Raw genomic sequence first — 121,896 nt, forward strand, 5'->3', positions numbered from 1 at the left:
TATTTGACCAAGAAGGAGAGTGATGGAGTGCTGCATCTGATGACCTGGCCTCCACAATCCCCCGACCTCAACCCAATTGAGATGTTTTGGGATGAGTCGGACCGCAGAGTGAAGGAAAAGCAGTCAACAAGTGCTCAGCATATGTGGGAACTCCTTCAAGACTGTTGGAAAAGCATTCCAGGTGAAGATGGTTGAGAGAATGCCAAGGGCGTGCAAAGCTGTCATCAAGGCAAAGGGTGTCAAATATAAAATATGCTTTGATTTGTTTAACACTTTTTTGTTTACTACATGATTCCATATGTGTTATTTCATAGTTTTGATGTCTTCACTATTATTCTACAATGTAAAAAATAGTAAAAAATAAAGAAAAACCCTTGAATGAGTAGGTGTGTCCAAACTTTTGACTGGTACTGTACATTTAAAGCCAAGAAGAAAAATAAATTACAATGATATATTTTACTTTATAAGGACTGAATGCGAAGTTAAGGCTACCAAGCTTGCTAGGACAGAACAGAGAAGATTAATTAGCACTGAGGTGTGAAGTGAGAGGTGTCAACGCCCTTGATCCCAACAATGGCTGGAGAGATTCACAGCCTCCCCCACCCAAATGCAGAGGCCTTTGAAGCCGCCTCCATCTGTGCAGAGTCTATTACAATATAGTACCCCTTGGATTAATCTCTATTTTGAACTGATATGCAGCCAGGACACTTCAATTGTAAATTGCTGTAAGGGTTGGTGTGAGGTGTGACCCAGGTGTGGTGCAGGATAGACAGTAGGCAGTAGGCAGAGATGGTGAAACAAGGATCTTTACTGGTGGTCCCAAAACCAGGATACAAAATAACGGACTTGTCACGATAAAATAAAGGAGGAGCAAATTGGTCTCCAAAAACAGGCTGACAGCAAACATACGAAATACTAACTACGACTGAAAACAACAATGAAACAGGGAGAACACTTCTCAAGTACCTGTACATACGTCTCGCGATCAGACACTGATTAGTACTGTTTGGCATTGAGAAACTAGCAGAGAAAACAGAGCAATGGAACACAGGGAAGTGAGGGCATAAATACACAGGTGAAAAGGTAGACACAGGTGACAACAATAGGATAATGATTAGTCCAGACTGAGTGAGGAGGTGCCTTAGGTTGTCAGAGGATGACACCTAGTGGGTCGCTCCGGAACTGTGACCCCCTCCTGTAACAAATTACCTCAATAAGAAACAATATTGTTGCTTTGATCACATCAGAAGATATCCTCCTCGCAATCTCCAAAATACAACAGCCACAGGACAACTTTGTTTGGACGTCGTAAAGGACCATTCGCCGAAACTGAAGAGATATAGCTAGCTAACGACCTCCTTTTCCACATGGAAAAAAAAACAGTGGACAGAGACTTGCTAGCTATGTTAGCTAGCTAGCTGGGATTTTCTACAAGGAATCTGCCTCCCGAAAAAAAGCTTCTCCCAAGTGGGTGTGACACCCACTCCCGTTGCCTGCTGCATTGCTGCTTGGATTCCACCTGGCGATCTGTTCACCGTGTGCCCTGGCCTGTCTCCCCCTGTCTGGTACAGGTACCCCCGCCACACTCCCCCCTCTCTCCTGAGCTTTCGCTTACAATGGCTAGCCCCAAGTCATTATATATTTTTCTTGTGCTTTATGCTATTTGCCTCATGACTCCTGCGTGCTTTGTTGACTATGAACTTGCTTGTTTATCCAACCGTGGGACAGACTGTGTTTGTTCCCACACTCGGGATTCTGACTCTCTATTGGTTACACGGACTCTTCGCCTCCCATCCTATTCTAACCACCTCTCGCCGGCTTTGTATTCATGTTACCTGATGAAATTGCTGTACAATATGATCTTGTTGTCATCTAATGCACATTCAAATGTCATAAATCAACACTGCAAAGCTCTCCCTGTCCTCTGCCGTGCCCTGATTGTATTACTGCTGCTGATATCTGGAAATGTTTATGTACACCCTGGCCCATCTACTGTTGCTAGCCCAATTCTGACTTGTGCTCTGATATCTGCTTCACTGATTTCTGCTCTCGTAAAAGCCTGGGTTTTCTGGACGTTAACACTAGAAGCTTATTACCTATAATTGATCAATTGAAAGTGTGGGTTCACAGCTCCAATCCAGATTATTTGGTCATTACTGAGACCTGGTTAAGAAAGAGTGTTTTGAACACTGATGTTAACCTTTCTGGTTATAACCTTTTCGGCAAGACAGATCTTCCAAAGGTGGTGGAGTGGCAATCTTTACCAAGGAATTCCTTCAGTGCTCCGTTGTCTCCACCAAGTCTGTCCCCAAACAATTTGATTTGCTGGTTTTAAGCATTCAACTTTCAAATAGCTCTTTGTTGACTGTTGCTGGGTGTTATCGTCCACCATAAGCACCGGCCTGTACCCTAAATGCCCTAAGCTCTCTCCTGGCCCCTTACACTAAGTCTGAATTTGTCCTGCTAGGTGACCTAAACTGGGACATGCTTAAACCACCTGACCAAGTCCTAAAGCAATGGGACTCCCTAAATCTTTCTCAGATTATTACCAGTCCCACAAGGTATGACTCCAAACACCCAGAAAAAGCTACTCTCCTTGATTTTATCCTCACAAATAATCCTGATAGGTATCAGTCTGATGTTTTCTGTAATGACCTTAGCGATCACTGTTTTACAGCCTGTGTTCGTAATGGCTGCTCAGTGAAACAACCTGTCCTGATTTGTCATGGACGCTTGCTAAAAAACTTGAATGAGCAAGCCTTCTGTAAATTGGTATAGAATCAGCTTGATCCCCTCCGTCGAAGACGCTTGGACCTTCTTTTTTTATATTTTCAGTGCCCCCATAAAGAAAATGAGAATTAAAAACAGGTTCAGCCCCTGTATCGACCGTGATCTGGCAGAGTTACTCCACCTCAAGAATTCCATTTGACAAAAGGCTCGGCACACGCATACTCAGGCTGACTGGCTCTCGTTCAGGCAAATGAGAAATAAGTGCACTCAGGCTATCTGAAAGGCCAAAGTGAATTACTTTAAGGAGCAGTTCTCTCTCTGTGGGTCTAACCCCAAGAAGTTCTGGAAAACGGTTAAAGACCTGGAGAATAAACCCTCCTCCTCACAGCTGCCCATGTCCCTTAATGTTGATGATGTGGTTGTTACTGACAAGGAGCACATGGCTGAGCTCTTTAATCACCACTTCATTAAGTCAAGACTACTATTTGACTCAGCCATGCCTCCTTGCCCGTCCACCATTTCCTCATCTCCCACCCCTTCTAATGCGACCAGCCCCGATGCTCCTCCCTCTTTTTCCCCTGCCCCGCTACAAAGTTTCTCCCCGCATGCGGTCACTGAGTCCGAAGTGCTGAAGGAGCTCTTTAAACTTGACCCCATAAAACCATCTGGGTCAGATGGTTTAGACCCTTTCTTCTTTAAGGTTGCTGCCCCTATCATTGCCAAGCCTATCTCTGACCTTTTTAACCTGTCTCTCCTCTCTGGAAGGTTCCCATTGCTTGGAAGGCAGCCACAGTGTGTATTTTATTTAAAGGGGGAGATGAAGCTGATCCTAACTGTTATAAGCCAATTTCTATTTTGCCCTGTTTATCAAAAGTGTTGGAAAAACTTGTCAATAATCAACTGACTGGCTTTCTTGATGTCTATAGTATTCTCTCTGGTATGCAATCTGGTTTCCGCTCAGATTATGGATGTGTCAGTGCAACCTTAAAGGTCCGAAATGATGTCACAATTGCCCTTGATTCTAAGCAATGTTATGCTGCTATTTTTATTGACTTGGCCAAAGCTTTTGACACGGTAGACCATTCCATTCTTGTGGGCCGGTTAAGGAGTATTGGTGTCTCTGAGGGGTCTTTGGCCTGGTTTGCTAACTACCTCTCTCAAAGAGTGCAGTGTATAAAGTCAGAACATCTGCTGTCTCAGCCACTGCCTGTCACCAATGGAGTACCCCAAGGCTCGATCCTAGGCCCCACTCAATTCTCAATTTACATCAACAACATAGCTCAGGCAGTAGGAACCTCTCTCATCCATTTATATGCAGATGATACAGTCTTATACTCAGCTGGCCCCTCCCAGGATTTTGTGTTAAATGCTCTACAACAAAGCTTTCTTAGTGTCCAAAAAGCTTTCTCTGCCCTTAACCTTGTTCTGAACACCTCCAAAACAAAGGTCATGTGGTTTGATAAGAAGAATGCCCCTCTCCCCACCAGTGTGATTACTACCTCTGAGGGTTTAGAGCTTGAGGTTGTCACCTCATAGACGTACTTGGGAGTATGGCTAGATGGTACACTGTCCTTCTCTCAGCACATATCAAAGCTGCAGGCTAAGGTTAAATCTAGACTTGGTTTACTCTAGCGTAATCGCTCCTCTTTCACCCCAGCTGCCAAACTAACCCTGATTCAGATGACCATCCTACCCATGCTAGACTACGGAGACGTAATTTATAGATCGGCAGGTAAGGGTGCTCTCGAGCGGCTACATGTTCTTTACCATTTGGCCATCAGATTTGACACCAATGCTCCTTATAGGACACGTCACGTCACTGCACTCTATACTAATCTGTAAACTGGTAATCTATGTATACCCGTCGCAAGACCCAGTGGTTGATGCTTATTTATAAAACCCTCTTAGGCCTCACTCCCCCCTATCTGAGATACCTACTGCAGCCCTCATCCTCTACATTCAACACTCGTTCTGCCAGTCACATTCTGTTAAAGGTCTCCAAAGCACACACATCCCTGGGTCGCTCCTCTTTTCAGTTCGCTGCAGATAGCGACTGGAACGAGCTGCAAAAAACACTCAAACTGGACAGTTTTATCTCCATCTCTTCATTCAAAGATTCAATCATGGACACTCTTACTGACAGTTGTGGCTGCTTCGCGTAATGTATTGTTGTCTCTACCTTCTTACCCTTTGTGTTGTTGTCTGTGCCCAATTATGCTTGTTCCATGTTTTGTGCTGTTAGCATGTTGTGCTGCTGCCATGTTGTGCTTCTACCATGTTGTTGTCATGTTGTGTTGCTACCATGCTGGGTTGTCATATGTTGCTGCCATGCTATGTTGTTGTCTTAGGTCTATCTTTATGTGGTGTTGTGGTGTCTCTCTTGTCGTGATGTGTGGTTTGTCCTATATTTTATTTTTGATTTTTAATCCCAGCCCCCATCCCCACAGGAGGCCTTTTGCCTTTTGGTAGGCCGTCAATGTAAATAAGAATTTGTTCTTAACTGACTTGACTAGTTAAATAAAGGTTAAATAAAACAAAATATAAAATAAAAGGTCAAGACCCTGGTGAGGACGATGAGTACACAGATGAGCTTCCCTGAGATGGTTTTCTGACAGTTTGTGCAGAAATTATTCGGTTGTGCAAACCCACAGTTTCATCAGCTGCCCGGGTGGCTGGTCTCAGACGATCCCGCAGGTGAAGAAGCCAGATGTAGAGGTCCTGTGCTGGCATGGTTACACGTGGTCTGCGGTTGTGAAGCCGGTTGGACATACTGCCAAATTATTTTAAACGACGTTGAAGGCGGCTTATGGTAGAGAAATACACATTAAATTATCTGGCAACAGCTCTGGTGGACATTCCTGCAGTCAACATGCCAATTGCACACTCCCTCAAAACTTGAGACATCTGTGGCATTGTGTTGTGTGACAAAACCGTACATTTTAGAGTGGCCTTTTATTGTCCTCAACACAAGGTGCACCTGTGTAATGATCATGCTGTTTAATCAGCTTCTTGCCACGCCTGTCAGGTGGATGGATTATCTTGGCAAAGGAAAAATGCTCACTAACAGGGATGTAAACAAAATCTGTGCACAAAATTTGAGAGAAATACGCTTTTTGTGCATATGGAAAATGTTTGGGATATTTTATTTCAGCTCATGAAACATGGCGGCAGGTAGCTTAGTGGGTAAGAGCGTTGTGCCAGTAACCGAAAGGTCGCTGGTTCTAATCCCCGAGCCGACTAGGTGAAAAATCTGTCAATGTGCCCTTAAGCAAGGCACTTAACCCTAATTGCTCATGTAAGTCGCTCTGGATAAGAGCGTCTGCTAAATGACTAAAATGTAAATGTAATGGGACAACACTTTACATGTTGCGTTTATATTTTTGTTCAGTATGCCTATCTTAGAGCAGATTAGAGCCAACAGGTCTCTTATCTGGCTGTCCTGTGCTGAGGACCTTGTTGCAGTCACTGCTGCATAGCTGTTCTTCTGTACTGCATGTTGTGGGTGTCTGGGTGCTCTGCCAGGGATCGCGTGGGGGGGCATGAGGACCAGGAGCAGAGTGGTGACTAGGGCCAGTGGGGATTTGGGCCCTCTGTAGCTTGGGACTCCTTGATTTTGAGGAGGGGCCCTGGGACTCTTGTAGTGCTGGTTAGAGTCTCTGAGCTTAGTATGTCTGGGCTTGGTGTGTGTATTGGAGGGGTTCCGGTCCAGGGCAGTGTCTTTCAGGGCTTTTGGGAAGAGCCTGACGCTGTTCTTGTTGAGGTGCACATGGTCATAGAAGTGATGAGGCCCAGTGATGCACCAGGTGCACATTTGTCAGAGAGGAACAGGCCTGTGATACCTCGGTGTTGATGGTTCAGATGACTCGCTGGGGAACGTCTGGGGAGAAGAGTGGAGAGGTTGATTCTGGCTGATCGGAACTCATTTTGTCTCTCTCTCTGTCTCTCTCTCTTTGTGTCTCTCTCTCTCTCTGTCTCTCTCTCTCACCGTCTCTCTCACGCCCTCTGTCTCTTTCTCTCTCTCTCTCTCTCTCTCTCTCTCTCTCTCTCTCTCTGTGTCTCTCTCTCTCTCTCTCTCTCTCTCTCTCTCTCTCTCTCTCTCTCTCTTCTCTCCTTCTCTCCTCCTCTACATCTCACATTTCTCCGGTTGGAATACAGAGGCAGACAAATCACATGGTTGAGAAGTTTAATATCTTTCTGAAACATTTCCTTCTCTTACACAGGCGAATATTGACTCATGGAATGTTAATCAGTCTGCTGCCTCTCTCTCTCGCTGTCCTCTGACCTGATCCATTAATAATTGCGAAATGGGAATTGTTGTGTTTTTTTGTCTTTCTTTCTTTCCCCCTTCTCTCCATCTCTCTGTTCCTCTATTTCACCCCTTCCACTGCACCTACCCCTCTGTGTGCCATTAAAATAGATTTAGTAGTTAATTGCACGATGAGTGACCTTGCCTGAGACCTGAACACTTGCATTGAACTAATGCCTATTCTTTACCTCAGTGGGCTAACACAGTACTGTGGCACTAAGGATACCTTGTTTCAAACCCCAGTCAGACACACTATTCATACACCATTCAAACTTCAACATGGAGGTCATTCACTGAAGCTTTCCCACACGTCTTTGAGTCAACCTCCTTGACCGAGGTTAGAGTTTTTTCTCCAGCTTGTTGATGATGTTGTTATACGTCTTACATGGAGGGGGCTCAGTCATGATTGAGACATTCAATGTGTTTGCTTTCAACGTCTGTGTGTGAATAGAGCCATTTTGAAAAGTCGGAGTAGAAAAATTCACACAACGCTATACTGGTAATCAATCACCAGAACAACCTGCATTTACATATTCATGTTCTGCTGCTTTAGCTGCCAGCCCGAGGATTCAGTGCAGTGCTCAGTATAGGCTGAGAAGGTGCAGGCGGTGGCTCAGGGATGTACGGCTAGCTCTCTCTCTCTCTCTCTCACTCTCTCTCTCTCTCTCTCTCTCTCTCTCACACACACACGCACACACACAATGTCTCTCTTTCCGCTCCAGACATTCATCAACGATAACCACTTTATTTAGCATGCTGGGGATTATTCCCATGCATTGTTTTGTGCTAAATCTACATAGTATCATCATTACTTTGCCTTACCTTCCATTGACATCTGGGAGTGGAACGTAAACAGAAACAGGATGTTTTTTGAAAGTCTTGCACTTCATGAATTATGTATGTCACCTTTAATTTACCATCTTTGTTTTGGAAACGTTGTGCTAAAAGTGTCTATAAGACCTCAGTTGTATAGACATTTCTTCACATTTAGCTTTGGTTATTTTTCTGAAGACAACATTAGTTCTGTTTCATCAATGTATTTTTTTATATACACCAATATAGTTCAGGGTTGTAAACTGAGTGTTCAGGGGTGTGGTCGGAGGGTTCAGGGGTGGAGTCTGATGGTTCAGGGGTGGAGTCTTATGGTTCGGGGGTGTGGTCTGAGGGTTCAAAGGTGTGGTTTGAGGGTTCAACAACAGGTTGAGGGGAGTTAGCAGGCTGGTTGGCTGAATGATGAAGAATGGTGCACAGAGAAGCTCTGAAAGTCTGCAGAGGTACAGTAGCTGTAGCTAAGGAGCTCTTTGTAATATTTAAATGCTGGGAGTGTTTTTAATGTGAGATTGATGGAATAGGGTCAGTGTTATCAGTGCAGTACAGTAGCTATCTCACAGAGCGCTGCTTTGCTCTACAAACAGACAATGCAGCTCATCAGCTTTGCAAGCCACATATTCACATGAACATTGATTCTAAAGCAACAACACTTAGATGGTTCCTGTTTTATGTTGAGTGCTGCAATTTTGCATGTATGAGGTGAACACGACTGTTGACATTTGACAGTCAAAATTGAGATGACTAGAGAGAGGTACATTTCAGAGGGGCTAAGACAAATCCATCCTACGCATTCCATCCTGTCAAGACAGATTATTTTAGTTTAAGCGCAGAATCTGTCCACAAGAGATTACTTATGTCTGTATGTTGTCCCAAGCCCCTGACCCAAGCCCACCAATCAGAGACTGGTTAATTCAAATCAAATCCCTATTCAATCCTCTTCTTCTTCTCTCTCATTAATCTTGCATTGCCTGTGAGTTGGGTTCTCAGGTCCACAGCAGCAGATATCATCATTCAGACCATTTACTTCTTACATTCACTTAGTCTTCCCTGCCTCTGTTCTGTTCTGCTAGTCTGAACAGAACTCTCTCTCTCTCTCTCTCTCTCTCTCTCTCTCTCTCTCTCTCTCTCTCTCTCTCTCTCTCTCTCTCTCTCTCTCTCTCTCTCTCTCTCTCTCTCTCTCTCTCTCTCTCTCTCTCTCTCTCTCTCTCTCTCTCTCTCTCTCTCTCTCTCTCTCTCTCTCTGAAAGTAAACACACACACATGGCCCATTGTGTACCTTGTTACTATGTCTTCAACATATCTATCAATCACTGCATGGTCTCTAGGTTGCAGACCTGGTTTCAAATACATTATTTTTTATTTAAATACTTATTTTCTGTGTATTCGAGTATTTTCAAATAATGTGGCTCAAATCAACTACTTCTATTGAAAGTATTTTAAAATAATTTCCCATCAATAGCCTACTATTTGAAAGTATTTTAAAATACTAATTTCAAATAAAATTTTCAAATACCTGGGTTAAATGCATGGGAGTGCATTTGAGTAAGTGTATTTTAGTACTTTCAAATACATGCCAATACTTTCCAAGTGTATTTCCAAATACATTTCAATATTCTACTACTTGTCTTTTACAAACTTTTTCTTCTAAAAGTACACTATATATACAAAAGTATGTGGACACCCCTTAAAATTAGTGGATTTGGCAATTTCAGCCACACCCGTTGCTGACAGGTGCATAAAATTGAGCGCACAGCCATGCAATCTCCGTAGACAAACATTGGCAGTAGAATGGCCTTACTGAAGAGCTCAGTGACTTTCAACGTGGCACCGTCATAGGATGCCACCTTTCCAACAAGTCAGTTCGTCAAATTTCTGCCCTGCTAGAGCTGCCCCAGTCAACTGTAAGTGTTGTGTGAAGTGGAAACGCCTAGGAGCAACAATGGAACACAAGCCTAAGATCACCATGTGCAATGCCAAGCGTCGACTAGAATGGTGTAAAGCTCGCTGCCATTGGACTCTGGAGCAGTGGAAACGCGTTCTCTGGAGTGATGAATCACGCTTTACCATCTGGCAGTCCAACGGATTGCCGCGTACTTTGACATTCTAGACTATTCTGTTCTTCCAACTTTGAGGCAACAGTTTGGGGAAGGCCCTTTCCCGTTTCAGCATGACAATGTCCCCGTGCACAAAGCGAGTTCCATACAGAAATGGTTTGTCGAGATCGGTGTGGAAGAACTTGACTGTCCAGCACAGAGCCCTGACCTCAACCCCATCGAACATCTTTTGGATGAATTGGAATGCTGACTGCAAGCCAGGCCTAATCGCCTAACATCAGTGCCCAACCTCACTAATGCTCTTGTGGCTGAACGAAAGCAAGTCCCTGCAGCAATATTCCAACATCTAGTGGAAAGCCTTCCCAGAAGAGTGGAGGCTGTTATAGCAGCAAAGGGGGGACCAACGCCATATGAATGCCCATGATTTTGAAATGAGATGTTTGACGAGCAGGTGTCCACACTTTTGGTCATGTAGTGTATATGAAAGTATTTGAGATATTTGAAATAGTATTTGAACCTTGTTCTGCTCGGTTGACAATGACGGTTCCACCTCTGTCATACCTTCCATGACTGGATACCTATAAAAGGTTATTTCACATATTCCTGAAGTAGTCAATCAGAACTCCTCTCAGCTACCCCTGACCAATCAGAACTCCTCTCAGCTACCCCTGACCAATCAGAACTATTCTCAGCAACCCCCTGCTGTCCTTTATTCTCTTTGTACTTTTCACTCACAGTCTCCCTCATAAGAAAGAAAAACATGCACGCAAGCACGCACACACACACACACACGTCCTAAACTGACATTTTTACATGAATCATGAAAGTGTGTCGATGTCAAGCCATAAAAATATGTCCTCTGCATATTCTTCATGTGCTAGACTCGTTTAGACTGGTCACCGTAGTTGGTTGGTTCTGTTGGTTTTACTCTTGTCAAAAGGGAAGGACTTAAAGAGACATCTTTATAAGAGTCTGCAGTCTGCTCCATTTTAATGTGAAGTGGAACTGGAAGCACCAAAGCTTTGATCTGCTCCCCCCTCCCCTCCTCTCCTCCCCTCCATCCTGCGCCTCATGCTTTCTAGTCGGCTGTTGTTACTAAGTATAGCGTCCCATCCCGCCCAGGGCCTTGGCTGGTCTTATGTACACTTATTAAGAAAACATTAACCGCTTTCTCTCTCTCATCTCACTGTTGTGCGTTTCAGGACTTCTGTGAATCATTATCTCTGCTCATCACATCTCTGTTGGGTCGAGGAGGTTTGTGGAAACTGGCTGATTTCTGCACTGCTTCATCGCCGCTTCTCCTCCTCTCCTTCCCCCTTCAGTTTTCAGGCTGGAGGGATGTAGGGGGGAGAGATGGAGGGAGATGGTGCCAGAAAAGGGAGCCATTAATAATGCAGGGAGTGGTTGCAGCCCAGACTCAACACAGCCCAGTCCCCAGTCTCCACACAGCCCGGACTCCCAGCCTCCCCACAGCCCAGCCTCCAGCTTCCCCACAGCGCAGCCTCCATACATCCCAGCCCCTCCACAGCCTAGTCTCTCCACAGCCCAGTATATATACACCTGTGCTGAAAGGCCCCAGAGTCTGCAACACCACTAAGCAAGGGGCACCACCAAGCAAGCAGCACCATGAAGACCAAGGAGCTCTCAAAACAGGTCAGGGACAAAGTTGTGGAGAACTACAGATCAGGGTTGGGTTATAAAAACATATCAGAAACTTTGAACATCCCATAGAGCACCATTAAATCCATTATAAAAAAATTGAAAGAATATGGCACCACAACAAACCTGCCAAGAGAGGGCCGCCCACCAAAACTCACGGACCAGGCAAGGAGGGCATTAATCAGAGAGGCAACAAAGACACCAAAGATAACCCTGAAGGAGCTGCAAAGCTCCACAGCGGAGATTGGAGTATCTGTCCATAGGACCACTTTAAGCCGTACACTCCACAGAGCTGGGCTTTACGGAAGAGTAGCCAGACATATATTTTTCATCTTCAAAGTGGTAGGCATGTTGCGTAAATCAAATGATACAAACCCCCCAAAAATCAATTTTAATTCCAGGTTGTAAGGCAACAAAATAGGAAAAATGCCAAGGGGGTGAATACTTTCGCAAGCCACTGTTCTTATGCAAATTGGTGCATTGAACAAGTGAATTCGTGAATTTGTTTGTTGTACTCAGACAATTGAAAATGTGCTTAGTTTTGAAACATGAGCCATTTTGATAAACTCTTTAGATTTTTGTGTTTAGAGTTGTGTACCACATACACTATATATACAAAAGTATGTGGATGCCCCTTCAAATGAGTGGATTCTACTTTCCATCCGCCCATTTTATTGGTAAACTACAAGGTAGTGTAAACACTGTCTTTTAACAATCCAATACATAAATGGTACACTTGTCATAATTAGGTTTTAGTCCAGAGAGACAGGAAAAGTGATCAAGATCTTCAATGTGCAGGGATCCAGATTGCTTGAGTCATCAGCATACATTGACACTTATGTTTTTAACCCCTGGATTTGTAACCCCTTGATGTTCTTGTTGGATCTAATTTTAATAGCTAGCATTTCAATGGCCATAATAAATAGATATGGAGACAACGGACAGTCTTGTTTTACTCCTCTTAAAAGCTCAATACTTTCTGAGAAGTAACCATTTATTTATTATTGTACATAACTTTAACCCATTGTATAAGAGATTCACCTAAATTAAAGTAATCCAGGCATTTATATAACAATTCTAGTCATACTTTATCAAACACCTTTTCAAAATCTGCTATGAAGACCAAGCCTGGTATATTTGATGTTTCATAATGTTCAATTGTTTCAAGTAATTGTCATATATTATCTCCAATATAAAAAAAACCTGTCTGATCAGGATGAACAAGTCCTCTGTAGCTCAGCTGGTAGAGCACGGCGCTTGTAACGCCAAGGTAGTGGGTTTGATCCCCGGGACCACCCATACACAAAAATGTATGCACGCATGACTGTAAGTCGCTTTGGATAAAAGCGTCTGCTAAATGGCATATTATTATTATTATTATAACAATATCTGGTAAAACCTTTTTTATTCTATGTGCTATGCATTTCGCCAGGTTTTTGCATCACAACATTGAAGTGTAAGAGGCCTCTAGTTTTTTAAATGGACTGGATCTTTATACTTAACACCTGGGTCCTGTTTCAGTAGTAATGAAATCAGACCTTGTTGAGTACCTAAAAGTCTACCATTTTTATAGGAGTAATTAAAACATGCTAATAATGGATCTTTGAGTACATTAAAAAAGGAGTGAAGGGTGTTATAACAGCAAACAGGGGACCAACTCCATATGAATGCCCATGATTTTGGAATGAGATGTTCGATAAGCAGGTGTCCACATACATTTGGTTGTGTAGTGTACTTGTTAAAATTGCACCAAAGTGATTGAAAAAACAAACTGCCTGTCCAGTTGATTTTCAGGCACTGGGATTCATTAGTGGTTTTAGGATATCATCTAGTGACCAATTACAAGCACTACAGGTCTGTGCTTTTTATTCTGGTAGAAGTTTGGAGTGGCCAGTATGACCCTTTCCCCTAGCCTCTCGGTCAACTTTTTGAAGTGTTCCTTATTAACTAGAGGTGTATTGTGTTTGTCTAGGTCCCATGCACCTGTGCACCCTGTCCCTCTTGTGGGTAACAGACCTTAAGTTCGCTCATCTTACCCTAGTTTTGTGTCCACATCCCGGTTCAACTCAAACCCTAGGCTCAACTACAACCCTAACCGAAACCCTAGGTTCATGTCCACATCCCGGTTCAACGTAACCCTCAACCACAACGTACCCTAACCCTAGCTTTATGTCCACATCCCAGTACAACCCTAAACCTAGACTCAACCACAACCCCAACCCCAACCCTAACCCTAACTTCATGTCCACATCCCGGTCACTGCACCAATACCCTACATTCATACTCCTAGTTATTCGTACACCTCTGACGACTCTTCCCACTGGGCACAAATGGGTTAAATCAATGTTTTTTCAACATAATTTGTTAACATATTGTGAAGTGGAATCTACGTGGAAAATACATTGGATAAAAATCATCAACTGTTGTTTTGAGGGTGACCTTTAATTTGAAGACAAACTAAGTAAGTGGCATAGATGGAACTATCCAAGCAGAAGATACATCTCTTTCAAATGTTGATATTTGGTTGTGTTGACAATTCAATATACATTTTGAAATACAATAATAGCATATTAACTTGTCGACAACTTTACAAAGGATATGTTGGATTCACGTCTCAAACTCAACCAAAAATAAAAGTTAAAGATTGGGATTAAGCCAGTGGCTCAGATGGAACTATCCAAGCATTAAATACATTTCCTTTAAATGTTGATATTTGGTTGTGTTGTCAACCAAACACAATTCAATATTACTTTTGTAATACAGGAAATAGCTTAAAGTTAAGGCTATCTTACAAACTAAAGTAACATTCAAAATGTAAATGAGTAACACATCCATGGCCTCATTTGGAGGTTACTGCAACTATAAATGTATTCTCTTATGTAATCATATAAAGCGTGCATGTTCAAGATAGCATGCATAGCTTGTCACAGGTCTGTGGAGATCTTCACAATTGCTGTAATAATCTGTGCAGAATCTTGAATGGCATTGATCACCTGCACCATTCACTTTTAATGTAATCTCAACTGCAATCCAGGTCGTTCGGTTCCGCTATTAGATGAAGCACAGTGATACCACATGAATCCGTTGTATAAATAAAAAAAATATCTGACATTGTATACCTATTTTAACTTTGCTTTGCTTTTAAATGGTTCAAAGTGCAGAGATCGACATTTGGGTGACAACTAAACCTAGAATCTGACATTGTTTTTTCATTGGAATTTGGTTGTGCTTGGTTGAAAACATAGTGATAACACATTGGAAATTCAACAAACTTTTGGCTGTCTTTTTGAGTGGGTGAATTTAGGTTGGAATCTCATTGATCAACGTCTCAACCAAATATTACCCAATTATCCATGTTGAAATGGTGTGGTGTGCCCAGTGGGTTGTCACTTACTTGCCACTAGGAGGAGCTACAGTCTTTTATCTGTGATGATTCAAACGCAGGTTTATCTCGTGACTGTTTGATAATGGTAACACAGGTATGAACACCACTCTAATGACCCTGACTACCACTTTGTCCTGCCCGGTTCAACCCTATCCCTATCCTTAACCACAACCCTAACCCCAACCCCAACCCCAACCCTATCCCTATCCCTCATAACCTCGTGGAAAGATACATCTCTCAGGTGAAACAGGAAACCAGTACTGCCAGTTGATGAGAGAATAATGTGCAGCCTAGAACAAAGTGTATGAGGAAGGAAGTTGTTCATCACTCCACTGTCAGTGAGGATGAGGCAGCAGCAGGGTCTGGAACAGAACACAGCCTTGGCTGGTCATCAACAGAAGAAAACCGTCAGAAGGCTGGAAGCAACGGAGTGAGGACCGTCGCCACACCGCTAGCACTCCTCCACACCGGGTTCAAATACTATTTGAAATCTTTCAAATACTTTGTGTGTTTGTCTGTCTGTAGTGCCAGGAGGACGGGTTTTGTATTTTGACTATTATATTGGTCCATTAAGCCAGGCAGGCCCAATCAAGCACAGATAAAGTATTCAACATGATTTTAGATAGCATTCGAACCCAGGTCTGCGCTCCTCTGGGGCAGCCATAATGTAGAAAGTGGTCTATTACTCTATCTGTTCCCGCTGGAGTGAGTAAGGTGGGTTTCGCAACATGCTTTTAGAGAAAATCCTTTCTGCTCCAAATCCAACCTTTGGACCCATTAACAAATCACTCACATGGCTATTAATAGGACAGTAACAGCCTTTCACACCACCTAGCCAACCTGTTACTGTTATTCAAGGCAAGGCAGCTGTAAAGTTTATTTTCAGCCTCTTTAGCTAAGACCAAGACCAGTACAGTCATATTCATCTGCACTAAAATGTGGCAAATTAATTAAAAATAACTGCCGATTTTGCAGGTTTTCCTACTTACAAAGCATGTAGAGGTCTGTCATTTTTATCATAGGTACACTTCAACTGTGAGAGACAGAATCTAAAACAAAAATCCAGAAAATCACATTGTATGATTTTTAAGTAATTCATTTGCATTTTATTGCATGACATAAGTATTTGATCACCTACCAACCAGTAAGAATTCCGGCTCTCACAGACCTGTTAGTTTTTCTTTAAGAAGTCCTCCTGTTCTCCACTCATTAACTGTATTAACTGCACCTGTTTGAACTCGTTACCTGTATAAAAGACACCTGTCCACACACTCAATCAAACAGACTCCAATGTGTCCACTATGGCCAAGACCAGAGAGCTGTGTAAGGACATCAGGGATAACATTGTAGACCTGCACAAGCCTGGGATGGGCTACAGGACAATAGGCAAGCAGCTTGGTGAGAAGGCAACAACTGTTGGTGCAATTATTAGAAAATGGAAGAAGTTCAAGATGACGGTCAATCACCCTCGGTCTGGGGCTCCATGCAAGATCTCACCCCGTGGGGCATCAATGATCATGAGGAAAGTGAGGGATCAGCTCAGAACTACATGGCAGGACCTGGTCAATGACCTGAAGAGAGCTGGGACCACAGTCTCAAAGAAAACCATTAGTAACACACTATGCCATCATGGATTAAAATCCTGCAGTGCACGCAAGGTCCCCCTGCTCAAGCCAGCGCATGTCCAGGCCCGTCTGAAGTTTGCCAATGACCATCTGGATGATCCAGAGGAGGAATGGGAGAAGGTCATGTGGTCTGATGAGACAAAAATAGAGTTTTTTGGTCTAAACTCCACTCGCCGTGTTTGGAGGAAGAAGAAGGATGAGTACAACCCCAAGAACACCATCCCAACCGTGAAGCATGGAGGTGGAAACATCATTCTTTGGGGATGCTTTTCTGCAAAGGGGACAGGACGACTGCACCGTATTGAGGGGAGGATGGATGGGGCCATGTATCGCGAGATCTTGGCCAACAACCTCCTTCCCTCAGTAAGAGCATTGAAGATGGGTCGTGGCTGGGTCTTCCAGCATGACAACGACCCGAAACACACAGCCAGGGCAACTAAGGAGTGGCTCCGTAAGAAGCATCTCAAGGTCCTGGAGTGGCCTAGCCAGTCTCCAGACCTGAACCCAATAGAAAATCTTTGGAGGGAGCTGAAAGTCCGTATTGCCCAGCGACAGCCCCGAAACCTGAAGGATCTGGAGAAGGTCTGTATGGAGGAGTGGGCCAAAATCCCTGCTGCAGTGTGTGCAAACCTGGTCAAGACCTACAGGAAATGTATGATCTCTGTAATTGCAAACAAAGGTTTCTGTACCAAATATTAAGTTCTGCTTTTCTGATGTATCAAATACTTATGTCATGCAATAAAATGCAAATTAATTACTTAAAAATCATACAATGTGATTTTCTGGATTTTTGTTTTAGATTCCGTCTCTCACAGTTGAAGTGTACCTATGATAAAAATTTCAGACCTCTACATGCTTTGTAAGTAGGAAAACCTGCAAAATCGGCAGTGTATCAAATACTTGTTCTCCCCACTGTAGGTGGGTGGTGAGTGTCTTCCAGGTGAGTGATGATTTGTACCCAGTAGAAGAGGAGAGAGACAGAGACCCACTGGGCACAGACATCAGTTCAACGTTTTGATTTGAATTTGGTTGAGTTGTCAACTGACGTGAATTCAAAGCGAAATCAACATAAAATGTCACCATGTCATTGGATTTAGGTAAAAAGTTTGGTAAACATTTTTTTTTTAAATCCCTTACGTTGATGCAAATACAATCAGTATTCTACGTCATCACATTGAACTATGATATGATGTGGAAACAACGTTGATTCAACCAGTTTTTTCCCAGTGGGAGGGGAGGAGGGGGGAGAGAGAACAGGATTCTGTTTTGATGGCTGAGAGGTAGTTTCCTGTGTGTCTACCTACCTGACCATGCTGGAGACTGTGGTATGCTAATGGCCTGAACACCCAGGCTGAGCACCCTGGCAGATGGCCTCAACTTGTTTTTAGTCCCTGGATGGTGTGTGCGTGTGCACCTGTCTGTTCACCTGTATGTGTGTCTGTTCACTACTCCAAATGGAAGTATCTGACAGAACCTCAGCTGCTCCATCTCTTCTCCCCTCGGCCTCTGTCTCACTCCTAATTTGGGCTCATCCCTCTGATTCCTGGGTGGTGAATAGTCCTGACCTGGTCCTGGACCATCATCCCTTTGATCTCTGGGTGGTGAATTGTCCTGACCTGGTTCTGGACCATCATCCCTCTGATCTCTGGGTGGTAAATAGTCCTGTCCTGGTCCTGGACCATCATCCCTCTGATCCCTGCGTGGCGAATAGTCCTGACCTGGTCCTGGACCATCATCCCCCTGATCCCTGGATGGTGAATAGTCCTGTCCTGGTCCTGGACCATCATCCCTCTTATCCCTGCGTGGTAAATAGTCCTGACCTGGTCCTGGACCATCATCCCTCTGATCCCTGCGTGGTAAATAGTCCTGACCTGGTCCTGGACCATCATCCCTCTGATCCCTGGGTGGTAAATAGTCCTGACCTGGTCCTGGACCATCATCCCTCTGATCCCTGGGTGGTAAATAGTCCTGACCTGGTCCTGGACCATCATCCCTCTGATCCCTGGATGGTAAATAGTCCTGACCTGGTCCTGGACCATCATCCCTCTCATCCCTGGGTGGTGAATAGTCCTGACCTGGTCCTGTTAAACTCATTGTTGAACTCTCATTGAACTGTGAATGTATTGGTGGGAGCTCTATCTGTGCTCGTCCTCTCAGCAGCTTAAAGTGGTATATGACCGAGTGATGTCATAGTGGTAACCCTTTCCTGTTAGTCCACCTGTCAGTCCAGCTGTTTCCATGGTTTCAGCACAGCAGGTCAGACACCCCACTCCAACTCTCAACTCTCTAATCCCATTTCATAATGTCATGATGTCCCACTGGATGACCAATGTCTGACATGGATGGCAAAGACCTGGGAATAAATGTATTAATTGGGTTGACTAAGTAGCAGAGATAGAACCAGTGTAATTAAATCATAAAGAATACTCCTGGGACATGCTCGTTAATCAAACCACGAGCTCCATCCCTCTGCCCTTGATTCATCATGTCTGTTTCACTCATTATTTATCCCTAAGGCTCTGCTAAAGCCACAAAACTCAATATTATCATCCCACCAAAGACAGACGGACAGTGGAAGGAGCAAAGGGGCAAATATTGTTTGTTTGTTCTTGTTTACCAAAGATATGAAGTAGCCTCACCCCGGCTTTAACAAGCACAACCAGAAAAATGGCCAAAAGCAAAGCTTCACTTCATTAACATCCTATGAACCTTCATATCCTAGTAGGAGTGTGTGCTCTTCTTTATTCTACTCCGAATCTTCCCTTGAGAGAAGGATAGGGTCATTGATGTTATTGTGTGTCCTAGCTTTGAAAGGCAGTGTGGTTCAGAAGAGAAGAGAGGTTTCTGATTCTGTAATGCTGACTTGTATCACAGGTGACCTGGCTATGTGTTCATAAAGTCCAGAGTGGTGTGTGTGTGTGTGTGTGTGTGTGTGTGTTTGTGTGTGTTCATCAAGGCCAGAGTGGTGTGTGTTCATCAAGGCCAGAGTGTAGCTCAGTTGGTAGAGCATGGCGCTTGCAACGCCAGGGTTGTGGGTTAGATTCCCACGGGGGGCCAGTATGAAAAATGTATGCACTCACTAACTGTAAGTCGCTCTGGATAAGAACGTCTGCTAAATGACTAAATTGTGAAATGTAAATTATGTGTCTTCATCAATGACCAGAGTGATGTGTGTTCATCAAGGCCAGAGTGGTGTGTGTTCCTCAAGGCCAGAGTAGTGTGTGTTCATCAAGGCCAGAGTGGTGTGTGTGTGTTCATCAAGGCCAGAGTGGTAAAAACACTGGACAAGATCTAATAGGACACATCGTTAGTTCACCTACAATTGAAACCATTTTGATAAATGTATTGTGTCCATCATCCAATAATTTTAATTTCATCAACTCTCCTCCAATGGCCAATTTGGTTGGAGAGAATGCATGAGAAGACTATGATTCAGTTGACAGTGTTTTTTCCCCCGGTATATTATGAATCCATTGTGAGAGCTCCATATGGTGAAGTCAACAATTACATAATGACATACACTATACAGTGCATTCGGAAAATATTCAGACCTCTTAACTTTTTCCACATTTTGTTACATTACAGCCTTATTATAAAATTGATTAAATTACATATTTTCCTCATCAATCTACACACAATACCCCATAATGACATAGCGAAAACAGGTCTTTATTAAAACACTTACCTTATTTACATAAGTATTCAGACCCTTTGCTATAAGACTCGAAATTGAGCTCAGGTGCATCCTGTTTCAATTGATCATCCTTGAGATGTTTCTACAACTTGATTGGAGTCCACCTGTGGTAAATTCAATTGATTGGACAGGATTTGGAAAGGCACACACCTGTCTATATCAGGTCCCACAGTTGACAGTGCATGTCAGAGCAAAAACCAAGCCATGAGATCGAAGGAATTGTCCGTAGAGCTCTGAGACAGGATTGTGTCGAGGCACAGATCTGGGGAAGGGTACCAAAAACGTTCTGCAGCATTGAAGGTCCCCAAGAACACAGTGGCCTCCATCATTCTTAAATGGAAGAAGTTTGGAACCACCAAGACTCTTCCAAGAGCTGGCCGCCTGGCCAAACTGAGCAATTGGGGGAGAAGGGCCTTGGTCAGTGAGGTGACCAAGAACCCAATGGTAACTCCAGAGTTCCTCTGTGGAGATGGGAGAACCTTCCAGAAGGACAATCATCTCTGCAGCACTCCACCAATCAGGCCTTTATGGTAGAGTGGCCAGATGGAAGCCACTCCTCAGTAAAAGGCACTTGAGAGCCCGCTTGGAGTTTGCCAAAAGGCACCTAAAGGACTCTCAGACCATGAGAAACAAGATTCTCTGGTCTGATGAAACCAAGATTGAACTATTTGGCCTGATTGCCAAGCGTCACGTTTGGAGGAAACCTGGCACCATCCCTACGGTGAAGCGTGGTGGTGGCAGCATCATGCTGTGGAGATGTTTTTCAGAGGCAGGGACTGGGATACTAGTCAGGATCAAGCGAAAGATGAACGGAGCAAAGGACAGAGAGATCCTTGATGAAAACCTGCTCCAGAGTGCTCAGGACCTCAGACTGGGGCAAATGTTCACCTTCCAAAAGGACAACGACCCTAAGCACACAGCCAAGAGAACGCAGGAGTAGCTTCGGGACAAGTCTCTGAATGTCCTTGAGTGGCCCAGCCAGTGCCTGGATTTGAACCCAATCGAACATCTCTGGAGAGACCTGAAAATAGCTGTGCAGCGATGCTCCCCATCCAACCTGACAGAGCTTGAGAGGATCTGCAGAGAAGAATAGGAGAAACTCCCCAAATACAGGTGTGCCAAGCTTGTAGCGACATACCCAAGAAGACTTGAGGCTGTAATCGCTGCCAAAGGTGCTTCAACAAAGTACTGAGTAAAGGGTCTGAATACTTATTTAAATGTGTATTTTTCAGTTTTGTATTTTTTATAGATTTGCACAAATCTAAAAAAAACTGTTTTTCCTTTGTCATTATGGATATTGTGTGTAGATTGATAAGAAAAAAAGCTATTTAAGACATTTTGGAATAGGGCTGTAACGTAACAAAATGTGGAAAAAGTCAAGGGGTCTGAATACTTTCCGAATGCAGAAGTATGTGGATACACCTTCAAATGAGTGTATTCCGCTATTTCAGCCACACCCATTGCTGACAGGTGTATAAAATCGAGCACACAGCCATGCAATCTCCATAGACAAACATTGGCAGTAGAATGGCCCATACTGAAGAGCTCAGTGACTTTCAACGTGACACTGTCATAGGATGCCACCTTTCCAACAAGTCAGTTTGTCAAATTTCTGCCCTGCTAGAGTTTCCCCGGTAAACTGTAAGTGCTGTTATTGTGAAGTGGAAACATCTAGGAGCAACAATGGCTCAGACTAAAAGTGGTAGGCCACACAAGCTCACAGAACGGGACTGCTGAGTGCTGAAATGTGTAGCGTGTAAATATCGAATGTCCTCGGCTGCAACATTCACTACCGAGTTCCAAAATGCCACTGGAAGCAATGTCAGCACAAGAACTGTTAGTCGGGAGCTTCATGAAATGGGTTTCCATGGCCGAGTAGCCGCGCATAAGCCTAAGATCACCATGCGCTATGCTAAGCATCGGCTGGAGTGGTGTAACGCTCACCGCCATTGGACTCTGGAGCAGTGGAAAAACGTTCTCTGGAGTGATTAATCACGCTTCACCATCTGGCAGTCCTACGGACGAATCTGGGTTTGGCAGATGCCAGGAGATCGCTACCTGCCCTAATGCATAGTGCCAACTGTAAAGTTTGGTGGAGGAGGAATAATGGTCTGGGGCTGTTTTTCATGGTTCGGGCTAGGCCCCTTAGTTCCAGTGAAGGGAAATCTTAACACTACAGCATACAATGAAATTCTAGACGATTCTGTGCTTCCAACTTTGAGGCAACAGTTTGGGGAAGGCCCTTTCCTGTTTCAGCATGACAATGCCCCAGTGCACAAAGCGAGGTCCATACAGAAATGGTTTGTCGATGTCGGTGTGGAAGAACTTTACTGGCCTGCATAGAGCCCTGACCTCAACCCCGTCTAACACCTTTGGGATGAATTGGAACGCCGACTGTGAGCCAGGCCTAATCGCCCAACATCAGTGCCCGACCTCACTAATGCCCTTGTGGCTGAATGGAAGCAAGACCCCGCACCAATGTTCCAACATCTAGTGGAAAGCCTTCCCAGAAGAGTGGAGGCTGTTATATTAATGCCCATAATTTTGGAATGAGATGTTCGACAAGCAGGTGTCCACTTTTGGTCATTTAGTGTACAGTTGAAGTCGGAAGTTTACATACACTTAGGTTGGAGTCATTTAAACTCGTATTTCAACCACTCCACAAATGTCTTATTAACAAACTATAGTTTTGGCAAGTCGGTTAGGACATCTACTTTGTGCATGACACAAGTAATTTTTCCAACAATTGTTTACAGACAGATTATTTCACTTATAATTCACTGTATCACAATCCAAGTGGGTCAGAAGTTTACATACAATAAGTTGACTGTGCTTTTAAAAAGCTAGGAAAATTCCAGAAAATGATGTCATGGCTTTAGAAGCTTCTGATAGGCTAATTGACATCATTTGAGTCAATTAGAGGTGTACCTGTGGATGTATTTCAAGGCCTACCTTCAAACTCAGTGCCTCTTTGCTTGACATCATGGGAAATTAAAAATAAATTAGCCAAAAAATGTAGACCTCCACAAGTCTGGTTCATCCTTGGGAGCATTTTCCAAACGCCTGAAGGTACCATGTTCATCTGTACAAACAATAGTACACAAGTATAAACACCATGGGACCACGCAGACTTCATACCGCTCAGGAAGGAGACGCGTTCTGTCTCCTAGAGATTAACGTACTTTGGTGCGAAAAGTGCAAATCAGAACAACAGCAAAGGACCTTGTGAAGATGCTGGAGGAAACAGGTACAAATGTATCTATATCCACAGTAAAACAAGTCCTATATCAACATAACCTGAAAGGCCGCTCAGCAAGGAAGAAGCCACTGCTCCAAAACCGCCATAAAAAAGCCAGACCATGGTTTGCAACTGCACATGGGGACAAAGATCGTACTTTTTGGAGAAATGTCCTCTGGTCTGATTAAACAAAAATATAACTGTTTGGCCATAATGACCATTGTTATGTTTGGAGGAAAAAGGGGGTAGCTTGCAAGCCAAAGAACACCATCCCAACCGTGAAGCACAGGGGGTGGCAGCATCATGCTGTTTGGGTGCTTTGCTGCAGGAGGGACTCGTGCACTTCACAAAATAGATGGCATCATGAGGAAGGAAAATTATGTGGATGTATTGAAGCAACATCTCAAGACATCAGTCAGGAAGTTAAAGCTTGGTCGCAAATGGGTCTTCCAAATGACCCCAAGCATACTTCCAAAGTTGTGACAAAATGGCTTAAGGACAACAAAGTCAAGGTATTTTAACCAAGCCCAGACCTGCTTAGCTTTTATACTTGTCACTGACTACTATTTATCAAGGCTCAGGCTAAGACCCAGATGCAGACACAGGAGGCAGATAGTACGAGTCTCAGAGTTTATTATAGTTCAAGGGGCAGTCAAAAGGTAAGTCAAGGCAGGCAAAGGGTCGTAATCCAAATCAGTGTCAGGCAGGTACAAAACGGCAGGCAATCGGTAGGTCAAGACAGGTAAAGGGTCGTAATCCAAATCAGAGTCAGGCAGGTATAGGAACGGCGGGCAGGATCACGGTCAGAACTGGGAAGACTAAGAAAATCAAACTAGCACACGGGAACACGCTGGTAGGACTTGACGGGACAAGACGAACTGGCAACAGACAAACAGAAAATACAGGTATAAATACACAGGGGATAATGAGGGGAGATGGGAGACACCTGGTGGGGGGTGGAGACAAGCACAAAGACAGGTGAAACAGATCAAGGTGTGACAACTATTAATACTATAATAATAATAATACTATTATTGAGAGACCTCTTAATTATTAAATATATTCACTGTTGCTATCGAAGTCATTCCAAAGGGTGGCAGAGAAAATCAAATGTAACCATACTTTATAAGTCATACTGTATATCATCAATTATACTATTTAGGCCTATATAGCATTTGCAAAGTCATCATTTTTTCAATTCAACCCAGGGTTCAACTAAAAATAGCTTTGGTTGATTTCAAATGTAATCTTCAAGTTAATCCTTAATATGTTGGATTCACGTCTCCATCTCAACCAAAAATCTAAGTTAAAGAATAGGACTAAATCAAATTAAACTTGATCTAAAGTGCATTTAAAGTTTGATTAGAAAATAAATCTTAGATTTTTGGAGATGTGAATCCAACATATCAATTATTCATTTGTAGACAAACTGGATTCTGAATTGTGTTTGTTTGTCAACGCAAACAAATATGAACATTTGTAGTAGATGTATCTTCTGCTTTGATAGTTCCATCTGTGCCACTGACTTAGTCTGGTTTTAATTCAGTTTTGTCTACAAATTAATAATTGATATGTTTGATTCATGTCTCCATCTTCGCAGTTGCTGTAATAATCTTTGCAGAATCATGAACAGCATTGATCACTTGCACTATGTGCTTTTAATGTAATCTCAACTGCAATCCAGGTCATTTGGTAGTGCTATCAGTGATAACACATTAAGTTGTTGTATAAATACAAAATATCTGACATTGTATTCCCATTTGAATGTAGTTGTATTTGTATTTGTACTTATTATGGATCCCCATTAGTTCCTGCCAAGGCAGCAGCCACTCTTCATGGGGTCCAGCAAAACTAAGGCAGTTCATACAATTTTAAAAACATTACAATACATTCACAGATTTCACAACACACTGTGTGCCCTCAGGCCCCTACTCCACCACTACCACATTTCTACAGTAAAACATCCATGTGTATGTGTGTGTATAGTGCGTATGTTATCGTGTGTGTGTGTATGCATGTGTCTGTGCCTATGTTTGTGTTGCTTCACAGTCCCCGCTGTTCCATAAGGTGTTTTTTTTAATCTGTTTTTTTTAATCTAATTTTACTACTTGCATCAGTTACTTGATGTGGAATAGAGTTCCATGTAGTCATGGCTCTATGTAGTACTGTGCGCCCCCCATAGTCTGTTCTGGACTTGGAGACTGTGAAGAGACCTCTGGTGGCATGTCTTGTGGGGTATGCATGGTTGTCCAAGCTGTGCACCAGCAGTTCAAACAGACAGCTTGGTGCATTAAACATGTCAATACCTCTCATAAATACAAGTAGTGATGAAGTCAATCTCTCCTCCACTTTGAGCCAGGAGAGATTGACATGCATATTATTAATATTAGCTCTCTGTGCACATCCAAGGGCCAGCTGTGCTGCCCTATTCTGAGCCAATTGCAATTTTCCTAAGTCCATTTTTGTGGCACCTGACCACACGACTGAACTGTAGACCAGGTGTGACAAAACTAGAGCCTGTATGAACTGCCTTGTTGATAGTGCTGTTAAGAAGGTAGAGCAGCGCTTTATTATGGACATATAATTCTCCCCGTCTTAGCTACTGTTGCATCAATATGTTTTGACCATGACAGTTTACATCCAGGGTTACTCCAAGCAGTTTAGTCACCTCAACTTGCTCAATTTCCACATTATTTATTACAAGATTTAGTTGGGGTTTAGGGTTTAGTGAATGATTTGTCCCAAATACAATGCTATTAGTTTTAGAAATATTTAGCTGGTTGAAAGCGCAGTGATAACACATTTAGATGACAACTAAACCAAAAAGCAGATATAGTTTTTCCATTGGAATTTGGTTGTGCTTTTAGATGGTTTAAATCATAGTGATTTAACATAGGGAATTCAACAAACTTCTGGTTGTCGTTTAGAGTGGGTGAATAAAGGTTGAAATCGCATTGACCAACGTTTCAACCAAAAATTACCCAACTTTCCACTTTGAAATGACGTGGTGTGTCCAGTGGGGTGTTTCCATCAAACTGAATTGTTGCGGATAAAAATCAGTGGGTGCACACAAAATGTACTTTTCCGCTTAAGCTTTCATGTACCGCATAAAAATCTAGATCAATGTGTTTCCATTGCATTTTCAACTCTACCGATAGTTTTGTCACAAATAGCATCGCACGCAGAAACAGTGCGGGTAGGCTGTGCGGGTAGGCTAGTCTACATGATGAGATTATTATGGAACGGCAGTCAAGCATCGATCATCATGTCAACAAAATAAGACACTCAATAGTTATTGGAAAGGAGCATCAAGCTCATCACAGTGCACTTTCATCACCCTGTGAAGTTCATCATAACTTATTTCATCTGTAGCCTAATAAACTGCATGGTTTCCCGAGTTGTAGTGGGAGGACCGGACACTATCATTGCATGACTCCATATTTACTACGATATGATCAACACACTATCACAGCTTATTGTGAAATAGACACAAATTGCTTTAAAATCCACTTTTTCAAGCATTACACTCATTTTGTGTGTAATACACAATTTTCTTTCTTCATAACTCATTTGTGGACATTGCACACATTCCAATTTGTTGTGGCTAACGTTTGCTAGGTTAGCTAGGTGGCTAATGTTAGCTAGGCTATTTAGGTGGCTAACGTTAGCTAGGCTAAGGGTTTAAGGTTAGGGTTAGGTTTAGGGGTTAGGGGTTGGTGTTAGGGTTAGGTAACATGCTAGCTAAGAAATTAAAGGGTTAGGATTAGGGTTAGCTAACATGCTAGCTACAATGAACAAAAATATAAACGCAACATGTAAAGTGCTGGTCCCATATTTCATGACCAGAAATACAAGATCCCAGAAATTTTCCATACACACAAAAAGCATATTTCTCTAAATGTTTGTGCAAAAATTTGTTTACATCCCTGTTAGTGAGCATTTTATCCTTTGTCAAGACCTACCTATCTGGCCGACCGGACCTATTTGGCTGTCTGGCCAGCCGGTCGGACCTAGCTATCTGGCAGGCCATCCACCTGACAGATGTGGCATAGAAACCTTGTGTTCGGGACAATAAAAGACCACTCTAAAATGTGCGGTTTTGTCACACAATACAATGCCACAGATGTCTCAAGTTTTGAGGGAGCATGCAATTGGCATGCTGACTGCAGGAATGTCCACCAGAGCTGTTGTCAGAGAATTGAATGTTAATTTCTCTACCATAAGCCGCCTCCAACATTGTTTTAGAGAATTTGGAAGTATGTCCAACCGGCCTCACAACCGCAGACCACGTTCAACCACGCCATCCACATCCGGCTTCTTCACCTGAAGGATCATCAGAGAGGGGTGAGGGGGTGTTCTGAGGAGTATTTCTGTCTATAATAAATCCCTTTTGTGGGGAAAAACTCATTCTGATTGGCTGGGCCTGGCTCCCCAGTGGGTGGGCCTGGCTCCCATGTGTGGGAGGGCTGTGAAACCATAGATAAGGGCTTAATGAATGTATGTAAATTTACTGATTTCTTTATATGAACTGTAACTCAGCAAAATGATTGAAATTGTTGCATGTTGCATTTATATTTTTCCTCAATATAAGTAGTTCAAAAGTAGTAAGTTGTTGCAAAGTTGCTAATAGCTAAAATGCTACAGTTGTCCATGACGTGGTTTGAACACACAACGTTTGGGTTGCTAGACGATCGTGTTATATGCCTTCCCATCCTCCCCGACCAACCTCCCTCCTATCGTTTGTCTTAAGTAACCTGTCTTTATCTGTAATTGAAATGCACCATATACAGTGCACTGTGATCGTGTGTTTGTCACAAATTTCCAATAAGCAATTCATGTCTTTTTCACAGAAATCTGTGATACTGGGTTGACATGGTTATTAGGCCTATCAGTATTTGCACATAAAGGTGATTCCACCGCCATTTCTCGCATAATACATTTTACCGCTACAAAAAGATCCAACCATGTCGAACGAACAAATTATCTGTCTGCATTTATGAAATTGTACTGAAACCTCCTGTTTCCATCAGCCCTGTCGTTAGTTTTTTTTATGCATCAGGTAATTCATCCGCATGAAATGGTTGGTTGGAAACCTGGTTCATAACATGAACTCATCATCTCCCTGCATGGTCCATAGTATAACACTTTTTAGCTTGATTTCCATCCAATTGGCAACTGATTTAATCTGCATAAAGAAATATGCACATTCTCCTACCAGAGGTGTTTCCATCAAACTGACTTGTTGCAGATCAAATATTGTGCGTGATGATGAAGTGCACATAAAAAGCACTTTTGCGGTTGTTTCCATGTAATGAAGAAGCAGGGAGTCAAGAAGCAGGTACAGTCGTGAGTTTAATAAGAATGAACATAGAGTGAGTGAGTGAGTGAGTGAGTGAGTGAGTGAGTGAGTGAGTGAGTGAGTGAGTGAGTGAGTGAACAAACAAGCGTAGCGCCTAAACATGAACACAGAAACAATACTGCCTGATGGGTGATAACAACGGAGTGCTAGATAAAGGGGGAGTAATCAGGGAAGTGATGAAGTCCAGGTGTGCCTAATGATGAGGCGCAGGTGTGCGCAATGAAGGTTGCCAGGTGTGCGTAATGGTGGGTTGCCAGGACTGGTGGTTAGTAGACCGGCGACGTAGAGCGCCAGAGAGGGGGAGCGGGAGTAGACGTGACAGTAGGCTACTGAGTAAATAGAAGTTCAATGTGTTTCCGTCGCATTTTGAACTCTAGCGATGGTTTTGTTGCAAAAACTGTTGCGATAAATGTAGTGAACAAAAATATGAATGCAACATGCAACAATTTCAAGGATTTTACGGAGTTGCAATTCATACAAGGAAATCAGCCAATTGCAATAAATTCATTAGTCCCTAATCTATTTATCTCACATGACTGGGAATACAGATATGCATCTGTTGGTCACAGATACCTTAAAAAAAAAAGTAGGGGCGTGGATCAAAAAACCAGTCAGTATCTGGTGTGACCACCATTTGTCTCATGCAGCGCAACACATCTCCTTCGCATAGAATTGATCAGGCTGTTGATTGTGGCCTGTGGAATGTTGTCCCACTCCTCTTCAATGGCTGTGCGAAGTAGCTGGATATTGGCGGGAACTAGAACACGCTGTCTTACACGTCGATCCAAAGCATCCCAAACATGCTCAATGGGTGACATGTCTGATGAGTATGGAGGCCATACTAACCCTAACCCTAACCGGGACATTTTCAGATTCCAGGAATTGTATACAGATCCTTGCGACATGGGGCCGTGCAATATCATGCTGAAGCATGAGGTGATGGCGGCAGATGAATGGCAAGACAATGGGCCTCAGGATCTTATCGCATTATCTCAGTGCATTCAAATTGCCATCAATAAAATGCAATTGTGTTCATTGTCCGTAGCTTATACCTGCCCATACCATAACCCCACTGCCACCATGGGGCAAACTGTTCAAAACGTTGACACCAGCAAACTGCTCGCCCACACGATGCCATACATGTGGTTTGCGGTTGTGAGGCTGGTTGGACGTACTGCCAAACTCTCTAAAATGACGTTGGAGGCAGCTTATGGTAGAGAAAGGAACATTCAATTCTCTGACAACAGCTCTGGTGGACATTCCTGCAGTCAGCATGCCAATTGCATGCTCTCTCAAAACTTGAGACATCTGTGGCATTGTGTTGTGTGACAAAACTGCACATTTTAGAGTGGCCTTTTATTCTCCCCAGCACAAGGTGCACTTGTGTAATGATCATGCTGTTTATTCAGCTTCTTGATATGCCACGCCTGTCAGGTGGATGGATTATCTTGGCAAAGGAGAAATGCTCAGTAACAGAGATGTAAACAGATTTGTGAACAACATTTTTGAGAAATAAGCTTTTTGTGCGTATGGAAATGTTCTGGGATGTTTTATTTCAGCTCATGAAATATGGGACCAACACTTTACATGTTGCGTTTATTTTTGTTCAGTGTAGCAAACTTTCCCAATCTGGTTTTGGCGCATGCTCTCTATGGTATATGATGAGATATGGATAAGAGCATGACATTGTTTTAAGTAATTGACAGCCAAGCACCGATTATCATGTCACCAGCATTCAAATATAAGGTTACCCTTGATATTTATTGGAAATTTGTATAAAGCTCATCACCTTAAATGCTGCAGACATTTTTTGGTACCCTTCCCCAGATCTGTGCCTCAACATAATCCTGTCTCGGAGCTCTATGGACAATTCGTTCTACCTCATGGCTTGCTTTTTGCTCTGACATGCACTGTCAACTGTGGGACCTTATATAGACAGGTATGTGCCTTTCCAAATCATGTCCAATCAATTGAATTTACCACAGGTGGACTCTAATCAAGTTGTAGAAACATCTCAAGGATGATCAATGGGAACAGGATGCACCTGACCTCTGTTTCAAGTCTCATAGCAAAGGGTCTGAATAATTATGTAAATAAGGTATTTCTGTTTTTTATATTTAATAAATGTGCAAACATTTCTAAAAACCTGTTTTCGCTTTGTCATTATGGGGTATTGTGTGTAGATTGCTGAAGATTATTTGTTAAATCCATTTTAGAATAAGGCTGTAACGTAACAAAATGTGGAAAAAGTGAATACTTTCTGAAGACACTGTATTTCATCTGCCTATGAACTCTACATGTTTTTCCACGTGGTGGTGGTTGTACAACATAACATATAATCACTCCACGTTTACTTCAATATGATGGTTATAATATGTTTCCACCACAATTGTCACATCTATTTCACCCACCAAGAAATTATCCACCCTTTTCTAACAGACCAATTTTGTTTAGTCGACATTTGGAAAATTTTACAGACAAATTAGCAGTTTCCATCAGCCCTGTCAGGGTCTCAGCTTACTGTTGAGAGTTCGAATAGTAGAATACACAAGGTGCAATTTCGAAATTCGTTTGTGCATCAGCAGTCTTTCTCTTGTTATGCCAGTCCCTGACAGTCACTCAATTAGCCATGTCAGCTAACAATTTTTAGATTGGTAAGTTAGTCTAGCCAGCTATCTAAACTTATAGTAGTTTTAGTCACTCTCACTCAGAGATCATTAACATGGCATTAGTCTTGGAAAAATGGGTAGAATTGCAGGAAATTAGCTTTACAACTGCAAAAATTGCATGACATTTTTTGGATGAAAGTGTCTGCTAAATGGCATATATTATATTATTTGTATTATTATATTGTATTATTATTTCAAAACATGCTAATTCGGTCGGTTGAACACCAAGGCAATGGTTTGTTTGAGAGTGTGTGGGTGTGTTTATAGATGTACACAGTGTACTCTGTGTGAGAGAGTTTGTGTGTATAAAGGGAACTCTAATCCTAGGCTTAATAAGAGTTGTGTCTCATTTTATGCCAGAACACTGTCATCCTAAAATGTAGCATTAATCCCTCTGTGTGTGTGTGTGTGTGAGTGTGCGCGTGTGTACGCATGTGTGTTCATTAACCTGTTCCAGTTTTCCACTCCGCCTCCTCGGCATTGAGTATATGTGTGTGTTTGTGTGTGTGTTCAATATTCTGTTCCCGTATACACCTTTGCGTTGAGGTGACAGTGTTTCCTGTAGCCTGTATGTCATCACTAGGTTTTGTCCAGGCGTCAATATAATCGACCAAGGTTATCAACCTCCTTCAAAGGAGAAGAGACAAAGACAGAGGCTGCTGGGGTCCAGTGTTGAGTTTCCATCCTGAATACTCCGCCTGTCATTATTTATTCTGGATACTCCATCTCTGTAAATGTTATCCTGTGGAAGTGATAGCCATTTAAATATATTTGTACACCAAAAAGCAGAGTATCATAAACTGGCACTGTGTTATCACACAATACTTGGCCCTGATTGTAGCCTTAATAAATATCCTCACCTTGTTTTTTAAACTGGTGTGTGTGTGTGTGTGTGTGCGTGCGTGTGTGCGTACCTGTGTGCCTGCGTGTATAATAGGCTGTGTGTGTGTGTGTGTGTATCGGTGTGTGTGTGAATCTGTTTAGGATGTATTTCCTCTGCCTGGCTGTAAAAGCTAAAGCTAGCCTGAATTCCCTCAAAAACACAGAAGATGCTCCCACTTCCTGTTTTTCCAGGGCATTCCCATGGCAACCCAGTCAGCTGGCAGGAGTGTGCAGAGCTGGACCAGGATCTGGAGCTCATTCATATACATTTGTAGGATCTTCATTTGAGCCAGTTTGCTACAGCAGGAAAAGAATCCTGCAGCAACAGGAAATGTGAATTATTATGTGGATTATAGTTAATGGACAATTTTGTAGGGGTTGATCAATTTTTCGTAAGTGGAAATTACAAACATCAGAAGTATTTTTCAACTGCAAATACACTGCATTGCAGGAAATTCTACTGCAACAGGGTGATCAAATATAGATCCTACATCTATCTATTCCACTAATCTGTTTATTTATCTATTCGTTTATCTATTTGTTTGCAGATTCACATTCTCGTTCGAATCTGGGCCGTGCTTAAAGGGGACACGATAGGCTTTTGAAAATGTAGCTCTGAATGTTATTTTGCATTGATCACCCATGTTTGTCTCTATCCCATATTATCCCTTAATCTCTCTCCGTGCTGTGTGGGAGTTATAGGGTGAAGTCTTCAGCTCTTCAGGTTTTCATAAATGTGAAGTGAAGAGGACATGATTTTTAGAACAGCATAAGCATAATTTCTTGCAAACAGTTCTTTCAGAAGTTTATTTGTACAAGCAAAAACAACTACTCCATATATAAATAAATCACATTTGAGAGTGTAGTCTCTGCCATCACCTGTAAAAAGGTAGCCTATTGAATGCAATGTGCTTTAATTTATGATAACTTATAATAACATATTGTTTTGTAAGAAACATACTGTATATAGTTATGAATATTGCAATTCAACCTCAACCGAGAACCGAGAATAGTAAAATTATCAAGTTTGATATTGTGTAATATAAATAACTCAACTGTTACACTTAAAGTGTTGAATGCTCCCTGTATTGCACATTGAATAAATAATAAATAGAAAGTGAATATATAATACAGTGGAAATACAATTATTCAAGTATTCATTTGTACTGGTAGATGTGTAGTAGTAGTAGAATATGTAGTAATATAGGTGATTGGAAAGGTTGGTAGTAGGTAGCAGTATTAGTCTCTCTATTAGTGGTAGTTGTAGCTAGAAAGAACAATTCATAATTGAGAAAACAGTATTTTTCAGGACATAATGCACTTCAGTTATATGCTGGAGTCTGGACTCATCTCTGGATACAGAACAAACTCAATCAAATTAACAAACTGGAAACATCAAAAGAAAAACCCTCTACTTGTGGTCCCTTCCAAGTGCTGTCTTAAATTAAGGGCAGTGTGTAGGTGGTAGTACTGTTGCCCCACTGGCTTGAGGTTGAAGTCCTTCATTGGTCCTAGTGCTGATGTAGTCTAGTACAATCTGTTTGTTTTGTCTTGTCAACTCCTTTGGCCATTGTCACACGTAAAAATAGGAGTTGGCAAGACAACACCAACAGATCTGGGAACAGGCTAGTGCTGCTGCTCTAGGTCAGTAGTCCTGGAGCAGTTGGCACAGCCATTACAGCAGTCAACTACAGTAGATGCCAGTGGCATGGCATGTGTACAGTATTTACAAGTACTGTTCACTGAACTCCTTAGGTATCTGTCATGGTATCTTCAACCCAGCCGTCTGCCCAGTCTTGTCCAGGCTTAACAGTTTTAACTTAACTCTTCTGCCATTACAGCAGACAGGTACCAGTGTCAATACAGTGACCGCATATAAGTGGGGACCAGGTTAGTATATCAGGGGCGTTTTAACTGAAATCCTCAGGTATCTGCCCAGGTATCCTGAAGCCAGCCGTCTGCTGCCCAGTCTGGTCCAGGGTTTTCCTGGGGCTGGATGTGCAGGTGAAGCTGGCTCTGGTCTCCACCGTACAGCTGGTCCTCTGGAGGAACTGCAGGAAGTTCTCGTGGGCCGAGCCCTCGTGGCCGCTGGATATGGCCAGCTCGACGGGCTGGGCGGAGTAGCAGCGCCGTAGCTTACACAGCTCCTCCCTGATCTGGCGGTTCAGCAACCCGTAAAAGAAAGGGTTGACGGCGAAGGAGGAGTACGCCAGCCAGGTGATGGTCTCCTCCAGGTCGGCGGGGATTTTGGGTGGGTTGTTGATAGTCAGGTGCAGGTGGAAGGAGAAGTAAGGCAGCCAGCAGAGCAGGAACTGGCCCACAATGACCACCAGGGTAAGGGCGGCCTTGCCCCCGCCGAAGGGCCTGTGGTGGTGCAGCCTCCTGGGGGCGCTGCGGGTGGTGATGATGGTGGACTGGCTGCTGATGGAGTCCGAGCGGTGTTTAGGATGACTGGCCGTCCAGGACGGTAACAGTCCATGCTGTCTAGCCGCCACGCGGGCCACTTTATAGACGTTACAGTACACAGTGAAGATGACCGCAGTAGGCAGGCAGAAACAGGCCACTGTGAAGAGGACAGAGAAGGCCCGGTGGTGGCCGCTGTGGCTCCAGTGGAGGGAGCAGTGGGCGGCGCTGACGGAGCTCAGGCTGCTGTAGCTGGGCCAGCCGAACACAGTGGCCAGCCCCAGCAGGGCTGAGGCCACCCAGACCAGGACCATGACAGCTGAGGCCAGCTTCAGGGTCATCTTCACCTCGTAGCGCATGGGGTGGACGATGTAGTAGTAGCGCTCCACGCTGATGGCCGTGATGGTGAGGATGGAGGCTGTAATTAAAATCAAACTTGTTGCTACACACAGTACAACAATCAAATTAAAGTGATAAAAATAAACAGAAGATACTGTACAAAAGAGATGAATATAAGAACATAAAAAAACACTAAGAATGTGTAAAATAACAATAAAATCATCGATTGATTAAAGGCCATGTGTCCGAAATGGAACCCTATCCAGAGTATAGGCCTTGTGCACTACTTTTGACCAAAGCTCTGGTCAAAAGTAGTGCACTATATACAGAATAGGGTTCCATTTCGGATGCAGCCCTAATTTCTGTCTGTCCCTTGTACTGTACCTGCGATGAGGAACACGTTGAGGAAGACGTAAACCTGGCACTCCAGCACTGTGAACACTACGCTGGCAAAGTACGGCGAGTTGGACACAATGCCCAGGGGCATGAGCAGCACGGCACACAGCAGGTCCACCGCACACAGGTGGCACACAAAGACAAACTTCCTGAATTGAATGGAATTAACTGTTTTAATCCCCAGAGAGGAAACAATACACACATGATGCATTCATTACAACAAATTGAATTTACTGATGTCTGGTGAAACAAGTAGAATACATGAGATACAGTATCTAATAGATTCCATAAGTTAAAAACTCAAATTCAATAGTATAAGCAATAGAAACAAGGGAATTGTGCAATAGAAAATCATAGGGGACACAAGCTCCTTTTATCATGGATCTGTTTTTATGTATTTATAATCTGGTGTATATTTAACCTGCCCGCTGGCCAAAATGAGGACCACAATGGCAATAAATTGTTACACTTTTTGGTTATCCTTGTTGATTATGCATTGTGGTTGAATTGTGTTATTAACGGGTAAAAAAGAAATCAAATCAAAAAGTACCAAGTACCTGAGGTGTGGGGCCTTGACCACCACCACCAGCACGGCTGTGTTAGCCAGCAGGGCCACCACGTTCAGGGTCACCATGAACAATATCCCTGACAGGTCCTTGAAGCGGGTCTGAGCGTTGGGCAAGGTGCCCAGCTGTCTGCTAGGGGCTGAGGGGAGGGGCGACCCCAGCCCCCACCACAGGCTGTCATTGGCTGTAGTATCATTGAGGTCGGGGGTCAGAGGTGAACCAGAGTGTTCCATAGTTCACGATGAGAGTTTCAGAAGATACATCATGAACAAACCATTAGGCCTAGACCCCATCTTTCACTGTGGTGAGCCAGATGATTCATTCTGCTCAGGAGTCAAACAGTTATACTCCTTTTCCCTGTTGGAAGAAAAAGGAAGATGACATCAAGCGACTGGGAGTGTTTTTGGGGATAGTTTTGTATTGACAGTAAATCATCATAAGGCAAGTTTTGTAGGCCATTACATCTTCAAAGAAACAATGGTGAAAACAACACAAACACTGATATCATAATTTACCATTGCAAGAGCCAGCCAACCGGAGCGCAAAGTTATCTTATGCGTAAGCACTGTTAAGCACTGTTAAACCCTGTTCTGTTTTAATGATTGCAATGTCCAACTTAATACTGTCAAGGGATAATAACAACAATTGTATGTCAAATCCACAATGGAAGTGAAATTTTTCTGTTATTTAGGAATATGTTCTGTTTTCATTTTGTACACTGTCAATTATTCCTTGTGTTCAAAAGTATCCATAATGAAATCATCTATGTTGTTACCACCTATTAGTTTCATCACAGTTGATTGACACAGGTGTCTACCATCTAGCCAAAAGCTATGGAATAGGACATCTATAATTTATAATATTTATATTAGAATATTTATAATAGAAAGGATGCTCTCTCCACCCCCCCACCCCCCCTCTCTCTTTCTGTAAGAGGAGAGGAGGACAGGGACCTGATCAATAGGAATAATTCATGGAGGAGAGGACACCCTCTCACTCTCTCTTCTCTCCTCCATCCTTCCCTAACCTTTTGAAATGAGAGATAATGAGCTTGCTTGTTTTAGCAATGCAGCTGCAGGGGACTGACCCTGTTGATTAGTATGTGCCTAGTGTCACCCTGCCTGTGTAGGGCCATCAAAGTCTCACGCGATCTCTTACCAGGACAGACTTGATCTCCTGATCCCAGCGACACACACAAAGCTACTGCTGTTCTGCCCAGACCACATCAAAAACAATATAGTTCAATGAACACTGTATTTTGGTCACACTAATGCACAATATAGGCCTAGTCACGTTGATATTTCCCATGCTCCTGTTCAAAGATTGTATCAGACCCTGTGGATGTCTGTGTGTTTGTAACTTCAGAGGTAGTGGCTTTACTGTACCTGTAAGCCTAAATGTCAGGCATATAGTTACATCAGGTGTGTGACTTCAAAGCAACTTTATCTCCACCCACACAGCTCACATATTATGCCCTTCTCCCTTTGTGTGTGCCATGATCACACACACACACACACACACACACACACACACACACACACACACACACACACACACACACACACACACACACACACACACACAGTCACCTGAATCACTGCTGTGCTAGGAGCATCATCCTTTTCCCAGAACCTATTACTAATGCATTCTGTTCTGTTGTGTCTTATTTCCATGTCTGCCAAACTACCATACTAGAACAGTGCTTCCCTACTGATGCTCTCTCCCCCTGAAATCTGCTCTGGTGGCCGGACAGCAGATTGGCATGCCATGTTAATGAGATTTATCCACAGCACAGGAAGGACTAGTCAGTGCATGTACAGTACATTCTCGTGTGGTTATGTAAGGATGTCGCCGTTTTCATCCTGTCCTAGTATTAGGCCTAAATTCAAAATATGGCATTTCCTTTTAAGGTTTAAACAAGGCTTCTGAACTGGCCATGTCCAGACATGCAATAACCTTTGGTTGAATATCCCTACATTCTTAGGAAAATGACTTGCTAAAAAATAATTTTTTTAAAAGTCTACTTCACCAGTATGTTGCCCATCAAAAAGTATGATTTTCTTAAATGTCTAAACTCAAACAATTGAAAAAGGACTGTCAGGTACGGGAGCGCAAGAGGGTATTCCCAATTCTATGTACTTGAACAAGTTATCTAGTATCATTTGATTGAAATGAAAACATCTGCTACAAATAAATCACCCCTCTTTATGTGAGACATTCTTTTGATGTACCACAGCGGGACAATTCTAGTTCACATCAGCATACAACTCTTCTAGGCTGTTTTCTGTATCGATTAAACCCAACACACTGAGCTCCAGCTAAATAATAGGCTACCCAAGCTTATTTCAACATGTAAGCTAAGAATTTGTGTTATCAATTTAGGCACCAATTCAATACAAGTACCAATCGTATTTATTTCAGTGTAGAGACCAAGCACAAAATCTAGTTAGTAAATAATGACTTTAAACCACAATAAACCTTTTTGATTGAAATAATTAAATCATAACTCACCTGACATGAATTGGGAGAGTATCATAAATCCTTTATAAAATCCTCCTTGAGTTATAAAGGGTAAAACTACCTCAGAAGGTGCTGGTGTTTGTCTGTCCAAGTGGAACTCATTTACAGTATGTCTCCAGGCCAGCTGTGAGGCTCTGGTGTCTGGGTCGGCTCCAACAGATAGTAAGACAACAGGTGCACCTGTCCCTAACCCTGTCCCTAACCCTCCATCAACCTTTCGAGCTGACCCCAGGGACGGCTCACTAAGGCTGGCTGCTCCTTCTATTACCCCTGTTCCTGGCGGTCTTGGTCCTTGGGTTGACAAGTATCCCTGATGGATGGACGTCCTGTGGGAAGGACTTCTGGGTAGGACTGGTGAAGGTGTCAAAGGAGAGTAGTGATAGACTGATAGGTGATGTTCAGACTAGGGTCCTCAGAGACAGAACAACTGGCTGGGGGAGGGGCTAGCCACAGGTCACCGTTAGAAGCACATCAACAGAGGATCATTGGTGAGGATGCTTTTATGAAACCACACCCACCATCATTGTCCCGCCCACACTCTGTTTCTCTCATCTCTAAGTCAGTATATGACTGTCACACACTGTATGCTATGCCTCAGCCTACACACACACTTATCTGTCCTCCTCCTGTCCCTCCAGGACTCCCTACACACACACACAGTTAGGGGTTCAAAAAATGTTTAAATTATAAAAACATCATTTAATAGCATTAGTGAAGACCAGATTGGATGTTGTGAGATGAGTGGGAATCAGAAAGACATTTATTTAACAGGCACAATCATTATATAATAATGTGTTGTTAAGGCTACTATGTGAGTGAATCTATCACAAATGTAATCTATAACATGTGTAATCTACAGTACTCTTAAATCATACAAACAGACAAAGTCAATCTCCTTCTGATCAAAAGTAACATCATACAACTAAACTGTCTACACACTGACATCTGTTGGTGGAATAAAACATTGCACTTACAGGACAGAGTACAGTACTTGCAATGTAAACAATTGTTTGATTATAACCTGGTTTTTGGTTATTTGTATTTTTTTGACTGTAGATTCAACGGATCCCAAGTCTCTTCTTCAACAGTTTGTCTTCATTATTTAACTTTGTTCTGACGGCAGCTCGGATCGCACTGTAATCCACACCAAACTTTATCCTCACGTGATCTGGAAAAAATATATATTATCTATCTTTTATCATTAGAAATAAAAAACATACAGTGCCTTCAGATTCAGAGTCACTGGCCTACATACAATACACCACAATGTGAAAGTGGAATTATGTTTTTACAAATTCATTCTAAATGAAAAGCTGAAATGTCTTGAGTCAATAAGTATTCAACCCCTTTGTTATGGCAAGCCTAAATAAGTTCAGGAGTACACATTTGCTTAGCAAGTCACATAATACAGTGCCTTCAGAAAGTATTCACATCCCTTGACTTTTTCCACATTTTGTTGTGTTACAGCTTGAATTTAAAATGGATTCAATTGAGATTGTTTGTCACTGGCCTACACACAATACCCCATTATGTCAAAGTGGAATTATGTTTTTAGAATTTTTTACAAATTAATAAAAAATTAAAAGCTGAAATGTCTTGAGTCAATAAGTTCAGGATTAAATAAGTTCAGGAGTAAAAATTAACTTAACAAGTCACATAATAAGTTGCATGGACTCACTGTGTGCAATAATAGTTAACATGATTTTTGAATGACTACCTCATCTCTGTATACCACACATACAATTATCTTTAAGGTCCCTCAGTCGAGCAGTGAATTTCAAACACAGATTCAACCACAAAGACCAGGGAGGTTTTCAAATGCCTCACAACGAAGGGAACCTATTGGTAGATGGGTAAAGATTTTAAAAAGCAGACACTGAACATCCCTTTGACCATGGTGAAGTTATTAATTACATTTTGGATGGTGCATCAATACACCCAGTCACTACAAAGATACAGGCGCCCTTCCTAACTCAGGTGCCGTAGAGGAAGGAAACCGCTCAGGGGTTTTCTCATGGTGACTTTAAAACAGTCACAGAGTTTAATGGCTGTGATAGGAGAAAACTGTGGAAGGATCAACAACATTGTAGTTACTCCACAGTACTAACCTAAATGACAGAGTGAAAAGAAGGAAGTCTGTACAGAATAAAACATATTACAGGACATGCATCCTGTTTGCAATAAGGTACTAAAGTAAAACTGAAAGAAATGTGGCAACGAAATTTACTTTATTTCCTGAATACAAAGTGTTATGTTTGGGGCAATTTCAACATAACACATCACTGAATACCACTTCATATTTTCAAGCATGGTGGTGGCTGCATCATGTTATGGCTATATAAACTGAATAGAGCGAAGCACAACCCTAGAGGAAAACTTGGTTTAGTCTGCTTTCCAATAGACACTGGGAGATAAATGAAATTTTCAGAAGGACAATAACCTAAAGCACAAGGCCAAATATACACTGGAGTTGCTTACCAAGACCACATTGAATGTTACTGAGTGGCCTAGTTAAAGTTTTGACTTAAATCAGCTTGAAAATCTATGGCAAGACTTGAACCTAACTAAAGAATTCTATGAATATCAGCACAACTGGACAATTTTAGTGTTTTGGGAACCTATCTCTTGTCATATCCCCACAACCTAAAGAAACATTCTAGGAACCTTTAAAGAACAGACTAAATTTGTTCTGGGAACGTTATTGTAACATCAGGTGAATGTTTTTTACACCCTAAAAGAAACATTGTAGAATCATCCACACAACTGGACAGTTTTAGTGTTTTGGGAACATATCTTTTGTGATGTCCCTACAATGTTCCTACCATACTTTTCCCACAACCTAATAAAACATTATGGGTACCTTTAAAGAACAGAGGAAATGTGTTCTGGGAATGTTCTTGTAACATCAGGTGAATGTTTTTTGCACCCTAAAATAAACATTGTAGAATCATCCGCACAACTGGACAGTTTTTGTGTTTTGGGAACATATCTTTTGTGACGTCCCCACAATGTTCTCACCATAAATATGTTCTAGGAGCATTTTATACAAACATTCTATAATCATCAGCACGACTGGACAGTTTTATGTTATGAGAAAATATGCAGCAACCTAACGAATGTCCTGGGAACTTTCACAGAACCAATTTTGGTTTGCTTGGATGACTTTCCCTTGGGAAAGAGGTCCTCCGACCTCAGTGAGACAACCTGGTTATATGAAGGTTGAATAAAATAGACAGCAATAAGAAATAGACAAAGTACAGTACCTAGAAGGCCTCTCATGATGTCAGGGGGGAGTTGAGGTTTCTGGGTTTCCTCTTTGGCGATGTTACACCTCCTGCCCTGCAGACTGTGTGTGCCCAACGTCTCCCTGTCAAACAGCACCATCAGCATGGCTGAGATGTACTTCTTGAAGTCCATGATCTCTGAGATCCCCTTGTACAGATTCCTCTGCACTCTCAGACCCCCGGGGAGGTGGATATAGTTAGCGTCCTGATAAAGTCAAAGACAGAACTGAAGTGTCCATTGTCAGAGAACATTGCAAAGTTGATTTGTCAGAGACATATCTAGTTTTATTTTAGAGAGATACTTTATTTGAATTGCTTTATTTTATGGCCAGCAACGTTTGGATATTGTGTATCTCCGTTCATCATAAGTACTCCTAGCCTGGTTAAATTAGACTGCATGATGCACTTACCATTGTTTTAGCTGTGGGTGCAGCATTCGGTCTGGTTTAACCAGGCTAAAGTAATCCTAATGCCTATCTCAGGTCGTCTGTCTGAACCCAGGCAAACATTAGGCTATATACATAATTTTCTTGAGAGGACGAGTTGAATGTGACAGTAGCAGCAACTACAATGTAGAAAGGCCTGATGGGGGTGGTGACCTCACCTCTACTTCCTGTGACATCTGAACTGGCACGTCTGCATAAGAGATGCTCTGCCCCTCACAGCTCTCTGGGGTGACAACGTCGTTCACAACATCGTTCACATCGTTCCCCTGCTGCCCCCGGGCGTGGTCCAGAACAGTCCTTAGGTCATGGGCTGTGTGTCTCATCTGGGTCATCAGGTCGTTCATCTCTGACAAAGTATTACAAGAGAGTATTATGCACTGAGTGTACAAAACATTAGGAACACCTTCCTAATATTGAGTTGCACCGCCTTTTGCCTCAGAACAGTTTCAATTCGTCGGGGCATGGAGTCTACAAGGTCTCGAAAGCGTTCCACAGGGATGCTGGCCCATGTTGACTCCAATGCTTCCCACAGTTGTGTCAAGTTGGCTGGATGTCCTTTGGGTGCTGGAACATTCTTGATACACACGGGAAACTGTTGAGCGTGAAAAACCCAGCAGCGTTGCAGTTCTTGACACACTTAAATAAATGCGCCTGGTCCCTACCCCGTTCAAAGGCACTTAAATATTTTGTCTTGCCCATTCACCCTCTGAATGGCACACATACACAATCCATGTCTGAATTGTCTCAAGGCTTAACAATCCTTATTTAACCTGTTTCCTCACCTTCATCTACACTGATTGAAGTGGATTTAACAAGTGACATCAATAAGGGATCATAGCTTTCACCTAGATTCACCTGGTCAATCTGTGTCATGGAAAGAGCAATGTTTTGTACACTCTGAAAGTATTCAGACCCCTTGACATCTTCCAAATTTTCATACATTACAGCCTTATTCTAAAATGGAATACTTTTTTTTTTTCCCTCATCAATCTACACACAATATCCCATAATGACAAATCAAAAACAGGTTTTTAGAAATGTTTGCAAATGCATTAAAAATAAAAACAGAAATACCTTATTTACATTAGTATTCAGACCCTTTGCTATGAGAGTCGAAATTGAGCTCAGGTGCATCCTGTTTCCATTGATCATCTTTGAGATGTTTCTACAACTTGATTGGAGTCCACCTGTGGTAAATTCAATTGAGTGGACATGATTTGGAAAGGCACACACCTGTCTATATAAGGTCCCACAGTCCACAGTGCATGTCAGAGCAAAAAGCAAGCCATGAGGTTGAAGGAATTGTCCGTAGAGCTCCGAGACAGGATTGTCTCGAGGCACAGATCTGGGGAAGGGTACCAAAAAATGTCTGCAGCATTGAAGGTCCCCAAGAACACATTGGCCTCCATCATTCTTAAATGGAATAAGTTTGGAACCCCCAAGACTCTTCCTAGAGCTGGCCGCCCGGCCAAACTGAGCAATCGGGGGAGAACCTTCGTCAGGGAGGTGACCAAGAATCCGATGGTCACTCTGAAAGAGCTCCAGAGTTCCTCTGTGGAGATGGGAGAACCTTCCAGAAGGACAACCATCTCTGCAGCACTCCACCAATCAGGCCTTTATGGTAGTGTCCAGACGGAAGCCACTCCTCAGTAAAAGGGCACATGACAGCCTGCTTGGAGTTTGCCGAAAGGCATCTAAAGGACTCTCAGACCATGAGAAACAAGATTCTCTGGTCTGATGAAACCAAGATTGAACTCTTTGGCCTGAATGCCAAGTGTCACGTCTGGAGGCAACCTGGCACCATCCCTACGGTGATGCATGGTGGTGGCAGCACCATGCTGAGGGGATGTTTTTCAGCGGCAGGGACTGAGAAAATAGTCAGGATAAAGGGAAAGATGAACGGAGCAAAAAGAGATCAGGGAGATCCTTGATGAAAACCTCCTCCAGAGCACTCAGGACCTCAGACTGGGGCAAAGGTTCACCTTCCAACAGGACAACAACCCTAAGCACACAGCCAAGACAATGCAGGAGTGGCTCCGGGACAAGTCTCTGAATGTCCTTGAGTGGCCCAGCCAGAGCCCGGACTTGAACCCGATCGAACATCTCTGGAGAGACCTGAAAATAGCTGTGCAGCGACGCTCCCCATCCAACCTGACAGAGTTTGAGAGGATCTGCAGAGAAGAATGGGATAAACTCCCCAAATACAGGTGTGCCAAGCTTGTAGCGTCATACCCAAGAAGACTCGAGGCTATAATCGCTGCCAAAGGTGCTTCAACAAAGTACTGAGTAAAAGGTCTGAATACTTATGTAAATGTGATATTTCCGTTTTTTATTTTTAATACGTTTGCTAAAAATTCTAAAAACCTGTTTTTGCTTTGCCATTATGGGGTATTGTGTGTAGATTGATGAGGGGGCAAAAAACTATTTAATCAATTTTAGAATAAGGCTGTAACGTAACAAAATGTGGAAAAAGTCAAGGGGTCTGAATACTTTCCGAATGCACTGTAGACCACTCATGAGCAATCCCCCTAACTGATCCACCTTTTCAAATTAATATTTTCAAGATAACTGAGTACATTGGCAGGTTGTTCATCTCTGATAAAGTATCAGAAAATAATCAGCAACACCCATTTGACCAACGAGAATCGATTATTCGTCAAGACATTTTATAAAGATAGATAATAGCTCAACAGCAATCACCCTAACTGATTAGCCTGACCTTTCTCAGTGCATCATTGCAAGATAACTGAGTACATTGACAATGGTGTTTAAAATACTTGCAGTATCTGTCATGATAAGTATTTTTTAAAGTTAACACAAAAAAAGTTGAAGGTTGAATGTATCTAGTAAACCCCCCAAAATAGCCTATTTTGGCCAACTTTGAATAACCCATTAAATACGATTCAGTAATTCAATGAACAATGAGTGTAGTTTTATAATATACCTTTCATCTGTTTCAGTTCCCTCTCAGCCAGCTGTCTGCATCTGCGCTCATATTTCAGTTCCGCTTGCAGCTGATCAATTTTCATCAGGAGAGTTATGGTGTCGGTTCTCGTTTCAGGACTTTGATCGTCTTCTTCCTCGAAGGTGATTGGTTCACCCTGAGAGAGAAACAAAGTACGACACCATGGTGTAAAACATAGTACAGTTGAACTAGTACAGTACAGTACAGTTACTACAGTACATCAACCATAAAGGGTATTGTACATGGGCCATAATCCTTACTGATACAGCAGTGTGGAAAAGTAAGGGGTAAAGGATTCCGTGAAGCAAATTAAATACAAAAAAGTAGACTTGATTGTAACGGGGTGGTAATCTGCAGTAATTGTTTGTAATTGATCATCAATAAGATAACCTCTCTCACCTCTATGGGTGAATATCCATCATCTGGTATTCTGTACTTCTCCTCTATTACCTCACCAAAATCCTCCAGAGAATGATCCATGCCAATCTTCATCATTTTGACAGAAGAGCCTGTGTGGACACTGACAGAGTGTGTTGTTGTTGCTGCCCGCTTTGGCGCCATTACTCAGGTGGGCAAACGCCTTGATGAAATATATAACACAGGCACAGAAAATAAGTACATTTGACTAAATACACAAAACGTATTTTCATCAGGTCTGGAGCACTATAATTGTGTATTTGAATAAATAACATATAAATATTGAAACTGTACATTACTTTCTTCCATCAACTTTTAATCCCATTAGTTTTACATGGATATTACATTTAAATTGGTTATTACTACATTGATGATACTGTATGCGCTGCAATAACGTTAGCCACAAAGAGACTCATCTCTGTGGACGCCATATCAGGTCGTTATCGGGACGTGAGCTCTGAGGTGGCAGTTTTTTGGCATTTGCTAATAATTGGACAAATTAGCCAATTTCAAGCAATACATTACAGATTTTAACACATCATATTACAGCTAACGTTACCTACCTGTGTATTCAATTTCGTTGCTGAGATCGCAGTGAGAATGGATGCAAATCTTTGTCAGTACATGGAAAAGTACTCGCTGGTACTAGCTAGTAGCTAGAGGAAGTAGTACTGCAGTACTGCGGTGTATTTGGTCGCAGTAAGTATTTTAGTGTGTGCTTGATGGCAGGGAGAATATATATTTTTTAAGTTATACAACGAGGTAATTCAAATTTTCTAGGTTTGTGCTTAAGATGTAACCTTAATGTAAAAACATTATTTCATCCTTTTAATTATTTACTTGGTTTAACTGCGTTCTGCAAGGAACTATTTGTCAGGATCACATCTTATGGGGAATGATTTTGCCCCTGCACAAGTTTTCTGCTCAACATAACAGGCCTTGTCAGCCAATCAAATTTAGACGTTAGTTCCTACTTGCTCGATAGTCCAGTGAGAGCTCTGTATTTGTGGGCGGGACAAACCGATGCCTCAATATTATCCAATCTACACCTTCATTTCAAAAGCATGGGTCTGTGGTGTCCATTCCAGTTTGGTTGAATAAGAAGAGAGAGAACCCATGTGGGTCTAATGTTGATTTGCGTGGACAAAATTTGTGCTAACTAGTGCCAAGATTGACTAACTCTGAAGCACTGTTACAACAATCTATAGAATCGAATCATGTCTTTCTTTATAAAGAAAAAAGGACCTCCAAAGGTTTTCAAAAAGAGCGAGAATTCATCCGGTTCAAAACGAAAGGTAAGGAGGTAGCTAACGTTAGCTAGCTACACGTAGCTAGCTGTCTACCTAGCTACTACAATGCTAGCTATCTTAACTTTCTTCTGATCTGTGATGTTGGTTTAGAATGATGGAGACACGGGAAACAAACTCAAGAAGAAGCTCAATTCAAAGCACAATGAAGAAATCTCCAGCGACTCTGAAACAGAAGGGTAGGCTTACTTACTGTAGTTGGCTGGCTGACCAGTTAGCTATCTAAGTTGGCGAGCAAACTGATTAATTTTTAGCTGTGTGAGTGGACAAAACATCAGTTGAAACAATATCGTTATGTAGCCCTGCAGTGCACAGAAAAAGGAGGGCCAATGTCGAAGAAGAGTTTGATGAGACTCCACAGGAAAAGAAACTACGATTAGCCAAGCTCTACCTTGACCAATTGAGGGATGAGGGTAAGGGAGTAACGTTAGCTAGCTACTGTAACTATTAATTGAACTGTGCTAAATTGCTTTATATAAAACGTTGTGTTTAAGTGCTTGTTTGGAATCTGATGCTTCACTGTTCTGTCTTCATGTCTTATCAATAGAAGAAAAGAAGGCAGAGGAAGAGTCTTTTGAGACTGACCTGATAGCTGGAAGACTTCAAGAAGAAGTGGTAAGTGTACTAGCTCCAACATTGTAATGCTGATTATAGCTCTAATATACATCACAAGTCCTTTTATGAATATGGTATTGACCTTATAGTGACCAAGTTCTGTTTTCCTCAGCTTGAGCAGAAAGGAAAGCTTCAACGGATGGTTGCAAAAGATGTGAGTATCTGTGTTGGGTGTCTCCCATAAAAGCACTCTCTGTGTATGTCCATCCAGTATCCACACAGTATTAGTTTTCTATGGCCCATAGTGAGTTGTGTAACACCAAAGCTGTGGTCATTGAGTAGGGCACATTGAAAAATGAAAACAAACGTTTTTGATTGGACCTACCCATTTCTGTCCACTTCTGTTTCGTGCCTACTAAACACAACCCCTATGTTGTCATGGTTTCCAGCTCCTGCCACCAGACACATCAGAGATTCGTATGTTGCGAGGCCACAAGCTGCCAGTCACCTGTCTGGTCATCTCTCCTGATGACAAGCATGTCTTCTCCGCTGCCAAAGACTGCTCCATCATCAAATGTGAGTCAACATTATATTTGTTTGTTTACTTTCTTCTCCAAAATAATCAAAGATATGTTTGATGTTGTACTGAAATAGACTGCACAAAATCTGTCATGCTACCTAAAATGCAACACAGTTAAAGTGCGCTTACTCATGTATTCTCCCATTTTCTTCTGTAACTGCAGGGGATGTAGAGAATGGTAAGAGACTGCACACAATAGCTGGTGGGAGGAAAGGAACAGAGGATCGCCATGTTGGACATACAGCCCATGTCCTGTGTATGTCCATATCATCGGACGGCAAGTACCTGGCAACGGGTGACATTAATAAGTTGATCATGATTTGGGAGGCAGCAACATGTAAACACCTGTACAAGTTCACAGGACATAGAGGCCCTGTGTCGGTAAGCTCTTCTTCCTTTAAAATGTTATTTCTTTTAAATTCATATTATTTTTGTCGCACCCTCTCACAAACTGAGCCATCTGTTCTCCACAGGGCCTGTCCTTCAGGAGGGGCACCCATGACCTGTACAGTGCCTCTCACGACCGCTCCATCAAGGTGTGGAACGTGGACGAAAACGCCTATGTGGAAACCCTGTGAGTAGCTGACTAGTAATGTCTGTGTGTTTCTTCAGGTTGGCATAAGAATTGTTTGTGTTTTATTGACCGTGTGTTTGTCTCCCTAGATTTGGTCACCAGGATGTGATCACGGGGCTGGACAGTGGGAGTCGGGAGCGCTGTGTGACTGCAGGGGGGAGGGACCGCACTGTGAGGGTGTGGAAGATTGCTGAGGAGTCCCAGCTAGTGTTCCATGGCCATGAGTGAGTCTTCCTGGACTCCTTTCTCTCTCTTTCTCTGTGTTAGTCAGTCTGACAACACTGTATAGAGTCTGTTGGTCCGAGACAGTGTCTATTGTCCATGTGTGTTAACCTACTGGGAATGCTCCTCCCACTCTCGCTCAGGGGCTCCATCGACTGTATCCAGCTCATTAATGAAGAACACATGATAACAGGCGCTGATGATGGGTACGTGTTTGGATTTATACTCCACTAGGTGTCATCATACTTCACACCTGTAGAGGTTCTGTAACCACTTTGTGACTTCTCCCCAAACGGCACAGTATGGTGTCTTACAAATGTTTTCATTAGTCAAAAACGATTTCTCTTCCTCACCCCAGCTCCGTCTCCCTCTGGAGTGTGAACAAGAAGAAGCCCCTCAGCACGGTGAAGGCAGCCCATGGGCGGCATGGCGACGTGGGGCTGGAGCAGCCCTACTGGGTGGCAGCCGTGGCAGCTCTGCAGAACTCTGACACTGTAGCCTCAGGTACCACCGGCTGTGAGAGTCAGCAGCTTTATAACACTCGTCTGCACACAGCTCTGTCTCGTCTATACACACACAGCTCTGTCTCGTCTATACACACACACACACAGCTCTGTCTCGTCTATACACACACACACAGCTCTGTCTCGTCTATGCACACACAGCTCTGTCTCGTCTATGCACACACAGCTCTGTCTCGTCTATGCACACACAGCTCTGTCTCGTCTATGCACACACAGCTCTGTCTCGTCTATGCACACACAGCTCTGTCTCGTCTATGCACACACAGCTCTGTCTCGTCTATGCACACACAGCTCTGTCTCGTCTATGCACACACAGCTCTGTCTCGTCTATACACACACACAGCTCTGCAGAACTATTGACACCGTAGCTTCGGCTGTGAACGTCCTCTTCGCCAGCTTTGCTATACACTGTCTCATCTATACACACCGTGTGTGAGTTATTAGTAATGATCAACCCCAAACTTCCAGCTCTCCTTGCTATAATGCGTACTGGAAATCTGTAGTGTGATACTCTATATTAGTGCGCAATCCTTGGTCCTATACACTCCCCTCCATATTTAGTTGGACGGTGAAGCTAAAGTGTGTAAATTCGGCTCTACTCTAACATCCAACAAGTTTGTAGAGTCACAAGTTATTACGTGCTAGCAATATGGGAGCAAATACTAAACTTTTGACTACTTTGTCCAAAGACTTATGGAAAAATAACTTATTCAAATGGGGGGGCAAGATGCATAAAGTGCTATCATTTCTAATCGGATAAATATATATGTATTAAAATACTGTACTGTCACCTCAAACATTTGATCTCAAATCCAAAATGTTGGAGTATAGAGCCAAATGTACCAATTTTTAGCTTCACTGTCCAAATAAATATGGAGGGGAGTGTATTAGGAGTTGACTGCTAATATTTACCTGTCCAATTGATGCTGGAATTGAACAACTGTTGTCACTTGGTAGGTTCACACAACTCTAAGGTGCAGCTATGGAAGTGTGGCCAGGGGTTCCGTCACCTGGAGCCTCTCTTCAGCATCCCTGTGGTAAGCAAGTCCCAGCTACACTGCTCCATACCTAATAATAATAATAATAATAATATGCCATTTAGCAGACGCTTTTATGCAAAGCGACTTACAGTCATGCGTGCATACTTTTTTTTTTTGTGTATGGGTGGTCCCGGGGATCGAACCCACTACCCTGGCGTTACAAGCGCCGTGCTCTACCAGCTGAGCTACAGACTCCCCCCTGCAGTCACCCATTTAAAAAATATATATATATATTTCTCCTTTTTTATTTAACCAGGTAAGCCAGTTGAGAACAAGTTCTCATTTACAACTCTGACCTGGCCAAGATAAAGCAAAGCAGTGCGATTTAAAAACAACAACAGAGTTACATATGGAATAAACAAAACAATGTCAATAACACAATATAAAATCTATATACAGTGTGTGCAAATGTAGTAATTTATGTAGGTAAAGCAATAAATAGGCCATGGTGCAAAATAATTACAATTTAGTATTAACACTGGAGTGATAGATGTGCAGAAGATGATGTGCAAATAGAGATACTGGGGTGCAAATTAGCAAAATAAATAACAATATGGGGATGAGGTAGTTGGGTGGGCTAATTACAGATGGGCTGTGTACAGGTGCAGTGATCGGTAAGCTGCTCTGACAACTGATGCTTAAAGATAGTGAGGGAGATAAGTGTCTCCAGCTTCAGAGATTTTTGCAGTTCGTTCCAGTCATTTGCAGCAGAGAATTGGAAGGAATGGCGGCCAAAGGAGGTGTTGGCTTTGGGGATGACCAGTGAGATATACCTGCTGGAATGCATACTATGAGTGTGTGTTGCTATGGTGACCAATGATCTAAGATAAGGCAGGGATTTGCCTAGAAGTGATTTATAGGTGACCTGGAGCCAGTGGGTTTGGCGACGAATATGTAGTGAGGGCCAGCCAACGAGAGCGTACAGGTCACAATGGTGGGTAGTATATGGGGCTTTGGTGACAAAACGGATGGCACTGTGATAGACTACATCCAATTTGCTGAGTAGAGTGTTGGAAGCTATTTTGTAAATTACATCGCCGAAGTCAAGGATCGGTAGGATAGTCAGTTTTACGAGGGCATGTTTAGCAGCATGAGTGAAGGAGGCTTTGTTGTGAAATAGGAAACCGGTTCTAGATTTAACTTTGGATTGGAGATGCTTAATGTGAGTCTGGAAGGAGAGTTTACGGTCTAACCAGACACCTAGGTATTTGTAGTTGTCCACATATTCTAAGTCAGACCCGCCGAGAGTAGTGATTCTAGTCGGGCGGGTGCAAGCAGCGTTCGATTGAAGAGCATGCGTTTAAGAGCAGTTGGAGTTGGACGCCACGGAAGTAGTGTTGTATGGCATTGACGCTCGTTTGGAGGTTTGTTAACAGTGTCCAATGAAGGGCCAGATGTATACAAAATGGTGTTGTCTGCGTAGAGGTGGATCTGAGAGTCACCAGCAGCAAGAGCGACATCATTGATATACACAGAGAATAGAGTCGGCCCAATAATTGAACCCTGTGGCACCCCCATAGACTGCCATAGGTCCAGACAACAGGCCCTCCGATTTGACACATTGAACTCTATCTGAGAAGTAGTTGGTGAGGCAGTCATTTGAGAAACCAAGGCTATTTAGTCTGCCAATAAGAATGCGGTGATTGACAGTCAAAAGCCTTGGCCACGTCGATGAAGACAGCTGCACAGTACTGTCTGTACTGTCTTTTATCGATCGCGGTTATTCTATCGCTTAGGACCTTAAATGCGTTGCATTCAATCATTGTGTAGCATGACAATGTGGTAAACACCATTGGATGTCATTCAAACATTAAGCATTGAGCCTATTTGTATCAAATAAAATGTAATTGGTCACATACACATATTTAGCAGATGTTATAGTGGGTGTAGCGAAATGCTTGTATAGGCCTATGTGTATGAGAAATTGACTAGTACGAGTGTTCTGCATTAAAACATCTGTCTTCTCACTAAAGCATTCTGTCTCCTCTCTCTTGTAGACTGGTTTTGTCAACAGTCTGAAGTTCTCCAGCTCTGGAAAGTTCCTGGTGGCAGGAGTGGGACAGGAGCACAGGTATGTACCCAGCTACTTACCTGTCATACAGAGATACAGCCCAGAGCGTACTTACTAGCATTATACACTCATTGACTGACTGGCTGAATGATTGATTGATCAAAAGCCTCACTATATTGATCATATACTCTGTGCCTAACCTTTGAGTTAAACAAGCCTGTTTTCAGTGTTCTGTATGGAAGTAGTTGCAATGAGGACAGGTGCCCACAAGGTGGCACTTATTTCACTCCCAAATCCTAAGACCCCCTCGACTTCTTGTGGCAGTGATGGAAATAAATCCTTCCCTGTTTTTCTTATTACAATATTAAATGGCTTCTTATACTGTGTTCACGTGCTAGTTGGAACTCTGAAATGTCAGACTTGCTAAGTCATTGTAGACAGATGATCCCGAGTTTCCCACTTGGGAAGTATCAGAATTAACCAATGGGAAGATCTACGCAAATGACTTACATTATTTTTAACTCGGACACATCCTTATATACTACATCATTTTACTCTTAACTTTATTCATGCATTATCTGTTTTGTCAATTATCTTTGTTTTTGTTAATAAAGTCTTTATTGTCAGGCTTGGTCGGTGGTGGAGACTGAAGGAAGCGAAGAACGGACTCTATATTATTCCTCTGAAAAGACAACAGCCAGAGCAGGAAGAGGTCCAGAATGGAGACGAGAATGGGTGTAGCTGATCTATGTATGCCTTAGCCTGTGTATGAACATTTATTTAGATTTTGTAAATTAAATTCTTTACACAAATGCTATTTGTATTACCTATCAGTTAACTACAGTAAACAGGGGGGGGGGGGGAGAAAGAGAGAAACGACTTTTAAAAAATACAATAAAAACTCAGTTGAGGAATAGAAAAGGTTTTGTGCTCTGCCTGCATCTCATCTCTGTGTGCAGTTGGGCCTGGATTCCGGCCAGAGTTAAGCATGCTTAAATGGAACCTAATTCAGATATGCCATATTCTGATAATTCCACCACCTTTACCCATGATGAAACCATGGATAAGGTCTCACGAACCTGCCTGTTTCAAGTGGAAAAAGCATTTACTTATTTTTTTCCGATAGAAATAACACCATTGTCCATGCACTGTAATTTACAACTGGATAACAGCCGTTGATAAGAGCTAGGTAAATGAGTATGTTTGGATAAGGGAATTGTAAATATAAATGACACTCGATTTAGATATAGTTTACAATATCGCTGGAGACGTGAAACCAGTCATATGGCAGCAAACTGAAGCATATCAACTTTCCCACAGTATTATGTAGCATTTAAATTGTACGGCCTTAACTTGCAGGGATGGGCACTGTCGAATGTCTTAATTATAGGCTACCCCGACGTTCTCTATTTACTATTTATATCATGTTAAATATTAGCCACTATCAGTATCGACCATCAGTAGCCCTAATATCCACACATATTCAACTGCCAATTTACTGTTATTTCCGTTCAGTTTGTAAAGACTATATTATAACTATGCCATTTAATTACATTGTTTCGTTTACCTTCATTTGCTTACTCTGTAAACGCAGCCGTGTGATTGTTGTTGAGGATCATTAGTAACAGTTGATAATATATAAAGAAATGTAGGCTAATTAAATCGTTATGGAGTGGAGCGCAGACCAAGCCATAACAGTTTGAAACTGACACATAGCGCAGTACTTGGCCGTGTCATCACACAGTTCCATGGTTAGTGCAGGCAATCGACGAGGGTATAGCCTACTATTGTACACTATTCTCCCTAATATAATTATATGACCACTAATCTTCTGAATGTGGCAATTTTCAGAATGAATCAAACCACATCTTTCTTTCATGCGTAAAGGCTCTCCAAACCTGTTTTTAATTATTCATAAATACTTTCCTAGACCTAAATATTGTACATCAGAGTATTTTTTTTAAAATCTACCAGTTGGAGCTGAAATGAAGACGAATAAGCATATATTTTTAAAAGTCTTTCTTTCATTGATCGCTAATATTCTGAACCCATTCTCTCGATATTTTCTAGTCTGTCAAACTAAAACTAAAAAGTGCACCATATTTAAAGGGATGGGTTAAGATAAATGTACTAACAAACCCATTGAATGAAAACTCACAAAGTGGGAGGGTTTTCAGCGGTTGAATGAAATGTATTTAGAGCGCGCAAATTCGCCAGTCCTGCAGAGTGCGTTACGCGACTGAATAAGGTAGAATACTGAAGTGTGCAGGAAAGGCACAAATTCCTAATTCGGGAACGGCCCTTGGCGCATGTCTAGCTGTCAGCTACACAGCTTGTGGCCTGTTGATCGAGGAATCCCCTGAGATTTGGCTATTTGAAAATGAAATGCTTTTAACAGCTTTTGCGTCACTAAACATCTGAAACTCCTAAAATGAAACCTAAGTTTGGCTGCCATGTAGCCAATAGCCACCACTCCGACCATAGGTCTTAAAAACGACACTCGATTTTTATAGGCGATGATGGTGTTAATAATCAGTGATGTTTGTCGCTCCAAAGTGGTGAAACACATCCTGTGGTAGTATTTAAAGGAGATCTCTGAAGAGATTAGAAAAGCCAGTCTCAGTTCATTGCTGGTTTCTGGGTAAACACATTCACACTGTCAGAGATGAGATGGGTAAGACTAAGACAGGTTTCTGGTAGAGAGTACTGCTCTGTGTGTAGGCTGATGCTGCATCCTTTAGCCATTGGAATATACAGACTGTGCTGACTGATAATCACTGTTGTTTTACTCAGTATTGATGGTCGTTCCAGAGTGGTGATACACCTGTGGCATTTTAAGGAAAGGAGATTAGATTTGAGGTGACTAAGACAAGCTGCTCTTCTACAGTCATTGCTGCTGTCTCAGAAACAACTGTGAGAGAGAATATGTAGCCGTGTAGATGTTACATCCAATAGTAATTTCAAACAGATTGGGTGCAGTGTTTCTCTAGGTTCCTGGGCTGGGATGATGTTCACTGAGATGGTTAGCTAATAACACTGATTTAGTCCATTGCTAGTTGTAATTGAAGCAGTCCCCAAAGGAGGAAGGACCCGAGCTTGCCAGTCCCTGGCACAAATGAGGTTGAGAAACACTAGGGTAGACTGCTTCTTCCTGGAATGCTTGATGTACATATACCCATCGGCAATGATTGCTTTAATACATCCTGTCGAGCTACCACCAAAACTGCCTCGAGACTTCTGTGAACAAAATACACACTGGCATTTTATGTTTTAATAATTAAAAAATAACACAATTTATTTACATAAATTACAAGAAAGCACAAACTGGTTCACCAAAGTCTACATTAAAACATTGTCCTTTATACTGTATAGTAGCCTAGTTTTTAATCATCACTTTCACTATGGTTAATCTCATGTCATTCAAATGTAGTTTAAAAACAAGGGGCGAAATGATTTCAATAAGTGTTTTATATTAATAATACTCTAGTCGAAGAGAAAAATAACATTTTGATATCGTATTAACAGCACTGTAAGGACAAGATAAGAACAACCTTTTGTTACGACTCCATGATCGCTTCACATGAACCACCTCATTCATAAGACTGATTCTCTGTACTGACAGCAAGGCATACAGCAGTGCATTCAACGACGAGTCTATCTCGAAACCAAGCAAAATCAATCACGTACTGTTAAATCTATACAAAAATGCTTTACAATCCTACATTACGTAATACTGCTAAGTATAGTCACATAATTTAGCTTTCACAGTTAAGAGCATCCTGGCCTCCCTCTGTTCGAATAGACAGCCTCTACTTGTCTCTACTGTAAATGGGACTTGAGATATGACAGCAGCCTTGTTGTATGAGAGGGGATGATTTCGTATGCAACTGTGGCTTGTGATGTTCTCAGGACAGAGGAATGATACAAGCAGCTCAACCTTCTTCACAAAGAGGACGTAGTGGAGTCCACTACCTCACGACCGTTACAGACTGTTGTTACCGTTGTTGGCACACAGGTCGAGGCTGATGCTGGAAAATAATGAGAATAGAGGGTAACATTTTTTCATTAAAATACCAAATTAACAGACTAGTTATAAAGTGTACGTATCACCTAGTTTTTCACATTGATTAAAGCAAACAAAAATTGAACCAAGGGGTCTGTTTTTGGCAGAATTTTGTAGTGTTCTACTTTTAGATTGGCCAAACACAACATACTCGTCACACAGTGTTTAAAACAGGTATAAACGATGCAGCAAAATGCTTACTTGCGAGCTCCGTCAACAGTGCAGAACAAATATCAATATAATGAAATCATAAATAGCAGTAGATCTACAGTATGTTTCAGTTGATGGCTCACCAAAAACGACTGAAACATTTAGTTGATGTACGATTTATATGTGATGACAAAAATAAATGTTAATGGTTGTTTACAAAAAACAAAATCCCATTTACCAGTGATAGAGACACTACCTTTAGAGTAGCTAGAGCTGGGGGCAGATGCCGATGCTGATTTGACCGTGGCCCCGAAACGGTTGGCAGCCACTCTCAGCGTGGTCACGTTCTTCTGGGGCTGGAATAGGATGATGTGGACCTTGGGAGCGAAGAGACAGCCCAGCACCACCGACCCACTCAGACTGACAGAGATGCACATGGTGGTGGTCTGAACCTGTATGGGGGTAGAGGGAGAGAGAGGAGGTTGGGTTAGAGTGAACGGGGCTCACTGGACATTTTGAGGCAGTCCAGCCAGCACCACCGACCCACTCAGACTGACAGGACTAGTACTAGACTAAATCAATAGCCTTGAGCTTTAAGAGAGAAGCGAGAGAAAGGCAGAGAGAAAGCAGGAGAGAGAGCGGGGAAAACTAAAAATGTCTGTTATTTCCTACTAACTTTGCTGATAAATGCTTTGTTGAGGGAAAATGTACTTGATACGATTGTGATGTGTTGTTGTCTCACCTAGCTATCTTAAGATGAATTCACTAATTGCAAGTCGCTCTGGATAAGAGCGTCTGCTAAATGACTAAAATGTCAAATGTAATGTAAATGTTGCTGGAAGCACTGGCTGGAATATTGAATGTCCATCTGGGAGACTCCAGGTTCATCACAATTTAATGAACAAGACAGCTGGTTTTTCATGTGAGAATATCTCTGCAATGTTTTATCTAAACCATATTTAAAATGCAGGAAGCAGAGCCCAACTGCTGGTATTATTAATGTCACACAAACAGAGATCAAAGCGTCAAGGTTTCTGTTGCAGTGCCAAAACCTTTTCCTATTTTAATTATTTTGTCTACCACAGCTCCAACATGAACACTAATCATCTATATTCAATATGTACACATCATTATACTGTTCATTTGTTCAGTCTCTCACTCCTTTCACACCCCTTTCTCAAACGTTTCTCTTTCAACTCAGGTATTGCTAGCGTTGACATTTATTTTTTGCTAGTAGATGGATAAAGCACTGTAGAGATCATGAGGAGATGTCCTGGGGAACCTCATGATGCAAGGCCAATGTGAGTATTCCCCTTCCTCTCTCCCTCCTCTGTCTGTACACCCAGAGCACAGTGGCACACCAACACCAACCGAACAGGCATTAGACTACACTAGATTCAGCCTTGGGTCAAAGTTATCATACACCCTAGACTAAACTGTTCTGTCCGTTTTATACACAGTCTCTCTTTATCCTGCTTACATGGCAACAAAGGCTTCATAGGCATGACACAGGGTGTTGAATGCTCTATGTGGGCCTTTAAGCTATACTACATGCCCAAACGTATTTGGACACCCCTTCAAATTAGTGGATTCGGCTATTTCAGCCACACCCGTTGCTGACAGGTGTATAAAATCGAGCACACAGCCATGCAATCTCCATAAACAAACATTGGCAGTAGAATGGCTCGTACTGAAGAGCTCAGTGACCGTCATAGGACGCCACCTTTCCAACAAGTCAGTTCGTTAAATCTCTGGCCTGCTAGAGCTGCCCCAGTCAACTGTAAGTGCTGTTATTGTGAAGTGGAAATGTCTAGGAGCAACAACGGCTCAGCCGCAAAGTGATAGGCCACACAAGCTCACAGAACAGGACCGCCGAGTGCTGAAGCGCGTAGCACGTAAAAATTGTCTGTCCTCGGTTGCACCACTCACTACATAAAAAAAAACATTTTTAGTAATTTAGGAGACGCTCTTATCCAGAGCGACTTACAGTTAGTGCATACATTTTTCATACTGGCCCCCCGTGGGAATCAAACCCACAACCCTGGCGTTGCGAGCGCCATGCTCTACCAATTGAGTTACACGGGGCCCGTGAGTTCCAAACTGCCTCTGGAAGCAACATCAGCACAAGAACTGTTAGTCGGGAGCTTCATGAAATGGGTTTCCATGGCCGAGCAGCCGCACACAAGCCTAAGATCACCATGCGCAATGCCAAGTGTCGGCTGGAGTGGTGTAAAGCTCGCCGCCATTGGACTCTTAAACAGTGGAAACGCGTTCTCTGGAGTGATCTTAGGCTTGACCATCTGGCAGTCCAACAGATGAATCTGGGTTTGGCGGATGCCAGGAGAACGCTACCTGCCCAAATGCATAGCGCCAACTGTAAAGTTAGGTGGAGGAGGAATAATGGTTTGGGGCTGTTTTTCATGGTTTGGGCTAGGCCCCTTAGTTCCAGTGAAGGGAAATCTTAACGCTACAGCATACAATGACATTCTAGACGATTCTGTGTTTCCAACTTTGTGGCAACAGTTTGGGGAAGGCCCTTTCCTGTTGCAGCATGACAATGCCCCATGCACAAAGCGAGGTCCATACAGAAATGGTTTGTCATGATCGGTGTGGAAGCACCGTGTAGCTCAGTTGGTAGAGCATGGTGCTTGCAACACCAGGGTTGTGGGTTTGATTCCCACGGGGGGCCAGTATGAGAAAAAAAAATGTATGCACTCACTAACTGTAAGTTGCTCTGGATAAGAGCGTCTGCTAAATGACAAAAATTTAAGCACCTGACTGGCCTGCACAGAGCCCTGATCTCAACCCCATTGAACAGCTTTGGGATGAATTGGAACGCCGACTGCGAGCCAGGCCTAATCGCCCAACATCAGTGCCCGACCTCACTAACACTCTTGTGGCTGAATGGAAGCAAGTTCCATATATACAGATATACAGTGGGGGAGAAAAAGTATTTAGTCAGCCGCCAATTGTGCAAGTTCTCCCACTTAAAAAGATGAGAGAGGCCTGTAATTTTCATCATAGGTACACATCAACTATGACAGACAAATTGAGAAAAGAAAATCCAGAAAATCACATTGTAGGATTTGTAATGAATTTATTTGCAAATTATGGTGGAAAATAAGTATTTGGTCAATAACAAAAGTTTCTCAATACTTTGTTATATACCCTTTGTTGGCAATGACACAGGTCAAACGTTTTCTGTAAGTCTTCACAAGGTTTTCACACACTGTTGCTGGTATTTTGGCCCATTCCTCCATGCAGATCTCCTCTAGAGCAGTGATGTTTTGGGGCTGTCGCTGGGCAACACGGACTTTCAACTCCCTCCAAAGATTTTCTATGGGGTTGAGATCTGGAGACTGTCTAGGCCACTCCAGGACCTTGAAATGCTTCTTACGAAGCCACTCCTTCGTTGCCCGGGCGGTGTGTTTGGGATCATTGTCATGCTGAAAGACCCAGCCACGTTTCATCTTCAATGCCCTTGCTGATGGAAGGAGGTTTTCACTCAAAATCTCACGATACATGGCCCCATTCATTCTTTCCTTTACACGGATCAGTCGTCCTGGTCCCTTTGCAGAAAAACAGCCCCAAAGCATGATGTTTCCACCCCCATGCTTCACAGTATGTATGGTGTTCTTTGGATGCAACTCAGTATTCTTTGTCCTCCAAACACGACGAGTTGAGTTTTTACCAAAAAGTTCGATTTTGGTTTCATCTGACCATATGACATTCTCCCAATCCTCTTCTGGATCATCCAAATGCACTCTAGCAAACTTCAGACGGGCCTGGACATGTACTCGCTTAAGCAGGGGGACACGTCTGGCACTGCAGGATTTGAGTCCCTGGCGGCGTAGTGTGTTACTGATGGTAGGCTTTGTTACTTTGGTCCCAGCTCTCTGCAGGTCATTCACTAGGTCCCCCCGTGTGGTTCTGGGATTTTTGCTCACCGTTCTTGTGATCATTTTCACCCCACGGGGTGAGATCTTGTGTGGAGCCCCAGATCGAGGGAGATTATCAGTGGTCTTGTATGTCTTCCATTTCCTAATAATTGCTCCCACAGTTGATTTCTTCAAACCAAGCTGCTTACCTATTGCAGATTCAGTCTTCCCAGCCTGGTGCAGGTCTACAATTTTGTTTCTGGTGTCCTTTGACAGCTCTTTGGTCTTGGCCATAGTGGAGTTTGGAGTGTGACTGTTTGAGGTTGTGGACAGGTGTCTTTTATACTGATAACAAGTTCAAACAGGTGCCATTAATACAGGTAACGAGTGGAGGACAGAGGAGCCTCTTAAAGAAGAAGTTACAGGTCTGTGAGAGCCAGAAATCTTGCTTGTTTGTAGGTGACCAAATACTTATTTTCCACCATAATTTGCAAATAAATTCATAAAAAATCCTACAATGTGATTTTCTGGATTTTTCTTTCTCAATTTGTCTGTCATAGTTGACGTGTACCTATGATGAAAATTACAGGCCTCTCTCATCTTTTTAAGTGGGAGAACTTGCACAATTGGTGGATGACTAAATACTTTTTTCCCCACTGTATACAGGTAAGTATATCCTGTTAGGCTATGGTGTGGTGTCATATAGGACTCATCATGTGGGTGTTGAGAAGGGGCACAGTCTGAGATGTAGATTGGGTGTTTATTTGTTTAGCAGTAAAAAAATATAGTGTTTTGAACAATTTAGTGTGAATGCTAAGCCTGTCTGTAGATGACTATCAATAATCATAGACAATCTAAGCATCAGGCCCTGAGAAGCCCAGCTCCCATTCCTCTTTTCTCTCCTTCAAACTGATCTCAGCTGAGAACAGGAAACGAAGCTGCGGCAGTATTAGATTTGTCTTCCTATCTAAATGCCATATTAGTAGAGGGATGCTGAGAACAAGAGTCTTCCTATCAAAGACAGTGCAGTATGAACATAGGCTAAAACTGCTTCTCCAATAGAAATCTCAGATCACACTTGTAGGTGATGACATGGCGACGTTGGCTAGCTAAGCTCATGCGTAGACACAAGTCATCGGGTCTTAAAGTCGTCTCGCTCCGAACTGTGCATGTGCAGGCCTTCAAATCAAAGGCCCTTCGATTTCTAAAGTTGTTTTTGTTGAAAATTAAAATGTGTCAGTTTGTCACTTTCTCAAGGTTGGAGTATTATATTCAACTACCTAAGACATTGGCTCGAATCTAGGTTGTGCCTTTAGATTTCGAGAACATTAACAACTAAGGAATAATTTTTCACTTCTCTCATTGACTTCTTAAACTGGTCTGTTTGGTCTGTTTCGCAAGCGTTCTCGGAAGTGTCGCAATCTTGCAACTCTGTGTTCCTATCTAAATGCCCTATTAGAAGAGGGACGCTGGAAACAAGTATTCCTATCTAAATGCCTTATTAGAAAAGGGACTTTGGGAACAAGAGTCTTCCTATCTAAATGCCCTATTAGAAAAGGGACTTTGGGAACAAGAGTCTTCCTATCTAAATGCCCTATTAGAAGAGGGACACTGGGAACAAGAGTCTTCCTATCTAAATGCCCTGGTGGAATCTTCTGCACATTTCACTGTCGACATTAGAAGGGAGAAAAACATAATTACTTAATATAAGGTATTGCAATGACAATACTGCAGTTTTAGATACGGAAAATAATTTGGAGAATGTCTTTGTCTTCTCAGTCACAGTCGATGTGACCATACTGTATGTGCCTATTAAGACTGGGGTTTAATGCCCACATAATCAAGACTGGGTATCTCTGATATCTCCAGTGTCTTTCTTCTTGTCTTTAAAGCATCTCTACAACACATTAAAAGAAATACAGTCCTTTGATGAGACACAGAGGAAGGTGATGATCAAAAGGAATGTATGTATGTCACCTAGATCCATTGGTACACTAAGACACATTCAAGGACTTATAGATTTTTAAAATAATGTTCTGGGAGAAAAGACACCCACCATGTCATTCATATCGTAGTGACCCTAGTGTTGATAAGCACGATTACCTCGTTCTAGTCCCTCGTTTCATTACAATATATTGTAGTTGGGGTTGCATAAATTCCGGTAACTTTCCTAAAATTCCCAAGTTGTCCATAAATCCTGGTTAGAAGATTCCTGAAATCTGGAGGGAATAAGCAGGAAATCCGAAAACCTCCAACCAGGATTTCTGGAAAACCTGGACCTTTTGGAAAAGTTACCAGCATTTTTACAACCCTAATTGGAGTCTATTATTCCCACTCACCCTGTAGTCGCTGGCCGTTACGTAGAAGATGGGCTGGAACGCAAGCCAGATGATACAGGTGGTGTACATGGTGAACCCAATGAACTTGGCCTCGTTGAAGTTCTCGGGGCACTTCCTGGTCTTGAAGGCATAGACCGTGCAGAGGACGATGAGGATGCAGTTGTAGGCCAGAGCAGCCAGCATGCTGGAGTCCTTACTGTTGCACTTCAGGGTGACTATATCCCTCCTCTCGGGGCTCACCTCCATAGAATTAAATAGAATAGAATAGTATTAGCTATATTGAGTAGTGAACAGTATATTCATATAGAAAAGTATTATATCTCTATGCTTATGTGACAGGCGTCACTGTCATTGTGCTTGCTTAACAGTATAGCTTCCATCTCTGTCCCTCACTGGGATCCTCTGCCTTGCAAACACACATGACTGCCTGCTTGACAACATCTTATTACTCTATAGAAAAGCAAATTATTTGACAGCGTGAGTGGAAACATTTCAGGCTGGGGAGTGAGATTAGGAATCCAACTCTGTTACACCCACCTCCTTCCTGACGCCAGGCATCTCCACCAGGAGCCAGACCAAGGCCACCAGGAGCTGACAGGAGATCAGCCCGCCGCAGATAGCCACCTGGGAGGCCGGGCTGATGAACCGTGGCCGTGTGGCCCCGTCCTTCACCCCGCTGAAGATCCGCGCGATGCGGTTGGTCTTGGTGAGGAGCGCCGAGTAGCACACAGCGAAGGAGGTACCCAGGCCGAGTCGACGTAGGGTACACACGGCCGTCGAGGGCTTGGCAATGTAGATGAAGGTCATGCTGTAGCACATCAGGACCCCGAGTAGGAGGATATAGGACAGCTCCCGGCCGCTGGCTTTGACCACTGGGGTGTCATTATGTTTGAAGAACAGGCCCACCACGGAGAGGGTACACAACATGCCCAGGCAGGAGATGGTGACCGGCCCAATGGCCCAGGCATCCTAAATCAAATCAAGGTTTATTTAAAGTGTTATTTCACATGTGAAAGTCGCAAAACACTTCACATACAGTGGGGAAAAAAAGTATTTAGTCAGCCACCAATTGTGCAAGTTCTCCCACTTAAAAAGATGAGAGAGGCCTGTAATTTTCATCATAGGTACACGTCAAATATGACAGACAAAATGAGAAGAAAAAAAATCCAGAAAATCATATTGTAGGATTTTTAATGAATTTATTTGCAAATTATGGTGGAAAATAAGTATTTGGTCAATAACAAAAGTTTCTCAATACTTTGTTATATACCCTTTGTTGGCAATGACAAAGGTCAAACGTTTTCTGTAAGTCTTCACAAGGTTTTCACACACTGTTGCTGGTATTTTGGCCCATTCCTCCATGCAGATCTCCTCTAGAGCAGTGATGTTTTGGGGCTGTCGCTGTGCAACACAGACTTTCAACTCCCTCCAAAGATTTTCTATGGGGTTGAGATCTGGAGACTGGCTAGGCCACTCCAGGACCTTGAAATGCTTCTTACGAAGCCACTCCTTCGTTGCCCGGGCGGTGTGTTTGGGATCATTGTCATGCTGAAAGACCCAGCCACGTTTCATCTTCAATGCCCTTGCTGATGGAAGGAGGTTTTCACTCAAAATCTCACGATACATGGCCCCATTCATTCTTTCCTTTACACGGAACAGTCGTCCTGGTCCCTTTGCAGAAAAACAGCCCCAAAGCATGATGTTTCCACCCCCATGCTTCACAGTATGTATGGTGTTCTTTGGATGCAACTCAGCATTCTTTGTCCTCCAAACACGACGAGTTGAGTTTTTACCAAAAAGTTCGATTTTGGTTTCATCTGACCATATGACATTCTCCCAATCCTCTTCTGGATCATCCAAATGCACTCTAGCAAACTTCAGACGGGCCTGGACATGTACTGGCTTAAGCAGGGGGACACGTCTGGCACTGCAGGATTTGAGTCCCTGGCGGCGTAGTGTGTTACTGATGGTAGGCTTTGTTACTTTGGTCCCAGCTCTCTGCAGGTCATTCACTAGGTCCCCCGTGTGGTTCTGGGATTTTTGCTCACCGTTCTTGTGATCATTTTGACCCCACGGGGTGAGATCTTGTGTGGAGCCCCAGATCGAGGGAGATTATCAGTGGTCTTGTATGTCTTCCATTTCCTAATAATTGCTCCCACAGTTGATTTCTTCAAACCAAGCTGCTTACCTATTGCAGATTCAGTCTTTCCAGCCTGGTGCAGGACTACAATTTTGTTTCTGGTGTCCTTTGACAGCTCTTTGGTCTTGGCCATAGTGGAGTTTGGAGTGTGACTGTTTGAGGTTGTGGACAGGTGTCTTTTATACTGATAACAAGTTCAAACAGGTGCCATTAATACAGGTAACGAGTGGAGGACAGAGGAGCCTCTTAAAGAAGAAGTTACAGGTCTGTGAGAGCCAGAAAGAAATCTTGTTTGTTTGTAGGTGACCAAATACTTATTTTCCACCATAATTTGCAAATAAATTCATAAAAAATCCTACAATGTGATTTTCTGGATTTTTTTTCCTCAATTTGTCTGTCATAGTTGATGTGTACCTATGATGAAAATTACAGGCCTCACTCATCTTTTTAAGTGGGAGAACTTGCACAATTGTTGGCTGACTAAATACTTTTCCCCCCCACTGTAATATTTTTTTTTAAAGGGAAGAAAATTTGAGAAAAATAAGGGAGAGGGAAAACAGTGACAGTACCTCCCAGCGGATGTACTCCTCTGGCAGGTCGAAACAGCCTGTCAGGTTGGCCTGGGGCCACTGGCCGAAGCTGCAGTCTGCACAGGTGAACTCATCCAGCAGGTACTGGTAGGGCTGGCAGGGGGAAAGGAAGTGTATAGTCCCAAATAGATGGTTTGTAGCTGTTCAGTAGTTGTTAAACTAACTATCAACAATATTTCAACTAAAGAAACATTATGATATGAAGAAAATGTATTTCAGAAGAACAGAAAATGAGTAGGTCTACTGTAGGCCTATGTTATCTGGCTAGGCTCAATGCTATAGGCTGTAGGCTTGTTCATTTAGCAGACAAGATATGCGTAGAAGTCCGGTGCCATTATTTTTAAAATCTGATTTTATAGAAAGAAGAATACCATTGAACAGCTGAATGAAATAGAAAGGAGCGAGTGCACAGGTCCTATATGCTAGATTTATAGTTATTTGTCAACTTTAGTTGTGAATTATACAAACCTTAGAATGTCATATATGGGCTGCATTGTGCGACTATAGGTTATTGATGATTTGAGAAAGTAGCAAAAAAGCTTGCGCTCTGTTCCTTGCCTCAGGCTGCACAGCTGTTCTCTCATCAAGTGATAATATGATGTCGGTGGTCGGTGGTCGGGAGAGGTTGTGTTTTCTCTAGCAGGAGGTAAGCTTGGCTTCTTATATGATGTTGAGTAAAGCTTAAACCATGTATTTAGATTGTAGGTAGGTATTGTAGTCAGGTATTATAGGTAGTTTACTTAGGTAGTTATTGTAGGTTATTGTAGGTTATTGTAGGTAATTATTGTAGGTAAGTATTGTATTCGGCGGACCCCGGCGAAGCACGAGTGCTAGCTAACCCACTACTTGGACCAACAAAGCTAGCTAGCTAGCGGGTAGCTACTGGTAACTTTTAGCAACTGTGGTTAGTTGTTTCCAATGTTATTTCACGCTTAAGAGTACCTGTAATTGAGCCAGCTAGCTGCCTACCATTCAGCTGTTTTTCTAACCTCATTATCCGAGGCATTAACGTTAGGTGGTTGGTAGCTGCTGTACTTAATTACAGCTACTGATTGCAGTCTGCCACCCAGATAGCTGGCGTTGGGTAAGTTTGGCTTTATACATAGCTTGGGCTTTGTCGAGTAAGGCTTAAACTATGTATTTAGATTGTAGTTAGGTATTATAGGTAGGCATCGTGGGCTGTATATTATTAGGTATTATAGGTAGGCATCGTGGGCTGTTGTGGGTAGTTGTTGTATGTAGTTATTGTAGGTTACTTTTGTATTCGGCGGTGCCGGGTGTAGCACGAAGCTAGCTAGCTAACTCACCTCCTGGACTAGCTGGCTAGTAGCTATTAGCAACGGTAGCAACTAAATACAATATCCTTTTAGCCAGCTACATTCGTTTGCAGCGACGCCGTTTTTCAAACAAAGTCAACACAGCAGCCATTGCTAGCTAGCCAACACTACCAGCTAGCTGTACTGTAGTAGCTAAATACAATATCTTTGTGCTAGCTAGCCAACGTTTAATCATTGCTGCGTTATGAAAGAACTAGACACGGACACAAATTATCTGTTTAGTGTGTTAACACACTATTGGTAGTTTGTTGTAACCAAGTATTGGTGCTAAACTGTGTGTTATTGGATGCTAGCATGCTAGTTAGCTATGGCGTCATAGTTAGCTAGCTGAATAAAGTAAGTTGAGTCTAGTCCTTGAAACATTGAACCGCTGTAGTTTACAACAATTCTAATTTCTAAAGTGGAAGTTGGGAGAGTTTTATTCGGGTGGTTCAGTGAAACAATTATAGTTTCTGAGGTGGAAGTTGGGAGAGTTGAGGGAGGCCTTGCTCTCTCCTTTCCCAGATGTTTAGTTCATTTCATTCCGATCTCCTCTGCATTATTGTAGCCATCTGCTACAGCCTGTCAACTATGCCTCTGCCTATCCCTGTTCTCTTCTCTCCGCACAGGCTACACAAACGCCTCACACCGCGTGGCTGCTGCCTCTCTAACCTGGTGGTCCCTGCACGCACCACACACCTGGAGTTCCAGGTCTCAGGCAGCCGCTGGAACTGCCGTTCTGCTGCCAACAAGGCTGACTTCATCCCAGCCTATGCTACCCTCCAGTCCCTCGACTTCCTGGCGCTGACGGAAACATGGATTACCACTGAAAACACTGCTACTCCTACTGCTCTCTCCTCGTCTGACCATGTGTTCTCGCATACCCCGAGAGCATCTGGTCAGAGGGGTGGTGGCACAGGAATCCTCATCTCTCCCAAGTGGTCATTCTCAATTTTTCCCCTAACCCATCTGTCTATCTCCTCATTTGAATTCCACGCTGTCACAGTCACTAGCCCATTTAAGCTTAATATCCTTGTCATCTATCGCCCTCCAGGTTCCCTTGGAGAGTTCATCAATGAGCTTGACGCCTTGATAAGTTCCTTTCCTGAGGATGGCTCACCCTTCACAGTTTTGGGGGATTTCAACCTCCCTACGTCTACATTTGACTCATTTCTCTCTGCCTCCTTCTTTCCACTCCTCTCCTCTTTTGACCTCACCCTCTCACCGTCCCCCCCTACTCACAAGGCAGGCAATACGCTTGACTTCATCTTTACTAGATGTTGCTCTTCTACTAATCTCACTGCAACTCCCCTCCATGTCTCCGACCACTACTTTGTATCCTTTTCTCTCTCGCTCTCCTCCAACACTACTCACTCTGCCCCTACACAGATGGTAACGCGCCGCCGCAACCTTCGCTCTCTCTCTCCCACTACTCTCTCCTCTTCCATCCTATCATCTCTTCCCTCTGCTCAATCCTTCTCCCTCCAATCTCCTGATTCTGCCTCCTCAACCCTCCTCTCCTCCCTTTCTGCATCCTTTGACTCCCTGTGTCCCCTATCCTCCCGGCCGGCTCGGTCCTCCCCTCCAGCTCCGTGGCTTGATGACTCATTGCGAGCTCACAGAACAGAGCTCCGGGCAGCTGAGCGGAAATGGAAGAAAACTAAACTCCCTGCCGACCTGGCATCTTTTCACTCCCTCCTCTCTACATTTTCTTCATCTGTTTCTGCTGCTAAGGCCACTTTCTACCACTCTAAATTCCAAGCATCTGCCTCTAACCCTAGGAAGCTCTTTGCCACATTCTCCTCACTGCTGAATCCTCCCCCCCACCCCCCACCCCCCCCCTCCTCCCTCTCTGTGGATGACTTCGTCAACCACTTTGAAAAGAAGGTTGACGACATCCGATCCTCGTTTGTTAAGTCTAATGACACTGCTGGTCCTGCTCACACTGCCCTACCCTATGCTTTGACTTCTTTCTCCCCTCTCTCTCCAGATAAAATCTTGCGACTAGTGACTGCAGGCCGCCCAACAACCTGCCCGCATGACCCCATCCCCTCCTCTCTTCTCCAGACCATCTCCGGTGACCTTCTCCCCTACCTCACCTCGCTGATCAACTCATCCTTGACCGCTGGCTATGTCCCTTCCGTCTTCAAGAGAGCGAGAGTTGCACCCCTTCTCAAAAAACCAACACTCGATCCCACTGATGTCAACAACTACAGACCAGTATCCCTTCTTTCTTTTCTTTCCAAAACTATTGAGCGTGCCGTCTTTAGCCAACTCTCTTGCTATCTCTCTCAGAATGACCTTCTTGATCCAAACCAGTCAGGTTTCAGGACTGGTCATTCAACTGAGACTGCTCTTCTCTGTGTCACGGAGGCTCTCCGCACTGCTAAAGCTAACTCTCTCTCCTCTGCTCTTGTCCTTCTAGACCTGTCTGCTGCCTTTGATACTGTGAACCATCAGATCCTCCTCTCCACCCTCTCCGAGCTGGGCATCTCCGGCGCGGCTCACTCCTGGATTGCGTCCTACCTGACCGGTCGCTCCTACCAAGTGGCGTGGCGAGAAGCTGTCTCCGCACCACGTGCTCTCACCACTGGTGTCCCCCAGGGCTCAGTTCTAGGCCCTCTCCTTTTCTCCCTATACACCAAGTCACTTGGCTCTGTCATATCCTCACATGGCCTCTCCTATCATTGCTACGCTGACGATACACAACTAATCTTCTCCTTTCCCCCTTCTGATAACCAGGTGGCGAATCGCATCTCTGCATGTCTGGCAGACATATCAGTATGGATGACGGATCACCACCTCAAGCTGAACCCTGGCAAGACGGAGCTGCTCTTCCTCCCGGGGAAGGACTGCCCGTTCCATGATCTCGCCATCACGGTTGACAACTCCGTTGTGTCCTCCTCCCAGAGTGCGAAGAGCCTTGGCGTGACCCTGGACAACACCCTGTCGTTCTCCGCTAACATCAAGGCGGTGACCCGATCCTGCAGGTTCATGCTCTACAACATTCGGAGAGTACGACCCTGCCTTACACAGGAAGCGGCACAGGTCCTAATCCAGGCACTTGTCATCTCCCGTCTGGATTACTGCAACTCGCTGTTGGCTGGGCTCCCTGCCTGTGCCATTAAACCACTACAACTCATCCAGAATGCCGCAGCCCGTCTGGTGTTCAACCTTCCCAAGTTCTCTCACGTCACCCCCCTCCTCCGCACACTCCACTGGCTTCCAGTTGAAGCTCGCATCCGTTACAAGACCATGGTGCTTGCCTATGGAGCAGTGAGGGGAACGGCACCTCCGTACCTTCAGGCTCTGATCAGTCCCTACACCCAAACGAGGGCATTGCGTTCATCCACCTCTGGTCTGCTGGCTCCCCTTCCTCTGCGGAAGCATAGTTCCCGCTCAGCCCAGTCAAAACTGTTCGCTGCTCTGGCACCCCAATGGTGGAACAAGCTCCCTCACGACGCCAGGACAGCGGAGTCACTCACCACCTTCCGGAGACATTTGAAACCCCACCTCTTTAAGGAATACCTGGGATAGGATAAAGTAATCCTATCCCAGGTATTCCCCCCCCCCCCAAAAAAAAATAAAAAAAATAAATAAAGTGGTTATCCCACTGGCTATAGGGTGAATGCACCAATTTGTAAGTCGCTCTGGATAAGAGCGTCTGCTAAATGACGTAAATGTAAATGTAATATTTTCTTTCACCAGTCAGACTATTCTCAATTTAATCTTGTCTTTACTAATATGTAAAATTAGTTTCGATTTAGAATGGCCCATTATCAAATGGGCAGGAACAGGGGCAGGAGGAAAAATACATGTAATATTCACTCAGATAGCGAATGGAGGCCGCGCTTTCCCGCCGGTCTGTTTTGTAGGTTACTTCGGTTTTATAACGGAGCTGTGCTTAATATGAGCAGCTGAGAAATAAATATAAGAACACTTATTTCACTCCACGCATCAACCACTGTTTGAGGAGCATGCTCTCGCTGCCCGACAGGCGATATTCCGCCAAAACTCTGTATGCCATGGGCTCTCCAACCTTGTTACTGCAGCTACCCAGTGCTTAATTTGGGAAACCAAGTGAAATCTGTTCAGGAACATCAATAGTAACACGTTTTCGCAACAAAACATATTTCACTAAACTGTTGACAGCCCGTCTGCATGCTCGACAAAGGAATAAAGGAGAGAGGAGAAGATGGAAATGCATGGTGGTGAGATATTCTGTATAACTGAAGGTATTGTGTCACTCAATTAATTATGAAAATATAAAAAATCCCCTATTACTAAGCTATTCAAAATTAAACACAAATGCACTAATTGTAGGCTAAATGTAAGCCGCCTTGCACAATCAATGAACCAACAGCATCTCCTAGGGCTATATGTTCTCTCCCAGACTCGTGATAGACATTTTGGTGTGTAGCATAAGGTAACAAGTCCATCCAGTATGAACAATAATACAGTCCACACTCAAAGGCTAGACCAATTATGTACCAAGGACATCTTAAATCAGTTTTGTTTCATGTTTTTCTGCCATGTGTAATATCGGTAGGCAATGCATTGTATAATGGCACAATCATAATTTTAATTCAGTATTTTTTTTAAAAGTATTGGGCTCATAATCCTATGCATTTGCATATACTCTAATACACATATTGGTGTTTTGAATTAATCATCACCTTAGAAAGGCTGTCCATTTCGTTGTGTTAGGCTTTGAAACAACATCCACAAAAACCTTTTTTACACCAACCTGCTGTTGAACTTCTTTCTTCAAATTGATCATCACAGTGCGGTGAGTTTTGAAAGTATGTTTTCATGATAAGTGTTTGATGTGATTTTTGATTGCATTTGCATTGATATCAGAGTGGTTAGAGGGACAATAGAGCCCTGAGTACCAGGCCATTAAGACCTGATGGTAGTTAGCAAGTTGGGTAGTACCAAAGCATGTCCAGAGTGCATAAAAAGAGATCACATGGAATTTTACTGCGGTCATGACTCATCACTGCCAGTGTGGCAGTAATACGGTCATTGCAACAGCCCTATCCTAACCCTAAACTTCAAAAAAGAATGTAGTGTATTTTCAACTCGCAGAAATGAATGGCGCCGGGCGGAACACACCCTCAAAGTGAGCTGATGACTAATGGAAGATAAACTATACAATGATTTTTTAAAAATAATCTCTTACATTCATCTCTCCTTGCTTGTGGATGTATTACCTGGCAGGGGATGCAGATCCAGCAGCACACGTCTCCAGGCTGCATGCTCTTCACCTCGTTCTTCCTACAGGGGTCGCTGCACTGGGAGGTGGGGGGCCCCTCGCCCGGGCCCCTCCATGGCACCTGGCTGGTGTTTAGGATGAGGCCCTGGGCCCAGTAGCCCACCTTTAGAAAACAGGACAGGAGTGGAGAGATACTTTATTATCCATTTGGTTAAAAAATAAATGTGTCTACTGCCTTTTTCCCAACCCCCCCCCCCCCCTACATACCTTCCTGTACACATATTTATTGTCCTCTTTGTGGTAGTGGAAGATGTTGTACCGGCCCAGACTGTCTCCGTAGGCATCGAAACGCACCATGTTCTCCGTGTCCGCAGGTCTGAAGGGAGCTGAGGGGAAACAGGAGAGAGGAGAATATTCAGCGAATCTTGTCTTTGAAGACAATGGAAATACATTTCAGAAATGCTTCTGTATTATTATTATTATTATAGGGTGTGATGCCTTCTTCAGGGTTTCAGATGAGGAGAAACAGAAATATATAAATGATGACATTTAAGAGGAAAGAAAAACACTCCCCTTTAGTTAGATATTGAGTTTTAATATGAGTCTCTAGTAAAACAATTTTCTCACAAACTTAGATGTTATGTAAATGTTTTATCTTTAATTCCTTTAATGCAAACATCCCTTCTTGAGGCATGTTCTTAAAATACTACAGGCTGCTTGCTAAGCATCTTACTCAGTCCCTATCTTTTACTGATGATCCCATAGATGTTTAATTTAATTTAATTTAATTTAATTTACGGTTATCCTACCAACGGGACATTAAAAACTGTAATATCTTATGTTTCACGGAGTCGTGGCTGAACGACAACAATGACAACATTCAGCTAGCAGGCTATACGCTACATCGGCAGGACAGAACGGCAGACTCTGGTAAGACAAGGGGCGGCGGTCTGTGTATATTTGTAAACAACAGCTGGTGCACAAAATCAAATACTAAGGAAGTCTCAAGGTTTTGCTCGCCTGAGGTAGAGTATCTTATGATAAGCTGTAGACCACACTATTTACCAAGAGAGTTTTCATCTATATTTTTCATAGCTGTCTATTTACCACCACAAACCAATGCTGGCATTAAGATTGCACTGAATGAGTTGTACAAGGCCATTAATCAACAGGAAAACGCTCATCCAGATGCAGCGCTCCTAGTAGCCGGGGACTTTAATGCAGGGAAACTTAAATCCGTTCTACCTCATTTCTACCAGCATGTTAAATGTGCAACCAGAGGGGAAAAAACTCTAGACCACCTTTACTCCACACACAGAGACGCATACAAAGCTCTCCCTCGCCCTCCATTTGGCAAATCTGACCATAACTCTATCCTCCTGATTCCTGCTTATAAGCAAAAACTGAAGCAGGAAGCACCAGTGATTCGGCTAATAAAAAAGTGGTCAGATGACGCAGATGCTAAGCTACAGGACTGTTTTGCTAGCACAGACTGGAACATGTTCCGGGATTCTTCAGACAGCATTGAGGAGTACACCACATCAGTCACTGGCTTCATCAATAAGTGCATCGATGATGTCGTCCCCACAGTGACCGTACGTACATACCCCAACCAGAAGCCATGGATTACAGGAAACATCCGCACTGAGCTAAAGGGTAGAGCTGCCGCTTTCAAGGAACGGGACTCTAACCCGGACGCTTATAAGAAATCCCGCAATGACCTCCGACGAACCATCAAACAGGCAAAGAGTCAATACAGGTCTAAGATTGAATCATACTACACTGGCTCTGACGCTCGTCGGATGTGGCAGGGCTTGAAAACTATTACAGACTACAAAGGGAAGCACAGCCGCGAGCTGCCCAGTGACACAAGCCTACCAGACGAGCTAAACCACTTATATGCTCGCTTCGAGGCAAGCAACACTGAAGCATGCATGAGAGCACCAGCTGTTCCGGACGACTATGTGATCACGCTCTCCGTAGCCGATGTGAGTAAGACTTTTAAGCAGGTCAACATTCACAAGGCCGCAGGGCCAGACGGATTACCAGGACGTGTACTCCGAGCATGTGCTGACCAACTGGCAAGTGTCTTCACTGACATTTTCAACATGTCCCTGACTGAGTCTGTAATACCAACATGTTTCAAGCAGACCACCATAGTCCCCGTGCCCAAGAACTCTAAGATAACCTGCCTAAATGACTACCGACCCGTAGCACTGACGTCTGTAGCCATGAAGTGCTTTGAAAGACTGGTCATGGCTCACATCAACAGCATAATCCCAGAAACCCTAGAGCCACTCCAATTTGCATACCGCCCCAACAGATCCACAGATGATGCAATCTCTATCGCACTCCACACTGCCCTTTCCCACCTGGACAAGAGGAACACCTACGTGAGAATGCTATTCATTGACTACAGCTCAGCATTCAACACCATAGTGCCCTCTAAGCTCATCACTAAGCTAAGGATCCTGGGACTAAACACCTCCCTCTGCAACTGGATCCTGGACTTCCTGACGGGCCGCCCCCAGGTGGTAAGGGTAGGTAACAACACATCTGCCACACTGATCCTCAACACGGGGGCCCCTCAGGGGTGCGTGCTCAGTCCCCTCCTGTACTCTCTGTTCACCCATGACTGCATGGCCAGGCACGACTCCAACACCATCATTAAGTTTGCCGACGACACAACAGTGGTAGGCCTGATCACTGACAACGATGAGACAGCCTATAGGGAGGAGGTCAGAGATCTGGCCGTGTGGTGCCAGGACAACAACCTCTCCCTCAACGTGACCAAGACAAAGGAGATGATTGTGGACTACAGGAAAAAAAAGAGGACTGAGCACGCCCCCATTCTCATCGACGGGGCTGTAGTGGAACAGGTTGAGAGCTTCAAGTTCCTTGGTGTCCACATCACCAACGAACTATCATGGTCCAAACACACCAAGACAGTCGTGAAGAGGGCACGACAAAGCCTATTCCCCCTCAGGAGACTAAAAAGATTTGGCATGGGTCCTCAGATCCTCAAAAAATTCTACAGCTGCACCATCGAGAGCATCCTGACTGGTTGCATCACCGCCTGGTATGGCAACTGCTTGGCCTCTGACCGCAAGGCACTACAGAGGGTAGTGCGTACGGCCCAGTACATCACTGGGGCAAAGCTCCCTGCCATCCAGGACCTCTATACCAGGCGGTGTCAGAGGAAGGCCCTCAAAATTGTCAAAGACTCCAGCCACCCTAGTCATAGACTGTTCTCTCTGCTACCGCACGGCAAGCGGTACCGGAGTGCCAAGTCTAGGTCCAAAAGACTTCTCAACAGCTTCTACCCCCAAGCCATAAGACTCCTGAACAGCTAATCATGGCTACCCGGACTATTTGCACTGCCCCCCCACCCCATCCTTTTTACGCTGCTGCTACTCTGTTAAGTATTTATGCATAGTCACTTTAACTCTACCCACATGTACATATTACCTCAACTACCTCAACTAGCCGGTGCCCCCGCACATTGACTATGCAACGGTACCCCCCTGTATATATAGCCTCCCTACTGTCACTTTATTTTACTGTATATATAGCCTCCCTACTGTCACTTTATTTTACTTCTGCTCTTTTTTTCTCAACACTTTTTTGTTGTTGTTTTATTCTTACTTTTTTGTTTAAAATAAATGCACTGTTGGTTAAGGGCTGTAAGTAAGCATTTCACTGTAATGTCTGCACCTGTTGTATTCGGCGCATGTGACCAATAAAATTTGATTTGATTTGATTAATTTATGTTTTATCACTGCAAATTGAATCATCACCAAACCTTTCTCAACTCCACAGGGACATAACATAAACTGAGAAACCAATCTCACGCTCAATCCATATTAGCATTTGTTTCAAATTGCCCCAATTTGCCAATATTCATGATTAAATAAAACATTTAATACTCAATTATATTTAGACATCATTCTAGGAGAAGCTCAGGGGAATAATATGATTACTATGTGATTCTGAGCTGCTTGCAGAGCGTTTACGTTCTGTGTGTTATTACATGGAAAATAAGAAATGTAAGAATAGAACATTTCATAGACAGGTCCCCTGTAGCTCAGTTGGTAGAGCATGGCGCTTGCAACGCCAGGGTTGTGGGTTCGTTTCCCACGGGGGGCCAGTATGAAAATGTATGCACTCACTACCTGTAAGTTGCTCTGGATAAGAGCATCTGCTAAATGACTAAAATGTAAATTATGAGTGGCAAAGATACAGTTTCATTCTATTGTATATCTAAACCTGTGTGGTGAACGAAGTATAGGCTAACATTGTGATATAGACAGTAATCAAGTCACCTGACCTTATATGGCTGTTAAGGCCATAGCAATTGAATTAGATTACCCACAGAATTGGGTGCACTCGATATGGCTGCCGGCCCACACATCATGGAACATTTACTAGAATGGGGATGGCCCCTTCTGGGAGTTCTATTTCTATTGTTAAGACTGCTTCACTCACCATCAAACTTGGCCTTGAGGATGAAGTCTCTATAGAACCTCTTCCCAGTGCCTGGCTTCATGGCATCACAAATCTTGGTGGCATTGGGTGGGCACACCGCCTGCCTCATATTATGCAGGGCATGAGCCATGGCATACACCGCGTTCACTACAAACATGATCTTGGACTCCTGCTCAAACTTGCCATCCCGCAGACTGTGTTCACTACAACCAGGCTCTGTGAGACTGCAGTCGAAGCGGTGCTCCCAGAATTCTCTGAACCAGGGGTTCCGTGTATTGGTGTAGGGGTTCAGCTTGGTGAAGTAGTCTGCAAACTCCCGGATGGGGTAGGAGGCCAGCTCGATGGTGAAGGCCCCCTCGGCTGCCATCTCGCTTCCCCTCACCACGCTCTCCTGAAAATCATCCACATTTTATCACTAATTGGAATGAAAATATAACATTTCTTACTTAACTTACATGTGCAGTTACCAAAAATCACAATCACAAAACATGACATTTTAACGAAAACAGCAGTAAAATTACGGGAATCGATTATTATACAGGAATTGGTTCCTTAATTGTCAGTGAATCGGGTATCAACTATTTTTGAATGGACTCCCAGACCCTACCTGCGCCCCCCAGCCATCACTGGCCACCCAGGTGAAGGTGCTGTTCATGCGGGCGGCGGCCACCAGCAGCTCCCTGGCATCCTCACTGCGTGTGAACAGGATGACCACCTTGGCGTTGGACTTCTGCTGCAGCGAGCGGATCACCTGGTCATAGCTGAACCGGTTCATCGAGCGGCTCACCTGTTTGACCACCAAATTAATTATGCACCAGCTTATAATCATTGCATGTTACAATAAGACACTACTGAATCATTTACACTATATTAATTATTTAGCTGTGACAGGGGCAACAACAACAACAACAACAACAACAACAACAACAATAACCAAACAAACAAACAACAACCGGCAGACCTTAGCCGAGGTGGCGATGCAGATCTGGCGGGCGCGGGCCTCCTGCTGGAAGGCATCGATGCCCGTCTCGCCGTAGTCTCCCTCAGATGCCACGGTGGACACGTAGGTCCAGTTGAAGTAGCGCAGGATCTCGGCGATGGCCTTGGCCTGGTAGAAATCAGGTGGCACGGTGCGGGCGAAGTAGTCGTAGCGAGACTTGTCACTGAGCTTGGCGCTGGTGGAGGCATAGCTGATCTGAGGGATCTGGAAGAGGCGGAGGAGGTTGGCCACCTGCAGAGGGAAGGAGGTAGAGAGGGAGAGGGAGGGAGCGAGGGAGGGAGGGAGGGAAAGAAAGAAAGAAAGAAAGAAAGAAAGAAAGAAAGAAAGAAAGAAAGAAAGAAAGAAAGAAAGAAAGAAAGAAAGAAAGAAAGAAAGAAAGAAAGAAAGAAAGAAAGAAAGAAAGAAAGAAAGGGAGGGATGTAGGGAGAGAGGGAGTGGGAGGGGAGCGAGAGAGAAAGAGAGGGAGGGAGGGAGAGAGAGAGAGAGAGAGAGAGAGATAGAGAAAGAGAGGGAGGGAGGGAGGGAGAGAGAGAGAGAGAGAGAGAGAAAGAGAGGGAGGGAGGGAGAGAGAGAAAGAGAGAGAGAGAGAGAGAGAGAGAGAGAGAGAGAGAGAGAGAGAGAGAGAGAGAGAGAGAGAGAGAGAGAGAGAGAGAGAGAGAGAGAGAGAGAGAGAGAGAGAGGTATAAACTATGTCAGCTAGTCCCAGACATTGACCACCTACACTTATATGTGCAAAACACCGCAAGAGAGCTATTTCCTCATGTGAAATTCACATTGACTATGATCACCATATTTATCATTTAAATGACTCCCACAGTGACAATGGCTGCAGCCTCTGTATGGTTGTAGGTGATACATATGATACACAGTGCCCGCCTTGGGTTAGGTGATCTCAACCGGCACACATATTTTACAATTAAACTAACAAAACAAATGCAGCACACCATTCTCTCTGTTTTCAGAGCTAATTTATCAGGGAGTGATATCAGCTCCGCAGCCCCAGTCCAAAGGTGTCTATGGCTGCTTCCAAAATGGCACCTTATTCCTTATATAGTGGCTCTGGTCAAAAGTAGTGCACTATATAGGGAATAGGGTGCTGTAGTGTCTAAACAGTTTATGACTTTGTTGATGTTTGCAAATGGTGTGTTAGAGGAAGTCTGTTAGGTGGCCTCCTGGGATTGGTTTATGGGAAAACACCCATATTATGTTACATAGGGCATAGGATATAAATACCATGATTGAAACAAAGGACGGAGAGTAACAACATATTAAGAGATTGGGCCGTTGTTCTCCAGATGTCTGCAGAAGTCTGTAAATTGACGCTGAAATCAAAGTACAGTGTCAGCGGATTCCTTGTTCTCACAGCATAAATAGCATCATTATTTAGTTACTACAGTGCCATTTGGGTTAGCAGCCTAGCAGATATCTTTAATATCTCTACACCTCAGAGGACCCTCTTAAGAAAATCTTCTGCTGTCCAAAACTGTCTATCTCTATATCTCTGCATCACCAGTCCAAAAATGTATATCTCTACTGTATCTCTGTACCTCGGTGGATTCTCTTTAGAAAAGCTTCTGCTGTCTACAGGGCCGGTTCCAGGTATAAGCAACATAAGCGACCGCTAGGGCCCATGGCAAAATGCGTAGAATTGACTCTAAAACTTCAATTTTTGTCTATCAGTTTGACATTGTAGATAGAGAGAAGTCACCAGCCAATGCCCCTTTCACGTCTCACACAATCTAACACTATCGCCAACCCTGTCTACAATGTCAGTTATCCACATTACCTGCAGCAAGAGCCACCCATCCCAATACAGATGGAAGAAATGGATAACAACCATATCTGTTAAATTATGTGATAACAACCAGTACTTTGAGATAAGAACTTTAGACGCTTGTTTTACCCAGCAGCTTAAAGCTGTCTAGTCCAGGCCAGACTCACTAACGCCGCCAGACAGGCAGACTGAGGTGTGTGTGTGTGTGTTTTGGAATCTACCGTTGATATTTCGACACCATAAGATTATTATGCCCCAAATAACTCAGACATCATCTATTGATCTACCACGTGGGAGCTATTGAAAGCGGATGTTGCTGAGAGGGACATAGGCCTAATCACATCATTGAATGGAACCGTATTATATTGTACCTCTGTGGAAAGCAGAACATGTTGAATGAATAGTCAACATCGATTAGTGTGCGTGTGTGTTTGTGTCTTTTTAGTTTTACTATCCTTGTGGGGTCCAGAAGTCCTCCCAAGTAAAACATTTCACCGGTCCCCACAAGGAAAATGGCTATTTTAGGCTTATGGGTTAGGTTTAGGGTTAGGGTTAGGGGTTAGGAGTTAGGGTTAGGTTTAGGGTTAGGGGTTTGGTGTTAAATTTAGGGTTAGGTTTAGGGGCTAGGGAAATAGGATTTTGAATGGGAATCAATTGTTTGGTCCCCACAAAGATAGTAAAACAAACGTGTGTGTGTGTGTGCGCGCTCAAGCATTTGTGTGTGTGTATGCCCATGTGTGTTCTTGTAACACCACTGTAACGATCACCTTCTCCCTCTAGCACATCAGGATGCCTTGGGGCTTCTACAGCCCTACCATTCCCATGGAGCTCATTTAACTCCTCCTCTCTCTTTCACACTAATCCACTTTCAGATGTTCATTATTTCACCAGCCTTCCCTTCACAACACATGACAATATAATAGTGACTTGATGGGAAAAGGAAGCCCCAAGATTCATTTTTCTAACTTTTTCGTTTACTAAGTAGTGGCCAGCATCCCTATAGTTTTTCGGCCAGTACATAAGAATATTATGAGACTGATATCTATCTTTATATGAGGAAATTAATCCAGTATTTGATACTTCTTGCACATCATTAATACACCCACAATGTTTTGCATTCTGTGAAGAATAGCCTACACTATACTGTATAATACTCTGTGTAGCATGTGTTGTGAGACACCCCATGCCGGGCTTCAGCTGTATGTTCTTCTGAGCACGTACTGAGCACATGTTGTTGTGTTACAGCATGAATTTAAAATGGATTCAATTGAGTTATTCTGTCACTGGCCTACACACAATACCCATAATGTCAAAGTGGAATTATGTTTTTCAAATTTTTTATTTTCACACAAATTAATTACAAATGAAAAGTCAAAATGTCTTCAGTCAATAAGTATTCCACCCTTTGTTATGGCAAGTCTAAATAAGTTCAGGAGTAAACATTTGCTTAACAAGTCACATAATAAGTTTCATGGACTCACTCTGTGTGCAATAATAGTGTTCAACATGGTTTTTGAGTGACTATCTCATCTCTGTACTCCATACATAGATATTATCTGTAAGGTCCCTCAGTCGAGTAGTGAATTTTAAACACAGATTCAACCACAAAGGTCTTTCAATGTCTCGCAAAAGAAGGGCACCTATTGGTCGATGGGTAACTTTTTTTTTATCCCTTTGAGGATAGTGAAGTTATTAATACACTTTGGGTGGTGTATCAATATACCCAGCCACTACAAAGATACAGGCACCCTTCCTAACTCAGTTGAGGGAGAGGAGGGCAACCACTCAGGGATTTCACCATGAGGCCAATGGTGACTTTAAAACAGTTACAGAGTTTAATGGCTGTGATAAGAGAAAACTGAGGCTGGATCAACATCATTGTAGTTACTCCACAATACTAACCTAATTGACAAAGTGGAAAGAAAGAAGCCTGTACAGAATAAAAATATTCCAAAACATGCATCCTGCTTGCAACAATGCACTAACATAAAACTACAAAAAATGTGGCAAAGCAATTCACTTTTTGTCCTGAATACAAAGTGTTATGTTTGGGGCAAATTCAATACGACACATTACTGAGTACCATTCACCATATTTTCAAGCAAAGTGGTGGCTGCATCATGTTATGGGTATGCGTGTAATCATTAAGGACTGGGGAGTTTTTCAGGATAAAAAATAAACCGAATGGAGCTAAGCACAGGCAAAATCCTAGAGGAAAACCTGGTTCAGTCTGCTTTCCACCAGACACTGGGAGAGGAATTCACCTTTTAGCAGGACAATAACCTAAAACACAAGGCTAAATCTACACTGAAATTGCTTACCAAGAAGACAGTGACTTAAATCTACTTGAAAATCTATTGCAAGATCTGAAATGGTTGTCTATCAACTATCAATAACCAGTTTGACAGAGCTTGAAGAAGTTTTAAAAGAATAATGGGAAAATGTTGCACAATCCAGGTGTGGAAAGCTCTTAGAGACTCACCCAGAAAGACTCACAGCTGTAATCACTGCCAAAGTATTGACTCAGGGGTGTGAATACTTATGTAAATTACATATTTCTGTATTTCATTTTCAATAAATTCACAAAAATGTCTAAAAACATGTTTTCACTTTGTGATTAGTGGGTATTGTGTGTAGATTGGTGAGGGAAAAAATATATTTAATCCATTTAGAATTCAGGCTGTAACACAACAAAATGTGGAATAAGTCAAGGGGTATTAATACTTTCTGAAGACACTGTATGTGGCTTTTTTGATGCTCTATGACTATACAACACTGACTCTGAACTGATTACTTATTCTGAGCACATATGGCCCATGTGTGGCTTGGTTATGTGATGTGATATGGTGGTCATTGTGCTCTCGTCAACCAGATAGGCCTAGAGTATATCCTCATGTGAGACCCAGCAATTCATTTTTGTCCACTCTAATGGACATTGGGTTTTGGTCTGTATCTTTGAGGCCCATACATGCCTCTATGTTAAGTCCTGTTGTACCTTTGAGAGGACATTCTGGGCTTTTCAATGATATCACATGTGTGGGGGTGTGACCTGGATAACTTTCTCTTCCTGGTTTTTCAAAACGGCTGCCAAACACAATTAGCACATTTTATCGTAGAAGAAGGTGAGTGTGTGTAATTGTGTAATTATAATTTTTGTGAGTTTGATATTCAAATTCCTTGTAGTAAGTAAATATCTCAGGAATAGTGTAGTGAGTTTTCAGGGCAGTGTAATATTTTTTATAAGAGCTTCTTAATGTCCTTTGTAGTGGACATTAGGATGTGCTAACTGTTTTTTTTAACCTACTGTAACCATTTACTGTAAAGTTAAATTGTTCATATTTACTATAAACCGATTCCTTATGACCACTACAGTGCACATACAATAAAACATAATTAAAAGAAGAAGGGGAAAAAACAGGGGTCATATGGGGAGAAATGGGTGATACAGTAAAGAGAGAGGGTGTATATGTGTGTGTGTGTATGTGTGTGTGTATGAGAGTGTGTGTGTGTGAGAGAGAGAGAGAGAGAGAGAGAGAGAGAGAGAGAGAGAGAGAGAGAGACAGAAATTGAGTAAATATTATGTACTGTATTTAGACAGGTGTAGTGCAATGCTCCCTCTGGACAACAATACATGTCCTTTTGTAATGAACATCAGGATGTGCTAACTGGTTTTTTTAACCTACTGTAAAGTTGTTAATATTTACTATAAACCGATTCCTTATTTCCACTACAGTGCACATACAATAAAACATTATACAAAATATTTATTCCCCCCAAAAATGTGGGTAGATTTTTTTTTTCCACCCCAAACACGTTTTTTTTCTGGGTCTCAGGAGGATAATATGCTAATGAGCAGAGTATACTCCTACAAACAAGTCTTCCCATTTGTGTCAGGAATAGAAAGAACAAAAAGACTAACAAAACAATTAAATAAAAACAAAACAATAGCTTCAAAATAAATGTACTGCTTATTGCCTACCTACACTGTAGTCAACATTCCTACAGTCCTATGGATGGCATCTGGGGGCTTACAGCTGATTGAGAGATTTTGTCCTCCATATATCTGGGGTATTTCATCTCAAGGACACTGTTGCATAAATAAACATCAGTGCATCAAAGTGGATGGACATAAGACAAGCTGGAGAGAGCAGAGATCAGTCAGTATGGTGAGTGCAACACTAACATTCTCTGTGGAGTGTGCCTCCCTAGAGGGTTTCTCTATAAACTGACCATAGAGTTGGATAGAGGGCGCACTTCCCACAAAAACCTCATTGGGCTGTCCATGTTGTCACCGATGTGATAATGGCAAAGATAGAGGATGGGCTCTCTTCCTACCTCGATGGAGTTGACTGACATTAACCCTGATCTCAGAACAGTCTTGTGCTTAACCCACTCTGACAGTTCCATTTAAAACATCCTGTAGACCACAGGCCTGGGGGAACAGCAGGCACACTACTGGTTCCAGAGGAGAAATTGAGTAAATATTATGTATTTACGCAGGCGTAGTGCAATGCTCCCTCTGGACAACAGCAGTCCATTCCATGTCCTCCTTCTGTACACTATTGTACACATATAGCGCGGAACAGAAGGTGGACTGAAATATGAATCCACTGAGAGCATTAAACTATAACATATCATTAATAGAGCACTAAATAAAACACATATTTGAAGGTCTTGTTAACGTGAATAAATGAATGTTAGTATTCATTGGCAATTTCTATCAATACATTAGATACAGTAGCAAACATTCATTATAGTTAGTTGGATTGGTTCCCTGTCTTTGCAACCGTTTTAAGCACAAGAGAGTACAAGGCAGCATGGACCGACAATGACATCTCTCATTATCTGACATTTTTATACATTATTCCACTGTATGTATCCGACTACACTGAGGCAGGTAGTCACACATGCATGGGTCTCACATCCTCCACCACTCTCAGACAGACAGTGAAGTGTCAGTTAGCTGTCACCAGCAGAAACTGAAAAAGGGATCAGGATACCACTGGAGTGTGTGACAGTAACTGTCTGTGTATGCCTTTCTGTACTCACTTTACTCTCCCTTTCTCATTTTCACATTTACATTTTAGTCACTTAGCAGACGCTCTTATCCAGAGCGACTTACAGTTAGTGAATACATATTTTTTTATACTGGCCCCCCGTGGGAATCGAACCCACAACCCTGGCGTTGCAAACGCCATGCTCTATCAACGGAGCTACATCCCTGCCGGCCATTCCCTCCCCTACCCTGGACGAATTGTGCGCCGCCCATGAGTCTCCCGGTCGCGGCCGGCTGCGACAGAACCTGGATTCGAACCAGGATCTAGTGGCACAGTTAGCACTGCGATGCAGTGCCTTAGACCACTGCGCCACTCAGGAGTACCTCCTTTACTCTTTATCGCTCTCTCTTTATCTCTCTCTCTATTCCTCTTTCTGTCTCTTTCCGAGGGACAACTAGGAACACCTCAGCTGCCTTAGACCCTTATCACGGTTTCAATTTACCAATTAAATCTTAGTGTGCAGAAATCAAACTTTCAGCTACTTAACCTTTAATTGACCTAGTTTCTTTATTCAATTTGTACTTAAACTCTAATATGATCAGGATAGACTGTAGTATTGAGACAGAGAGTTTAAAATGCTAGCTGAGTGAATAGCATCCCCCTTACTGCTGCTTTAACGCTGGCCAGGCCCAAAGGGTGTTACATACTGTATTTGTTCATGTAAGAGTGTTCCATCATCACACCTCTGGCAACCTCCAGTTATTTCAGATATAAAATATTGATATGAAAATATGTGTTGCAGCAAATATATGTTTAAAAAACCAACTAATTGGATTCAAAATATAATTACTAACAAACTCCCTGGTTAGCTTTTAAGCTTAACTGATAGAATGTGAGTCTTTGCAGCTTATAAATCCATCATTGACATTGCAGTCCTTTAAGGGTTGAGAGTTTGAGTTATAAATTGCTTCCCTATACATACATGAGACTACATAGACAGAATTCACCTGAGACTGTTTGAGAGCTAGAAGTTCCAGTTATAGGTACAGTAATCCTTGTTAACCCAGAACTAAAGTCTCACGTAATTGGTCAGCTGTTCGATTAAGTTCTGTGTCCATATGTCACGCCCTGGCTCTGGGGACTCTTAAATGTTGAGCCAGGGTGTGGATTTGCTATGTTTAGTTTTTCTATGTTTTTGTTCTAGATCGTTTGATCTATGTTGGCCAGGGTGGTTCCCAATCAGAGGCAGCTGTAGCTCGTTGTCTCTGATTGGGGACCATACTAAGGCAGCCTGTTTTGCACTAGTCTTTGTGGGATCTTGATCCGTAAAGGTTTGTTGTGTTATAACCTCAGGACTTCACGTATCGTTTGTTTGTTGTTTTTGTCGTTCAGTACGTTAAATAAAAGTATGTACGCTTATCACGCTGTGCCTTGGTCCTTGTCTTCAGTCAACGATCGTGACACCATACCTGTTAAGAGAAGAGATGAAGAGATGCTAGAATGAGGAGCGGAACCGGAATCCGGAATGTGGAGTTTTCCCCTCCCCTTCCGAAATTCGAAAGATGCTAACACCTGCAAAATTGTGATTTGTTCAAATAACCTGTGACAAAAAACCCAAACCCCGGAACTACTGCTGCTCGTTATCCCACACATCCCATTCCTTCCCAACATATTCTATGGTACCAGTTATGTTTACGTAGCTCTGTCCACGAGAGATTATAGGTACAGGCATGATGCCATATACAAAGAAGACTACAGTTTCAGTTAAGGTTTCTGTATCCCTATACGTAAAGAAGACAATGGAAAGGATGCATCTATACATCCATATATACATCCATCTATGCATTCTTCAATACATCCATATATACACCCATATACAGTGAGGGAAAAAAAGTATTTGATCCCCTGCTGATTTTGTACGTTTGCCCACTGACAAATAAATGATCAGTCTATAATTTTAATGGTAGGTTTATTTGAACAGTGAGAGACAGAATAACAACAACAAAATTCAGAAAAACGCATGTCAAAAATGTTATAAATTGATTTGCATTTTAATGAGGGAAATAAGTATTTGACCCCCTCTCAATCAGAAAGATTTCTGGCTCCCAGGTGTCTTTTATACAGGTAAACAAGCTGAGATTAAGAGCACACTCTTAAAGGGAGTGCTCCTAATCTCAGTTTGTTACCTGTATAAAAGACACCTGTCCAGAGAAGCAATCAATCAATCAGATTCCAAACTCTCCACCATGGCCAAGACCAAAGAGCTCTCCAAGGATGTCAGGGACAAGATTGTAGACCTACACAAGGCTGGAATGGGCTACAAGACCATCGCCAAGCAGCTTGGTGAGAAGGTGACAACAGTTGGTGTGATTATTCGCAAATGGAAGAAACACAAAAGAACTGTCAATCTCCCTCGGCCTGGGGCTCCATGCAAGATCTCACCTCGTGGAGTTGCAATGATCATGAGAACGGTGAGGAATCAGCCCAGAACTACGCGGGAGGATCTTGTCAATGATCTCAAGGCAGCTGGGACCATAGTCACCAAGAAAACATTTGGTAACACACTACGCCGTGAAGGACTGAAATCCTGCAGCGCCCGCAAGGTCCCCCTGCTCAAGAAAGCACATATACAGGCCCGTCTGAAGTTTGCCAATGAACATCTGAATGATTCAGAGGAGAACTGGGTGAAAGTGTTGTGTCAAATCTTGGGTGAGAACCTCCTTCCCTCAGCCAGGGCATTGAAAATGGGTCGTTGATGGGTATTCCAGCATGATAATGACCCAAAACACATGGCCAAGGCAACAAAGGAGTGGCTCAAGAAGAAGCACATTAAGGTCCTGGAGTGGCCTAGCCAGACTGCAGACCTTAATCCCATAGAAAATCTGTGGATGGAGCTGAAGGTTCGAGTTGCCAAACGTCAGCCTCGAAACCTTATTGACTTGGAGAAGATCTGCAAAGAGGAGTGGAACAAAATCCCTCCTGAGATGTGTGTAAACCTGATGGCCAACTACAAGAAACGTCTGACCTCTGTGATTGCCAACAAGGGTTTTGCCACCAAGTACTAAGTCATGTTTTGCAGAGGGGTCAAATACTTATTTCCCTCATTAAAATGCAAATCAATTTATAAAATTTTTGACATGTGTTTTTCTGGATTTTTTTGTTGTTATTCTAATTTTTTGTCCATTAAAATACCATCAAATTGATCAGAAATACAGTATAGACATAGTTAATGTTGTAAATTGCTATTGTAGCTGGAAACAGCTGATTTAGTATGGAATATCCACATAGGTGTACAGAGACCCATTATCAGCAACCATCAGTCCTGTGTTCCAATGGCACGTTGTGTTTGCTAATCCAAGTTGAACATTTTAAAAGGCTAATTGATAATTAGAAAACCCTTTTTCAATTATGTTAGCACAGCTGAAAACTGTTGTGCTGATTAAAGAAGCAATAAAACTGGCCTTCTTGAGACTAGTTGAGTATCTGGAGCATCAGCAATTGCGGGTTCGATTACAGGCTCAAAATGGCCAGAAACAAAGAACTTTCTTCTGAAACTCGTCAGTCTATTCTTGTTCTGAGAAATTAAGGCTATTCCATGCGAGAAATTGCCAAGAAACTGAAGATCTCGTACAACGCTGTGTACTACTCCCTTCACAGAACAGCGCAAACTGGCTCTAACCAGAATAGAAAGAGGAGTGGGAGGCCCCGGTGCGCAACTGAGCAAGAGGACAAATACATTAGAGTGTCTAGTTTGAGAAAGACGCCTCACAGGTCCTCAACTGGCAGCTTCATTAAATAGTACCCGCAAAGCACCAGTCTCAACGTCAACAGTCAAGAGGCATTTCCGGGATGCTGACCTTTTAGGCAGAGTTGCAAAGAAAAAGCCATATCTTAGACTGGCCAATAAAAAGAAAGATTAAGATGGGCAAAAGAACACAGACACTGGACAGAGGAAGATTGGAAAAAAGTGTTATGAACAGACAAATCAAAGTTTGAGGTGTTCGGATCACAAAGAAGAACATCTGTGAGATGCAGACCAAATGAAAAGACGCTGGAGGAGTGCTTGTTGCCATCTGTCAAGCATGGTGGAGGCAATGTGATGGTCTGAGGGGGCTTTGGTGGTGGTAAAGTGGGAGATTTGTACAGGGTAAAAGGGATCTTGAAGAAGGAAGGCTATCACTCCATTTTGCAACGCCATGCCATACCCTGCGGACGGCACTTGATTGGAGCCAACTTCCTCCTACAACAGGACAATGACCCAAAGCACAGCTCCAAACTATGCAATAACTATTTAGGGAAGAAGCAGTCAGCAGGTATTCTGTCTATAATGGAGTGGCCAGCACAGTCACCGGATCTCAACTATATAGAGCTGTTGTGGGAGCAGCTTGACCGTATGGTACGTAAGAAGTGCCCATCAAGCCAATCCAATTTGTGGGGGGTGCTTCAGGAAGCATGGGGTGAAATCTCTTCAGATTACCTCAACAAATTGACAACTAGAATGCCAACAGTCTGCAAGGCTGTAATTGCTGCAAATGGAGGATTCTTTGATGAAAGCAAAGTTTGAAGGACACAATTATTATTTCAATTAAAAATCATTATTTCTAATCTTGTCAATGACTACATTTCCTATTCATTTTGCTATATTTTCTATTCAAACTAATTTCATGTATGTTTTCATGGAAAACAAGGACATTTCTAAGTGACCCCAAACTTTTGAACGGCAGTGTACATCCACCTATACATCCATCCATCCATCCATCTATACATACTGATATACACTACCAGTCAAAGGTTTAGGCACACCTACTCCTTCAAGGGTTTTTCTTTATTTTTACTATTTTTACATTGTAGAATAATAGTGAAGACATCAAAACTATGAAATAACAATGGAATCATGTAGTAAGAAGAAAAGTGTTAAACAAATCAAAATGTATTTTATATTTAAGATTCTTCAAATAGCCACCCTTTGCCTTGATGACAGCTTTGCACACTCTTGGCATTCTCTCAACCAGCTTCACCTGGAATGTTTATTTATTTTACCTTTATTTAACTAGGCAAGTCAGTTAAGAACAAATTCTTATTTACAATGACAGCCTACACCGGCCAAACCCGGACGACGCTGGGCCAATTGTGCGCTGCCCTATGGGACTCCCAATCACGGCCGGTTGTGATACAGCGTGGAATCGAACCAGGGGGTCTGTAGTGACTCCTCAAGCACTGAGATGCAGTGCCTTAGACCACTGCGCCACTCGGGAATGCTTTTCCAACAGTCTTGAAGGAGTTCCCACATATGCTGAGCACTTGTTGGCTGCTTTTCCTTCACTCTGCGGTCCGACTCATCCCAAACCATCTCAATTGGGTTGAGGTCGGGGAATTGTGGAGGCCAGGTCATCTTATGCAGCACTCCATCACAATCCTTCTTGGTAAAATAGCCCTTTATCAGCCTGGAGGTGTGTTGGGTCATTGTCCTGTTGAAAAACAAATGATAGTCCCACTAAGCCCAAACCAGATGGGATGGCGTATCGCTGCAGAATTCTGTGGTAGCCATGCTGGTTAAGTGTGCCTTGAATTCTAAATAAATCCCAGACAGTGTCAACAGCAAAGCACCCCCACACCATAACACCTCCTCCTCCATGCTTTACGGTGGGAACTACACATGCGGAGATCATCCGTTCACCCACACCTCGTCTCACAAAGACACGGCGGTTTGAACCGAAAATCTCAAATTTGGACTCCAGACCAAAGGACAAATTTCCACTGGTCTAATGTCCATTGCTCGTGTTTCTTGGCCCAAGCAGGTCTCTGCTTATTGGTGTCCTTTATTAGTGGTTTCTTTGCAGCAATTCGACCATGAAGGCCTAATTCACACAGTTCCCTCTGAACAGTTGATGTTGAGATGTGTCTGTTACTTGAACTCTGTGAAGGATTTATTTGGGCTGTACTTTCTGAGGCTGGTAACTCTAATGAACTTATCCTCTGCAGCAGAGGTAACTCTGGGCCTTCCATTCCAATGGCGGTCCTCATGAGAGCCAGTTTCATCATAGCGCTTGATGGTTTTTGCGACTGCACTTGAAGAAACTTTAAAAGTTCTTGAAATGCTCCGTATTGACTGACCTTCATGTCTTCAAGTAATGTTGGACTGTCGATTCTCTTTGTTTATTTGAGCTGATCTTGACATAATACAGACGTGGTCTTTTACCAAATAGGGCTATCTTCTGTATGCCCCCCCTACCTTGTCACAACACAACTGATTGGCTCAAACGCATTAAGAAGGAAATAAATTCCACAAATTAACTTTTAAGAAGGCACACCTGTTAAACTAAATGCATTGCAGGTGACTACCTCATGAAGCTGGTTGAGAGAATGCCAAGAGTGTGCAAAGCTGTAATCAAGGCAAAGGGTGGCTATTTGAAGAATCTCAAAATATAATATATATTTTGATTTGTTTAAAACTTTTTTGGTTACTAAATGATTCCATATGAGTTATTTCATAGTTTTGATGTCTTTACTATTATTCTACAATGTAAAAAATAGTACAAATAAAGAAAACCCCTTGAATGAGTAGGTGTGTCCAAACCTTTGACTGGGACTGTATGTATGTATGTATAGATTGATGTATGGATGGATGTATATATGGATGTATAGATGGATGTATTGATGGATGTATAGATGGATGTATAGATCGATGTATTGATGGATGTATATATGGATGTATAGATGGATGTATAGATGCATCCTTTCCATTGTCTTCTTTACGTATAGGGATACAGAAATCTTAACTGAAACTGTAGTCTTCTTTGTATATGGAATCATGCCTGTACCTATAATCTCTCGTGGACAGAGCTACGTAAACATAACAGGTACCATAGAATATGTTGGGAAGGAATGGGATGTGTGGGATAACGAGCAGCAGTAGTTCCGGGGTTTGGGTTTTTTGTCACAGGTTATTTGAACAAATCACAATTTTGTAGGTGTTAGAATCTTTCGAATTTCGGAAGGGGAGGGGAAAACTCCACATTCCGGATTCCGGTTCAGCTCCTCATTCTAGCATCTCTTCATCTCTTCTCTTAACAGGTATGGACACAGAACTTAATTGAACAGCTGACCAATTACGTGAGACTTTAGTTCTGGGTTAACAAGGATTACTGTGCCTATAACTGGAACTCTTAGCTCTCAAACAGTCTCTGGTGAATTCTGTCTATGTAGTCTCATGAATGTATAGGGAAGCAAATTATAAATCGAACTCTCAACCCTTAAAGGACTGCAATGTCAATGATGGATTTATAAGCTGCAAAGACTCACATTCTATCAGTTAAGCTTAAAAGCTAACCAGGGAGTTTGTTAGTAATGGTATTTTAAACATATTTGCTGCAACACATAGTAATATAAAGTCTACACCGGGGACTATATATAAGCTTCTGCACATTCATTTTCATATTTGCATATCAATATTTTATATCTGAAATAACTGGAGGTTGCCAGAGGTGTGATGATGGAACACTCTTACATGAACAAATACAGTATGTAACACCCTTTAGGCCTGGCCAGCGTTAAAGCAGCAGTAAGGGGGATGCTATTCACTCAGCTAGCATTTTAAACTCTCTGTCTCAATACTACAGTCTATCCTGATCATATTAGAGTTTAAGTACAAATTGAATAAAGAAACTAGGTCAATTAAAGGTTAAGTAGCTGAAAGTTTGATTTTTGGACACTAAGATTGAATTGGTCAATTGAAATACCTGATAAGGTACCGTGATAAGGCAGCTGAGGTGTTCATAGTTGTCCCTCGGAAAGAGACAGAAAGAGGGAGAGAGAGAGGGAGAGAGAGAGAGATAAAGAGTAAAGTGAGTACAGAAAGGCATACACAGACAGTTACTGTCACACACTATACATTTTACATTTTAGCAGATGCTCTTATCCAGAGCGACTTACAGTTAGTGAGCACATACATTTTCCATACTGGCCCCCCGTGGGAATCGAACCCACAACCCTGGCGTTGCAAGCACCATGCTCTACCAACTGAGATACAGGAGGCCCAGTGGTATCCTGATCCCTTTTTCAGTTTCTGCTGGTGACAGCTAACTGACACTTCACTGTCTGTCTGAGAGTGTTGGAGGATGTTAGACCCATGCATGTGTGACTACCTGCCTCAGTGTAGTCAGATACGTACAGTGGAATAATGTATAAAAATGTCAGATAATGAGAGCTGTCGATGTCATTGTCAGTCCATGCTGCCTTGTACACTCTTGTGCTTTAAACAGTTGCCAAAAAGACAGGGAACCAATCCAAGCAACTATAATAAATAAATTCCACAAATTAACTTTTAAGAATGCACACCTGTTCATTGAAATGCATTCCAGGTGACTTCCTCATTAAGCTGGTTGAGAGAATGCCAAGAGTGTGCAAAGCTGTCATCAAGGCAAAGGGTGGCTATTTGAAGAATCTCAAATCTCAAATATATTTTGATTTGTTTAACACTTTTTTGGTCACTACATGATTCCATATGTGTTATTTCATAGTTTTGATGTCTTCACTATTATTCTACAATGTGTAAAAAATGTTTAAAATAAAGAGGAACCCTTGAATGAGTAGGTGTGTCCAAACTTTTGACTGATAGTGTACATACATACGTCCATCAATACATCCATCCATCTATCCATCCATCTACACATCCATCTATACATCCATCTATACATCCATCTATACAGTGGCTTGAGAAAGTATTCACCCCACTTGGCATTTTTCCTATTTTGTTGCCTTACAACCTGGAATTAAAATTGATTTTTGGGGGGTTTGTATCATTTGATTTACACAACATGCCTACCACTTTGAAGATGCAAAATATGTTTTATTGTGAAACAAATAAGAAATAAGACAAAACAAACTGAAAACTTGAGCGTGCATAACTATCTCTGGAAGACTGAAACAGGTTTTCCTCAAGAATTTCCCTGTAGTTAGCGCCATCCATCATTCCTTCAATTCTGATCAGTTTCCCAGTCCCTGCCGATGAAAAACATCCCCACAGCATGATGCTGCCACCACCATGCTTCACTGTGAGGATGGTGTTCTCGGGGTGATGAGAGGTGTTGGGTTTGCGCGAGACATAGCGTTTTCCTTGATGGCCAAAAAGCTCAATTTTAGTCTCATCTGACAAGAGTACCTTTTTCCATATATTTGGGGAGTCTCCGACATTGCTTTTGGCGAACACCAAACGTGTTTGCTTATTTTTTTCTTTAAGCAATGGCTTTTTTTCTGGCCACTCTTCCGTAAAGCCCAGCTCTGTGGAGTGTATGGCTTAAAGTGGTCCTATGGACAGATACTCCAATCTCCGCTGTGGAGCTTTGCAGCTCTTTCAGGGTTATCTTTAGTCTCTTTGTTGCCTCTCTGATTAATGGCATCCTTGCCTGGTCCGTGAGTTTTGGTGGGCGGCCCTCTCTTGGCATGTTTGTTTTGGTGCCATATTCTTTCAATTTTTTCATAATGGATTTAATGGTGCTCCATGGGATGTACAAAGTTTCTGATCTTTTTTTATAACCCAACCCTGATCTGTACTTCTCCACAACTTTGTCCCTGACCTGTTTTGAGAGCTCCTTGGTTTTCATGGTGCTGCTTGCTTGGTGCTGCCCCTTGCTTAGTGGTGTTGCAGACTCTGGGCCCTTTCAGAACAGGTGTATATATACTGAGATCATGTGACAAATCATGTGACACTTAGATTGCACACATGTGGACTTTATTTAACTAATTATGTGACTTCTGAAGGTAATTGGTTGCACCAGATTTATTTAGGGGCTTCATAGCAAAGGGGGTGAATAGATATGCACGCACCACTTTTCCGTTATTTATTTTTTTGAATTTTATGAAACAAGTTTTTTTTCTTCATTTCACTTCACCAATCTGGACTATTTTGTGTATGTCCATTACATGAAATCCAAATAAAAATCAATTTAAATTACAGGTTGTAATGCAACAAAATAGGAAAAACGCCAAGGGGGATGAATACTTTTGCAAGGCACTGTACATCCACGAGAGACGGTTTGTTGAGAAGCCACCCCTTCAGAGGAGATAGGAGCAGAGAGGGGGCTGAGATAGAGGACATATGTACATGAGACAGCCTGGATGCAGGCGAGTGGCAGCTCTTACTCATCCACATGTATGTCATGATTTTTTCAACATGGAAAGCCCATCTGTATGTCCCAGAGGGCCATGCCAAGCATGAAGACGGGATGAAGAGGAAGGAGGGAAGGAGACTCAGCTACAGATCCACTATAGATGACATTAGAAGAGAGCTTCTCCAGCCTGTCTATTGGCCTCTCCTCTCCATCCAGCCTTCTACCTTTGGAACACACACGTGCACGTGCACGCGCACGCGCACGCACACACGCACACACACACACACACACACACACACACACACACACACACACACACACACACACACACACACACTCTCAATCCATCCAGCCTTCTACCATGGGACCATACAAGCATGTGCATGACCGTATCAAATGCAGAGAGTCATTGTAATTATACTGTATGTGCACTGTGAGTCAATGTCAGATTTGACAATGAGATCATGTAGATATTTACTTTTTTTCTTTATCTCAATCTTACTCTCTTTGACAGTCTCTATGGCCAATATGTGCTGTGTATCCATTGTCCAAGGCCATGGTGCTGAGCTTTGCCTGGTTCATCATAATCAAAACCATGCCAGTATATATCATACACAATACAAGAGTGAAGAACTCCAGTCAGACAGTTGTATTGACTGAGAGAGGCTGCATGGTGTCTGGCTGTCTATTGATGAAACCTTATCGATCTGTGTGCCAATGAAGTCTAGACCTGTGCTGAAGGAATCAGTGGAGTGCTTAACATTGAAATAACAACACCTCACAACCTCAGCATTAGATCAAGACTGGGGAAAATATACTGAACAAAAATATAAACACAACATGCAACAATTTGAAAGATTTTGCTGTTACAGTTCATATAATGAAACCAGTCAATTTAAATAAATAAATTAGGCCCCAATCTATGGATTTCACATGACTGGACAGGTGCGCAGCCATGGGTGGGCCTGGGAGGTCCACCCACTTCGGAGCCAGGCCGATCCACTGGGGAGCCAGGCCCAGCAAATCAGAATGAGTTTTTCCTGGGCTGGCGTGGTTACACGTGGTCTGCGGTTGTGAAGCCAGTTGGACGTACTACCAAATTCTCTAAAACGACGTTGGAGGTGCCTTATGGTAGAGAAATGAACATTTAGTTCTCTGGCAACAGCTCTGGTGGACATTCCTGCAGTCAGCATGCCAATTGCATGCTCTCTCAAAACTTGAGACATCTGTGGCATTGTGTTGTGTGACAAAACTGCACATTTTAGAGTGGCCTTTTATTGTCCCCAGCACAAAGTGCACCTGTGTAATGATCATGCTGTTTAATCAGCTTCTTTATATGCCACACCTGTCAGGTGGATGGATTATCTTGACAAAGGATAAAATGCTCACTAACGTGGATTTAAACAAAGTTGTGCACAACATTTGAGAGAAATAAGCTTTTTGTGCGTATGGAAAATGTCTGGGATCTTTTATTTCAACTCAAAACACACTTTACATGTATTATTTGCATTTATATTTTTGTTCAGTGTAGTTCTTTGCTCCTGAATTTATTGAGCAGAGGCTGAGCAGAATATACCCAGGTAGTTTTTTTAATTTGATTTATGTAGATGTGTCATTCCCCTTCATTTCATAATCAGATTATCATTGAAATCATATTTCAATAATCTCACACACAGCTGATAATTGGGAAAAAATTTGATCTGGATACAGAATTCAGGAGGTTGGTTGAATAGCTCTTAAAATGTGAATGAAGGGAAGTAAATTAGGTAGTTTGAGAAATCATAGCTCAAGGTTGCACACACATTAGAGAATAACTATCTTCAAAGTAATGACTCGGGACGTCGGTTATAAGATGAAAGCTTATTTTAGTAATAATACTTGTTCACATTACATTTTACGACTTTAGATTCTACAAAACAATACAAGAAAGTTGCTAGCAAAAGCCAGGATAAGCACTTGTCACTTGTACATAACTGGCGCTTTCTCATTTGTTTGTTCTTACTTCCTGTCACAAGGCATTTTGGTACTTGCAGTCAATTGCGTAATCCAATACTAACCAGTACAACAGAAATATGTACATACTGTAGTTCTCTCAATCTCCATCACATGAATTCTAATACAATTACTCTTGTACATATGTAAATAACTGTAAAAGAAAAATATATTTAGCTACATCTCAGTGAATTAACTGTAAACATTAACTTTGTAACCCATTAAAGTTACAACTGTTAATCTAAATCTCTAAGCAGTATATCAACTGAACAGGTCTCCACAACAAAGTCCCTGAGGTAGTACGAACTGCACATGACCTAACTACGTCATCTCTGCCTGGAAACAGTTCCTCAATCTTCCCTAGATTCCAGATTTGTCTGGGTGTGTTATCTTCTCAGATGACTGCAACGTCACCCACTTTCAGTCTTTTACCCACCAGGAAGGAGTTGTTGTTCCTTCACTTCATTGTGCACGAAGGTCAAAGGCCTAGAATTTAGGATAGTGTCAACCTCTGTCAGGACTGTGCACATCTCTTCAAAGTTGAGCGAAGCTCTCCCGAGAACCTTTCTCAGGCATGTTTTCACTGACCTGACGAGTCTTTCCTAGAATCTGCCCCACCAGGCTGCTCACTCAGCGATAAACCTCCAGGTGATGCCCCTTTCTGAGAAAAAAAACATAAGTTGCCTTTCACAGCTCTTTCAAGTCCTGATCAGCTCTCTTGAACATTTTTGCATTGTCCTAATAGATTACCTTGCATAATCCTCTCCTTGAGATTAATCTTTTCAGAGCTAACCGAAATGTCTCTGTTGACTGACCTGAGACCAGTTCCAAATGCACTGCTCTGGTTACAGCACAAGTGAACAGCGCAATGTATGACTTCTTCACAGAACCATTTTCTTTCACGTAGAGCAGTCCTGCAAAATCCACACCTGTGAATTCGAATTATGGGGATTCAGTTATTCTGTCTTTTGGTAAAGGCGCAGTGACCTGCTGTCCGGCCTTTGCCTTGAATCTCTTGCAGACTATACATCTTGCCACTGTGCTTTTGACTTGCTGTCAAGCACGCAAGAACCAGTATCTCTCTCTGATTTGCACTAGAGTGTCTCTCACTCCAGAATGCATCACCTTCTCATGATGGTACTGTATCAGCATTTCTGAGTATCTGTGCTTGCTGGGCAGAACCCATGGGTGCTGCTCTCTGTGTCACGGATTCTGCCGAGGCTGCTCCTCCTCCTTGCTCGGGCAGGATTCGGCGTTCGTCGTCCCCGGAGTACTAGCTACTGCCGATCGATGTTTTCGGTGTTTGTCTTGTGTTGTCTAGTTAGTACACCTGTTGCATATTAGTGTTGATTGTGTAGCATATAAGTTCCCTTGTTTTACGTCTGGGCTTTGTGTGTTATTGTTCATTGTCTTGTTGATGTTCGGCCTAGCTACTACTTCGGATTACGCATATGGTGTTTTTCCCTCCAGTGTTGGAGACGTTTGTTTTGTGCGTATCGCTCAGTAAAGTAGTCAACCTGATTCTCTGTGTCCTGCGTCTGACTTCACTCGCCGCATGCACATCACCTCCTGACACTCTGAATGTGAAGTTGGACTGTTGCAGTCTTCCTCCTACACTGAGTAGTTCGTGTTCGTCCAGGAACGGTATCAGTTCTCTGATTTTACAGTCATTGTTTAGGATTTTTCCTGTTTGATCTCCTGACTGAAACGTTGTTGTTGTGGTACCTTGATCCAGTACTTTTCTGCCTCGGACAGTTCGTCAGTAGTCAGTTCACCTTGCATCTTTATGTTTGTACGAGCATTAGCTATGAATCTCTTTATCCAGGTGGTCACTGAACACTCTATTCAGTTTGCTTTACCTTTGAAGCTCCAACACTGGTTCAGTGACGTCTGTGATGTTTGCTGTGAGCTGTACAGTGACCTGGCGACTGGACTTGAGTTCTGTATTCACATCTTTTGGAACCTTGTCATCATTAGTCTCCTCTGACTGATTGGGTGACGTCAGAATGCTGGGTCCATTCCACCATAGCTGGCTCTGTGTCAAGTTTCGAACAGTTTGTCCTCTTGTAGGGAGGTCGGCTGGATTTGTTTTCCCTTCAATATGTGACCATGACTCTGGATTGGTCAAGGACTGGATCTCTATCACTCTGTTTGCGACAAACTGTTTCCATTTCTGAGCTGAGCTGCAAATCCAATGCAGTACGATCATCGAGTCTATCGACATTTTGATCTGTTTCTGTTCCATGTTCACTGTGGTTATCAGGTTGTTTGCTAGTCTCGCTCCAATCACAGCTCCCTTGAGCGCCAGTCGTGGCAGCATTTTCTTGAGTGGGGCTACCCTGGACTTGGATGCAACTAGATTTGTTGTTGTTTCCCCGTCTTGTGTTTCACCTTGCAGGTAAGCTACTGCACTGTAAAGCATTTCCCTTGCATCACAGAACACGTGTAGTTTCAGTGTGTGGCTGTTCTGCTGCTGCATGTCTGTTCTGTATTACCTTGGTATGGCGAGTTGGTGTAGGTAGGGTAGTTCTGAACACCACTTTATTATATAGTGAACAGGTTGCCATTTCAGATGCAGCCTGTGAAATGTTACTGTATCTGCTGACAATGCTCTTTACCAGGAAGTCACCCACAGACAAATCCACTACATGTTAATAGCCTCTAACACTTCCTCCCACCTCCATACCAACAACAATGCAAGGCTCTGAGTGAGTGACCTCAAAAACCACCTTGATAAACACACCTATCACACACGCACACACAGCTATGCGCGCATGCATACACGCACACATGCCTGTGTAATCTGGTTCTCTCCCCAGTCTCCCGTAATGCGGGACCAATTGTAAAAAAAAAAAAATGAAATGATTCCAGCACTTTTTCATATCATCATAGCTGATACCAGAAGATATAAGCATGTCATGCATATTGATGCCTTTAGAAAGTATTCACACCCCTTGAATTTTGTTGTGTTACAGTGTGAATTTAAAATGGATTAAATTGAGATGTTTTGTCACTGGCATACACACAATACCCCATAATGTTAACGTGGAATTATATTTTTTCAAAACGTATGCAAATTAATAAAAAATGAAAAGCTGAAATGTCTTCAGTCCATAAGTATTTGTTATGGCAAGCCTAAATAAGTCCAGGAGTAAAAATGTGCTTAACAAGTCATATAATAAGTTGCCTGGACTCAGTCTGTGTGCAATAATAGTGTTTAATATGATTTATGTACCCCACACATACAATTATCTGTAAGGTCCCTCTGTCAAGCAGTGAATTTCAAACAAAGATTCAACCACAAAGACCAGGGATGTTTTCCAATGCCTCACAAAGAAGGGCACCTATTGGTAGATGGGTAAAAAACAAAAAAAAGCAGACATTGAATATCCCTTTGAGCATGGTGAAGTTATGAATTGTGTATCAATACCCCCAGTCACTACAAAGATACAGGCGTCCTTCCTAACTCAGTTGCCAGAGAGGAAAGAAACCACTCAGGGATTTCACCATGAGGCCAATGGTGACTTTAAAACAGTTACAGAGTTTAATCGCTGTAATAGGATGGATCAACAACATTGTAGTTACTCCACAATACTAACTTCATTGACAGAGTGAAAAGAAGGAAGCCTGTACAACATAAAAAATATTCCAAAACATGCATCCTGTTTGCAACAAGGCGCTAAAGTAATACTGCAAAAAATGTGGTAAAGCAATTCACTTTTTGTCCTGAATACAAAGTGTTATGTTTGGGGCAAATCCAATAAAACACATTACTGAGTACCACTCTCTGTATCTTCAAGCATAGTGGTGGCTTCATCATGTTATGGGTAGCTTGTAAAAAGAATAATGGGCAAATATTGTACAATCCAGGTGTGTAAAGCTCTTAGAGACTCACCCAGAAAGACTCACAGCTGTAATTGCTGCCAAAGGTGATTCTAACATGTATTGACTCAGGGGTGTGAATACTTACGTAAATGAGATATTTCTGTATTTCATTTTCAATAGATCAGCAAAAATGACAAAACACATGTTTTCACTCTGTCATTATGGGATACTGTGTGTAGATGGTAAAACTTTTTATTTATTTAATCAATTTTGAATTCAGGCTGTAACACAACAAAATATGGAATAGGTCAAGGGGTATGAATACTTTCTGAAGGCACTGTAATTACATGTACAATGCAGTGTGGAACACCTACAGGTTCTGAACAAATATATGACAATTCATTCCATGTCACCTTGTGAGAGAAGGAGGGAAAGAAAATAAAACAATTTCTCTGGGAGATGGGAGGGATAAAAGTGTGTGTTTGTGTGCAAGTGTGTGTGTTTGTGTGTGTGCACGTGGATATTGATTGGCTGGCATTATTTACACCAGGCTCAGTGTGGTACGTGGGGGCCTGCCTCTGACGAAACTGTGTCGATGAGAACATAAACCGCCTCTACCCTCCGTTCTATAGGCGAACGTACAATCACTGGAGAACAAAGTGGACGACCTCCATTCGAGACTATCCTAAAAACTGGACCTGAAGAACTGTAATATTCTATATTTCACGGAGTCGTGGCTGAACAAGGACATGGATAACATACATCAAGCTGTTTTTCTATGCATCGGCAGGACAGAACGTCAGCGTCAGTTAAGGTCAATGGAGGAGGTGTGTGTCTCTTTGTTAACAACAGATGGTGCACAATCTGTAATATTAAGGAAGTCTTGAGGTTCTATTCACCTGGGTTAGAATACCATATGATAAGTTGTAGACCATGTTATTTACGATGAGAGTTTATCTATATTTTTCATAGCTGTCTATTTACCACCACAAACCGATGCTGGCACTAAGACCGCACTCAACGATTTCTACCAGCATGTCACGTGTGCAACTAGAGGCAAAAAAAACTCTAGATCACCTTTACTCCACACACAGAAAAATGCATACAAACCTCTCCCTCACCCTCCATTTGGCAAATCTGACCATAACTATATCCTCCTGATTCCTGCTTGGAAGCAAAAACTCTAACAGGAAGTACCAGTGACACACTCAAAACGGAAGTGGTCTGATGAAGCAGATGCTAAGCTACAGGACTGTTTCGCTAGCGCAGACTGGAATATGTTCCGGGATTCATCCGATGGCATTGAGGAGTATACCACATCAGTCACGGGCTTCATTAATGAGTGCATCGATGACGTCTTCCCCACAGTGACCGTACATACATATCCCAACCAGAAGCCATGGATTACAGGCAACATCTGTACTGAGCTACAGGCTAGAGCTGCCACTTTCAAGGAGCAGGACACAAATCAGGACGCTTATAAGAAATCCCGCTACGCCCTCCAACGAACCATCAAACAGGCAAAGCGTCAATACAGGACTAAGATCGAATCCTACTACAACGGCTCTGACACTCGTCGGATGTGGCAGGGCTTGTAAACTATCACGGATTACAAAGGGAAACACAGCAAGCGAGCTGCCCAGTGACGCGAGGCTACCAGGTGAGCTAAATGCCTTCTATGCTCGCTTTGAGGCAAGCAACACTGAACAATGGATGAGAGCGCCAGCTGTTACAGACAACTGTGTGATCGCGCTCTAGGTAGCCGATGTGAGTAAGACTTTTAAACAGGTTAACATTCACAAGGTCGCAGGGCCAGACGGATTACCAGGACGCGTACTCAGAGCGTGAGCTGACCAGCTGGCAAGTGTCTTCACTGACATTTTCAACCTCTCTGTAATCCCTACATGTTTCAAGCAGACCACCATAGTCCCTGTGCACAAGAATGCCAAGGTAACTTGTCTAAATGACTATCGCCCATAGCACTCACATCTGTAGCCATGAAATGCTTTGGCTGGTCATGGCTCACATCAGCACAATCATCCCAGACACCCTGGACCCACTCCAATTCGCTTACCGCCCCAACAGATCCACAGATGACACAATCTCTATTGCACTCCACACTGCCCTTTCCCACCTGGACAAAAGGAACACCTATGTGAGAATGCTGTTCATTGACTACAGCTCAGTGTTCAACACCATAGTGCCCTCCAAGCTCATCACTAAGCTAAGGACTATGGGACTGAATACCTCCCTCTGCAACTGGATCCTGGACTTCCTGACATGCCACCCACAGGTGGTGAGAGTAGGCAACAACACATCCGCCACGCTGACCCTCAACACGGGGGCCCTCAGGGGTGTGCGCTTAGTCCCCCCCCCCCCCCGTACTCTCTGTTCACCCACGACTGCGTGGCCACACACGACTCCAACACCATCATTAAGTTTTCCGACGATGCAACGGTGACCTATAGGGAGTAGGTCAGAGACCTGGCAGTGTGGTGCCAGAACAACAACCTCTCCCTCAACGTCAGCAAGACAAATGAGCTGATCGTGGACTACAGGAAACGGAGGGCCGAGCTCACCCCCATTCACAAAGACGGGGCTGTAGTGGAGCTGGTCGAGAGCCTCAAGTTCCTAGTCCACATCACTAAGGATCTATCATGGTCCACACACACCAACACAGTCGTGAAGAGGGCATGACAACGCCTCTTCTCCCTCAGGAGGCTGAAAAGATTTGGCATTGGCCCTCAGATCCTCAAAAAGTTACCATTGAGAGCATCTTTAATGGCTGCATCAGCACTTGGTATGGCAACTTCCTGGCATCCAACCGCAAGGCGCTACAGAGGGTAGTGCGTACAGCCCAGTACATCACTGTGGCCAAGCTCCCTGCCATCAAGGACCTCTATACCAGGCGGTGTCAGAGGAAGACCCTAAAAATTGTAAAAGACTCCAGCCACCCAAGTCATAGACTGTTCTCTCTGCTACCGCATGGCAAGCGGTACCAATGCACCAATTCTGAAACCAACAGGAATCTGAACAGCTTCTACCTCCAAGTCATAAGACTGCTAAATAGTTAGTTAAAAAGTTAACCAAATAGCTACCCGGACTATCTGCATTGACCCTTTTTGTCTAATCACATACTCTGCTGCTAGTGTTTATTATCTGTCACTTCATTCCTAGTTATATGTACATATCTACCTCAGATACCTCGTGCCCATACACATCGACTCTGTACTGGTACCCCATGTATATAGCCAAGTTATTGTTACTCATTGTATATTAATTATTACTTTTATTATTACGTGTTTTACTTTTCTATTATTTCTCTATTTTCTTTCTCTCTGCATTGTTGGGAAGGTCCCGTAAGTACGCATTTCACTGTTAGTCTACACCTGTTGTTTACGAAGCATCTGACGAACAACGTTTGATTTGATTTTGATTTGAATCTGACGCAGTCCGACCTTCCCATCCTCTCACTTCTAAACACCATTCTGCCACACTAATTAGTGTGCCTCACTGCGGTTGGCAAAACGTCCAGTTTAAAAATAACTGTTCAGGGAGGGAGGGAGGCACATGACAAACATTTTACATTTTAGTCATTTAGCAGACGCTCTTATCCAGAGCGACTTACAGTTAGTGAGTGCATACATTTTCATACTGGCCCCCCGTGGGAAACGAACCCACAACCCTGACGTTGCAAGCGCCATGCTCTACCAACTGAGCTACAGGGGACGAAACCTTTTTTGAAGTTCACACCAAAATATAAATATTTTTTACCCTGCATTGCAATCTGTGTGAAGCTCAGTTGAGCAAACACACACAGTGAGAGATCCGTCCACCTTCCTATCCACTCAGTATGACAGTGACACATCATCAACACTCATACACTACAATAGCCTACACTAAACCTACACTCCTATATCTTCCTCATAATCTTCATTATCCACACTGAAATAACAACACCCCACCACCTCGAAATCACAGTGGACCTCCTTCCTCAAACAACACATATTGCCTCTAGTGATGAGAGTTATAAAACAGAAGCAGTGTGTCCTGTTTAATGTTTTATGGTACATACTGCCGTTTGTTTTGTGTTCCTCTAATTAAAAGCCACCATCTGGAACAAGGCTTAAAGGTCCAATGCAGCCGTTTTTATCTCAATATCAAATAATTTCTGGTAAACAATTAAAGGAAAGATTCACCCATTTTTAATGTTATATTATTAGTGTGCATCTCTGAGTGATGTTCTATCGATTCCCGGGGTCATTTAATGTTTTCTTGTGTATCTGAGCTACTGCCATTCAAGCAGGCAGAAATTTGGCCAGTGTGACGTAACATTGCAATAAAGCCACTCTCACTACACTGGAAGTTAATTGGAATACAACTTTTAGATCGCGAAAACGTCTATCATACATGTCAGATTTCAATACTGGCCGATGTCATAACGCGGGAGGTTATCTTCTCTTGAATGGGCCAATAATAATATTTTTGAGATATTCCTACATCGAGAAATGTGCAATTTAACAGAAGGACCACCACATTTCTCCTATTTATGTGCCTCTTCAGTCCAGGATGTATTGCATGGTGCCGTTCCATGGCCGTTGCGAATGTCAATCTCCACTCTGTGAGGCACATTGATCTGCAGGTTGAACATGGTGAGATTGTGGGCTTCTAAATTGATAGTGCAGTTTGTTTAGGCGATTTTACAGCTAACTAGCTACTTCACATGCTGATATAGACTTTGGTATTATTGTGTGTAGCTATGTTTGCTAGCTAGCTAGCTACCTAGATAGCTAGCCAGCCAGCCAATAGAAAGAACACTGCATTGTGGGTTTTATAGTCGACCTGAGCTGAAAAATATTTCCACAACGACTATCATGTTGCTATCAACCTTAATATAATGACAAAATGAAACATTTGTTGAAAAAAAATATTGTTCTCACATATTAGTGTTATTTAACACTGTGAATTATAGGAATTAGTTGTTTGGGTGGGTTTTTCCTTTACAGTGAGGGAAAAAAGTATTTGATCCCCTGCTGATTTTGTACGTTTGCCCACTGACAAATAAATGATCAGTCTATAATTTTAATGGTAGGTTTATTTGAACAGTGAGAGACAGAATACCAACAACAAAATTAAAAAAAACGCATGTCAAAAATGTTAGAAATGGATTTGCATTTTAATGAGGGAAATAAGTATTTGACCCCCTCTCAATCAGAAAGATTTCTGGCTCCCAGGTGTCTTTTATACAGGTAAACGAGCTGAGATTAGGAGCACACTCTTAAAGGGAGTGCTCCTAATCTCAGTTTGTTACCTGTATAAAAGACACCTGTCCAGAGAAGCAATCAATCAATCAGATTCCAAACTCTCCACCATGGCCAAGACCAAAGAGCTCTCCAAGGATGTCAGGGACAAGATTGTAGACCTACACAAGGCTGGAATGAGCTACAAGACCATCGCCAAGCAGCTTGGTGAGAAGGTGACAACAGTTGGTGTGATTATTCGCAAATGGAAGAAACACAAAATAACTATCAATCTCCCTCGGCCTGGGGCTCCATGCAAGATCTCACCTCGTGGAGTTGCAATGATCATGAGAACGGTGAGGAATCAGCCCAGAACTACATGGGAGGATCTCAAGGCAGCTGGGACCATAGTCACCAAGAAAACAATTGGTAACACACTATGCCGTGAAGGACTGAAATCCTGCAGCACCCGCAAGTTCCCCTGTTCAAGAAAGCACATATACAGGCCCGTCTGAAGTTTACCAATGAACATCTGAATGATTCAGAGGAGAACTGGGTGAAAGTGTTGTGGTCAGATGAGACCAAAATCGAGCTCTTTGGCATCAACTCAACTCACCGTGTTTGGAGGAGGAGGAATGCTGCCTATGACCCCAAGAACACCATCCCCACGTCAAACATGGAGGTGGAAACATTATGCTTTGGGGGTGTTTTTCTGCTAAGGGGACAGGACAACTTCAAGGGATGGTGGACGGGGCCATGTACCGTCAAATCGTGGGTGAGAACCTCCTTCCCTCAGCCAGGGCATTGAAAATGGGTCGTGGATGGGTATTCCAGCATGACAATGACCCAAAACACACGGCCAAGGCAACAAAGGAGTGGCTCAAGAAGAAGCACATTAAGGTCCTGGAGTGGCCTAGCCAGTCTCCAGACCTTAATCCCATAGAAAATCTGTGGAGGGAGCTGAAGGTTCGAGTTGCCAAAGTCAGCCTCGAAACCTTATTGACTTGGAGAAGATCTGCAAAGAGGAGTGGGACAAAATCCTTCCTGAGATGTGTGCAAACCTGGTGGCCAACTACAAGAAACGTCTGACCTCTGTGATTGCCAACAAGGGTTTTGCCACCAAGTACTAAGTAATGTTTTGCAGAGGGGTCAAATACTTATTTTCGTCATTAAAATGCAAATCAATTTATAACATTTTTGACGTGCGCTTTTCTGGATTTTTTAGTTGTTATTCTGTCTCTCACTGTTCAAATAAATCTACCATTAAAATTATAGACTGATCATTTCTTTGACAGTGGACAAACGTACAAAATCAGCAGGGGATCAAATTCTTGTTTCCCTCACTGTAAGTACTATACTATGTTTTCAATTAAAATGGTTAAAAAGAAACAAAAATAGCTTCTTAGTAAAGAGCAATTTCTCAAGGAATAATTTTGCTAGGACTGTCTGGGAGTGGTCTAAGTGGGGAGGGGAAAACTGAGAACTAGCTGTTATTGGCAGAGAGGTTTGGAACTCTCTTTCTTATTGCTCTATTAACTAATTTACCGCCTGGTGATGTCACAGTATTATTCCAACCTCATAGTGTGGAAATACACATAAAATACAGGAAAATCATGTTTTTGACTGCACTCTGCCTTTAATGAAGAAGAGAAAGAGTGATGTTTGAGTGCTGGAATAAGAACTGATGCTGGATCTTAATTTGATCACCCTGTTGCAAAACATGTATTGCGTTTTAGTTTTAAAAGGCTTCTGAAGTTTGCAATTTCCACTTTGAAATTCCACACTTGATTGTCCCTTACAAAAATGTATAACCCCTATAAAAATGTCCATTAATTATAATTCACATAATAATGAACATTTCCTGTTGTTACAGGATTATTTTCTGGCTCAAAATAAGATCCCACAGTGCCTTCAAAAAGTATTCACACCCCACATTTTGTTGTGTTACAGCCTGAATTTAAAATGGATTAAATTGAGATTTTGTGTCACTGACCTACACACAATACCTCATAATGTCAAAGTCTAATTATGTTTTTTTTGAAAATGTTACATATTAATTAAAAATGAAAAGCTGAAATGTCTTCAGTCCATAAGTATTCAACACCTTTGTTATGGCAAACCTAAAAAGTTCAGGAGTAAATATGTGCATAACAGGTCACATAATAAGTTGCATGGACTCACACTGTGTGCAATAATAATGTTTAACATGATTTTTGAATGACTACCTCATCTCTGTACCCCACAATTATCTATAAGGTCCCTCAGTCGAGCAGTGAATTTCAAACACAGATTCAACCACAAAGACCAGGGAGATTTTCCAATGGCTCGCAAAGATGGGCACCTATTGTTACATAAAAAAAAAAAAAATTCAGACATTGAGTATTCCTTTGGTGAAGTTATTAATTAAACTTTGGATGGTGTATCAATACACCCAGTCACTACAAAGATACAGGCATCCTTCATAACTCAGTTGCAGAAGAGGAAGGAAACTGCTCAGGGATTTCACCATGAGGCCAATTGTGACTTTAAAACAGTTACAGAGTTTAATGGCTGTGATAGGAGAAAACTGAGAATGGATCAACAACATTGTAGTTACTCAACAATACTAACCTAAATGACAGGGCGAAAAGAAGGAAGCCTGTACAGAATAAAAAATACTCCAAAACATACATCCTGCAATAAGGCACTAAAGTAAAACTTCAAAGAATGTGGCAAAGAAATGAACGTCCTGAATACAAGTGTTATGTTTGGGGGAAATCCAACACAACACATCACTGAGTACCACTCTTCATATTTTCAAGCATGGTGGTGGCTTCATTATGTTATGGGTATGCTTGTCTTCGGCAAGGACTAGGGAGTTTTTTAGGATAAAAAGGAATACAGCTAAGCACAGGAAAAATAATTGAGGAAAATCTGGTTCAGTCTGCTTTCCAACAGACACTGGGAGACAAATTCACCTTTCAGCAGGACAATAACCTAAAACACAAGGCCAAATATACACTGGAGTTGCTTACGAAGATGACATTCAATGCTCTTGAGTGGCCTAGTTACAGTTTTGACTTGAAAATGGCAATGATCAACAACCAACTTGACAGAGCTTGAAGAATTTTAAAAAGAATAATATGAAAATATCCAGGTGTGCAATGCTCTTAGATACTTACCCAGAAAGACTCACAGCTGTAATCACTGCCAAACATGTATTGATCCAGGGGTGTGAATACTTATGTAATGAGACATTTCTGTATTTCATTTTCAATAAATTTACAAAAATAAAATACAATGTTTTCCATTTGTCATTATGGGGTATTTTGTGTAGATGGGTGAGATTTGTAAAACATATTTATCTATTTTGAATTCAGGCTGTAACACAAAAATAATTGGAATAAGTCAAGGGGTATGAATAGTTTCTGAAAGCACTGTACATCTGTCCTGTACTGAACCACAGTCAGGATGGGACAACACTGATTTTTGTCATGCTGTTTAAAATAACAGCATGACATTCAAGGACAAAAGAGACACAGTTAAGATTAAAATTTTGATTTTGGCAATGTTGTGACACTGCCACATACATACAGTAACAGCACACCAATCAAGTGATATTATGAAGAAATCACTATAGAGAAACCATATGAAACAATGATCTGTCCTATGTTCAAATAATTCCATTCTGTATGGACGATAGACCTGTGTTTGCTATACCTGGGAGACAGAGACACCAGGTGAGCCCCCAAGGCGGCAGTTTTAATGTTCTAGAATAACTGTAGCCTGCTAAGCACAGTCTGTGCCTTCCGTTGATTTGAAATTACTATTGTTCACTGGGATCGTGTTCCTTATCTGTCGGATTATTCATGTGGATTACAAAACAGATCGCAGAGAAAGTTTTATTAGTGTGGACGCGCCTTCAAAAAAGTGTCTGTGGGTTTATTGAAATACATATTACTGAATTGATAAATCACTTACTACGTTCCCGTAGTTTTTTCTTGCTATAAATCCTGTTACATTTTGGGTGATATGTGATAATGTGATGCAGAGTCTCTCTTTATAATTTGCTGAATTTATTTATTGACATCCAGCACCTGCTTTAAGACATTGGATGTGCATACATAAATACGTAAAGGTTTATTTAAGTTGACAAATATAAATATTTTCTAGAATATTCACATGGAGTATGATGTTTGCTTGTGAGGAGTTCACGCAAAACCTTCTGTCTGAATACAAAGCATGACCACAGAATGCTCAAACTGGTATACAAACAGACCACCTAAGTAGACTGTCAGTTACTGTAGAAATAGTCCCAACTCTGACCACAACAAGCACCACACATACAGATTCCATTTCTAGTTGTGGTGGGTTTACAGTAGCAGCATAATTCATATAAAGAGCATCATTATAATGTTATAAAATGTATAGGCTATGCCATTATCATTTGCACCCATGCATAAGTAAATTCCAAACATATTAAAATGTTCTACTTGTGGTGGTTGGTTAGCAACAGCACAATTCATAAAGCCTAAAGAGCATCATTTCCAGTATGCAATTAAACTTGTCAGATGCCTATATCATCATTTAGCACGTGAACTAAGTGTCATTTAGGCCATAGTTACACCTTGCATTAACATGTGGTTGTCGTCATCCGATCAAGATGATCCAGTCACTATCTGATCGAGATTTGTTGCTTGTAGCAGGCATAGGTGTGTCTGTGACGGCCAATACAGCACGGCTTGGAAGCATTAGCATCCAGGGTCCAAACAACCAGTTTTATTAATGGTAATAAAATGTATCTTATCTGCACACTGTGTCCGCATTGTGACCAGATTCCATGGTCCCTCCCTGTATGCAATTTATTTCCAACCTGCCTTGGAACTACCCCTATGACACAAGCTATATAAATTAAAATAAAATAAAAACCTACACTCGATCCCTCCGATGTCAACAACTACAGACCAGTATCCCTTCTTTCTTTTCTCTCCAAAACTCTTGAGCGTGCGGTCTTGCTCTCTTGCTATCTCTCTCAGAATGACCTTCTTGATCCAAACCAGTCAGGTTTCAAGACTGGTCATTCAACTGAGACTGCTCTTCTCTGTGTCACGGAGGCTCTCCGCACTGCTAAAGCTAACTCTCTCTCCTCTGCTCTCGTCCTTCTAGACCTATCTGCTGCCTTTGATACTGTGAACCATCAGATCCTCCTATCCACCCTCTCCGAGTTGGGCATCTCCGGCGCGGCTCACTCTTGGATTGCGTCCTACTTGACAAGTCGCTCCTACCAAGTGGCGTGGCGAGAATCTGTCTCCGCACCACGTGCTCTCACCACTGGTGTCCCCCAGGGCTCAGTTCTAGGCCCTCTCCTATTCTCGCTATACACCAAGTCACTTGGCTCTGTCATATCCTCACATGGCCTCTCCTATCATTGCTACGCAGACGACACACAATTAATCTTCTCCTTTCCCCCTTCTGATAACCAGGTGGCGAATCGCATCTCTGCATGTCTGGCAGACATATCAGTGTGGATGACGGATCACCACCTCAAGCTGAACCTCGGCAAGACGGAGCTGCTCTTCCTTCCGGGGAAGGACTGCCCGTTCCATGATCTCGCCATCACGGTTGACAACTCCATTGTGTCCTCCTCCCAGAGTGCAAAGAGCCTTGGCGTGACCCTGGACAACACCCTGTCGTTCTCCGCTAACATCAAAGCGGTGACCCGATCCTGTAGGTTCATGCTCTACAACATTCGCAGAGTACGACCCTGCCTTACACAGGAAGCGGCACAGGTCCTAATCCAGGCACTTGTCATCTCCCGTCTGGATTACTGCAACTCGCTGTTGGCTGGGCTCCCTGCCTGTGCCATTAAACCCCTACAACTCATCCAGAACGCCGCAGCCCGTCTGGTGTCCAACCTTCCCAAGTTCTCTCACGTCACCCCGCTCCGCACACTGCACTGGCTTCCAGTTGAAGCTCGCATCTGCTACAAGACCATGGTGCTTGCCTACGGAGCTGTGAGGGGAACGGCATCTCCGTACCTTCAGGCTCTGATCAGTCCCTACACCCAAACGAGGGCATTGCGTTCATCCACCTCTGGCCTGCTGGCCCCCCTACCTCTGCAGAAGCACAGTTCCCGCTCAGCCCAGTCAAAACTGTTCGCTGCTCTGGCACCCCAATGGTGGAACAAGCTCCCTCACGACGCCAGGACAGCGGAGTCACTCACCACCTTCCGGAGACACTTGAAACCCCACCTCTTTAAGGAATATCTGGGATAGGATAAAGTAATCATTCTACCCCCCCTTACCCCACCCCAAAGAAGAAAAAATAAAGAATAATAATAAAAATAAAAAATAATTATTGTAAAGTGCTGTCACGACCGTCTTGAAAGGGAGCAGACCAATACGCAGCGCGTTGAGTGAACATGATGACTTTAATGAGTACAGCACGTAAATACAAAACAAAAGACGATAGTGAAGTCCAACAGTGACAATGACTGAACTTGGAACAAAAACCCACAATTCCCACAGGAAAACAATCAGAATAAATATGGCTCCCAATCAGAGATAACGAGCCGACAGCTGACACTCGTTACCTCCGATTGGGAGTCATCGACCAAACCTAGAAATGCAGCCAACAGAAAGGCAAACCTAGAAACAAAACCAAAACCCAACAAAACAAAATACACCCTGGCTCAAATACAAAAGTCCCAGAGCCAGAGTGTCACAGTACCCCCCCCTAAAGGTGCGCACTCCGGGCGCACCAGCATACAGTCTAGGGGAGGGTCTGGGTGGGCGTCTGTCCACGGTGGCGGTTCTGGCCCTGGTCGTGGTCCCCACCCCACCTTAGTCACTATCCGCCTCCGTAGCCTCCTCCACATGACCACCCCCCAACTAAACCCCACTGGATTAAGGGGCGGCACCGGACTAAAGGGCAGCACCGGACTAAGGGGCAGCACCGGACTAAGGGGCAGTACCGGACTAAGGGGCAGCACCAGGATAAGGGGCAGCACCGGGCTAAGGGACAGCACCGGACTCAATGGCGGATCCTGGCTGGCTGGCTCTGGCGGATCCTGGCTGGACGGCTCTGGCGGATCCTGGCTGGACGGCTCTGGCGGATCCTGGCTGGACGGCTCATGGCTGGCTGAAGGATCTGGCTGCTCATGGCTGGCCGACGGATCTGGCTGCTCATGGCTGGCTGACGGATCTGGCTGCTCATGGCTGGCCGACGGATCTGGCTGCTCATGGCTGGCCAACGGATCTGGCTGCTCATGGCTGGCTGAAGGATCTGGCTGCTCATGGCTGGCTGACGGATCTGGCTGCTCATGGCTGGCTGACGGATCTGGCTGCTCATGGCTGGCTGACGGATCTGGCTGCTCATGGCTGGCTGACGGATCTGGCTGCTCATGGCTGGCTGACGGCTCTGGCTGATCCTGTCTGGCGGAAGGCTCTGGCTGATCCTGTCTGGCGGAAGGCTCTGGCTGATCCTGTCTGGCGGAAGGCTCTAGCGGCTCCGGTCTGGCGGACGGCTCTGAAGGCTCATGGCAGACGGGCGGCTTTGCAGGCTCAGTCCAGACGGGCAGTTCAGGCCCCGTTGGGCAGACGGGCAGTTCAGGCCCCGTTGGGCAGACGGCAGACTCTGGCCGTCTGAGGCGCACCGTAGGCCTGGTGCGTGGTGCCGGAACTGGAGGTACCGGGCTGAGGACACGCATCTCAGGGCTAGTGCGGGGAGAAGCAACAGGGCATGCTGGACCCTGGGAACGCACATAAAGCCTAGTGCGGGGAGCAGGAACAGGGCATGCTGGACCCCGGGGACGCACATAAGGCCTAGTGCGGAGAGCAGGAACAGGGCATGCTGGACCCTGGGGACGCACATAAGGCCTAGTGCGGAGAGCAGCAACAGGACGCACAGGACTCGGGGAACACACAGGAGGCTTGGTGCGTGGTGTAGGCACTGGTGGTACTGAGCTGGAGCGGGGAGGTGGCGCTGGAAATACCGGACCGTGCAGGCTTACTGGCCCCCTTGAGCACTGAGCCTGCCCAACCTTACCCGGGTTGATGCTCCCCGTCGCCCGACCAGTACGGGGAGGTGGAATAACCCGCACCGGCCTATGTGGGCGAACCGGGAACACCATGCGTAAGGCTGGTGCCATGTACGCCGGCCCGAGAAGACGCACTGGTAGCCGGATGCGTTGGGCCGGCTTCATGACATCTGGCTCAATGCTCACTCTAACCCGGCCGATACGTGGAGCTGGAATGTACCGAACCGGGCTATGCCTGCGTACAGGAGACACCATGCGCTCTACTGCGTAACACGGTGTCTGCCCGTACTCTCGCTCTCCACGGTCAGTCCAGGGAGTAGGCGCAGGTCTCCTACCTGACTTCGCCACACTCCCTTTAAGCCCCCCCCCAAGAAATTTTTGGGTAGTACCCACGGGCTTCCAGCCTTGACTCCGTGCTGCCTCCTCATACCGCCTCCTCTCGGCTTTAGCTGCCTCCAGCTCTTCACGAGGGCGGCGATATTCTCCCGGTTGTGCCCAAGGACCCTTTCCATCCAGTATCTCCTCCCATGTCCATGAATCCTTGATAGGCGTCCATAAATCCTGTTGCCGCTTGACACGCTGCTTGGTCCTGTTTTGGTGGGTTTTTCTGTCACGACCGTCTTGAAAGGGAGCAGACCAATACGCAGCGCGTTGAGTGAACATGATGACTTTAATGAGTACAGCACGTAAATACAAAACAAAAGACGATAGTGAAGTCCAACAGTGACAATGACTGAACTTGGAACAAAAACCCACAATTCCCACAGGAAAACAATCAGAATAAATATGGCTCCCAATCAGAGATAACGAGCCGACAGCTGACACTCGTTACCTCCGATTGGGAGTCATCGACCAAACCTAGAAATGCAGCCAACAGAAAGGCAAACCTAGAAACAAAACCAAAACCCAACAAAACAAAATACACCCTGGCTCAAATACAAAAGTCCCAGAGCCAGAGTGTCACAAGTGCTTGTCCCACTGGCTATCATAAAGTGTATGCATCAATTTGTAAGTCGCTCTGGATAAGAGCGTCTGCTAAATGACGAAAATGTAAAAAAAATGTAAATTTAAATGTAAATTGACAGAAAACAGCACACTTTTATAGTCAATAGTTGTATACTCTCATCATTACAGCCTACTTTTGTTATCCAATGTTTTAAGACTTGGTGTAATACTGTCCCGTTAACCTCAACCTGTCCACAGCCGTACAAATAAATATTCTGTGAAACTCTCCCATCCCTAAAAAAGCCACCACACAAACGAGCTGAGTATCTGGATGTGTACAAAATACAATGAATGCACAGCATAAATAAAAATGACACTTAGGCCCTAATGCACACAGTAGAAACAGAAACAGGTTAAGTTACAGAGTAGGCTACAAAGTGCATCTCCTAATGGTTGAACACATTTATCCAAACAGGTCTCTGTACAGGGTTGATCTTTAAGCATGGATGTTTACATACGTTGTCTTTATATTATTGTAATCTTGTATTGAAACCTTTGACATCGCTATCTTGTGACGTTGAAGTTGTCTCCACCTCTATTTTAACGCGACGCTAACTTCCACCCCAATGCAGTTTGAGAAAGACCTGCCTTCTTCTCCAGTGCCAGATAATCATATGTACTGAACATGTTGGGAAAAGGTCAGCTCATGCTCTTTGTTTTATTCAGAATTATTTACAATCGTGGAAGTGGCCTCGCTCATGCTTTAAAGCTATGCATCAGCTTGGACATCTTCTGCATTTAATGCTAGCGATTTTTGGGGAAAATGCTAAAAGATTCACAGACTATAATAGAATAGAATATAATACACAAAAGGATTGCATTATATTCCAGTGGTCAGATTCTTATTTAGTAGCCTATAGGCCTAAACAGGTTTACCAAAGCAACAGAAATGTGACATGCTGGGAGAACGACCGTGTTTGGTTTCCTCCAAATCATTGATCAGTGATAATTCAGTAACGGAGGCTCTTTCACTCATCGAGGGTTGATAAACTGATATACTAGCAGTACAGAATATAAACTGAACTACAAATGTATTGGGGATGCATGATGGACTATGATGGAGTGGCAGCAGAAGTGTATGGCAAGGTATAATGTATGCCTAATTTTCTATAGACAAGCCACTGTATTATAATACCACTGTAGCCTATTATTTTCATATCTGGTATAGCAACTGAATTAGACTATTCTTCACATTCCCCAAAAAGTTTATGAAGCGTTCAGCAGCTCAATATCTCCATTATCCACAGCACTGTCCAGAATGAACGATGGGATGGTCACCCAATGCCGTGTCCAGCTCTGAATAAAATGGGCATTGGGTTCTCCCGTTCCCACTCCTGCTATTAGAGTCCTTCGCCTTTCTGTACGATGTTTTCAAATATTAGATTTGCGCTGGCATTGGACGTGGGGACGGGAGAATCCTTTTTTCTCTCATATTTCTATATGCGTTATCTAATTTCGATTTGACTGTGGCATCCGACCACAGTGGCAGTAGGCACTTGGATTCTAAGACCATGATCTTAATTTTAGAAGAATTGTAGAGGTATCACTGCCTACAATTACTACCTCAACTGGCCGGTGTGATTTCTTTTTAGAGGGTGGGAGAACCGTAATGGACAGATTTATACGCTTTTGCTGTCAGGATTCGTCTACACTTGAAGGATATTCGTACAAGATGCTTCTTTGACTACCTCCGGAGGTGGTCAGGAAGATCTAATCACAATCTGTTCACAATGCATCTTTTGATTCTCTACACCTGTCGACAAATGTGAACACAATCATAATGTGGACAAGATCTGCACAACTGATGCATGTTAGAACCAGGTATAAACGGGGCTCCTGTTATCAGTGATGCTTCGCCCCAAGCCTCATCCCAGACGGCCATACAACCTTTTCACATCTATGTGAGAAAAAACAGCTAATCTATACGGGAATGATGCCATGCCATGTGCTCTCTGTCTGAGTCTCCTGTTATAGCCTATGGCACATCCCAAATGGAACCCTTTTCCCTATATAGTGCACTACTTTTGATAGGGCTCTGGTCAAAATTAGTGCACTATAAAGGGAATAGGGTGCCATTTGGAATGCAAAATGGGCTTTTATTCTCGGCGGTGAATGACTGGTTCGACGCCCATGGGTATAAGCACAAACAGACGGCCAGCACATCACACAACCCCCTCTCAGCCAGCCCTTGGTCCCAGTGACAGGCATCCAGGCTGAGGCAGCATCGCTGCATCTTCCCCCCACCCCTAGTCAGGTGGACACGTCTATGCCAAGATTCTGTGTTTCTCCGTGGCCCTGTTGCACCCCACAGATGGGAAAAGCAAAGCTGCTCCTCTGAAGGATGCAGGCAGCACCACAGAATTGAATAACATTCTAAATTAGTGTTGTATTGTATCTCTATGGGCAGAGCTCTCCAGGGGCATCATTTCACTGGCCCTGGTGGTGTCCTTCATCTCACATACTAAACTCTGCCTCTGATTCTGTGGCACAGTGGGACAGACTGAGTAAGCATAAACACATATACAAACATCTCTGCCTCTGAGACACATTGGGACTGAGTACGTAAGCAGCCGCCCTCCTTCTGACAAACCACACCACAGGCTCCTCAGTCATCACTACTCACATAGGAGTGAGTCAATGAAGGGGACCTGGAAGTATAGGGCCACTGCCAACAGAACATTGAACCCCAATGACATTATGACAGTACTGTAAGCATGTATTCCAATTCTAATCCATATGGAAGCACTCAAAAGCTCGGGTTTTTCCAAAACCTTTATGTGTGACAGTCCAGTAAAGTGTCCCTCTCTGTCACCCTTTCTCACTCACGGTGAAGTATTCACTTCCTTTCAGATCTCCTGTCACTGACTGTCACTGACCACAAAAGGGGCCACGGACGGCAACACAGATCCATAAAGCTCTACTCTCTCAGCAGGGAGGCTTTGTGTTCACTGCGGTCTCAATTGACTAGACTGGAGTGTTTAATGCAATCCCTGCTGTGTTGTCTGGTGTTTCTCTACAGTACCACACTGAGAGGTATAGACCGGCCCCATGAATGTACTTTATCTAGACACTGAACACAAGCATAAATTAGATCTTAAAAGTTAGATCGGCTGCTAAATAGAATGCATATTAAATTAAAGAATGCAGTCGCTGGAAACATTCTACAGACTGATCCAAGGGAACCCTGTCATTTTACTCTGTTTGTTTCTTTATGGAGGATGACATTATGAATTATACTTTTCCGGATTCTTCAAAAAGGAAAAAATTAACTCTGTCAGATCACACCTCTAATAGACCCTATAGTTGAATTGTCCAAGTTACAATCTCATTGATCAACGATTGATTGACTCAGTCTTCGTTAGGCATAAACTGTACAATACAATAACTTAATGACTTCATGAGCAGAAGCTTTATCATTCATTAAGCAAATAGAAATTACTGCTCTGCCTCATCACATCTGACAGAGAGTCATCTATCAAGTGATTTGCTATAACGTCCAGTTAAGACTTGTCATTTAGCGCTTGCTAGAAGTGAATACTGTACTTGATAAATCACTCCAGAAGTCACTTGTTGTGGACTATTCTGTGTTGCAAATGGGACCCTTTTCCCTATGTAGTGCCCTTTTCCCCATATATGCCCTTGGGATGCAAACTATGTTTCACCAAGGCTTTGCACTTTACAAAGGCCTTCCCATAAAGTCACAGCTCATAAGTGTGATCATATTGTGATCTGATCCGTACATTTTTTGACTGGCATGGTGCTGATGGATTCTGAAGCAGACATGCTGCAACACTCCATGATGAAACGTTCTGTCTGTGGGATCACTTCATCAAAAGCAATACACACACGCATACATGTACGCATGCACACACACACACATGCACAAACATGCACTCAAACACATACACACACTTCTCTATCAGCCCCATCGTTGACATGATCAATAACTAACAACATCCCTCCCAGTGTAACGCCCCATCTATGAATTATACAATTATTCATGCTGGCCTCCTCTCCTTTAAGCCTAGTGCATCATGGGTAATTACATTAGCCTAAACCCTGGGAGTGGAGTACAGGTGTTAATTAAGTAGCTACGTCTCTGACTCCGTGTCGCCTCAGGCTCCTCTTCATAGGTGTGGAGAAAGGTCAGCGTTCTCCTTGTGCTGGACGGAATTTATCGCGTTGACAATGTGATGGAGGTCCCTGTGAACAAATGCCGTGGCGGAGCAGAGCTTTAAACACCTACTGCAGGCAGCTACTGCAGGCACCAACTGCAGGCAGCTACTGTCAAAGCTGGAGCTAGAGGCAAGTTCCTGTGGCTCAGTGGAGGTAGGTAGCCAGGTGAGGATATGATGCAATTCGCTTCCGGTAACTGTTTTCTTCTTTTTTAAAGTTTTTAATTTTGTAAAAATATATATTACACTTCCTATTCAACGAGACAGCATCTCAAAGACATAGTGTACACACTTATAGACACAGCAACCCACTCAAACATTAACACACACACAAACAAGCACACACGCAGGCACGCACGTACACACACACAAACACAGTATGTGGAGTACTAACTAATACAACAGGAACAAGACAACATCTCAGCTGGAACCAATTAGTTACAGAGAGCTTTGATTCGTCATCTTTCAATCTCAGCTCCATCTCCCTCTGCTGCTCGTGAAACCTGAATACTGATCAATGTCAGCATCAACATCCTATTAGCGGCACATCTCTACCGGCATGTCTCACATATTATCCACCAGCAGGTATACAGATGTAGGATCTTAATTTGAGCCAGTTTGCTACAGAAGGAAAATAATCTTGCAGCAACAGCAAATTTGAATTATTATGTGGATTATAATTCATGGACATTTTTTGTAGGGGTTGATACATTTTTTGTTAGGGCAAATCAAGTGTGACATTTTAAAGTGGAAAAAACTAACTTTAGAAGCCTTTTTAAACATCAAATACACTACAAGTTTGCATACCCTGCAGTGCAGGAAAATTCTCAGCAACAAAATAATGATCAAATTAAGATCCTACATCTGTATGCAGGCATAGGCACAGAAAAAAGACAAATTTAACACCAGATAACTAATGTGCAAAGGAATAATACTGTGTGGCTAACAGGTAAAAAGACTGCATAGCTGCATTGTCCAAGGCTCGTTTTGGAATCTTTGATGACTCAAAGAAACTGAACAAAACTTAGTGGTCCTATCTGCTGGTGGGTACAGGTAGCCTACCTTATGCTCAATTGTTTGTAATGTGTCATATATTAGGCATAATCAAAAATTATATTGTATGTGGATTCATTCATAGTATGAATCACAAAAAAATGACACAAAGGGGACACCTTAGACTGCTATGGGTGAGGTGTGAGTCGACGAGGTGTAAAGGTACCTGTATGGACATTTTTTACATTTTTAGGCATTTAGAAGACGCGCTTATCCAGAGCGACTTTCAGTTAGTGAGTGCATACATTTTTATTTTATTTTCATACTGGCTCCCCGTGGGAATCGAACCCACAACCCTGGCGTTGCAAGCGCCATGCTCTACCAACTGAGCTACACGTGGACCATAGACTGTATAGAAACACAGTCATAACCAGATTCCTATGAGAAACGTACCTGGATAGACACGTCACTGTAGGAGCCCCCGATGACTCCAGAGATGGCCAGTGGGACGTCATCCTGGATGGGGTTGGATCCATCTGGGCAGATGAACCCCGGCTCATGCACCTTGGTGAGGGAGGCTCGTACGAACTCCAGGCTCTGCTCCAGAGCGTAGGTGTCCTTAGAGCAGGTGTCTAGGATGTGGGCTCCCAGCCTGAGACCCGGCAGCAGCCTCTCATCCGCGTTGATCTCGTCCAGCGCTAACAGCATCGCCTCCAGTCTCTGGATTCCTCTCTGCTCGTTGATCTTCCCACAGTCCTCCGCCCCCTCGCCCTTCTCGTGCACCGGGAACAGACCGCCGATCACCAGGTCCCCATCGATGGTGATCTCCCTCTTGGTGGAAGGAGGGAATCTGTTGTTAGGGCTGGGCAGGGCCTCGGGGATGAGCAAGTCAAAGAGGAGCAAGTGGAGGGACCACCATGGGGCAGCCTTGGCCCAGAGCCCGGGGCAGAGGAGGCCGGAGGTGGGCATGGTCAGGTCGGGTAGCTGAGGTCAGTATGGTGGGTAGAGGAGTGGGACACAGGAGGGTCTTACAGGTCCTGGGGCTGGGTGAGGTGGATCGCTCTAGAGCCCTCTCTCGACACTCGTGGCATCTTGGTTACTCGCTGCAAGTGAAGGAGAGACGATGGATCAATATATCATTATTCATGTTACAGTGCATCAATGTTGTGGTATTTCAGTCATAAAGGTAATTGATACACATTTGTAACCAGTATTTGTATAATATTTTTGCCCCCTTTAAAATAAAAGCATAGAATTTATTCCAAACTATCACAGATGCTATTTGGTCCTACTACTCATGGGAGGAGGGTGTGAACATCCAACCTTTCCTCTCTACCTCCAGTCCAGTTTAAGGTGTAAAGGGGAATAGATAGCTCTCTCTCTCTCTCTCTCTCTCTCTCTCTCTCTCTCTCTCTCTCTCTCTCTCTCTCTCTCTCTCTCTCTCTCTCTCTCTCTCTCTCTCTCTCTCTCTCTCTCTCTCTCTCTCTCTCTCTCTCTCTCTCTCTCTCTCTCTTCTCTCTCTCTCTCTCTCTCTCTCCTCTCTCCCTCCTCCTCTCTCTCTCCTCTCTCTCTCTCTCCTCTCTCTCTCTCTCTCTCTCTCTCTCTCTCTCTCTCTCTCTCTCTCTCTCTCTCTCTCTCTCTCTCTCTCTCTCTCTCTCTCTCTCTTCTCTCTTCTCTCTCTCTCTCTCTCTCTCTCTCCCTCTCTCTCTCTCCTCTCTCTCTCTCTCTCTCTCTCTCCTCTCTCTCTCTCTCTCTCTCTCTCTCTCTCTCTCTCCATGTTGCTCATAATGATGCTTCAGTTAAAGGACCACTGGTTCATGAGGTCCCCGTTAGCCTGATAGTCTTGCCTGCGTCCTAAATGGCACCATATTCCCATATATTGTGCTACTTTTGAACAGGACCCATAGGGCACTGGTCAGAAATAGTGGACTATGTAGGAAATAGGGTGCCATTTGGGATGCACACTATTTCTTAGCTTAGCTTAGTGGAGTCTGCCACTAGCACAGTCAGTGT

At 43.2% G+C, this 121,896-nt stretch overlaps 4 protein-coding genes across 8 annotated transcripts; 1 reads left to right on the forward strand and 3 right to left on the reverse strand.

Moving 5' to 3' along the window:
• Nucleotides 1-34,341: 34,341 nt before the first annotated feature.
• LOC311133152 (putative G-protein coupled receptor) lies at nucleotides 34,342-36,368 on the reverse strand (the record flags this gene model as incomplete). The annotated part of the gene is made up of 3 exons (XM_084166592.1): nucleotides 34,342-35,252; nucleotides 35,558-35,718; nucleotides 36,127-36,368. The coding sequence occupies 3 exons, from the start codon at nucleotides 36,366-36,368 to the stop codon at nucleotides 34,342-34,344; spliced, it is 1,314 nt and encodes a 437-aa protein (XP_084022718.1).
• A 2,969-nt stretch (nucleotides 36,369-39,337) lies between these two features.
• LOC311133257 (uncharacterized protein) lies at nucleotides 39,338-46,442 on the reverse strand. 3 transcript variants are annotated; one of them, XM_084166744.1, is made up of 6 exons: nucleotides 46,331-46,442; nucleotides 45,750-45,930; nucleotides 45,330-45,486; nucleotides 42,544-42,731; nucleotides 41,919-42,144; nucleotides 39,338-39,823 (listed from the first exon to the last, which is right to left on the reverse strand). In XM_084166744.1, exons 2-6 carry the CDS (start codon nucleotides 45,909-45,911, stop codon nucleotides 39,714-39,716), a joined length of 843 nt encoding a protein of 280 aa, XP_084022870.1. In that variant the 5' UTR covers nucleotides 45,912-45,930; nucleotides 46,331-46,442; the 3' UTR covers nucleotides 39,338-39,713. The 3 variants fall into 3 exon arrangements, with proteins under 3 accessions (XP_084022870.1, XP_084022871.1, XP_084022872.1); XM_084166745.1 differs by having other exon boundaries at nucleotides 39,390-39,823; nucleotides 41,919-42,102; nucleotides 46,331-46,429; XM_084166746.1 differs by having other exon boundaries at nucleotides 39,395-39,823; nucleotides 45,801-45,930.
• A 379-nt stretch (nucleotides 46,443-46,821) lies between these two features.
• LOC311133282 (U3 small nucleolar RNA-interacting protein 2-like) lies at nucleotides 46,822-54,132 on the forward strand. The gene is made up of 14 exons (XM_084166769.1): nucleotides 46,822-47,062; nucleotides 47,168-47,253; nucleotides 47,375-47,487; nucleotides 47,622-47,689; nucleotides 47,802-47,843; nucleotides 48,079-48,205; nucleotides 48,373-48,590; nucleotides 48,683-48,783; nucleotides 48,873-49,007; nucleotides 49,149-49,211; nucleotides 49,364-49,509; nucleotides 50,487-50,566; nucleotides 52,567-52,640; nucleotides 53,208-54,132. The coding sequence occupies exons 1-14, from the start codon at nucleotides 46,985-46,987 to the stop codon at nucleotides 53,323-53,325; spliced, it is 1,449 nt and encodes a 482-aa protein (XP_084022895.1). The 5' UTR covers nucleotides 46,822-46,984; the 3' UTR covers nucleotides 53,326-54,132.
• A 2,390-nt stretch (nucleotides 54,133-56,522) lies between these two features.
• On the reverse strand, nucleotides 56,523-120,852 carry LOC311133908 (metabotropic glutamate receptor 2-like; the record flags this gene model as incomplete). 3 transcript variants are annotated; one of them, XM_084167521.1, is made up of 11 exons in its annotated part: nucleotides 56,523-56,602; nucleotides 57,050-57,245; nucleotides 63,011-63,250; nucleotides 63,548-63,979; nucleotides 65,720-65,833; nucleotides 72,270-72,434; nucleotides 72,539-72,657; nucleotides 76,757-77,147; nucleotides 77,364-77,543; nucleotides 77,718-77,987; nucleotides 120,337-120,852. In XM_084167521.1, the coding sequence occupies 11 exons, from the start codon at nucleotides 120,850-120,852 to the stop codon at nucleotides 56,523-56,525; spliced, it is 2,703 nt and encodes a 900-aa protein (XP_084023647.1). The 3 variants fall into 3 exon arrangements, with proteins under 3 accessions (XP_084023647.1, XP_084023646.1, XP_084023648.1); XM_084167520.1 differs by having other exon boundaries at nucleotides 56,523-56,608; nucleotides 57,032-57,245; XM_084167522.1 differs by having other exon boundaries at nucleotides 56,523-56,608; nucleotides 120,337-120,765.
• Nucleotides 120,853-121,896: the final 1,044 nt, after the last annotated feature.

The sequence above is a fragment of the Coregonus lavaretus genome (genome assembly GCF_964263955.1).
Source record: "Coregonus lavaretus genome assembly, chromosome: 8".
NCBI classification, from domain to species: domain Eukaryota; kingdom Metazoa; phylum Chordata; class Actinopteri; order Salmoniformes; family Salmonidae; genus Coregonus; species Coregonus lavaretus.

Excerpts from the sequence above, each read along its gene's own strand:
- LOC311133282 (XM_084166769.1), top strand. The coding sequence starts at position 46,985 with ATGTCTTTCTTTATAAAGAAAAAAGGACCTCCAAAGGTTTTCAAAAAG. Across the intron at positions 47,690-47,801 it reads GAAGACTTCAAGAAGAAGTG|CTTGAGCAGAAAGGAAAGCT; the intron begins GTAAGTGTACTA and ends TGTTTTCCTCAG. Across the intron at positions 47,844-48,078 it reads AACGGATGGTTGCAAAAGAT|CTCCTGCCACCAGACACATC; the intron begins GTGAGTATCTGT and ends CATGGTTTCCAG.
- LOC311133257 (XM_084166744.1), bottom strand. The coding sequence starts at position 45,911 with ATGGCGCCAAAGCGGGCAGCAACAACAACACACTCTGTCAGTGTCCAC. Across the intron at positions 42,732-45,329 it reads GGAACTGAAACAGATGAAAG|AGATGAACGACCTGATGACC; the intron begins GTATATTATAAA and ends ATACTTTGTCAG. Across the intron at positions 39,824-41,918 it reads CATCATGAGAGGCCTTCTAG|ATCACGTGAGGATAAAGTTT; the intron begins GTACTGTACTTT and ends TATTTTTTCCAG.